The following is a 113,584-nucleotide window of genomic DNA, read 5'->3' on the forward strand; positions in this document are numbered from 1 at the left end:
CCCTACATTTTACTATCCTAAGACCATAAGACATAGGAGTGGAAGTAAGGCCATTTGGCCCATGGAGTCCACTCCGCCATTTAATCATGGCTGATGGGCATTTCAACTCCACTTCCCTGCACTCTCTCCGTAGCCCTTCATTCCTTCTGAGATCAAAAATTTGTCGATCTCTGCCTTGAAGGCATCCAACGTCCTGGCCTTCACTGCACTCCGTGGCAATGAATTCCACAAGCCCACCACTCTGTGACTGAAGAAATGTCATCTCATTTCTGTTTTAAATTTATCCCCTCTAATTTTAAGGCTGTGCCCACGGGTCCTAGTCTCTCCGCCTAACAGAAACAACTTCCCAGCGTCCACCCTTTCTAAGCCATACATTATCTTGTAAATCTCTATTACATCTCCCCTCAACCTTCTAAACTCTAATGAGTACAATCCCAGGATCCTTAGCCGTTCATCGTACGTTAAACCTACCATTCCAGGGATCATCCGTGTGAATCTCTGCGGGACATGTTCCAGGGATAGTATGTCCTTCCTGAGGTGTGGGGCCCAAAATTGGACACAGTATTCTAAATGGGGCCTAACTAGAGCTTTATAAAGTCTCAGAAGCACATCACTGCTTTTATATTCCAACCCTCTTGAGATAAACGACAACATTACATTCGCTTTCTTAATCATGGACTCTACCTGCAAGGTAACTTTTAAAGAATCCTGTACCAACACTCCCAGATCCCTTTGTACTTCTGCTTTCCGAATTTTCTCACCATTTAGAAAATAGTCCATGCCTGGATTCTTTTTTCCAAAGTGCAAAACCTCACATTTGCTCACGTTGAATTTCATCAGCCATTTCCTGGACCACTCCTAAACTGTCTAAATCTTTCTACAGCTTCCCCACCTCCTCAGTACTACCTGCCTGTCGACCTATTTTCGTATCATCGGCAAACTTCACCAGAATGCCCCCAGTCCCTTCATCCAGATCATTAATTTACAAGGTGAACAGCTACGGCCCCAACACTGAGCCCTGCGGGACACCACTCGTCACCAGTTGCCATTCCGAGAAAGAGCCTTTTATCCCAACTCTCTGCCTTCTGTCAGACAGCCAATCCTCAATCCAAGCCAGTAGCTCACCTCGAACACCATGGACCCTCACCTTGATCAGAAGCCTCCCGTGAGGCACCGTATCAAAGGCCTTTTGAAAGTCTAGATAGATAACATCTACTGGGTTTCCCTGGTCTAACATACTTGTTATCTCCAAAGAATTATAACACGTTTGTCAGGCATGACCTCCGCTTACTAAATCCATGCTGACTTGTTCTAATCTGACCCTGCACTTCCAGGAATTTAGAAATCTCATCCTTAACAATGGATTCTAGAATTTTACCAACAACCGAGGTTAGGCTAATCGGCCGATAATTTTCCATCTTTTGACTTGATCCTTTCTTAAACAAGGGGGTTACAATAGCAATTTTGCAATCATCTGGGACATTCCCTGACTCCAGTGACTTTTGAAAGATCACAACCAAAGCCTCCGCTATTTCCTCAGTCACCTCCCTCAGAACTCTAGGATGTAGCCCATCGGGGCCAGGAAATTTATCAATTTTTAGACCTTTTAGCTTTTCTGGCACTTTCTCTTTTGTAATGCCCACCATACTCAACTCTGCCCCTGGCTCTCCCTAATTGTTGGCAAACTACTCATGTCTTCCACTGTGAAGACTGACGCAAAGCACTTGTTAAGTTCTTCAGCTATTTCCTTATCTCCCATCGCTAGCCTTCCAGCATCAATTTGGAGTGGCCCAATGTCTACTATTGCCTCTCGTTTGTTTCTTATGTATTTAAAGAAGCTTTTACTATCATTTCTAATATTACTAGCTAGCCTACCTTCATACTTGATCCTCTCCTTCCTTATTTCTCTCTTTGTTATCCTCTCTTTGTTTAGTAGCCTTCCCAATCTTCCGATTTCCCAGTGCTCTTGGCCACTTTATCGGCTGTCTCTTTTTCTTTGATACATTTCCTGACTTCCTTTGTCAGCCATGGCTGTCTAATCCCACACTGGATAATCCTTCTTTTCTTTGGGATGAACCTCTGTACTGTGTCCTCAATTACACCCAGAAACTCCTGCCATTGTTGCTCTACTGTCTTGCCCGCTAGGCTCTGCTTCCAGTTGATTTTCGTCAATTCCTCTCTCATGCCCCTGTAATTACCTTTATAATCCTCCATGTGCCTACCCAAGAGTCGCTTAAAAGTCTCTAAAGCATCTGATTCCACTACCACTTCCGGCAGCGCATTCCACACGCCCACTACTCTCTGTGTAAAGAACCTACCTGACATCTCCCCTACACCTTCCTCCAATCACCTTAAAATTATGTCCTCTTGTAATAGTCACTTCCACCCTGGACAAAAGCCTCTGACTATCCACAATCTCTATGCCTCTCATCGTCTTGTACACCTCTATCAAGTCACCTCTCATCCTTCTTCGCTCCATAGAAAAAAGCCTTAACTCCCTGAACCTTTCCTCATAAGACCTGCCCTCAAGCCCATGCAGCATCCTGGCAAATCTCTTCTGCACCCTGTCTAAAGCTTTCACATCTTTCCTATAATGAAGTGATCAGAACTGAGCACAACATTCCAAGTGTGGTCTAACCAGGGTTTTATAGAGCTGCAGCATAATCTCATGGCTCTTAAACTCAATTCTCCTGCCAATGAAAGCCAACACACCATGCACTTCTTTCCAGCCCTATCAACTTGGGTAGCAACTTTGAGGGATCTACGGATGTGGGATCCAAGATCCTTCTGTTCCTCCACACTGCCGAGAATCCTGCCATTAACCCTGTATTCTGCATTCAAATTCGACCTTCCAAAATGAATCACTTCACACTTTTCTGGGTTGAATTCCATCTGGCACTTCTTTGCCCAACCCTGCATTCTGTCAATGTCCTGTTGCAACCTACAACAGCCCTCCATGTTGCCCACAACTCCACCAACCTTCATGTCATCGGCAAACTTCCTAACCCACCCTTCCACTTCCTCATCCAAGTCATAACACAAAGAGTTGAGGTCCCAGAACAGATCCCTGCAGAACACCACTAGTCCCCTAACTCCAGGCTGAATACTTTCCATCTACTACCACCGTCTGTCTTCTATTGGACAGCCAACTTTGTATCCAGAGCATGATGTCCCAACACCTGTACTCAATGGTCTGAACAATAAAGGCAAGTGTGTTCTTAACCACCCTGTCTCCCTGTGATACAACTTCCAAAAATCTATGTACCTGATCATCTAGGTCTCTTTGTTTGACAACACCACCCAGGGCCCTACCAACAACTGTTTAAGTCCTGCCTTTATTCATTTTATCAAAATGCAACATCTTGCATTTATCCAACTTAAACTCCATCTGCCACTCCTCAGCCCACTGACCCAAAATTTCAAGATTCCATTGTAATCTCAGATAACCTTCTTCACGGTTGACTGTACTACCAATTTTGGTGTCATCCGGTAACCTACTAACAATGCCTCCTAAATTCTCATCCAAATCATTGATCTAAGTGACAAATAACAATGGACCCAGCGCCGATCCCTGTGGATCTACCTTCCAATCCACAGAAACTGCTCCAGTCTGAAAACAACCCTGCACCACCCCCTGCCTCCCTAACCTGTTCTTCCTCTCACCTTTCCACTCCTCCCACCTCAAGCCGCACCTCCAGATCCTACCTACTAACCTCATCCCGCCTCCTTGACCTGTCCATCCTCCCCGGACTGACCTATCCCCTCCCTACCTCCCCACCTATACTCTCCTCTCCACCTATCTTCTTTTCTCTCCATCTTCGGTCCACCTCCCCCCCTCTCCCTATTTATTCCAGAACCCTCCCCCCATCGCCCTCTCTGATGAAGGGTCTAGGCCCGAAATGTCAGCTTTTGTGCTCCTGAGATGCTGCTTGGCCTGTTGTGTTCACCCAGCTCCACACTTTGTTTTCTCGGATTCTCCAGCATCTGCAGTTCCCATTACCCCTGCACAACCCCCTCTGTCTCCAACTGTCAAGCCAATATAGTATTAGATCCAAGAAGAGTCATACAAATCAGTCAAAAACAGCAGCAGACCTAAGATTGGAAGCAGTTTAAACTTCTGCTAAAATGAATGAAAAGATGATTAAGAGAAGGATCTAAGAAAAAAGATTAGTGAAGATAAATGTAGGTCAATTCCAGTCAGAAACAGCGGAAGATATAATGGGGGGCCAAGAGTTGCTCAGTTAATTAAATACGTATTTTGATTCTGGTTACACAAAGGAGGACACAAATAACATCCCAAAAATATTGGGCAATGTACGGTCTAGTGAAAGAGAGAGGAACTGAAGGGTATCAGTTTTAGTAGAGAAATGGTGTTTGAGAAATTGAAGGGATTAAAGGTTAATAAATCCCCAGGGTCCAATAATCAAAACCCCAGAGTATTTAAGGAATGGCACTGGAAATAGTGGAGGCTTTAGTGGTCATCCTTCTCTCAATCTGAAACAGTTTCTGTGGATTGGAAGGTAGGTAATGTAACCCCACTATTTAAAACTGGACATAGAGAGAAAACAGGGAAATACAGTTCACCTGATATCATTTGTGAAAATTCTAGATTCTATTGTAAAAGATTTAATAGGTAGCATTTGTAAAACAGTAACAGGATTGGTCAGAGTCAGCGTGGATTTAAAAAAGTGAAGTCATGCTTAACAAATCTACTGGAAATTTTGAGAGAAACTATTAGAATTGATATCGAGGGGTGCTCAGTGAATGAAATTTAACTTGGATTTAGCTTTTGATGTGGTTCCACTTTAGGGACTGGCATGTAGAATTAAAGCACATAGTACTTGGACACCAGTTACTTACAATATATATTAATGATTTAGATAAGGGAACAAAATGTAATATTTCCATGTTTACAGATTACACAAAGCTGTGTGACAGGACGAACTTTGAGGAAGATGCGAAGGTGTTTCAGTGTAATTTTGACAAGTTGAGAGAGTGAACAAATCTGCAACAGGTGAAGTATAATGTGGATAAATATAAGTGGCAAAAACAGTGAGACAGATTATTGCATAAACTACAAACTAAGAATCAATGCTAAGTACCTAAATTTTCTGAGACTGGAGTCGAGAGGTATTTCATGTCATTTGAAAATGTAGTTTGACAGATGAAGTGGGTAAAAGATGTTTGGACCTTAATGTTACAGAGTGTTTTGATAGGTTCAGCTATGACTGTGTACTTCAGGCTGTCAGAATAACAGTCTGTTCGTAAACAGCAATTTATGAAATGTTTCTGAGTTTGTCCCTGAATCATATTAAGTACAATTCAGGACTGCATGAAAGAAACCTAATCAGACATTTGTAGCAATTGCAAAGGTAGAAAAGGAATGCTGTGAGGTCAGTGGTTTTGACCACTGAAGTTAAAGAGAAGTTTTAAGAAGGCAAGGGAAATCATGATTAGGGAAGAATTGGCTGGTGGTGAGAAAGGCACTACCTGTGAGGTCTTTCACACATGGCTGGTCGGTCTGCACCACTGCACACTGCATTCAAAGTAGCTGCGGGGGTGGGGGTTGGTGGATTTAAGCTGTCGCACATCTCTTTCTAAAATATGGCTTTGCAAAGGAAGTCTGGAGAAAGATGGAATAGTTTTTGTCAATGTTCATCCTGAGCAGTTCCTTGATGTGGGACCCTGTGCTGTACGGTCTGTTACCCAGGATGCACACTGAGACCATCATCGACTGCACCTGGATGACCATCAACTCGGTGAAAGACACTTCCTGGTCTTCCCAAAACTTGACGGTTTTCCAGAACAAGAAGTTGACCCTGACTGAATGTTGCAGACTGGCCCATTCCAAGATACATGACTATGTGCTGAGGGACGCACTAAAGTTTGGGGCAGCAGCCACCAAGGCACAGTGGGGAAAGAGCCCTGTCTGAGATCTTCCTACTGAAGTTAATCAGGAGTTTGTTTAGTTATTGGACGCTCGTATTGCCTCAAATGCACGTAAATATAGTCTTGTATGTATAAAAGATGCGTTTGGCTTTTTGAGATAGAATCAAACTCAAATGTTTGTCGTTCACTTGATGTGCTACTATACAGAACCAAACTGCATTTGTGACAATGTATACGTACTAAGGAAGTTTTTATAAATAATATATTTTTGAATTAAAAAGTTCCTGAAAACCTAAAAACTTGCTTAGATGATCATCAAGTATTGAAGGTTAGAGAAACAACAGTAAGTTTATTCTTAGGATTACATAAAGATATGGTCAATTTTCCTAGACATTCCATGCCTGTTAGGTAATGTGGAAATCACAACCATTCATTTCAACCTCTGCCTCTAGTTCTGATACCAATTTCCAAAGAACTGGTCAGCAGGGTCTTAACAGATTAGGTAGGAACCCTTTGTAAATCAGGAATTAACATTAATATATTTTAATAATTGTGGATTTTCTAACAAGGTTTCCTGAAGTGATGCCTTTAGGAATAATTACTGTGAAAACAGTAGTGAAAAAGTTACTTCCACTGGCATGGTTAGCATTGCTGCCTCCCAGCACTAGGGACCTGGGTTCAATTCTGCCGTTTGTGTGGAGTTTGCACATTCTCACCTGGGTTTCCTCCGGGTGCTCCGGTTTCCTCTAATAGTCCAAAGCTGAGTGGGTTAGATAGATTGACCGTTTTAAATTGCCCAAAGTATCCAGGGATGTGCAGGCCAGGTGGATTAGCCATGGGAAATGCAGGGTCACAGGGATAGGGTAGGAGGGTGTGTCTAAGCGGGATGCTCTTTGGAGAGTTGGTGAGGAATCAATGGGCTGAATGGCTTGCTTCTGCACTGTAGGGATTCTATGATTTTCCCTTACAAGATATGGATTAAACCAAAGAATTATAATCAGGTCAGGATTTAAATTTTATGCTGCAAATATTCAAAGAAATGATGACTAATTTGGGGTTAAAATGATTTGCATTTTCTGCTTATGACCCACAATCTCAAGGTGCATCAAATATTGAAGACCATGATCAGAGGTTATTGTCAAGAACATCTGAATGAGTAGGATAAAAGTATCCCTTGTTACTGTTTGCCATTAGGAATGTTCCTAGTGTGTGCGCAGGATAGAGCCTTTTTGATCTGATATATGCCCATTAAGTGAGGAGATCTCTTAAACTGATTAAAGTAAAACTGATGATAAACCAAAGCTCAGAGACTATGCCTTCAGCCTGCATTTGAGCTTCAGAGCGAAACTAACCAAAGCACATGAACTGGCTAAGAAGCAGCTGAAGAATGCTCAGCAATAAAAATTGAAGGAGATGAAATGGTTAAAGTCAATTTTTTTTGCTGACGACAAGTTGTTGGTGTTGTCACCTGAATCTTGAGAACTTGGAAAGACTAGGGATAGTCAACATGGCTTTGTGTGTGGGAAATCGTGTCTCACTAACCTAATTGAGTTTTTTGAAGTAGTAACTAAAAGGATGAATGAAGATACAGCGGTGGACGTGATCTATATAGACTTCAGTAAGGCATTTGACAAGGTTCCTCATGGTAGACTGGTTAGCAATGTAAGATCATATAGAATACAGGGAGGACTAGCCATTTGGATACAGAACAGTCTCAAAGGTAGAAGACAGAGGGTAGTGGTGGAGGGTTGATTTTCAGACTGAAGGCCTGTGACCAGTAGTGTGCGGCAAGGATTGGCGCTGGGTCCACTGCTTTTTGTCGTTTATAAGACCATAAGACATAGGAGTGGAAGTCATGTAAATGATCTGGATGTGAACACAGGAGGTATGGTTATTAAGTTTCAGATGACACTAAAATTGGAGGTAAAGTGGGCAGTGAAGAGGGTTACCTCAGAGTACAATGGGATCTTGAACAGCTGGACCAATGGGCTGAGAAATGGCAGGTGGAGTTTAATTTAGATAAATAAGAGATGCTACGTTTTGGAAAGGCAAATCAGGGCAGAATTTATACACTTAATGGCAAGGTCCTGAGGAATGTTGCTGAATGAAGAGACCTTGGAGTGCAAGTTCATAGTTCCTTGAAAGTGGAGTTGTGTGTAGATAGGGTAGTGAAAAAGGCGTTTGATATGCTTGCCTTTATTGGTCAGTGCATTGGGTGTAGGAGTGGGGAGTTCATGTTGTGGTTATACAGGACATTGGTTTAGCCACTTTTGGAATACTGTGTGTAATTCTGGTCTCCCTGCTATAGGAGAGACACTGTGAAATCTGACAGGATGTTGCCAGGGTTGGAATGTTTGAGCTACAGGGAGAGGCTGCATAGGCTGGGGCTATTTTCTGTGGAGTGTCAAAAACTGAGGGCTGACCTTATAGAGGTTTACAAAATCATGAGCAGCTTGGATAGGGTAAATAAGCAAGGTCTTTTCTGGGGGTGGGGTGGGGAGCAGTGTTGCCTACAGTGTTCAGGAAGGTGCAGATTAGGTGGGTTATAAGGGGATGGGAATGGGTGGGATTCTATGAGGTTCAGTGTGGATTTATTGGGCCGAAGGGCCTGTTTCCACACTGTAGGGATTCGATGATATATGTGTGTTGGTCTTTTTTTTGTGAAGGTATTTAATAATTCATTAAGCCAGCCTTTCAGAACCATGACTTTAAATCAGAATGTGTCAGAAATAGCAGAAGCTGCAAAAATCTTTTCTAACTTTGTTCAAAAGCTTTTGGGTTCAGCTCAAAGGAGACACGACTAAGATCAGAAACAAGTACTGTCTCGTCACAAAAAGGAGATTATTTCAGATAGTTGACTAACACCTGAAGAAGGACTGAGGCTCCGAAAGCTTGAGTTTTCAAAAAAACCTGTTGGAGTTTAACCTGGCGTCGTGTGATTTCTGACCTTGTCCACCCTAGTCCACACTGTGGAGGATTCTGTGAGGATTCAAGTAAGAAATCTTCATGGCTCACAGAAGCAAAACTGAGAAGCAATTGTCAAAGATTGGACTGAGAAGGAAGATGTGTTTGGATTTTGTGTACTAAAAAGTGATGGTGGTGGGGAGTAAATAGGATTCTGTTTCACTGTGTCTTTCAAAATTTTTCAAAAACGGTTTCTGCTCTTTCTGACACACTGGTTTTAAAGTCATAGCTCTGAAAGACTGGCCTAATTAATTATTAAACACCTACACATGCAAAAGGCTAAGACCCATTTTCCAGTAGTTTAAAATGCAAGCTCTAAAACAATAATTCTATGTTATATGTAGTTAACTTGATTTGTTTTTCATTGTGGTTCACTGATGAGAATTAAATGTGCTGAATTGAGACGATTTTATATTTATGTCATTGCCCGGTTTTTTTAAAAAAAGAATGTTCCTTAGATGTGGGCGTTGCCAGAGTTTATTGGCCATCAGGACTGGGATGAGAATTGCCTGCTCCTGTGAAAGCAAAATGTTTTGGGTCTGTGGTATTTAACCAGATTATGAATGAGCAACGTGAGAACACCTACTACAACTTAAGTCGGGAAACAATGCAAGGAACTATTTCTGGTTATTTATTCATTTCAGAACCAAGGGGCAAAATGCCAACGCGAGACAGCAGAACACCTTTCATTAAAAAACAAAATATTCTGGACGCTGGAAATCTGAAAATAAAAACAAAAGGTGCTGGAGAAAAATCAGCAGGTCTTGCTGCACGTGTGGAGGAGAAAATAGTTAAGGTTTCGGGTCAGTTATGACTGTTTAAAAACAAAGTGGTTGAAAATAGCATATTCTGTGTTGAGGACAGAGGGGGAGTGCACTGAGTGGAACAGATTGCACGTCAGTCTACAACATAAAAACACCCCAGATGTTCCAACTCCTTTCAGTTCTTAAAAGTCACAATAGACTCGACCCATTAACTGTGTTTTTCTCATCACAGGTGCTTCGAGACCACTGATTTCTCCAGCACTTTCTGCTTTCAAATACATAAGGCGACTTCAAAACAGAAAATGTTAGAAATGCTCAGCACATCAGGCAGTAACTGTAAAGCGAGAGAGAGAGACAGTCAACAACGCAGGTTGATGATATCTCAGGTTGCTGAGGACATCTTTTGGACACTCATGCAATTGTTCAAATGTAGCCGTTCACCTTTTGGAGTGTACAGAACGTACTCGGTGTGATTGCTCGATGACTGTGATATGGTTAAGTATAGCCCAGTGCCTCTGTTACCGTGGGTTGCACTCGTGTGTGCCCAGGGGACATGCGGGTGCTTCGCGCTGCTGCGTCTCTTCATTCTCCCTCAGGTCCTGTCTCACCCACAAGATCTGCTCTCCCTCTCACCGCCTGATACTGGGCGGACTTTGTACTCCGAGGAAGCGGAAGTGGAGCTGGGTCGGTCCAATCTGCTCCGGCTGCCACGTTGGTGGAGACGTGGACTTGAAGCACCGGGAGCTACAGGCAGAGCCGGAGGTAAGCCGGGAGCTCGGGGCGGGCGTGAGAGCCTGAAACCCTCGGGGGGTGGGTTTGCTCCTCCCGCGGACCCCGGCTTCCTGTGAAATCTCTCCCGGCTGAGGAAGCGTAGGGATCGGCAGGGCCGCTGGCGGGGGGGGGAAGGTTGATGTTACTTTTAAATGGGGTTTGATTTGACTCGAGTCTGGGTGGCCGGCCCAGAAATTTCATTCGTTTCTCTCAAAAACAAATTGTAGACAGTTCCAACTTTCTGCTTTCCCCGATCCTCGCAGTCTGTCTGCTTCAGTGTTTCTTTCTGTTTACATTGAAACACTGTTTGTGTAAACATTGTATCCCCTCACTGTCACTGTCAGGGCGGCCCAGTTCCCCCTCTTTCCAATCCTGGGGTTTCCTGGTCAATACTGTTCCACACCATTTCCTACCTTTTTCGATCACCGATGGATCGTGGCCGGCTTCTCCCTTCCTTTTTCCAAGTAACACTATTTCTGACCAGCCGTGAAAATGCAGTGGGGCGCGGGGAGACGTTCAAAACTTGCACCTTTTGCATCTCAAATCCTGGAGTCAGGCCACAGCCAACCTCGCCTCTCAGTCAAAAGACTGGACTCCAGCTCCACTCCAGAGACTGGTGCTGCACTGTCAGAGGTGCTGTCTCTCAAATCAGATGAAAGGCCCAGGTCCTGTCTGTGCTCTCGGGTGGACCCAAAAGATCATGGCTTTATTTTGAAGAAGAGCATGGGATTTATTCCCCTGGTGCCTCCGCCAATGTTTATCCTTCAGTCAGCATATTAAAAAAAATGTTACCTGCGTTATCATTAGCTTGCTGTATACAAATTGTTGCTGTTTCTCCTCCATCACAACAGCAACCATGCTTCAAAGAAGTGCTGTCCCGCTTGTAAAGTATATGGGAAAGGAGCTCTTAAAAAAGTGTTTCTCTTGCCCACGGTAAATAAGTGCGATGATTTGACAGGTCGGCAGTAGAACATGATAGAGGGCATTTTGCATGTTTCATTTCAATGAAAGTTACTTACAGCAACATTTTAATTGCTTGAAATCTCCTCATTTGCCTCAACGACATAGGAAGAAAAGTGTGCATATTTACACTGGACCTACTACAGTACATTTGAAGTGTTCTGATCCATTTGTCAGCTCTGGTTCACTGATTGCTGGAGAGCAAGGGGATAAGTGGTGGAAAGAGCTTGGACTTCCATCCAAGACTTTCCAACTTGGTACCTCTGATTGAGTCTTGGGCTAACCATTTATTACTAAGACAGATAATGCTGTTTTTAGTTCTAATCTTTCAAAGATCATTCTTAGACTTCTGTATCTATGGGAGTTCTATCAGCTTGGATCTGATTGTTTGTTTATTGATGAATTAGAAATCACAGATCACTGGCAGCTTTGAGGTTATACCTGCTGGTGCTTAGACCTGTTGATGGCACTTTTATTTTGAGTCAGAGATTGTTTATTTGAGACCCACTCCAGTAATTGAGCACATGGATTAACATTTCTAAGTACACCATCGGCTTGTCTTTTTAAAGCAGTCAATTTACTTATCAGAAGTATGTTTGAGAGGACCGCTGTTATTTTTCAAAGAAAGTATAACACAATTGTACTTCTTTCCTAAGTGATAATTGGTCCTACCGTAATTGAACAATTTTAATCTTTACTTGTATTCATTAATATGGGGAACGCAGGACATGAGGAATCACACTAAGATATTTAATCTGTCCAGCTTCTTTCAGCATTCAGTGTGATCGAGGGCTGATCTGTGCCTTAGCTCCATATACCCACCTTTGTCCCATCCTCTTAACATTCTTGGTTATCAGAAATCTCGAAACCTCACATTCAAAATTTACACTTATCTAGCATCATTTGCCATTTGCGGGAGAACATTCCAATCGCCTACAATATTATTTACGTATGTTTGTGTGTGTGCATGCACGTGCAACTGTTTCCAAATTTCAATTCCAAAATGAACACGGGAACAGGAATAGGCTGCTCAGCCTGCTCCATCATTCAATGAGATCAAGATTGATCTGCAGTCTAACTCCATATCTAACTCCTTTGCCCCATTTACCTTAATATATTTGCTGAACAAAAGTTTATCTATCTCAGATATAAAGTTAACAACTGATCCAGCATGCACTGCTGTTTGTGTGAGAGAGTTCCAAAACTCTACCACCCTTTGCGTGTAGAGGTGCTTCCTGACATCTCTCCTGAATGGTCTGACCCTAATTCTCACACTATGCCCCTTGGTTCTGGACTTCCCAACTATTTATCTTTATTTAACCTGTTTGGCTGTAATTATTAGGCTGTGTTTTTCAGACTCAGATTGTTCATCCACAGAAAATAATTCATGTTTATAGACTTATTATTTGAGATATTATTAAATATATAAATTTGATTAAATCATCCCTTAACTTTCTAAATTACCTAGGCATTTACACAGTCCTAGTTGTGTAATATCTCCTGATAGAAGAAACCTAAGTCCAGGTATCGTTCTGGTCTGTCTACATTGTATTACTTCCAAGACGAGAGTATCCTTCTGAAGGTCTAGTGCCCAGAATAGCTCCTGGTACTCTAGGTGTAGTCCAGCTAGAGCTTACTATAGCTGAAACTTGATGGCTATTCCTTTGTATTCTAGTTTGATAGATATAAAGGCTCAGTATTCAATTAGCCTTTGATTATTGCTTTTGTTCGATTCATGATATTTTGATAATGTGTATCCAGGCCTCTGTCGACACTGCTTACAATATTGTATGTCTTCACAACATCAGAAAGTCAAATATGACAATACAGCAAGCAAAATAAACAGTGAATGCAGCCAAACAATCAGCTAGGTTTGTCTCTGGTCAGGCGTGATGTTTCTTTGAGGATAAGAAAAGCAATTTTGGACGAGAATAGTTCAGTCCATGTGCTACCATATCTGTCGTGGAGATCTTGTGGTTTTTGTTAACTTGCAGTCTGTTTTTTCAGAGGGTAGCTATGCAGCAGTGCTGTAGCATGTCACAAATTGCCATGTATGCAAGGTTGATTGTATAATTAGTCATGTGGCGATCTCCTGGGATCGGATGTGGAGACAAGACTTTTAGTGACTGGGAGAATCGGAACCAGAGGCAGAACACACAGACTCCAATTGGGAGTAGCTAAATACACAATGGCATATTTGCAAAGAACCAGTCAGATTGTAATTTAGGGAGATGGGAACAAAAATGCAAAGTTATTTTATGGCTTCCTTTTCCTTTGTACATCCTTGAAAATTAATTAAATGTATACTTCTTTTGGCAACTTAGTGCAATTGCTCAGTGGTGCCCTATTGCAGAACCTATGGCAAAATTGCTCATTGAGTTGCAAAAAAATTAAGTTTTCAACTGAAATGTGTTCTGATTATCCATTTGAGCTTGTTAAGGTGACCATAGCAACAGCCAAGGGCAGTCATTTTCTCTTAACTGTGAATTGATTACAACTGGCCCATGTCTAATCAAAATACACATGTCTCGGGATTCATCAGAATTCAACTAGAATCAGCACAGTTTATTCAATTTTCCAAGAATTCTGTTCAAAAATCGAGGTTTATGAAGAGGGCAAAATACATAACTATATAAATTGGCTTAACTTTATTGTAAGTGGATTCGATCTATATTAACATTTCATATTTTCGTATGTTCACCCCTTAATTGTATAATTGTGCATTAATATGAAAGAAGGTAATGGCTGTCATATCTCCACAGTTGTACGGGACAATTAACATCACACTATATTTCCTTACAATCTCATTGCTCAGTAACAAGGACAGTTAGCAGAAGCCAAGGTGGAGAATTTTTTTTGGAAGAGGAATGTTGTCTGTATATGGAAATGTTTTCTGTGTGCGTATCAGAGCATTGGGTAACTTACATTTGCATGTCCCCTCACATCTTCCACCATATGTGTTAATATTAACATGGTATGAAACAAGAAATAGACTATTGCTTTAACGGAGCAGATATGATTTCTCCTGTTATTCCTGTTAGTATGTTTAGTCTAAGTTTTGATCTTGGTTTGTGCTTATTTCAGCTGAGTCAGCATTAACAACACTACAGTTGGCCTGAACAGCCCAGAATCAGAAAAGAAGTATCTGCCATTGGTTCATTTCAAATTGCTAACCATTGATTCAGGCTAAATGGCAAAAACATGATGGGCTGAATGGACTCCTGTGTGTTTTACGTTCTATGATTCCCTGATGATAGTTATTGCATACTTTGGGTGTCAAACAATCAGGCTTTGCTGGGATTGAGCTTACTGTCTGGAATGGTGGTAGACTAGTTGGTGAAATTTACAATCTGGGCTTGAGCACGAAGAAAGAGTTTGACACTGAGCCAGTGTGTTATTTGTGTTACTTTGTGTCTCATTGCAACTCCATTGATATGTTCAGCAAACTCGAGGTGGGCCTTAACATGTCATGAATAACTTGATAGCAGATTGCATGATCCACAGTAATTATGGTCAGTGTTGGCCCTTGAGGTTAGTTTGTCTATGATCAGCAGGTCGTCATTAGTAATAAAACCACTGTTAACAACAGCATACCCTCAATCAGAAACAGCTTTGTGATTCCTCCTAATTGTATAATGTTTCAGATTAAATTATTTTTCCATCCTATCTATCACACACTAGTCACACCATCATGGAATTCATAAAGTGGAGCTTCCATGTCTCCCCGTTTCCACTCATCATCAATTTTGCTCATCCTGTATTTTGTTTAATTATTTGTCTTGCTGTTTTGTAAAGAATCCGTGTGATAGAGGGGAAAAACATCCATTCAAGCAGTTTAATCTTGTAATCATCATCATTACATATCTTCATAAGTCAGTCTAATATCAGTGGTGGGCAAATTTGTGGAGATTACAATGTGGGGTTGAGTTAATACATGTTTGGAATTATATTGGCAAATTTGGACCAGTAAGCATTGAGACAAATTAATTGTGCTTTGGAGGAAGTAATGCAGTATGTTGCTACAGGAGAAACAGTGATTGTATACATTTTCAGAAGATATTTGAGAAGGTCCTTTAGAGGGAGCTTTTAAATTGTAATACTGTGAGTAGGAATATGGTGACAAGGAAATTTTGGCTGAAAGAAAATGCTTAAAATACTAAGGAGGTCAGGCAGCACTGTGGTGAAAGAAAATGTTAATGTTTGAGGACCATGTCCTTTCATGAGAAATAATTGACATTAAGTTAATTTTACAGTTTTCTTACAAAGTGTAGAGGCAGAGAAAGTTGGCGAGGAGAAAAGAACAAAAGGAAAGCCTGCATTAGGCAGGAGAGATTAAACAATAAATGGACTGACAACTTGTACCACTGAAAGGAATAAGAGCAGCATCTGCATGGGAACACTGCCTCCAAATTCCTCTCAATGACACAAAACCATCCTGATTTGAAAATACATTGCTGTTTTTTCACTGCAACTGGGTCAAAATCCCAATGCCATTTTTTCCATATTTATACTAGATACACTTCAAATGTTCTAGAAGCTGGCTCACCATCACTGCCTTAAGGGCAATTAAGGATAAACAATTAATGCTGGCCTTGCCATTGTGCTTTGAACCCCACCTGTGAAAGCAAAGTTGTGGAGTTTAACTGTTAAAACTTGGTGACATTGCACTAATGGGGTGGGGAGTGATCTAAGAATGAGGGAAAATGCAGAACCAAAAATAACGTAAGTCAGAGGAAAGCTCTGTCTTTCCTGAAACAAACTGCTCAATTATCACCCAGTTCTGAAGTTTGCTCATAAAAGTAATTTTAATTAAGATTATTGAAATTTGATCAGTACTTTCTCTGCTTTTGCTGCTAAGTGGAATTTTAGCTTTAGAGGAAAGGGCCATTATCCTGTCTGGTAAACAGTTGCATTATCAATCTTTATTGTGTAATTAGTTAAAATCAGACCTAGAGCGAACATTGGGCCCATTATATCTGCAATATATAATTATCTGGAATGAGATTCTGTGTTACCAAAATTGCTATCTTTTTTCTTAATTGCCTATCCACTAATTTCTTTGTACTAGTCTTTCTGTATTTTCTGTTGATTTTTATTTGTGTAAGCATCATTACCTGATTTCCATAAGGCCCAAAAGTTTGAAGCAGTTTAGTGCAAACTCCTATTCCTTCTCTTAATTATATCTGTCAGATTAAACATCTGGGTGTGTCTTTGTGCACGTATATGTAGGTGAGCAGTGTAAACTTATCAAACTAATGTCATGTGTTTAACTTATTTATTTCTTCAACTCATAATTTGCACGTGTGAATTGTAACTCCTTTTCATAAGGAGAATTGCTAACAATTGAACATGTCTTTAGTGATTATTTTAACATTGAAGAAATTATTTGAGTGTTTCTGCTGAAATATGTCATTGGGGCGTGCACTGACATTGTCGATTGACTACATTATTCTCTGTAGGAATGTCATCTATCTACGTCAGCTATCGTCAAAGTGATCTGTTGGAGTCAACTTGCTTCTTAATGATTGTTGAGGTGTAAATTGAAGTGGCTGGTCATCATGGTACTTATTTGGCAGGCATTGAAGTCCTGGGATTTTGCTGATTGCTGCTTTATTTGTTTGAATGTACTTTGGTGTTCTCTGCATGTAATAAAAAAAGCAATTTTGGCAATCAATTTCTTTATTTAATGTATTTTTGATAACATTTCTTGAATTTAGTAATAAATGGCGGGACTTTTTTTTGAAAAAAGAATTGTTTCTTCCTCCCATTTTGGTATTTTAGTTTCTGCTTCTTCTGAGATCCTTCTAAACGTGGGGAGGTGAACTAGTGACTTTTCCTGATATTAATGACACTTCTGTAAACTTCATTGGGTGATCTTAAGGTAGCCTGGGCTGAACTTGTTCTCTTCCTTTACTGAAAAATATGGGCAAGAGCATCCAATATGCTGAGCATATTTTCTGTAAAATAAGCATTTTAAAATTTTTATTGAGCATTGCATATTAGCCTGAGTTTGCTGTATCTGGGAGAAGTAGTTTAGTGTGGTTGAACATGACTGGGTAACTACTGCACCCAGTGACTGTTTGAGGAGTGTCACTGACAGTTTTGAGGGTGATATTAATGCTTTGATGTCTCATGCCTTCAGGATTCTAGAGGGACATAGGTTAAATGATTGGACAAAAGTTGGCAGAATGGGATATAGTTCTGGAGGTTATGCCTTTTGACAGGAAGAGTAGAGGAGCTGAATATTATTTAAGTGGAGAAAGACTGCAGGAAGATACAGAAAGATTTGGGAGTCCTTTGCGTGAATTACAAAAAGATAAGCAGGTACTCGTGAACGCAAATGGAAGGTTGGCCTTAATTTCAGAATGGATTATAAAAATAGTGGTGTCTTGCTAAAACTAAAAAAGACACTAGTTATGCCATAGCCGTGGATAGTTTTGATTTCCATTCCGGGGGAAGGATATAATTTCATTGGATGCAGTCTAGATGATGTTTGTTAGATTGCTCCTGGGTATGGAGGGGTTGTCTCGCGAGGAGAGTTGAGTAGATTGGGCCTGTACTCATTGGAATATAAAGAATGAGAGGCAACCTTCAAATGCTCAAAATGCTCAATTTTGACATGATCTCAATGGTATAAATTATTTATAAACTTTCTATAAATTCAGAACCAACACTTTTTTTCTTTCGTTTGAATATGTTTCTGATTCCACAGTATAAAGAGAGTTTAATAATCAATTAGAGCAAATTGTTTCTGAATTCACAAATAACAGATGTTGCAGTTCTTTAGCTTCTCATGGATTACAGTTGTACAAATAAACACTTGTAGTTTTAACTCTATGGACAGGTACTGTGTGCCCCCAAAGCCATGTGGAGCCAGTTATCCTGATCATTTGAAGGAAACAAAATTAGGCAACTTGACAAAATAGATGTGGAGAGGTTGTTTGCCCTTTTAGGAAAGTATAGGACCCAAGGAACACAGGGATCAGGAGAAATTTCTTCTAGAAAATATTGTTTCTGTGGAATTCTTTACCGGAGGGCTAACAAGGCTGGGTCCTGATGAAGGGCCCAACCTGAAGCATTGACTTCCCTGCTGTGCTGTTGCTGCCTGACCTCCTGCGTTCGTCCAGCTCCACACTGTATTGACTCTGACTCCAGCATCTGCAATTCTTGTTATCTCAGTTGGGCTGTTAGGTATGTTCAATGCTGACATAATAGAATTTTAATTAGAAGGTAAATCAAGGTTAAGCGGATAAAGCAAGAAAGTGAAGTTGAGGATTATCAAATAAGCTATGATCTCAGTGAATGGCAGAGATGACTCGATGGGCAGAATGGCCTACTTCTGTGCTTATGTCTTATGGCCTGTTAGGCCATTTGCTGTTGGTCACTGTTTAAGTCCACGCATGGGACAAATCTGATCATCTGGGCAAATGCAGGAAGGCTCCAAGCACCCCGAAAACCTTAAACAACTAGTATTTTTCTCAATAGAAACTGAAAGGATTGCAGGTGCTGTAAATCAGGAACAAAAACAAAGTTGCTAGCAAAACTCAGCAAGTCTGGCAGCATCTGTGAGGGAAAAAACAAAGTTAATGTTTTGGGTCTGGTGACCCTTCCTTGGTACTGTTTTGTTTTTTGTAGTATTTTTCTCAAGTGCATTCATTACTTTGCTTAGTTGGCAAGCTTTCTTTCGACTGTGACTTTTTCCTGATGGCCGTTTTCAAAATCATGAGTGGGCTGGATAGAGTAGATATGGAAGGCAGCACAGTGGCTTGGTAGTTAGTCCTGCTGCCTCACTGTACCACGGATCCAGGTTTGATACCGGCATTAGGTGACTGTCTGTGTGGAGTTTGCATGTTCTCCCCATATCTGCATGGGTTCCCTCTGTGGACTCTGGTTTCCTCCCATTGTCCAAAGATGTGTAGATGAGGTGGATTAGCCAGGGTAAATGTGGGTGACGGGGACAGGGTGGGGACCTGGGCCTGGGTGGGTCTCTGTCCGGAGTGTTGGCGCAGACTCAATGGGCCTCAGTGTAGGGATTCTATAATTCTAAGCTGCTCTCGCTGGCTTGGTGGAAAAAGAACGAAAGGGCAATGATTTAAAGTGATGTGCAAATAAAGCAAAGATGATGTAAGAAAATATTTTTTAAATACAGCGAATGGTTAAGGAATGGAATGCACTGCCAAAAAATATGACTGAGATAGGGCCACTTGAGGCATTGAAGAGGGCATTGGATGATTATTTAGGTAGAAATGATGTGCAGGGACAAGGGGGGAGAAAGTTCCAATTTCCTGCCTATCTCATGGAATTGGTGTAAGCATGGTGGATCAAATTGCCTCCTTTTGCACTGTGATGATTCTGTGGCTCTATTTATCTCATAGTCTGTTGTATGTCCTTGGCTGACCAACAGCCTAGATGTAGAACTGCATTATAAAATGCCTCTTGGGTTTCTCAATTTTAAAGGTGAAGATACTTTTCTAACTGCTTCTGCACGTTTAGTGCTTGTAGGGTGCATTTTCAACAGTTCAACAACTTTAGATAACTGCTGTTCCTATCTTTAACGCTTCTATATCCATCCCAGCACTGAAGTATTTGGTATTTTTACTCCCCAGCTCACCTGGCAAGGATGAAACTTAAAGAAATCAATCGGACTGCTGTCCAAGCATGGAGTCCAGCTCGGCAGCACCCTATTTACCTGGCTGCAGGTAAGAAACTACTGGTGAATGATTAATGTTTGGAGAAATTCAAATGGTACACGAATATCTTCATCTCATCTTAGAAGAAGAGTATAGCTGTCCATGTAAAATGATCTACATAAACGTGTGCCTGGATCAATGCTGCAATGGAACGGAAATGGGAGATGTGTAGTGCAGATTTAGCGGGATCTGGGTTTTCTTGGTACAGAATCAAGAACCTGACTGGTTTTGGGATGCAGTGGGTGGAGGGGAAGAGCTGGGCTGGTTGTGTGGTGCAGTGGGGGGAGGGGACGAACTGGGCTGGTTTTGGGATGCGGTGGGGGAAGGGGAGATTTTGAAGCTGGTGAAGTCCACATTGATACCATTGGGCCCTTCCACCGACACCCTCATCCGCCTAGCCGAACTCGTCCTCACCCTCAACAACTTCTCTTTCGATTCCTCCCACTTCCTACAGACAAAGGGGGTGGCCATGGGCACCCGCATGGGCCCCAGCTATGCCTGCCTCATTGTAGGTTACGTGGAACAGTCCCTCTTTCGCACCTACACAGGCCCCAAACCCCACCTCTTCCTCCATTACATTGATGACTCTATCGGTGCCGCCTCTTGCCCCCCAGAGGAGCTCGAACAGTTCATCCACTTCACCAACACCTTCCACCCCAACCTTCAGTTCACCTGGGCCATCTCCAACACATCCCTCACCTTCCTGGACCTCTCAGTCTCCATCTCAGGCAACCAGCTTGTAACTGATGTCCATTTCAAGCCCACCAACTCCCACAGCTACCTAGAATACACCTCCTCCCACCCACCCTCCTGCAAAAATTCCATCCCCTATTCCCAATTCCTCCGCCTCCACCGCATCTGCTCCCAGGATGAGGCATTCCACTCCCGCACATCCCAGATGTCCAAGTTCTTCAAGGACCGCAACTTTTCCCCCACAGTGGTCGAGAACGCCCTTGGCCACGTCTCCCGCATTTCCCGCAACACATCCCTCACACGCCGCCCCTGCCACAACCGCCAAAAGAGGATCCCCCTTGTTCTCACACACCACCCCACCAACCTCCCGGATACAACGCATCATCCTCCGACACTTCCGCCATCTACAATCCGACCCCACCACCCAAGACATTTTTCCATCCCCACCCTTGTCTGCTTTCCGGAGAGACCACTCTCTCCGTGACTCCCTTGTTTGCTCCACACTTCCCTCCGACCCCACCATACCCGGCACCTTCCCCTGCAACCGCAGGAAATGCTACACTTGCCCCCACACTTCCTCCCTCACCCCTATCCGAGGCCCCAAGATGACTTTCCATATTAAGCAGAGGTTCACCTGCACATCTGCCAATGTGGTATGCTGCATCCATTGTACCCAGTGTGGCTTTCTCTACATTGGGGAAACCAAGCGGAGGCTTGGGGACCGCTTTGCAGAACACCTCCGCTCGGTTCGCAATAAACAACTGCAACTCCCAGTCACCAACCATTTCCACTCCCCCTCCCATTCTTTAGATGACATGTCCATCATGGGCCTCCTGCAGTGCCACAATGATGCCGCCTGAAGGTTGTGGACTTCACCAGCTTCAAAATCTCCCCTTCCCCCACCGCATCCCAAAACCAGCCCAGTTCGTCCCCTCCCCCCACTGCACCACACAACCAGCCCAGCTCTTCCCCTCCACCCACTGCATCCCAAAACCAGTCCAGCCTGTCTCTGCCTCCCTAACCTGTTCTTCCTCTCACCCATCCCTTCCTCCCACCCCAAGCCGCACCTCCATCTCCTACCTACTAACCTCATCCCACCTCCTTGACCTGTCTGTTTTCCCTGGACTGACCTATCCCCTCCCTACCTCCCCACCTATACTCTCCTCTCCACCTATCTTCTTTTCTCTCCATCTTCGGTCCACCTCCCACTCTCTCCCTATTTATTCCAGAACCCTCACCCCATCCCCCTCTCTGATGAAGGGTTTAGGCCCGAAATGTCAGCTTTTGTGCTCCTGACATGCTGCTTGGCCTGCTGTGTTCATCCAGCCTCACATTTTATTATCTTATACACTTGTTATGCTGTTGGGGAAAGGATTCCAGGGTTTTGACCGAGCGACTGTTTCATGCCAGGATTTTGTGTGGTTTGGAGAGGAAGTTGTAGGTGGTGATGTTCCCACGCATCTACTGTCTTTCTAGATAGTAGAGGCTATGGGTTTGGAAGACCCCTTGTTGCTCAGTTGTTGTAGAACATAGAACATAACAGAACAGTACAGGCCCTTCGACCCTCGATGTTGTGCCGACCTGTCATACCGATCTGAAGCCCATTTAACGTACACTATTCCATGTACGTCCATATGCTTGTCCAATGATGACTTAAATGTACTTAAAGTTGGCGAATCTACTACAGTTGCAGGCAAAGCGTTCCGTACCCTTACTACTCTCTGAGTAAAGAAACCACCTTTGACATCTGTCCTATATCTTTCACCCCTCAATTTAATGCTATGCCCCCTCGTACTCGCCGTCACCATCCTAGGAAAAAGGCTCTCGCTATCCACCCTATCTAGCCCTCTGATTATTTTATATGTCTCAATTAAGTCACCTCTCAACCTTCTTCTCTCTAACGAAAACAGCCTCAAGTCCCTCAGCTTTTCCTCGTAAGACCTTCCCTCCATACCAGGCAACATCCTGGTAAATCTCCTGTGCACCCTTTCCAAAGCTTCCACATCCTTCTTATAATGTGGTAACCAGAACTGTACGCAATACTCCAAGTGCGGCCGCACTAGAGTTTTGTACAGCTTTACCTTAACCTCTTGGTTCCGGAACTCGATCCCTCTATTAATAAAAGCTAAAACACTGTATGCCTTCTTAACAGCCCTGTCAACCTTGGTGGCAACTTTCAAGGATCTGTGTACATGAACACCGAGATCTCTCTGCTCATCTACACTGCTAAGAATCTTACCATTAGCCCAGTACTTTGCCTTCCGGTTACTCCTACCAAAGTGCATCACCTCACACTTGTCTGCATTAAACTCCGTGATGCTAACTTGACAAGTTATACCTTCAGTGCTTTGTTCAGGGATTCTAATGACTTGTTCTACCTGTCAAGGTACATTTTCGAGTCTTTGTGCTGTAACCTGTCTAATTATTTAGTCACAATTTCAGCTGGATCATTTAACAAGAGGGAGCTTGTAAATGAAACACTAACTTTAACGCATTTTCGGTGGCATTTTAATGCAGCTGTTTATAACCTAGAACCAGGAAGCATCAGTGCAACTCAGATTTCCCTTGGGTAAATGTGGATTAATCAATATCAGCCAGCTGGAGTCAGCTAAAGACAGAACTTGGTGTTCTTAGAAGAAGTGGTAAAAAGTTGATCAGAGTCATATAGTTTATGTTGCATAATTAGTCGTTCTAAAAGCATTCGATAAATTACCACATAACAGACATTGAAAAAATGTGATGTCTGTGGGATTTAAAGGCAGTAGCAGCATGGGTACCAAATTGTCTATAAGATAAAAATAAAGGAGTAGTGTGGACAGTTGTTTATCAGACTGGAGAGAAGCATATACTTTGCTTCAGAACTGGAAATGTGGAACTGTTGGTATTCTACACTGGCTTAATTTCATTCTTTTCTATTGTAGCCAGACAATCATTAGCAATATTTCCCATTGCTCCTTGGCATCATTGTGCACACATGCACACTGGCAACACTAAGCTCTTCCTCATCACCAACTCTCTGAATCAGCAGCTTGCCTGACATCCAGTACTGGTTGAGCAGAAGTTAAACATCTAAATTGATTATGTTTACCATTACAAACTCTACAGTCTACATTACCTATTTAGTGACTCCATTCAACTCCCTGGCCTCCCATTATCCCATTTTTTTGAACTTCTGAAAATATAGCTGCACCATGACTACATTAATATTTAACTCAAAAAAATATATATATATATACACATTCTGAACTTAATAACTTCATATAGTAGAACCAACAGCAAGTATCAAGTACACACACTAAACAGCATGTTACAGTCATTAAACAGATGCAATACCACACTGAAGACCCGCTAAGTAGTTCTGTTATAGACAAAGTGTACTCTAAAATATGACCCAAATATAGTAACCCTAACCGGCATGCTAAAAAGGTACAGCAGCCTTTAGTAAAGATCACCACAACAAAGCTGGATGACCAAAGAAGAACAAAACACATACTAGTTAATGTGGTTTCTTTTTCTGCCTCTCAATCTCATCTTTCTAGAAATAAGCCACCAATTTTGATTTGTTTCTTTTTTAGCTTTACAAGTTACATTACCCTGAGTACATTTGTGCTCCTAAATTGCTTTAATCTATTGAGACTTGCATCTTGAAAAAAGTAATGCATTTTTGAGAAGAATACTACCATCTCTACTTTTTGAAAAGAAACAAATTGTTGCAATGAAAATAATGGGAACTGCAGATGCTGGAGAATCTGACATAACAAAGTGTGGAGCGGGATAAACACAGCAGGCTAAGCAGCACCCCAGGAGCACGAAAGCTGATGCCTGAGGCCCAGACCCTTCTCTGATGAAGGGTCTGGGCCCAAAAGGCCGGCCTTCGCGCTCCCAAGACGCCGCCCGGCCCTCTGTGTTCATCCAGCTCCACAAACCGTTGCAATCCATTTGATTTGGAGTTCTAACCTCTTGTTATGATCCGAGACTGAAACCTGATTTCATAGATGATAAGATAACAAAGTGTGGAGCTGGATGAACACAGCAGGCCAAGCAGCATGTTTAGCTTTGGTGCTCCCAGGATGCTGCTTGGCCAGCTGCACCCATCCAGCCCCACACCCTGCCATCTCGGATTGTCCAGCATCTGCAGTTCCCACTATCCTTGACAGATCATAATTTTTTTTATTTAAAGAGGTGGCATTTCAGCGGAACACAAACTCTCAATGCTACAAATACAGCCTTAATAATAAAACAAGTTAATTGGATAAAGGAAATTAAGATAAAATATGTATGAACAAAGCGTTTTACATCTAACATGCCTTGGTAGATTTCAAAACAAACTAAAAAACAGTAATTTATCCCGATGCTATCACTTTACAAACAGCAGAGAGAATTTTGTTCTCTATCACATCTATACGTTTGACTGAACTGCTTCTTTCAATTCTCAGTGTTGAGGCTTTGATAGCCTCTGCCTTTGATTATTGTATGAAAACTAATTGTATTATTATGGATCAGTTCAACATGTCATCATTGTGTTGAAAGTTTCTTTTTGTCATTCAGGAGATGTGTACTTCGCTGGCTAGGCTAGCTTTTATTGCCTGTCCCTGATTGTCCTTTGATTCTGTGTAATCGTAACTTGCGTCTAATAAATGAACATTAACTGTTTTAACCTGATCAGTATTTTCTGTAACCATTAATACAACAGCAAAATATTAGAGATGATGGAAAACTGCAATAAAAACAGGACGTGCTGTTAATACTCAACAAATCAGCCAATGATTGTGGAGAGAGACCTGGCAATGTTTCCAGGATTGGAATTAAAAATGTAATAGGTTTTCAACAAATGAAAGGAGGGAGGTTGTGAAAATAACACAAGGAGTAATTTGTGAAAGGGTGTAAGATAGAGATTAAGCAAAAAAATAGTTAACATAAGATGAAAGGCTGTGGCAATGGTATGGAAGCAAAATGTGCATGTAGAGGATGAGTGACTAACAGAAAGATGAACAGCTGCCACCAGTAAGTGAAAACAAAAATAAGACAAAAAAATGGAAAGAAAAAAAGGTAGGAGTAGCGATTATAGCCTTATTGTTGAATTACATATCAATCAGGCAAAGCTATAAAGTGTCCAATTGAAAGGTGAGATAACAAGGTGTAGATCTGGGATGAACACAGCAGGCCGAGCAGGAAGGCTGATGTTTCGGGCCTAGACCCTTCAGGTCCTTTGCTGCTTGGCCTGCTGTATTCATCCAGCTCTATACCTTGTTATCTCAGATTCTCCAGCATCAGCAGATTCCACTATCTCTGAAACAATTGAAAGATGAAGTGCCTTTCCTTGGGCTTGTGGAAGCTTCATTGGGACACAGCACTTGGCTGAGTACAGAGATCAGTGTGAGAGGACAATGGTGCATTAGAATGACAACTGACATTGTTGCACACTAACCTTTCTGTTCCCTGTTCACGAACCTCAACACAAACTCAAAAAACTACATTCTTTCGACAAAGAGTCTTATAGCCCTCCCAACTGAACATTGAGTTCAACAATGTCAGACCATATCTGCCTTCACTTTATCTTCCTTTTAGTTGCCGGTTTTGGTTTTACTCTCTTTTTCTCTTCTCTGCTTTCGGATGGTGGTAGTTCATCATTTTGCCATCAATGCCTCCTGTAGAAACATGTTTCCTTTTATGCTTCTCTCCCTATGTCATTACCATCCACTTCAATTGGTACGGCCAATTCTTATGTAATTTTATCTCCGATTGCAGGTTTTCACTTTTCTTTTTGTACCTTCCCCATTTTTACTAGCTCAAAACTTGTTACATCTCTGCCGTCGAGAGGTTGTGGACCTGAAGTGCTAAGCATGTTACTCTCTTCACAGATACTGCCCAACCTGCTGAGGATTTTCTGTTTTTATTTGCTGTAACCATGGTTTTTTTTCTGCAATTAGGAGAGATCAGCAATGCAATGATGAGAAATATTTGCTGTATCTGGATAGAAAACTAAAAAAAACCTCCCATTTACAGTATACAAAAAATAAATTCTGATTTATAGAGGCTACAGCCACTTTATAGAAACCGTACCTTGCTGTGGACATGAGTAGAGACTGAGGAGACTTCCTGAATCATGGAATCTGGAAATTGCTTTTTAGTTGGTTGAAACATTGTGCAGCTGGTGTGTGTTTTTTTTAAATAACTGGTATTAGCAAAGGCACAGTTTCAAGTCCAGTAAACCTAAATTTACCTCTATCTTGGTGCTATGCTGCAGTGACCTTGTTGAGGAAAAAAAATGTGTCGTATTTTTACATTCTTCCTAACTTTTAACATAGGCACCTCAGCGCAGCAGCTGGATGCGACATTCAGCACAAATGCTTCCTTGGAGATCTTTGAGTTGGATCTGGCTGACTGTACCCTGGATATGAAATCATGTGGTTCCTTCTCTTCACCACACAGGTAAAATCAATGTTATCCCCATTTAATCCGTATTTTATTACATTTGATTCGATCCCTCCTATGTTTGCTATTGGTTAGTTAGGTGGTGAATTTTTCGATGCTGCTGAGCTGGATTTTTCTAGTTTGTAACAACAGACTGAGACTTGCTCTCACCACTCTTCCAGCATCTTACATTTGGGGCTGTATTATCACCCACAAGATTATGATTGGGAGAACTTACAGATTCAAAGTGAGAGGAGGAAAGTTTAAGGGAGATATGCGTGGAAAGTTCTTTGCACAGAGGGTGATGGGTACCTGGAACGCGTTGCCAGCGGAGGTGGTAGACGCAGACATGTTAGCGTCTTTTAAGATATATTTGGGCAGGGAGCAAATGGACATAGACTGTTAGAAAATAGATGACAGGTTACACAGAGAATCTTGATCGGCGCCGGCTTGGAGGGCTGAAGGGCCTGTTCCTGTGCCGTAATTTTCTTTGTTTTTTGTTGTTCTTATTCTCTGGGACTTGTCTTTTCAACTCCTTCATAGATACTTCTAAAAGGAACACATGGGAGAAGAGAATGGAGGATATGCAAATAGGGTTCACATAGACACATAGAACATTACAGCACAGTACAGGTCCTTCGGCCCTCGATGTTGTGCTGACCTGTCATACCAATCTCAAGCCCATCTAACCTACATTATTCCATGTACATCCATATGCTTATCCAATGACGACTTAAATGTACCTAAAGTTGGCGAATCTACTACAGTTGCAGGCAAAGCGTTCCATTCCCTTACTACTCTCTGAGTAAAGAAACTACCTCTGACATCTGTCCTATATCTTTCACCCCTCAGTTTAAAGCTATGCCCCTTCGTGCTCGCCGTCACCATCCTAGGAAAAAGGCTCTCGCTATCCACCCTATCTAACCCTCTGATTATTTTATATGTTTCAATTAAGTCACCTCTCAACCTTCTTCTCTCTAATGAAAACAGCCTCAAGTCCCTCAGCCTTTCTTTGTAAGACCTTCCCTCCATACCAGGCAACATCCTAGTAAGTCTCCTCTGCACCCTTTCCAAAGTTTCCACATCCTTCTTATAATGCGGTGACCAGAACTGTACGCAATACTCCAAGTGCGGCCGCACTAGAGTTTTGTACAGCTTCACCATATCCTCTTGGTTCTGGAACTCGATCCCTCTATTGATAAAAGCTAAAACACTGTATGCCTTCTTAACAGCCCTGTCAACCTGGGTGGCAACTTTCAAGGATCTGTGTACATGGACACCAACATCTCTCTGCTCATCTACACTGCTAAGAATCTTACCATTAGCCCTGTACTTTGCCTTCCGGTTACTCCTACCAAAGTGCATCGCCTCACACTTGTCTGCATTAAACTCCATTTACCACCTCTCAGCCCAGCTCTGCAGCTTATCTACATCTCTCTGCAACCTACAGCATCCTTCGTCACTATCCACAACTCCACTGACCTTAGTGTCGTCTGCAAATTAACTAACCCATCCTTCTACGCCCTCATCCAGGTCATATATAAAAATTAAAAACAGCAGTGGACCCAACACCGACCCTTGCGGTAAACCACTAGTAACTGCTCTCCGGGATGAACATTTCCCATCAACTACCACCCTCTCTTCTTTCAGCAAGCCAATTTTCGATCCAAACTGCTATATCTCCCACAATCCCATTCCTCCGGATTTTGTACAATAGCCTATTATGGGGAACCGTATTGAACGCTTGCTGAAGTTCATATACACCACATCAACCGGTTTACTCTCATCTACCTGTTTGGTCACCTTCTCAAAGAACTCAATAAGGTTTGTGAGGCACAACCTTCCCTTCACAAAACTGTGCTGACTATCCCTAATCAATTTATTCTTTTCTAGATGATTATAAATCCTATCCCTTATAACCTTTTCCAACACTTTACCAACAACTGAGGTAAGGCTCACTGGTCTACAATTACCAGGGTTGTCTCTACTCCCCTTCTTGAACAGGGGAACCACATTTGCTATCCTCCAGTCACCTGGCACTATTCCTGTAGACAATGACGAGTTAAAGATTAATGCCAAAGGCTTGGCAATCTCCTCCCTGGCTTCCCAGAGGATCCGAGGATAAATCCCATCCGGCCCAGGGGACTTATCTATCTTCACCCTCTGAAGGATTTCTAATACCTCTTCCTTGTGAACCTCAATCCCACCTAGTCTAGTAGCCTGTATCTCAGTATTCTCCTCGACAACATTGTCATTTTCTAGAGTGAATACTGTTGAAAAATATTCATTTAGCGCTTCCCCTATCTCATCTGACTCCACACACAACTTATCACTACTATCCTTGATTGGGCCTAATCTTACTTTCATCATTCTTTTATTCCTTAAATACCTATAGAAAGCCTTAGGGTTTACCCTGATCCTATCCGCCGACAACTTCTCATGTCTCCTCCTGGCTCTTCTGAGCTCTCTCTTTAGGTCTTTCCTGGCTACCTCGTAGCCCTCAAGTGCCCTAACTGAGCCTTCACATCTCATCCTAACATAAGCCTTCTTCTTCCCCTTGACCAGAGATTTCACCTCCTTCGTAAACCACGGCTCCCGCACTCTACAGCTTCCTCCCTGCCTGACAGGTACATACTTATCTAGGACACACAGGAGCTTTTCCTTGAATAAGCTCCACATTTCTAATGTGCCCATCCCCTGCAGTTTCCTTCCCCATCCTATGCTCCTTAAATCTTGCCTAATCTCATCGTATTTGCCTTCCCCCCAGCTATAACTCTTGCCCAGTGGTATACACCTATCTCTTTCCATCACTAAAGTAAACATAACAGAATTGTGATCGCTATCACCAAAGTACTTCCAAGTCTAACACCTGGCCGGGCTCATTACCCAGTACCAAATCTAATGTGGCTTCGCCCCTTGTTGGCCTATCTACATACTGTGTCAGGAAGCCCTCCTGCACACACTGGACAAGTGAAGAGTAATTGATTGGTGGAAGCATGTGTGGCGTGCACAGAGCAGATAGGCTGAATGGCCAGTTTCTCTGCTGTAGATTTGATATAACAAATGAACTCATTCAACTCAAATCTGAAATCAGTGCAGGATTTTCTTTATGGACTCTATAACGCAGCACAATCATACTTCTATATTTTTCATGTTTTTATTTGTTTCTAAGGTACCATAAGCTTATCTGGAGTCCTCATGAAATCACAACGGGTGGCCAGTCCTCTGGTGTTCTAGTTGCTGGTGGTGAAAATGGAAATGTGATCCTGTACAATCCATCTGAAATTATAGCAGGAGGAGAGGATGTTGTGATTGGACAGAATAACATGCACACTGGTCCAGTTAGAGCACTTGATTTCAATCCTTTTCAGGTAAGTTATCAGAACCTTCAAACTTTCCGCTAATTGCATATTTTAATAAAAACCTTAGAAAATAATTCATTCTCCATCACGGCGAAGGATGGGGAAAATGTATTTGGGTTTCCCAAAGGTTTCAGTAAATGGGGCGTCTTGGTTGGTTGTAGCCTGATTGGTAGAGATCGAGTGCCCTGGTTAATCAGCAGCTCCATAATTGTTTTATTATGCAACTGGCAGGATGATCGAAGGCAAACTAAATGGTTTGATTGTTTATGTGCAGCATCAGCATAAAACACTCCCATGTCAAGTGCAGCATTGACCGTGCTCAATCCCAATATGTTGCTGAACTTCATAGCCTCCTGGGCATTCTTTACTGGTGCGAGATTAAGTGGCTCTTTGTGCTATGAATCTGTGCTCAATAGGAATTTAGTTGCAGCAGATCAGTTTCATTTCATTTCAGCTCTTGTTGCCAGTGGAGAGAAACACTTATCCTGCCAATCCAGGCATTCAAATGCAAGTTTCAGACTAGAAAGGCAGTGGTCCAAGACATCTTTGTGGCAATGCATATTCTGGTGCACTTCGAGTCTCGGATTTTGGGGTGCATTTTAACTTGCAATTGATGAGTGTCTTACAACTAAATTATAGACTGGTTCTTTCAAATTCAACCTGAAGTTTGCTAGTCCTGATTAGTTACAAGGTCTATTCCAGGTACGTATATGTTGTCAGAATTTGACAGAAGTTTATCAAAGCAAGCTCAGAATAAATTATACTTAATAAGGAAATTGATCCACTTCAGAATACCAGTTGTACCGCTGGTTTATTGGGCACCGATACCTTGTTCTGTTTTGTTGAATGAAGTTCTTCTACCTTTGATCTTCATTCTTGGGCATTGGAATGCCAATTATTAACAACTACTCCCTTCTGCATGACCAAAAATATCCTGAACTTCATTTGACTAGTCATACTAAATTGTAATCTAAGAATTCTGCGAAATCTATCAATAACTGTTGTGAAACTCAACAATAATTGTCGACACCTACAACTAATTAAAACGCAAAATAATGATACCAGCTAATACACGTGGGCCTATTGCAGACTTTAAGTCGCTATTTTAAAACACAGCTGTGTCTTTAAGTAAAAACTATGTTCAGTTCAAAATGAATTTCTCATTTGTTGGCCTAGGTTTACATCAGCTTAAGCCATAAAACATTAATTAAACCATAAACCCTTTAACCAATAGTACGATTTCTTCCTAAAATAAGCTGTTTACAACTGAACTCATAAGAATATAACTTAATCCCTCACTGCTAATGAAGACAAAGTTAGCAATTGTTGAAAAATAATTCAGTCCTATGCTCCAATCAATGATGCTTGCCACTGCGTCATTGTAGATATGCATGGGGCTGACCTAGTTAGAATATGGTAAATAAGCAGAGAAGATTGAAGGTGATTCACTTTGTTACTATTTTTAAAAGCAGTTGTCTTGTTTAGAGACGTGGACAGGGTCTTTTTGTTTTTCTTTAATCCTTCATTCTGATGAGGCCTGCATTGATTATCTCTGTCCCATTACTGTTGAGAAGGCGATAGTGGACACCCACTTTCTTGAGCTGTTGTGGTATGTATAGGTTTGCACTACCTTTAGTTAGGAATTTCAGGGTTTTCTTGTCACTAAGCTGGTCTTATAGGACTGTAATATAATATTCTTCAACTGTTCCTTTTATTTCTACTATGGCCTCTCAGTCCTTGCGCATCTATTTTGTTTCATTGAAAGTCAATGCAAGCCTCAGGAGGGGCATTGAGTTTTCACCCTTCTTTAAGCTTTGACTAGAGTAACTTCAGGCCCTAGCTGTATGGCCCATTTTCATCTCTGTACTGCATACTGGTAAAGTGTGGAAGGCCTTATGGAGGAAAATGTAAGTTTGGTTTACATTTGGATCTCATGCACCTTATCAGAACACAGTGCTGGTGTTAAGACTGGATGTAGAAATGGTTTATGTTACCGTGAGGTAAGTCAAACATTTGTGGAAATATACAACAGATATATATTATGCAATGGGCCTAAAATGTGAAAAGCCTCTTGGGAACTGAACAAAAACCTTTTTTCACTTTTGGAAACCAAGTCAAGGAGGCCGTATAGACCTTATCAATAGGAGAGGTGAGACAACGGGGAAGGTCTGTGCTCTGGTACCATTTGTGGAGCGGACACATGAGGCTGTGACCATTTTTCCCTGAACTGGTAAAAGTTAAACATGTATTCCACAAACATGTAACATCAACTCTGTTTCTGTTTCCGCAGATGTTGCCTGACCTGCTGAGTGTTTCCAGCCTTTTCTGTTTTACTTTCAGGTTTCCACCATTCACACTATTTTATGTTGGGTAAGGCCTGTGCTTGGTATGCTAATGTTTGGACAAAAATTCCTTTAGAAGTTCTTCTGCTGGGTTCACTTTTGTTTGTAATTTATATAGGTTATTTGGATGAGAATATAGGAGGCATGGTTAGTAAGTCTGCAGATGACACAGTAATTCATGGTATGGTGGAGAGTGAAGAAGGTTATCCAAGGTTACAAAGTGATCTTGATCAATTGGCTCAGGGGGCTGAGGAATGGCAGATGGACTTTAATTTGGATAAAAGTGAGGTATTGCATTTTGGTAATATACACAAGGACAGGACTTTAACAATTCATGGTAGGGCCCTGGGTATGTTGTAGAACAGAGCCACTTGGGGGTTTATGTATACAATTCTTTGAAATTTGCGTCACAGACCACCACAGGATAGTTAAATGGCATTTAGCATGCTCACTTTCATTGCTCAGACCTTTGATTGTAGGAGTTGGGATGTCATGTTGCAGTAGTACAGGATGCTGGTGAGAGTTCTTCTGCAGTATTTCATGCAGTTCTTGTCATCCTGTTACAGGAAGGATATTATTAAACTGGAGAGGGTTCAGAAAAGATTAACCAAGACGTTGCTGGGTAAGGAGGGTTTGAGATATAAAAATAGACTGGAACGGCTGGGACTGTTTTCACAGGAGTGTTAGAGCTTGAAGAATGACCTTATTGAGGTTTATAAAATCAGGAGCAGCAGCGATAAGGTGAATGACAAGATGCTTTTCTCTAGGGTGAAATTTTCAAAACTAGGGGACATATTTATAAGGTGAGAGGAAAGAGTTTAAAAAAGTCACGAGGCAACTTCTTACACAGCGGTTTGTGTGTTGAATGAACTGCCAGACAGAGTGGTAGATGCAGGTGCAGTTTCAACATTTAAAAGACATTTGGAGAAGTTCATGAATGGGAAAAGTTTGGAGGGATATGAGCGAAGCGCAGGCATATGGGACCAGTTTAATTTGGGAGCATGGTTGGACCAAAGGGTCTTGTTTCTATGTTGTAGACTCTATGATTGTCAAGATGAAGAGGCAAATGAGTGCTGGCTTTTATAATTACTCCCCAAAGTAGGAGCTTTAGACAGGGCACTGAGGCCTAGACAACTGAAGATGCAGGTCTAATTAATGGGATGAAAAGAATGAAAGTGCCCAAGATAACAAAATTGCATGAACATTGAATTCTGAGAAGGTTGTTAATTTAGGGCAGTTTAGAGAAGGTGGGTGAACTATTGGGGGATTAAGGAGTTGAACAGAAGAATGACTATTTAAAAATAAAGAATAATAAAAGGCCGTGAGAAAAGTTTGGAAATATGGAGTAATATGAAATATGGGAAGTGTGAAGTAAGGCATTTAACAGGATCATAAAGTCAAAAAGGAGTAGGTTGCTTCTCCAACTCTTTTCAGATGCATTATCGCTTTACATTTAAAATTGTTTGCATTTTCACTTATTTATTCCCACCCCCACAGTTTTATTTTAGGGACATTTTATTCTGCCGTTGTTGTAATCAACTTATGAAATTGCACCTCAAGAGAATGCCTGTGATGCAACAAAAAGGAAGAGAAATAAAATGCTATCTGTAAAAACTTGCAAAATAGCAATTTTTTCGGTGACAACACAATGTGGATCTGGAGGAACACAGCAGGTCAGGCAGCATCAGAGGAGCAGGAAAGTTTTCTGAAGAAGGGTCCTGAGCTGAAACATCAACTTTCCCGCTCCTCTGATGCTGCCTAACCTGCTATGTTACTTCAGCTCCACACTGTCTTATCTCTGACTCTAGCATCTGCAGTTCTTGTTATCTCTGAAATATTTTGGGTGTAATCTTTTACTAGAATTGCTATAATGAGACTTAGTTGCACCTGAAATATTTGTTTATTTTAATTTTAACTAATGAACTTCTGATGCATTTTAAAAACAAGTCTGCTTAGCTGAAGGGATTGCTGAGGTCATGCAAACGTGTGACTTGCCTTTTTTTAAAGAGTTGTCCAGGTAATGCTTCCTATTCACCTAATGAATTATTGATTGCTTTTTTTGACCAGAGTAACCTTGTAGCATCAGGAGCCAATGAGTCTGAAATCTACATTTGGGACTTGAATAATTTTGAGACTCCAATGACACCTGGGACCAAATCTCAGGTATGTTTATTCCATTCACATTTCCTTGTATTCAATCTAGTGTCATTCTGAGTATTGTTGGAAACTGGCTGCAAAATGGGTATGAATGTAATCCACGAGTGAAGCTTCAAACGTTTAAAGCAGTAGGAATGAGTGATTTAAAATAAAATGGGTTCCAAGAATACTGGCCTGTTTCATTTTGTCTTGATCAATCACAATAATTTGGTTCATCATCATCAGAAGAATAATATATTATCTTGTCCACCCTACAGTTTTTCAGTTGATCCTAATATCTATAACGTGCAACCTGTATTAGTATCACTGTCTCTACAGCTCTAACGTAATACTTGTTGAACAGCTTGCTGGAAATGAATCAAATTGATTTAGAATTTGAACTTGTTTTGATAAATGGCTCCACTCAGAGCTGCCTTCGGTTGGTTTGTTTGTTTTCAACATGCGACAGGCCATTGCAAAAAAAAACAGTATTACAGGTGCTGGAAATCTGACACAGAAACAGAAATTTCTAGAGAAACTCGGCAGGTCTGTCAACATCTGTGGAGAGAAAACAGAGATAACATTTTGGGTCCGGTGACCCTTCTTCAGTTCTCAGACCTATTCTGAAGAAGCGTTGCAAGACCTGAAGTACTAACTCTGCTTTCTCTCCATAGGTGCTGCCAGATCTACTGCATTTCTTGAACAGATTGTTGTAATTCACTTTTCCAAAAGAAACTTGACAACTGATTACTTCTCATCTTAGAATGGAATTGAAAAGGAAACTGTTGCAACTTGTTCGTGCTTTGACTGAGGATGCAAAATATAGCCTTTCTCAAAGGTTACCTTGGTTTCAGGGACTAACATTTGGTTATCAAAGGCTGCTTTTTTAATTCTCACTATCTCCTTTATTTAGCAGTTGTAGCCATTGTATTTTTTTGTATGTGTTGACACAGAGTATATGGACTTCATTGGTTACTTCCCTTTCTCTTCTCAGATATAAATTTAGCAATTGACATAATAGTACCATTACATGCTCCACCTGAATAGTTCTTGATCACGTGTAGCCTTAAGCTAGAGAGTACATACTCCTCTTTAAGTAGTTTATTACCTCAGAGATTTCACATTTTCCTTCCTTCTAGTTAGCCCATATTCTTACGTTGACAGGTTATGGTCTCCTCTTTGCAGCCTTGTGTTCCAACCCTTTTCTCTCTCGCTGTCCCCTGCCTCGCTCCCCCCGCCTTCAGTCTGCCCTCTTCCCCCCCCCCCCCCGGCTCTCTTTTCTCCCCCCCCACTCTCTTTTCTCCCCCCCTGCTCTCTTTTCCTCCCCCCGCTCTCGTCCCTCCCGCTTTCTTCCCCCCCACTCTCTCTTCCCCCCCACTCTCTCTTCCCCCCCACTCTCTCTTCCCCCCCACTCTCTCTTCCCCCCCCACTCTCTCTTCCCCCCCACTCTCTCTTCCCCCCCACTCTCTCTTCCCCCCCACTCTCTCTTCCCCCCCACTCTCTCTCCCCCCCCCTGCTCTCTTCCCCGCCCCCCACTGCTCTCTCCCCCACGCCGCGCTCCCCCCCCCCCGCCCCCCGACTCACTCCTTCTCCCCACCCCCTGGCTCTTGCGGCTTGTGTCTTTAACTCCTTACCTCTGGCTGTCAAGCTTGTTTCTACCCCACCAACCTATCAATCTGTGTCTCGCTCAGTCTCTCCTCTCGCTCAGTCCTGCAGACCCCCAAACCCTGCGGAGTGTGTGTCATGGCTGCCATGGTTTAACAAAAAAAAAAGCAGCTCCATCTCCCCTTGCCAGAGTCAACAAAGTGGCTAATTCCAGCCTTGGCTGTCCCTCCCACTCTTGGTAAAATGACAGATTGCACCTGCACCCAGAACTCGGTCCTCCAACTTCTGGAGCCTGGTGCCCAACACCCACACCTCAGCTGTTGCGCTCCTGCTGCTGACCCTCCCAGTGACTCTGCCATAGCTGGCTTAGAACCAGCCTGTGATTGGAGGCACAGCATCTCACCATTTCCCCCCATTATGTTTGTGGGGAGGGTGACTTTCTTTGCTTGGTTATACCACCCATAAGTGGATTTTCCTGGGTGCTTGGTGGATTTGTCTGTGAGAGACCATGTTGAGAGAATGCCGAACACTTGCAGTAATCACAACGGAACCCAGGGTACTTGATAGAGATCAACAATTATAGTAAAAACTATCACCTCCCTCCATTAAATCTTTCTCCATAGCTCAGATACTGAGGCCATTTATCAGTTATCTTTGTCGTGATCACTTAGCTTGGTGCTGATCAGGGATGAAAACTTTCCTTACCTGCTTTGACCAGTATTAGAACACTGAGTGTGTTCACAAATGGAGCTCTCAAGAAGTGAAGGAATAGTATAATGTTAAGATGTAGTCAATAACTTCATACTTCAACACCAAAAGGCCTCTGAGAGGGATGTTTCCTCATACGCCTGTGTTTGATCTTGCTTAAACAAAAAACATAAATCTTCACTGACTTTGAATGTGACGGATTATTTTATTTGGGACCTTTATAGTTCTTGCATGTTACTGACTGAAGTGAGGTTATTGAGATGCCTGCAGTTTTATGGTCCTGAATACAGATTGGGACGGGTCAGTTATTTTCCACATCTGTTTATTGGTCAAGAACATTGTTTTTCTTTGCTGTTAAGTCTGTTACTGATTAGATTCTTGACATTGCCTTTCTCTGAGACTTTTGTTTGAAGATCAGCACAATATTGAAAAGATCAAGCTCCTGTAGTTCTCTGTGATAGACAATTCCAGAGATTCACCACCCTCCAAGTGAAGAAATATCATGCTTATCTCAAGCCTAAATTTCAACCTTAGGATCCAGAACTCTCAAAATAATAATTTTCTGTGTCTACCTATCTATCATTTTACAATTTTGACTTCTTCTAAACTTTAATGCCCCAACCTCTTTTTATCGGATATCCCTGCTATCCCTGGAATTAGTCCGCAGTAAACCTTCACTGCGGTCTTTCTAAGGAACTTTTATTCTTCCTTAGGCAATATTACCAGAATTCCACATAGAGTGCTCTAGGAGCTCAAAAGCTCCAGGAGTTTTTGTGCTCCTGAGATGCTGCTGGGCCTGCTGTGTTCATCCAGCCTCACATTTCATTATCTTAGAGTGCTCTAGGTGTGGATTAAAAACCAAGCTTCTATATGATTGGAGAGAGAAATATTTACTCCTGTATCAAATCCTCTTGTGACAAAGGCTAACATACTGTGGCGTCACCAAGACAATTAGGCATGGACAATAAATTCTGGCTTAGCCATTGATGCCCACGGTCTATGATCAAATCAAACAAAAATACAGTTTACCTCCCAAATTGCTTAGTACATCTACAGGCTAGCTTGCAGTGGCTTATGAGCAAAGGCGTGTAAGTTTCCTTTGGAAATCAACTCTTCTCAATCTTCCACCATATTAAGAAATATTTGGCACCTCTGTTCCTCTTTCCAAAGTGGATAACCTCAGACTTATCCATATTATATTCCATCTGCCATGTTTATGCTTCCCTATTCAGCCTGTCTAAATACCTTGAAACTTTTTTGCATTATCCTGAAAACTCAGATTCCCACACACATTTTTTTGACAAACTTGGAAATGTTACTTTGATTCCCAAATCACTGAGCAAGATTATGAATAGCTGATAAACATGCACTGATCCTGACGATACCTCACTGGCCACATCCTGCCAATCTGAGAATTAGACCTTTATTCCTAACTCTAAGATTTCTGCCTGTTGACCATTCTTCAATCCATGCTATCTTACCTCCAATCTCCAGTCCCTCTAATTGTGTGGGATTGTATTGAAAACTGGAAAACTCCAAATACATCATGTCCACTGGTTCATTGAACCATACATTTCAGATGAGGGCCTTTAGCCCATCAAATCTGCAGACAAAAGCTGCTATTAATCTACACAAGTCTCATTTTCCAGTATTCAGCTCATAGCCTTGAATATTGTAACATTTCAAAGTGCTCATCCAAATACCTTTTAAAGGTTATATGGTTTCTCACCTAAGCTATCCTCCCATATAGAGTATTCCAGGTATCTAACCATCCTCAGGATGGAAAATGTTTCCCTCACATCTCCTCTAAACCTCATACCTATCAACTTAAAATTATGCCTCCTGGTTAGTGACCCTTCTGCCAAAGGGAATAGCTGCTTTCTATCTATCTGTCCATGTCCCTCATAATCTTATACACCTCAATCTGGTCAGCCTCCTGTACTGTAAAGAAGACAACCTGAGCTTATCCATACTCCCATCATAGCTAAACTGCTTCCTCCCGGGCAACATAATGGTGTATATCTCCTTTGCACTCCGTGCAGTGCATACGCATCCTTCCTATAATGTGGTGACCAAAAATGCACATGGTACTTCAGCTGTGGCCTAACTAAGGTTTTGTACTGCTTCAACGTAAACACCCTACTCTTACAATCTATGCCACAATTGGTAAAGACGTATGCCTTCTTAGATACCTTATTAACCTGTCCTGTCATTTTCGGAGATCTGTGGAGAAATCCCCAAGATCCCTCTGTCCTCTGAACTTCCTAGTGTCCTGCCATACATTTGTGTATTCCCGTCAAGGGCATCAACTCACAGTCTTTGGGGTTAAATTCCATCTGCCACTGATCTGCCCACCTGACCAATCTGTGTATGTCCTCCTGTGACTTAAAATCTTCTTCCTCACTATCAACCACCTGGCCGGTCTTTGACTCATGCCCCAAACTTATCATCCTCTCTACATTTTCTTCTGTAATGTGTACAGAAATCATGAACAATAAATGACCAAGCACTGATCCCTGTTGTACGTCAGACAGATGGCCTTCTACCACCCACCCTCTGTCCCCTACCATTGAGCCAATTTTGGATCTAAATTGCCAAGTTACCCTGGATCCCATGTACTTTTATCTTCATTATCAGTTTTCCATGAGGGACCTTGTCAAAGGATTTTCTGAAACTCCTACAAATTACATCAACTGCACTAGAACATAGAACAATAGAGCGCAGAACAGGCCCTTCGGCCCTCGATGTTGTGCCGACCTGTGAACTAATCTAAGCCCCTCCCCCTACACTATCCCATCATTATCCGTATGCTAGTCCACTAGTCTCATCTCTAACCTGATCATCTCTTTGAAAAATTCAGACAGATTTATTAGGCATGGCTTCCCTCTGCCACAGTCATGCTGACTATCCTAATAAAACCTTGCCCCTTCAAGTGGAGATTAATTCTTTCCTTCAGAGTTTTCTCCCTACCACTGATGTGACACTCACTGGTCTCACCAGGTAATTTCCTGGTACATCCCTTTATTTGAAAAGTGGAACCATATTACCTATCTTCACAGTCCTTCAGTGCTTCCCTCATGGCCAGAGAGGAATTCAAAGTTTGGGTCAGAATTCTTGTAACTTTGTCCCTTGTCTCTATAGCAGCCTGGGATACATCTCATCCAGACCTGAGCACGTGCCTACTCTTAAACCTACCAAAGCTTCCAGTATGTCCTCACTCCCTATGTCAAACAACTCAAGACCCTCAGTTCCCCATTGTTCTGTTGCAGATTTACCCAGGAGTAGCATTCACAGTCTACTTTGGCCAGATCCTGCCTTATTGTAATTAAATCTACCTCCCCCGCCCCCCAAACCAAGACCCTTTTTTTGCAGACTGCCTTTTTCCCTTTCCGTGATTTCTAACAGCATGAGCAAATCCTCCTGCAAGGATATTGTTCCCATTCTGGTTCAGCTGCAAACTGTCCCACTTGACAAGGTTCCCCCCTTTCCAAACAACAATCCCAATGATCAAGGAATCTAAAGCCTTCTCTCCTGCACTAGTTATTGAGCCACACATTCACCTGCTCTGTTCTCATTTTTTGTGCTCAAGAGCACATAGCATCAGGAGTAATCCAGAGATTACAACCTTTGAGGTTCTCTTCTTAATGTAACACCCTACTCTGAATTCTTGATGCAAAGCTTCATCCTTCATTCCGTCTGTATTGTTGGTATCAATGTGTACCATGACCTCTGTCATATTATCCAGTCAGTTTAGGGTGACCCTGCAGCTTCTCGGTGACATCCCTGACATTGGCGCCAGGAGGGCAACACCACATCCAGGAGTCATGTCTGCAGCTGCAGCAATGCCTGTCTGTTTCCTTAACTAATCAGTCTCCTATCACTCCCACTTTCTTCTTCCTCCCTCCTGTACAGTCAGGCTGCTCATAGCTCCAGAAGCTTTGCTCTGTCAGCTCTCCCTTGAGGAACAAGCACCCTCATCAGCTTCTAAAATGGAAAAGTGATTTGTGAGTGGGACCTCAGGGGACCTCTGCACTATATCCTGATTCTCCTTGAGTGCCTGGTGGTCACCCATTCCCCTCATTCCTCCAGGTCCTTGAGCTGCCAGCTACATCCTCAAAAATATAACTTAACTGTTTTGTCAAAGATGATTCCCCTTTCTTAAATCCATGTTGACTCTGCCTAATCCGATCATTACTTTCTAAATTTCCAGTAATCATATCCTTAATAACAAATTCTAGTGGCTGACCTACTACTGACTCTGGGCCAACAAGTCTATCATTCCCCACCTTCTCTATTCTTTCTATCATAAACAGTCACATTACATATCAATCTGCAGGCACTGTTCCAGAGTCTACAGAGTCTTGAAAGATGACCATCGATGTTTCCACTATCTCTAGTCACCTCTTTCAACACTGTGGGATGTAGATAATCAGGTCTCAAACATTTTCCATACTTTGATTGCATTAATTTCTCCATTACAAATCCTGATTTCTTTGGTTTCTCATTTTCACTAGTTCTTTGGATCTGTACTATACCTGGAAGATTTCTTGCCTGTTGTTCCATGAAAGCAGACACAAAGTAAATACTTAGGTTTCTCTACCGTTTCCCTTTCCCTTATTAGAAGTTGTCCTGTCTCTGCCTGTAATGGATACACATTTGTATTTTCTCATCTTTTCCTTTTTGCATACCTATTGAAGATTTTCCAGCCTGCTTTTAGGTTCTTTGCAAGTGTACATTCATATTCTTTGCTCCCTTTCTTTTTATTGGTCCTCCTTTGCTGAATTCTAAGATTCTCTCAGTTGTCAGGCTTGCTCCTTTTTTTGACAAATTTACAAGCCTTCTGCATTGATCCATTAGCATCTTTAACTTCTTTTGTTAGCTCAATTGACTTGGTCTTCTTGTTGGGCCTTAAAGGAATGTATATTCTTAACATGTATTAATTCTTTTAAATACCTACCCTTACCCATCCACCGTTGTATCTTTTCAATGTATTAAGCCAGCCTACCACAACCAGCTAGCCCTCATAGCTTAACATGTTCCTTTGTTTAGATTTAAGACCCTAGTTTTGGTTTAAATTACATTTTATTCAAACATAGAATTTTCCATTATTATATTGTGTTACTTTTCCCTCAGGGTTTTTGTACATCAGGGTTTTAATTAGTCCTTTCTCATTACACAATACTAAATCTAAAATAGTCTGTTCCCAGTTGGTTCCTCTGCATATTGTTTTAGAAAATCATCTCATACACATTTCAGAAATTAATCTTTTACAACATTGTTGCTCATTAGATTGAGCCAAATGTAGCTTTTAGTCACCATGATTACTGCATTGCCTTTGCTACAATCACTTCTTATTTCCTGATTTGTGCAATATCCTTCATTCCCACCATTGTTTGGTGGCCTGTAAACAGCTGAAAATGTTTGCTGCCCCTTGCCGTTTCTTAGTTATCCAAACGTTCTACATCTGGTTCTTTCAATCTGAGATCCTCTCTCAAAATATACTGACATTTTTACCTACTGTTCCTGAATGTTGAGTATCCTTGATGATCATCCCAGCTATGCGCATTCTGTGGTCACATCTTGTAATGATAGTTCTATCATACTTATTTATTACTTTGTGGCACCAGTTCACCTACCTTGTTGTGAATGCTGTGTGCATTCAGGTTGAATGACTTTAATTGGGCCTTTTAATACTATTCTATATTTTGATCCTTTTTGATGTTGGCATTTGTCTATACTGCCTTCTGCTTTTGTTTACAACTTTTCTACTTCCTGTAACCACTTTTATTTTTCCAGGATATCAGTGCTGATCTTAAAGTGCAACCTGTTCTCCTTGTGCAGATCACACTTGTGTCTGAAATTGAGAGCCCTTCCTCCCAAGCTATTTTTCTGACCATGTGCTGATTTGCACAATTGACCTATTTTTTGTATTAGTTCATACCTGATACTGGGAGTAATCTTGGTTTTCAGTCTCTTTGCTGGCTCCATCTGCTCTGCTTTCAGGACTTCCTCTTTCTTCTTAAGTATGTCATTAGTACCAATTTATGACCACGATGTCTGGCTGAACAGTCGCACCCAAAGGACTGTTCTGCAGTAGCTAAGTGATATTCCTGACTCTGGAACCAGGAGGATGACATACTGTCTTGGCAGTATGTCTCTGTTCCTATCACCATTGAATCTCCTACCACTGCTGTGCTTTCACTCTCCTTCTTCCCACTTGCCCAGACACCTGTGAGGTGAGCGACATGTGGTGCCATAAACTTGGCTGTTGCTACATTCCTCTGAGGAATCATTGCCCTCATCAGTATCCAGAATGGAAAACTGGTTGCTAAGCAAGATAGCCTCAGGGGACTCTTACATAACCTACCTGGCACTGCTAGGCTGTCTGCAAGGTGAAAGGCTGATTAATAGAGGAAATTAAAATGATGGTCTATTTTGAATAATTAGAGAAATTGTTTGCAGTGGCTGTGGTGTTGATAACTAGTGGGTATAGCTATGATTGGGAAAAGAACCAAAGATGCCTTTAGGAAAACAGTTTTATGCATTAATTGTTTGGAATTTGGAAACACTGCCAGTTATGGTGCTGAATGCAACTTGAAAATTGAAGACGCACTTGGAAGATGAAGCGTTATTCTTTTGAACAAACCGACAGTATTGATGAACCAAATGGCTTCATTCTATACTACATGATTCTAGGATTCTAGGTTTGATTTTTTTTTCTGTTACGATCATAGAATCCCTACAGTGTGGAAACAGGCCCTTTGGCCCAACAAGTCCACACTGACCCTCAGACATCCACCCAAACCCATCCCCCTATAACCCACCTAATGTACAAATCCCTGAGCACTGAGCACTGCAGGCAATTTAGTATCATCATTCCACCTAGCCTGCACATCTTTGGACTGTAGGAAGATACCTGAGCACCCACGCAGACACTGGGAGAATGTGCAAACTCCGCACAGACAGTCACCCGAGGGTGGAATTGAACTCTGGTCCCGGGCACTGTGAGGCAGCAGTGCTAACCACTGAGCCACTGTACTGCCCAGAACAATAACTTGAACAATAATCTGAAAACACTGTGAATGAAATATTAATTTATCAACAAATAGTAAAGATGTCATTAAGCTTTAAATTTGTATTAAAAATACAATTAAATTGTGGAATGAAACCCCGCAGGTGTTGTTATTGGAATATATTCTGGTTCAACTGCGTAAAATGTTATTAACTGAAATTCTGTTTTAGATTAATAACATTTTACAAAACTGCACTTCTTAATTAAGTAGAGCAGCTGATGTAGAGAGTAACAACATGTATTGTGATTTCTTTGGTTCTGCCTGGTAAGTATTTATTTTATTTTCTAGCCTCCTGAGGACATTAGTTGCGTTGCCTGGAACAGGCAAGTACAGCATATCCTGGCTTCCGCTAATCCAAGTGGTCGTGCTGTTGTTTGGGACCTGCGGAAGAATGAGCCAATACTCAAAGTCAGTGACCACACCAATCGAGTAAGTAGTTTTCTTGGAAAGTGTTATGTTTGGGATAGTATGCAACATTGTTCAATTGTAGTAAAGAATTTTAAAATTCATAAAAAAGTGAAATGAATTTTCTGGTTGTATTGAATTTGAAGTAATGTTCCTCACCTTCTCTACCAAAGTTTCCCTGCACCTCTGCGGGTTATTCCTTTTCTGTTATGGCTACTTCCATGAAACATAAAGTTATGCACCGTGTAGCATGACCATGTCATTATGCACCACTAAAACAGCCAACACATTGATAGATTCCTGGAAGGGTGGTGTAAACAAATGTGTTATGATTGTTCCGACATTTAATTCAGTACAATATTTTGGAAACTGAAATGTTAACACAATAATTCTTGGGGGAAAAAAGATAGGATTGTGCAAACATTTCTTGCATCAACTCTTAGCTGCCTCAGAATTTTACTCCAAAACGGAACCTTATGCAATGTATAATTATTTTCAGTATAGGTTTGGAAAGTTTTTAATTCATTTCTGAAATGCTGGCCTTGCCGCCCAAGGTCATTATTTATTGCCCATCCTTAGTGCATTTGATGTTGTGTCTACCCGTAACACTGTCAGGTAGGGAATTCCCAGAATTTTGACCCAGCATCAAAGGAACGTTGATGCGCTTCCAAGTCGGGCTAATGCAAGAGAGTTTGCAGATTTTGGGTCTTCCTGCTCCTCTGCTGCCACTGTTCTTCCTTTATTCCTTTCATAGGGTGTGGCTGTCACCGACAAGGCCATCATTTGTTGTCCATATCTGCCCTTGCTAGGCTAGCTCTCCAGGCAATTAAAAGTCAACCTGATTGCTGTAGCTCTGGAGTCACATGTAGGCCAGACCTGGTAAGGAAGCTGATTTCCCTTCTTGAAGTATGTTAATGAACCAGATGACAATCCGTGATAGCAATGGTGACCTGTGATGGGCTTAGGGTATGCCAAAAGCTAAGACTAGATTTAAATTCTAGGATTAGTAATTGAATATAAATTCCAGCTGCTGTGGGATTTGAATCCATGACTATGGAGCATTAGCTTAGGTTTTTGCAATACTAGTCCAATTACATTACTGCTTTATCACTTCTTCATTGCCTCCTCCGCAGTGGTATAGGCCGTGGTTTGAATGATGCTGTCAGAAAAGTGCTCAGCTTGTTCGTCAGGTGCATTTTGTAAGTGGTACGTACCGAGGCCACAGCAAGCAGCTGGTGGAGGCAATGAACGCTGTGGAGTTTTCAATCAAGAGGATTTAATTGTCCTGGAAAGTGTTGAGCATTTTGAACATTGTTGGGTCTGTAGCCGTTGAGTAATTTTAAAAAAATTTGCACTACCCAGGCCTCTCTGTGGACTTTGCACAAACAGAAAATTCATCACACCATCTTTATTACTAGCATAGCGTGTTATAATGATTGAAGCATGAAAGGAGGCCGTGTGTCCTGACATGTCTGAGAGAAATTCAGTGTTCCCATTCCTATGCTCTTTCCCTATAGACTTGCAAATTTAAAAAAAAATCCAAGTGCTTATCAGTTCCGTTTGAAAGCCCGATTGAATCTGCTTGCCCCTCAGCATTTAAGATACTAACCTCTTGTTGTGTTTTGTTTTAAACTTTGTCTCTGTCGGTTCTTTTGCCACTTCCTTCAAACCACGGGCTTCTGGTTCTTTGTTTTATTGGATGGAACATCAGCAGAGGTTTGACTACAGTTTCCTGAGTTGCATGATAGGTGGGGAATGCTCCCCATCAGAAAAGCTTTCCTGATATGTATTAAATAGCGTAGTGGTAGTTGAAAGTTGCTTTTCCTCATGACCGTAGTCCTTGGGTGACTGCGTTTCTCTAGCTTTCACCTTCTGGTTCATTTTGTTATTTTCTGCTTCTCTATCCGTCTTCTTCCCATTTGGTGGATGGCAGTGTGCCACGGAAAGAAGCCTTAGATGTTTAAGCTGGTTGGGATTGTAAATTCAAACTTATGGGTCTCAGGAGATTCTCTTGTTACCACAGCGTTTGCTGCTCTGTCTTTCCATTACATCCATTTCTTTTGTCTCCCTGCTATCTTTTCTTCTGCCTTCAATTGTCTTCCTTTCAGAATTAACACTGCTTTTTCCTGTTTAAGTACCTGCCTTTCTCTCACTAATCAACTTGCCAAAGGTAGCCGTCAAGTGCCTGGAAGCAAGGTTAACCGATTTCCATTTTTCCCTCCCATATCCTACTTTTTATTTCATAAAGGATTTGTATACTTTCAAAATTCAACGACGTAAAATAGAAAGAGGAAAGGAAATGCCTGTTGTTCTCCTCTACATTATAAACTGCTACTCTTTCTTTTCCATCTTGCCTTCTGTTCTTTACCACCAGCATCAGCCAGTTTGTATTAAATTGGCTATGAGCATTGCCAGAGGAAATTCAGTGGTATTTGTATTTTTTTACACAAGTGTGTTGTTCTTGTTGGCAGATGCACTGCTCTGAACTGGCCTGGCACCCTGATATTGCCACACAGATGGCTGTTGCATCAGAGGATGATCGAATGCCTGTGATTCAAATGTGGGACCTTCGGTTTGCAACATCTCCCTTGCGAGTGCTGGAAAACCACACAAGGTAGTGCTAAATACAGAGCAAGACAAGTCAGGTTGTTGTCGTTACCCTTTTTCATCCTAATTTAGCGAGACATTCGCTTCTTTTCTTAATAATTGTAATCCATTAAATCTTTCCTGTAAGTTTTCACAGTTAATAGAGAAGAATTGGAATTATATCATGCATTTTTGTGAATACTTTCCTCCTTTGTTACAAAGATTATTTGTAATCCTCATAATGCTTCTGAACTACGTATTTTGCCCCTTTTTGTAGCAGTCTTCCTTCTTTGCTCAGTTTATAATATTGTCTTAGTTATGTAACTAATATGCCCAGCATTACTATGGAATGCATCCCCATGAAATGGACATCTATAAAGATTCCTCCAAGCCTTGGATGGTTGTCACTTACTTATTTTCTTCTCGGTCAGTCATTGTCATCTTCAAAGTTTCACTTTCGGACTGTTGGTAACACTGTGGCTGGAGTCAGAAAATCAATACTTCCAAGCCCACTTTAGGACTTGAGCACAAAAGTGTGAGCTGGTATTTCAGTGTAGTGTCAAGAGCATACCCACTATCTGAGTTGCTGCCCTTTTGGCTAAACTAATAAACGGAATCCTTCATTAAATGACGTGTAAAAGATTTCATATCATCATTCAAAGAAAAGTTGGTTTCTCCTGGTGTCCTTCACTAGAAAGACTAGATCATTCATCTCATCCTAGTCTGTGGGACCATGCTGTACCCAAAATGGCTGCAGTGTTTGCTGAAATAACAAATTGCCTTTGAATCTTTAGAAACTCCTCCTCATTTCCTTCAGATCAGTTCAGGACACGGCATTAACTTTACAAAAGGGCATTATTCCCAATACTTTTGACGATTTTTATGTCAATATTATGTGAGAATCTGTTTGGATTTGGCTACGAAGCAGCCATAGTTAAATAGCTTCCTGTCACTCCAGTCTGGATTATCCAATTGATATAGTAATGCAGGTTATTGAAGAGGTCTGAGGGGGCTGTTTGTGCTGATGCTTTATTCTTTCAGGTTATGCACAGTATTTCATTCTTACTAACATTGTAACTTAAATACATTTTACAGAGGAATTTTAGCCATTGCCTGGAGCTTGGCAGACCCAGAACTACTTTTGAGTTGTGGGAAGGACAATCGTATGCTTTGCTGGAACCCCAACACTGCAGAAGTAAGTGAAATGTTTAATGAAAAGGGGAAAAAAAAACACAACTCTAGAGACATAAAAACAGGAGTAGGCCATTCAGCCCATTTATCTCGCCCTGTCATTCAAGACAATGATGGCTTGCTGAACAATTTCTGTAATAATCTCTGTACCCTGGCTTTACTGGTAATCAGAAATATTTTAATCTTGACTCAATCTTGATCTTCCACCAAGCTAGATGCAGAATAAGATGTAACTTTGTAGTGATTTGAAATTTTTGCGGACTCTTTTCTGAAGAATGAACTAAATATTTAAATTAATTGTATCCATTGAGTGTCCCAATTTGTACAGCAGTGTGCACTTGTATAGCTCCTTTAGTGTAGTAACTTGTTTCAAGGCACTTTGCAGGAACATTGGAAACAAAAGTCTCCAATGAGCTTACATTAGAAGTTAATAGAATAGACGACCAAAAACTTGGTCAAAGAAATATTTTTTAAGGAGGAGGAGAGGTTAAGGGATGGAATTCCAGAGCTTAGGGCCTCGGGAGCTGAAGGCGCAGTGATTAGTATCAGGGATACTAGAGGCTAGAATGGGAGGAGAGCTGATATCTCAGAGGGTTGCAGAACTTTAGAAGATTACAGAGATGAGAAGGATGAGGCTATGGAGGGACATAAAATGAAAAGAAGTATAAAATACAAGCTTTGATTAACTGAGAATGTGTGTATTTCAGTAAACACACGGGTGGTATCTGAATGTGATTTGGTGCAAATTAGAACACAAACAGCAGAGTTGTGGTTGAACAAGCTAATGGAAGGTCAGACACAAAAGTACAGCCAGTCAAATATGATCCCAAAACTACCTACCTTTTGCCTCAACCATGCAGTTATCAGGAGGAGGGATAGGAGTCAATAGCTTGTGGACAGTTTTTTCAGCAGGACAAATGAAAATGGTGTTCCCATTTATAATTTATTTTAGTTGAAGGAAAGTTCTACTGCTGCAGTACTGAATGGCGGGTTATCATTTTGATAAATTGGACAATCGGGGATTTGAAAGAAGTGATCGTCAGGTTGGATTGGGTTCACTGAGCATGTATATGGAAACTGATGCTGTATTTGAATTATATCACTGAGGGGCAGCTTGTCAGTGAGAAATAGGAGGGGCCTAAGGATACTTGGAACACCAGAGATAATGGTGTGGGAGCAGGAAGACATAACATTATAACCAGAAAATCATTTACAATGAGCAAGGTAAGAAGAGCACCAGGTAGGAACATTTCCACCCAAATTGTGAATGATGGCAGGTTAGAGGAGGATGGTGCAGTCGGTAGTGCTAAAGGAGTGCACAGGTTGAGAAGAATGAGGGGGTGGGGGGAATGGTGTTCCTTTATCACAGTCCCTTAGAACGTCGGTTGTGACTTGAACAGCCATTTTTCTACAGTGGTCAGGCAGAAACCTGACTAGAGGTCATCAAACAAAGTTTCTATGAAAATTAGATAAAATGTTTTGGATGTGACTTTTTTGGTTTTATCCATTGATCTTGTGATAATTGACTGGCTTTACCATTTTGTCATTAACTTAATACCTGATAGGGATTTCAAAACAAAACTTAGCTGACTCCTCCTTACACAAATGTCTCCATACAGGAGACATTTAAGTGAATATAAAAGCACAGTGCAAAATTAAAATTTGGAGACAGGAGTGGGAATTTGAATAGATCGAAAAAGTTAGATCGTTTGACCCATTTGAGTGGATTCCCAGAGGCAGTACCAAATAAGCTGCCATGTGAACTTTTGTCCAAAAACCTGAGAAAAAGGGTTAATTTTTCCTGATTCAAAATAATATCATGCAGCTGCAGGACCCTTATTTCCCTACAATTCAGTCCTGTTTGATTGCTCGCCATCACCTTAGTTCACAGAAAACATTGAGTCCGGTGGAGAATCCTATAGCTTGGGTACATAGTTAACTCTATAATGAATTGGTCCTATGTGTACATAGATATATGGTTGACGTCACTTCCCTGTGCCTTCTGTTTACACATTACAAATTGGAGTGGTTAAGCTCACCATTAACATTGTCTGTATGACTTGATTTGAATCATGCATCATCCATTCTAATTATTAACCTGTGTTTATTTGTTTTCTTGTTCCTGAATGTTACCAGGTTGTATATGAGCTTCCAACGGCTACACAGTGGTGCTTTGATATTCAGTGGTGCCCCAGGAATCCTGCCATCCTCTCTGCTGCTGCATTTGATGGCCACATCAGCATCTACTCTCTCATGGGTGGCAATCAGGATGCACAAAGGCAGCGCCAGGTTGACAACGTAAGTGAATCATTTACGAAGGGGTGGAGATTTATCTCTCGTGTGTGAATTTCATCATGTTTAATCTTGCTATGGTTCCTTCGCTGCACTTAACAAGAGATGCCTTCGCATACTTTCAGCAAATATGCCAAATATGTTCTGAAGGAAAATTAAAATTTACATGGCAAAAATGGCAGCACCAAAGTCTTGACCACAGTATTGAACAACTACATATATTCACCCTTTGGGGTTGAGGAAATCAGTCAATCGCCCATTGGACAGTGCTGTGAACTGACAACAGCAACTTGGATTTAAATAGCACCTTTAGCGTAATAAAGCATCCCAAGGTGCTTCACAGGAATATTAGAAAACACAATATGATACTGAAGCATGTAAGGAGATCATCAGTCAGATAACCAAAATCTGGTCAAACAGTTGGCTTTGAAGAAGTGCTTTCAAGGAAGAAACTGAGGTAGAGAATGCAAGAGGCCCAGGGAGGGAATCCCATAACTTTGGACTGAGGCAACTGAGGGCACAACTGTGAAGGGTAGACTGATTTAAAATCCTAGACGCTAAAGAAGCCAGAATTAGCTGAGTACCGACAACTTGGAGGGTTGTGGAACAGGAGGAGATTAGAGGTAGGGATGGGGCAAGGCCAAAATGGGATTTGAAAACAAGGGTGAGAATTTTAAAATGTAGACATTGCTTGTCCAGGATCCCATGTAGGTCAACAACAGAGCTGTTATAAGTGAACAGGATGGAGCTAGTTAGGGCATGGGCAGCAGAAACTCAAATTTTGAAAGGGTAGACTGGGGCGACTGCATTAGAATAGTTGAGTCTGGAGGTAACAACCGTATAAAAATCTATTTCTTTAGCAGATGAGCTGAGTTGGAAATAGATATCCATCATGTTGACACAGACATCTGATGGGAAGCTCATCCCATGGTCAAATCCGACAGCAAGTGATTGGTTTGGTTTAATTGCAGCAAATAAATCATGTAGGGGCTGGAGATGTGAACTCTTGGACGACAAATGAGGAGAGCGGAAGAGACACATTGCTGGAGATAGAGTTGTGCAGGAGGCCAATGAGCTGTTGATTAATGAAAACAAAGTATTGCAGTTATGTTGGAAACCTGAAATAAACACATAGTGCGGAAAGACTTAGTGGGTCTGGCAGATTCTGTGGACAGCTAAGTAGTTAGTTTTGGGTCCAATATGACTCTTCTGGCCTGAAGAAGAATAGTGTTGATCTTGAAACATTAACTCTTTCTCTCTGTCTCTGCACAGATGCTGCCAGACCTGCTGAGTTTCTCCAGCATTTTTGCTTATCTATGCGCTGTGGATTAAGTTGGATGTGTTTTTCAAGAATGTGCTGGCAATTGTTAGGGATTCATGAGGATAGGGGAAAAAAAGATAATCTCCAAGATCAATGCTTATTCTTTAGTAGGCAAGGTAGCCAACCTGCTCAAGAATTTTTGGCAAAACTGTTATGGGGGTAAAAAAGCAGCATGACAAATCAAATAACATTTGCTGTTTTCAACAATGATCTTAATGCAAACACCAGATCAGAATTCTGATGTGATGTCTCTTGGTCACTAAGTGTTTCCTGTACTTTATAGGCTGTGTGTGGTGCGAGCCCGGAGGAGTGAACAGCCCCTGTCAGTGCCAAAGCAATTCTGTGAAGTGGTCATTTATTATCCACAAATACTGTTTGTTTTTTTTTGGATACAGATTTCCTCCTCCTTTGGGAATTTGGATCCATTCGGCACTGGACAAACTCTTCCTCCATTGCAACTTCCTCAGTCCATACCACAACCAAATGCCGTGCTGCCTCTGAAGAAGCCACCCAAGTGGATTCGTCGCCCTGTGGGAGCTACATTTGCCGTAGGTTTTAGAATCTTTTGTGATCTAGAGTTAAAAGTAAACTTGAAGTTTTCAAAATTATTTATTTTTTTGCTTTTGCCTACCCTGAGCACCCCCCCACCCCTGAACAAATCTCCTCAGAAGGTGATCACTTATTTAGAATATAAAACAGTGGTGGCTCAGTGGTTAGGACTGCTACCTCACAGCGCCAGGGACCCAGGTTCAATTCCATCCTCAGGCGACTGTCTGTGTGGAGTTTGCACATTCTCCGTGTGTCTGCGTGGGTTTCTTTCGGGTGCTCTGGTTTCCTCCCACAGTCCAAAGTTTTGCAGGCTGGGTGGATTGGCCACGTTAAATTGCCCGTGGTGTTCAGGGATGTGTTGAATAGGTGGGGGATGGTTCTGGGTGGGATGTTCCGAGGGTTGGTGTGGACTTGTTGGGCCAAAGGGCCTGTTTCCACACTGTTGGAGTCCTATGATTCTATGATACATATGGCAGCTCCATCTTTGCACCTCTTCCCCAAATGTTCATTCTTCTTGAGCAACATTAAGATGGTGTGTTGATAGGGTACTTGACTGTGACAACAGCTACAACGCGGCTCTCGTGCCCCATCCTTCTGTACAATTGCCACAGATGTAACTGGATAAATCTCAGATCAATTTAAATACTAAGGCCCTAAAAAGGAGCAGAAGACCGTTCTGCTCATGGAACCTCCTTCGCCATTCAACTAGATCATGGTATTGAGGTAGACAATCAGCCATTTTCTTACACTATTTCCATATGTCTTTAGTATCTAAAAATCTATTGAGGTCAGTCTTAAATATACTCAATGACTGAGCCTCCACAACCTTCCAGAGTGTAGAGCTCCAAAGACTCATCTTTCTCTGAGTGAAGGAATTCCTTGTCATTTCAGTCCTAAATAGCCTAGCTTTTACTTTCAGACTGTGTGTCTTCTGGTTGCAGAAGCATCTGTGCGTACAGACACATATACCTACCCACTGAAGTATTCTGTAATCCATGTAAGCACCTAGGAGTGAGAGTATACCATCTAGCCCCTCACCTGCGCCATCATTCTAGATCATGGCTGATCATTTCTTTGCGCACCAATTTGCCGCACTATCCTCGATGTCATTAATCATCAGAAATATATCAAGGCATCAATTTCATATGCTTCAGTGCAATCACATCTCAACTCTAGAGGAAAAAAGGCTCCAGTCCCTTCAGTTGCACCATCCCAGGGATTAGTCTGATGAATCTTTCTTGCACCCTCCAATGGCCGATATATCCTTCTTTGAATAAAGAGACCAAAATTGTACATACTACTCCAGGTGCTGCTTTACCAAGGTTCTCTACAATTGCAGCAGGATATTGTCCTAACTCTGCACTTGGATCGGCTTGCAATAAAGGCCAGCGTACCATTTGCCTTCCAGTAAGGCCGAAGGCATTTGTGGTACATCCATTACTCTTCCAGTTGACATCTCTGTTTAAACCTCAGATTTTCCTACCATGTGCACCTATAGTGTTCAGCAATACTGCAGTTACTTGATTGCACTTTCTGTCAAGGTGCAGTTTTATGTCACTGTTATATTCAAGTTATAAGTCACTTCTGTTTTTGCCTGACTGAACTTGACTGCTCACTTTCGATCACTGTGACTTGGTGTATTTGAATGCTTGGGTGTTGGTGCAGTGATTTATTTTTAATAATTTTACCAGAATTTTAGCATTTAGTTTTAGTAGTTTAATAAGTCATGTCTATAATCTTCAGACTGCTGTAAATTGAAATAATTTTGAACTGTTTTTGTTTCCTTTTTCTGTTTCATGACTTGTTTCCAATTGAATTTGAAAATAAAACAAAGTTTGGAGGAAAACTGGTCACATTCCAAAATGTGAAGCCCCAACCACAGCAGCAGCAAGAAGCTCCTTTCCAAGTATTCGTCAGCCAAGTTGTCACAGAATCGGAACTCCTGAACCGTTCCAATGAATTGCAGTCAACCATACATTCAGGAGGCTTTGTAGAGTACTGTCAATCCAAAGTTAATGCTGCCCACACAGACTTCGAGAAGAATGTTTGGGGGTTTTTAAAGGTGAGGAGAAAATACTAATTTAGGACAGTTCATAGCTTCTGGAAATAGTTGTGACACAGAAGCAAGTCATTTGGAATGGTACATCTATGCCACTCTGCAAGAGTAACCCACCTAGTCCTGCTCCCTTGTCCTTTCTTTATAGATGGCATTGTTTTTGTTCAAGTAAGAATTTATTTTTATTTTGAAGGCTTCGATTGAATCTAACTCTGTCACCTTCTTAGACAGTGCATGCCAAATTCTAATTGTTCACTGTGTAGGAAATGTTTCCTCCTGTCACTGTTGCTTCTTTTAGCAGTCACCTTAACCCAGGGTCCCTTGGGCTGAGTCCAACAGGATGTTTCTCCTGACCTCCTCTACTGAAACTTCTTATGAGTTGAATTAAAGTCGATTTGATAATCTTCTCTTCACTAATCTACCAGGGTAATGGAAGTTCCTCATCCCTGCAATCTTTTCTGCATGCTCTGTAAGGCTTTCATATCTCTGCCTGAAAGATGCTGCCCAGGTGAGACTGAATCAGTGACACATTTATTCCAATGTCCTTGCTTTTATACCCTGTGCCTTTAGTTTCTATTTATCCTTTCGTAGCATATGGGTGTTGCTTGGCCAAGTTTTAGAACAAGGCGAAACAAGTACACTGAGGTGAGATAGTAGGAACTGCAGATGCTGGAGAATCTGAGGTAACAAGGTGTGGAGCTGGATGAACACAGCAGGCCAAGCAGCATCAGAGGAGCAGGAAGGCTGACGAAAGAAGGGTCTAGGCCCAAAACATCAGCCTTCCTGCTCCTCTGATGCTGCTTGGCCTGCTGTGTTCATCCAGCTCCACGCCTCTACGCTGCAGTTGGAATGCTTTATATGAACCAGTTTAGTCAGGCATGAAAAGATATTGGTGGCATTGAGAATTTACAGCCAGTCTTTAAAAGTTGGAGACTCCCTTTGTACTGTCAGGTGTGGTCACCTCGGTGTAAATGGGCAGCTGGGTGGCAGCAGACAAAGTATCTCCTGAACAGGCTTGTTACTCTGGTACCCAGCATCTTGCGTTAGGGCTCCCAATCAGAATCTCGCTTTGATTAAGGAACAATGCTTCAGAAGTTAATACAATCAATGTAAAGCTTTAATGAGAGCTTGGATGCCCACACGTGCTCTCTGTCTCGTGTGTGTGTGTCTGTGTGTGTGTGTGTGTGTGTGTGTGTGTTTTTTTCTCTCACTCTCTGATTTGCTCTCTGAACGGTGCATTTCCATCATTTTCCACTTAGATTCTCAATATTTTGTGGCCATTCTATTTAGCGTCTGGTACTAAACTTTCAGGAGTTGCGGAAAATATAATTCACTATGAGTGCTTTAGTCAGCCCAGCTGGTAAATCGTACAGTGAGTGCATTCCACTGATTTAACTGTCTTACAGGTAAACTTTGAGAAAGATCATCGCAGTAAATACTTGGAGCTTTTGGGATACAAACAACAAGAGCTTGCAGAGAAGGTAGGAATATAATTACCTGGTGTGACCTTCTGAGTGCTAAAAAGAAAGAAGCTGCTATTTATTCATTTTGTCCATGTGAGCTGTTTGGAATAATTATTATTTGATAACATTTACTTGGGAGGGAGGATAATTCAGAATTTAACTGAAACTATATTTTCATGGGCCCAGGACACTTTTGAACATTAGTGCATTTCTACCTTAGATTGCAACAGCATTACAAAGTGGAGGAGACAAGATTGGACTTCCATCATATAAGGTAAAAACAATAAAAAGCAAGTAAGATGAAACACAGCCCTCCGTTGTCTCAGATTGGAAAATTGAAAAACAATTGTCCTCCATTACGCAAATGCTTCTAGTTATTTATCATGTAGAAGTAACTTGGTGATACTGTCTGTCATTTTGTTTTTATGATTCGAATTTAATATACAGAAGAATGTCACTTTGCCCACTGAATGGGTCTAACTCTGCAAGAAAATATTTTAAAAATCAGAACTGATCTCTCTTCCGTTTTCCTGATGCCCTATATCTTTAGCTGCTTGAACAACCCAAAAATGTGCAAGTTGCGTTGAATTGGCTGTGCTAAATTACCCACAGTGTTCGGGGATGTGTAGATTAGGTGTGTTAACCATGGGAAATGCAGGGTTACAGGAATAGGGGTAAGATCTGTGGAGCTGGATGAACACAGCCAGCCAAGCAGCATCTTTGGAGCACAAAAGCTGATGTTTTCTGCCTAGACCCTTCATCAGAAAAGGGATAGGGTCTGGGTGCGATGCTTTTCGGAGGGTTGGTGTGGACGTATTGGGCCAAATGGCCTGTTCCCACATTGTAGGTATTCTTCTTAATGGTTTCTTCATTTGTGGCAAAGCATTCAAAACATCTGCAGTGCCTTTTATGGTCAATGGAAGTCTCCAAGTATTTTAATGGAATTTAATGAAATAATTTTCATGAAATACTTTTGAAGTGTCCTCACTATCATGAGAAAATGTGGTAGTCAATGTGTGCAAAGCCGGGTCCCGCAAACAGCAAAAAGATAAAGGTGAGGCAGTCTGTTTTTTTGATATTCATAGAATCCCTACAGCGTGGAAGCAGGCCATTTAGCTTGTTGAGTCCACACTGACCCTCCAAGGAGCATCTCGCCCAGACCCACCACCCCGAACCCTGGATGTCCCATGGCTAATCCACCTAGCCTGCACATCCCTGGACACTACGGGTAATTTAACATGGCCGACCCACCTAACCTGCACACCTTTGGATTGTGGGCGAAAAGCAGAGCACCTGGAGGAAACCCACACAGGCACAGGAAGAATGTGCAAACTCCACACAGGCAGTCACCCCAGGGTGGAATTGAACCTGGGTGCCTGGTGCTGTGAGGCAGCAGTGCTAATGACTGAGTCTCCATGTTGTCAGTGTTGGTCCACCTTTTGGAGATACCTGGCCAGCTATTCTTCATACTAGTGCCATGCCACTTTTATGGTCACCCGTGACATCTTACAGGACCTCGTCTTAACACCTGTTCCGAAATAATAGCATATCTCCAACAGTGCAGTATTACCTCAGTATTGTAGGGGTGTGTCAACTTAGATTTTGAGGAAGGCAAATTTATGCTTCTATCATGTAAAATTTTACTGTGAAAAGAGCATTGTAGCCTTGAAAAAGTTTGTTGAAAGAACTGATAGACTTCGATGCTCTCTGCTGGTAGTCTGGAGAAATAACATAAATAGGTAAAAGATGGTTAGATGTAGTGGATGGTATGGTCTTGCTATTGATTAGTGAGACTATAATGTTTGGAATAGTTCACATTATGTTAACATTCTTGCTGCTGATTGGTTGACTGTACAAAATTGATGGCATTATGTTTCTTGGTGATGGGAATGGTGTGGTGTTGGAGTTCAACCATCTCCGACATGTCTTGTATACCATTATAGATGGATAAGATAGGTTTGGAGTTGGAGCTTTGAACATGATGGTTATTAACTTGATTATGTTTCACAATTGCTAACTTGTTCCATTCACTGTTTGAAGTAGGTTCAATGCTCTTTGAATTTCCTGTGTAGGGTGTGGCCTGTTTTACCAGTCTACAACTACATGATATGCTGTAAATTCCTGATTTAGTTTCAAATGCTTACCTTTATGCATGTGAAGAATGCCGTGGAGCTTCTCAGATGATGTTTGAATTTATAGCTACAGTAACTTGAACATTATGTTGCAATCTGAGAGCTGGAAAGGACCAAAAGTGAGCTGACTCTTGTCTTATGGAAGCAGCTGTTGTAGAGTAAGTGGGTGTGTTAAACTGGTATAATCATGGTGAATTTATCTACATATAAACAGAAGAAATCATATTGGCAATAGTAGCTGGGTAAGGAGTTCTTAGAATGCTTTTGAAATCATCCCAAAGCATGCTGCTCCAAAAAATACTAAGCAGATTGTATTTGTTTTGAATTATGTTACGAGACAAGCTTAACTAATGACCTCCAAGCAAAAGAACCTATTGATAGCAACAACCATTATATGACTGAATTTGACAATCAGTTTGAAAGGGAGAAGATTGGGTCTAGCACTGGTATTTTAAATCTAAATAAGGGCAACTGTGCGGACATGACAGCTGAGATAGGTCAAGTGAACTTGCATACTAGGCTATGGGATAGATCAACAGAGACACAGTGGCAGACATTTAAGGGGATATTTCAGAATACTCTAATTATTTTCCAATATAAAGAAAAAACAAATTTAAAGGGAGGGCACAAATCTAAAGTTAGGGATAGCATCAGGATTAAGGAATAACCATATAATTGTGCAACAATGAATGGAAGATCAGGTGATTGAAAACATAAAAAATGTTCGTAAGGTTAAACAGAATGAAGTAATTAGAGTGAGGGAAGCTAGCTCGGAACATAAAAATAGATGAGAGTTTCTATAGGTATTTAAAAAAGAAACGTGTAAATACATGGAGTATTGGCCTTCTAGAAAATGAAAATAGGGAGTTAATAGAAGACATTGAGGAAATGATGGACAAAATGAACACATATTTGCTTCTGTCTTCATGATGGAGCATGCAAAAATATTCCAATAATATCTAAAATCAGGAGATGGAATGGGGAGAGGAACTGCAAGAAATCATGAGAGAAGCAGGAGTAATAAAATGACAAGTCTCTAGGTTCAGATGGACTTGGTTGAAAGGTCTTCAAATAGGTTGCTAATGAGGCAATAGGTGTGTTGGTGCTAATTTTCCAGAATTTCAAAATGATTTGGGGAAAGTTGCATCAGATTGGCAAGTAGCAAAAATAACTCTGGTATGCAAGAAGGCAGAGATGTAGAGGTCATCTAGGTGTGTTGTGGGGTTAGGTTTACCTGACTGATCCCAGGGTTGGCAGAACTGACATTGGAGAGAGACTGGATCTGTTAGGACCACATTCACGGGATTTTTTTTTATATAAGAATGAAGGAGGATCTCAAAGAAACCTATAAAATTCTAGTATGACGAGAAAGGGTAAATGCAGGAAGAGTGTTCCCACTGACCAGGGAGCTCATGACCAGGGAGTTCATAACTGGGATCAAAGTATAGGAATATGGAGTAGGCCATTTACTTTTAAGATAAGGAGAAATTTCTTCATCCCGCGAGTGGTGAGCATTTGGTATTCTCTGCCACAGAAAGCAGTTGAGGCTGAAACATTGCATGTTTTCAAGAAGGAGTTAAATATAGTTCTTGGGGCTAAAGGGATTGAAGGGTATGAGGAGAAATGGCGATTGGGGTACTGAGTTGGATGATCAGCCATGATCATGTGGAATGGTGTCACAGGCTCAAAGGACTGAAGACTGACTTCTGCTCCAATTTTTTATTAAATAGTCTTGACATGGGGACATAGAAAGGATGTTTCCTCTTGTGGACAGACCTGAACTCTGGGGCAATGTTTAAAATTAGGGGTTACTCTTTTTAGGATGCAGTTGAGAAGGACATTTTTGAGTGTAGTGCAACTTTTGAAAGTCTGACTCAGGCAGTGGAGGCAGAGTTAGCTAGATTTTTGTTAGGCAAGGGAATAAAAGGCTGTTGTGGGTACAAGGCAATGCTGAATTTGAAACTCAAGTAAATCAGCCATCATGTTATTGAATTGAGAAGCAGTTTCTAAGGGAGTTCCACTTCTCCTGTTTTGCAAGTTCGAATGAAAGGAAGTCATTGAGTTGAAATGTAGGCTTAATATGGTGAAGTTCTTGTCATAGGTCTTTTACTGATGGAGTAGTCTCTTCCAACGGTAACACTATAAACTGGTTGGAGTGTGAAGGGGTGATTAAAAATGTCAGTCCACCCTCTGTCAGTATGAGTAGATTTACTGCAGACTTGATGTAACGGTGTGTCATTGAGGTTTGCTGATGAGAACATGAAGAACTCACATGTATAATTGCTGTTCTGTTGCCATGGCAAAATTAATATTTGAAAATAGATTGTTTGGATGTTGTCAGAAACTATGAAGTTGTCTCCTATCAAGTTACCATATAATGAAAACGTCATAGACATTTCAAGGTTGGGGACTTCACTTCAAGACTAGCCAATTGAATCATAGAATCATACAGCACTGAAACAGACCCTTCAGTTCAACTTGGCCTTGTTGAGCAAGTTTCTCAAACTAAACTAGTTCCATTTGCTTCCATTTAGCCCATATACTTCTGAACATTTCCTATTCATGTATCTGTTCAAATGTCTTTTTAATCTTGTAATTGTATCTGCTTCTGCCACTTCCTCTGGCAGTTCATTCCACATATGAACCACACTCTGAGAAAAAGGTGCCCTTCAGGTCCCTTTTAAATTGTTTTCCTCTCATCTTAAAATTATGCCGTCTAGTTTTGAACTCCCCAAACTGAGGGAAAAGACCTTTGCTAGTCACCCTCTCTATGCCTATCACCAATTTATAAACCTCTATAATCTTTATAAACCTCTTTAATCCTCAACCCCCTACGTTCCAGGTGAAAATCTCCGAGCTTATCCAGCTTCTCCTTGTAACTCAAACTCTCCAGTCCAAGTCACATCCTGGTAAATCTTTTCTGTACCCTCTCTATTTAATAATATCCTTCCTGTAGCAGGGTGACCAGATCTGTACTCAGTACTGCAAAAGTGGCCTCACCAACATCCTGTAAAACTGCAACATACCCCCCAATGTTAAACTCAATGTCTGAGCAATGAAGGCAGGCATGCTAATCATCTTCTTTACCACTCTGTCTACCTATGACAAACATTCAATGGACTTTGCACTTGCACCCCTAAGTCTCTCTGTCCTACAACAGCTTCCCCCCGCCATGAACTTACCACTTACTGTGTAAGAATTCCCCTGTTCGCCTTATCAAAATGCAACACTTCGTGTTTATCTCAATTAAATGCCATCTGCCACTCCTGGCCCATTGGACCAATTGATGAAGATCCCTTTGTAAAGTTAGAAACCTACCTCAGTGTCTACTCTGCCACAAAATTCCACAAATTTACTAAGCGTGCTTCCTATATTCTCATCCAAATTGAATATGTAAATGACAAGCAACAGTGGACCCAGCACTGATCCCTGTGGAACATCGCCAGTCACTGGCCTCCATTCTATAAAACAGCCCTCCACCACCGCCCTCTGTCACCTCTCATCAAGCCAGTTTTGTACCCATTTGGCAGGCTCTCCCTGAATTCCATGTGATATAACTTTACTTCCCAGTCTGCCATTGCAGAACCTTGTCTGAGGGCTTGCAAAAGTCCATGTAGACAACACCTGCTGATCTGTCTTCATCTATCTTCTTGGTCACATTCTCAAAAAGTTTGTGAGACATGATATCTCACGCACAAAGCCATGCTGACTATCCCTAATCAGTCCTTGTCTCTCCAAATGCATATAAATCCTGCCTCTCAGAATCCCTTCCAACAAATTACCCTCTGCCGATGTCGGACTCACTGGTCTATAGCTCCCAGGTTTCCCTTTGCAGGCTTTCTGAAACAGAGGCACAACATTAGTCACCTTCAGCCTTCTGGCACCTCGCCTATGTATGTCGATAATACAAATATCACTACTAAGGCCCTGCAATTTCTTCCCTAGCTTATCACAATGTCCTAGGATACACTTGATCAGGTCCCAGAGATTTATCTACCTGTTATGCTGTTTTCAGACCTCCAGCATCTCTTAGGTAATGTTTCCAAGACATCAATATTTACTTTCCTGGGTTCCCTAGCTTCCAATTCTTTCTCCACATAAATATGGAAGTGAAATATTTGTTTGGTATCTCTCCCATCTCCAATGGTTGTGCACAAAGATGACTTCATTGATCTTTAAGGGGCCCTATTCTCTCCCGAGTTGCTTTTTTGCCCTTAATAAATTTGTAGAATTTCTTTGGATTATCCTTAAGCTTACCTGCCAAAGTTATCTCCTATTCCCTTTCTGCCCTCCTGACTTCCCTCTTAAGAATTCACCTACTCCCCTTCATACTCTTCATGAGATTCGCTTGATCGCAGTTGTCTGGATTGACATATGCCGCCTCCTTGTTTTTGACCAGAATCTCAATATGTCTATTCATCCATTGTTCCCTCCTCCTACCAGTCTTACCCTTCACTCTAGCAGAAATATACTGCCTCTGAACTTTCATTATTTCACTTTTGAAAGCCTCCCACTTGCCAGTTGAAACATTGCTTTTTCAAAGTCTCCCATATAGATCTTGGTGACAATAAGTAACAGTGGCAATCCCAGAGCAACACCTTTTCTTTTGTTTGAAGTAGGAACTTTGCCATTGGAATGATGTTGACTTGGGACATATTGGTGGAAGGTCATAAATTTGACCCAGCGGTGCTAAAATTCTGTTGGAAAAGTAGAAGTCTTCCAAATCAATAAGTCAAATTTCAGGCAAGGACACATTGCATAGCAAGTCAGTGTCAAAACTGACCTTTGTGTTTGATTCATTGATCGTAACATTGAGCAATCAGCAGCACATGGTAATGCGTATCTATTAGAAACACAGTTGATTAACCAAGTAGCAGTAACATCCTGTCCATATGCCCATCTTTCTCTCCATGAAACTACCTCTTTTACGTGTTCTAGTCGTTTCTCCAAATAGCCAGTAGGGAGTGCTGCTGAAAACTTTGAGGTGTCTCAGTTCTTGGAAGGAGTTTTTTTTGAGATAACTGCTCTACAGTTTCACTTTTCAGAGTAAAACTGCACATGGTGCAACTGTAAATTTGTCTTCCTTGATATTACTGCTTTCACGCTCAAACCCATTGGACCTTCTGAGTTAGATTTTGTGCTCAAATCCTGAAGTGGGACTTGAATCCAGAAACATTTGACTCAACTGAGCCATAGCACACATTCATCAAAGATCTATGTCTATCAAACAGATTATTGACTCTGATGTTTGAACCTTTAAAAAGTGAAGTTAGTTTCCTCTTTTCTCCGGTGTTGAAGATATAATAGCATTTTCTAATTTATTTCCAGTAGTAAATAGACATATATATATCGCACCTCAGTAGCAGCATGGTTTCAGCAGTTAATTAATGCCACATTTTAAGAGAATTTCCCAGCACTGGAAGAGTTTGCTCACTCTGCCATGTGTGTGCCTACTCTTTGAAAAAGCTGTGCACTTATTCCCACTCCACTACCCTTTCCTCATTCCTTTTAAATTCTTCTTCTGCATGTGTTTATCTATTCTTCCTTTAAAAGCTGTTGGATTCTGTTGGTTGGAAGAGACTTCCACTTCTAATCTTATCCTTTCTCATTATCAATCGTAAGCATTCATTACAAACTAACTGAACAAAACAAATACTGGTGTCTTTTTCTCCTAATTGTCTTATGAAAACATCATATAATTTTATACACCTCTATCCAATTTTTCTTAACCATCTTGCTCTAATTTCTCTAATCACGGCTTTCTATTATTCCAGATTATTTCACAAATATAGGTAACAATCATTCATTTTTGTTGTACTAATTACGTGATTGCTATTTAGCTTGAAAATCTGACTGAGTCTGACTTGTTAATTTGTGTTGAATTTACCAGATGTACAAATCATGGGGTATATATTATTCCACAAGATGACTTTGCTTAGATTTTTTGTATATTGAAAATCCCAAATTTCTCTTTTAAAGGTTAAAATTTGTGTCAGTGCATTGTATGCTATCCTTTTAACTTTATGTCATGAGTTTACATTGAACTAACTGGAAGTGAGCTACAGATCAGCCATGATCTTAATGAACAGTGGAATAGCAACTGCTGTTTCTGTGGTTCAAAGTCTGTTCATGCTGGCTGTAAAGGTTCTATGTGAAATGAGTTTCAGCAATGTCAATCTAATTCCAGATGAGCACAGGTTTGCAGCAATCAAGTTGTCCTTTATCTGCCACTGTTTCATTCTAAGAGATGATGCATAGATGGTGTAGAAAATGGACAGGGATCAGATTAGTAATGTCTTCTGATGTTGGATTGAGGAACAGAGCAGACAGAGTTTTATTCTGCTGAATTGAAACTGGTAATTCAAGATGTAAGAGTCGATGTTGCAAGCCAAAATTGAAATGTTCCAATCCTCAGTATTAATCTTTTAAATTCATTGTAAAGAACAAAGAATTATTTTGTGTAATATGTGGTCGATGCCTGTTAAGTCGTAACTTTGGACATTTCTAAAGTCTTTTCAGATCTTCTCGTGCAGATAATTTAGATATAAATTTCATTGTCGAATTCTCTTTCCTTTCCTGTCTGTTACATAGTTTATCTGTACTTGCTGCTGCTCCTGATAGTGTGGAGCTGATTAACCGTTTGATGTAAGACTTAAATTGGTGTGGTTTCGGCACTTTGATTCTCATTCTTGTGTGTGTTGGTTGAATGGCGCAGGCACCTAATCTGACCGCAAAGGCCAGTTCAGATTTTAGCTGCAGCTCTGAGCTGCCTTTGTGGGAATGTGTAGCAAAACTTTATGTTCTTTTAACTGCTATTGAATACCAATTTCAGTTGATGCTTCAGTGATTTTAGTGAAGTTTTTGTTGGCTAATACGTTTTAATCCAGTGTTTGCCGATTCTTTTTACTTACGACATCAATAAAAAGACAATCCTTTGTCCCACTGTTGATTTAAAAACTGCAATATGAGTACAATGTTTGGTCTGTGTGTTTGTATATGTGCAATATTTAGCTGCAACTGTGCACTTTTGTATTACCCAACTCTGAAGTGAAGCCCTTGCATTTAATAAATATTGATTATAATGAGCAACAGAAGTGCCAGTATGGGCTGAAAAGGCAGCCTCGCTATTAAAACCCTGTTTTTAAAAAATTGGGTAGAGAAGTTGAATTTTTGATTTCGTTGTGTCTTTTAAAAGATATTATTGACAAATTATTGATTTAGAGAATACTGGCTTGGAAGAGTTACAGAACCTACTGACTTGAGGTAACAGATTGTTGATAATCAATACACCTGTGCTTCATGGTTGGACCTGCATTATTGATAGTTAAGCTTTTTTGCACTTGAACCCTAATCTCTCTCAAACCAATGCCCCAATTATGTCATCACTCACTGTCTAACTGAAATATAACAATTCAAACCGAATAATGAAACATTAGTCAATATTAACATAATATTTGTGATAGTTTAATTTTCTTTTAAGATGAGGTTTTAATAATTTACATTACTTGTATCCAAAAGTGCTTTCGGTTTGAAGTTCACTTTATTCGCTTCAAGAATTTCTCCTCATCTCACTTCAAAATGGCCTGCTGCATACACCAAGACCATAAACCCTTATATTGGACCCAATGACCAGGGATGCATCATCCTTGCGTCCTGTCTGTCCAGCCCAGTCAGATATGTTGCAATGAGATTCCCTTTCATTCTTCTGAATCTTATTGCATATTAGCCCAGTTGACCTGTTGTTGTGTCATAATCAGTCTGGTGAACCTTTACTGTATGCTGTCCTGTGTAAGAAGGTCAAAACTGCACAAGTAGTCCAGATGTGGTTTTACAAGGCCCTGTAAAGCTGCAATAAGACTTCCTTGTACCTGTACTCAACACTATTGCAGTGAAGGCAATACACTGTTTGCCTTCCGAACCGTTTCTGCATCTGCATGCTTGTTTTTGTTGAACCGTGTCCTAATCTATCACCATTTAAATTGGAAGGTGTAGAGCTGGATGAATGCAGCAGGCCAGGCAGCATTAGAGGAGCAGGAAAGCTGACGTTTTGGGTCTGGACCTTTCTTCAGACCCGAAACATCAGCTTTCCTGCTCTTCTGATGCTGCCTGGCCTGATGTGTTCATCCAGCCCCGCACCTTATCATCTCAGACTCCAGCATCGGCAGTTCCTACTATCTCTGAGTGACCATTTAAACAGTAGCCTGCCATTTTGCTTTTTGTACCAAAGTGGACAACTTCACAACTATCGACGTTATACTGCATCTGCCATACATTTGCGCAGTCACTCAAATTATGTTGAAGCCTTTTTACATCCTTACTGCTCAATCTCACGTAGTTTGTATCATCACTAAACTTGGAAATATTACATTTGATTCCCTAATCCAAATCATTGATGTACTAATCCCTGTGTTAATCCACAAGTCACCACCTTCCACTCTGAAAAAAGATCCATTTATCCCCACAATAAAACAAAGAACTGTTGATGCTGGAGATCTGAAACAAAAGTAGAAATTGCTGGAAAAACTCAGTAGGTCTGGCAGCATCTGTGGGAAGAAAACAGAGTTGATGTTTTGAGTCCGTTTACACTATCTCCTATCTGCTAAGGAATTTTAAATCAATGCCAGTATATTACCATCAATCCCATGTGCTTTGATTGTGTACAGTACTCTCTTATATAGGACTTAATCAAAAATGTCATGAAGATTCAAATGCAGCACATTCATTCTATTCTATTCTGTTCATCTATTCTACTACTTATAACCTCAGAAAGCTCCAGTGGGTTTGTCAAATATGATTTCCCTTTCTTCGATCCATGCTGACTTTATGTAATCCTGTTATCAATTTTGAAGTAGGGTCATTTTCTGAAGAAGGGTCTAGGCCCGAAACATCAGCCTTCCTGCTCCTGTGCTGCTGCTTGGCCTACTGTGTTCATCCAGCTCGACACCTTGTTATCGCTATCAAGTTTGAAGTGCCTTGTTGTCACATCTTTTACAACAGACTCCAATATTTTCCCTATGCCTGATATTAGGTTAACCAGTCTATAATTCTCCGTTGTCTCCCTCCATTTTAAATAAAAAGGAATTTGCCACCTTCTAATGTGCTGGGACAATTCCAGAATTTTGGAAGATGACTCCAGTCTATCCTCTGTTCCCATGGCCACCTTCATCATTACCCTGGGATGCAGATTACTGAAACTTGTGGATTTATTAGCTTTTAGTCCCTTTAAGAATGAAGCACATTTTATGTGGGACCTATAACAGCCAGCAGGGAACAGTGACTTAATCCCAAATTGCTCTATCAAGTATCTTTAACAAAGTTACTAAAGACTCAAGAATGGTTTAGAAAGGGGGCCGTACTTCTCTGGCCTTCTTAAAGAAATTGTAATACCATGGGTCTATCACTTGTGGAATATGTTGCTTACCCCATTGTCCTGTCTGACATTGTCTTCTGGCTTTGCTTGTGCTTCCTAATGTTCCTTATGGTGTTGTCATTTAACCCTTCCACTTTAAGGCTGCCGGTGACTTTGAGCATACAGCAGAAAGTGCTGAAGACAACCCTGCTATAGAAGATCAATTGCCGGGGGAGGTATTAGATCAATCCCATTATTTTATACATATGCATGCAGATAAACACTTTGCTGCTTTATTTGCTCACTTTGAAACATTGTAAGGTCACATGTTGCAGATTTTTCAATGAATATATTATCAGAGCATTAACATACTTAATAATCTTACATATCTTTTTTTTTCAAAAGGGATTCTCTTCCTTGTCCTGCTTTTCTGAAGTTGCAGACTCTTTGCTTGAGTACAGCCGTCTAAGTGCACAAATAGGTTTTACAGTGAATACTGACAGCGAATGACGATGTCTCATAGTTTTGCATTCTCTCCTGGTGTCTAGACACACATTTTAATTGCATGCTGAATATTTACCAGGGAATGGAATTATAGCTGACCCACCCCAGAAACAGGGGTTCCGAGTCCAGTTGTAATGTATCTGCTGCTGCTTTGGTTGAGATCAATTACAAGAACGTAGGCTGTGATTTGAACTTGAATCTCCCTGGCCTTTGTACATTGGCTATTCCAGTACTCAACCACTGGCTGAACCAGCAGGAAGAAAACCAATATGGTCTAGAATTATACATTATAATTTGTACTTGGTCTGTGCCTCAAAATCTCTCTTGCAACCACACTATACTTGAAAAAGTTGCAATCAGTCACATAATTCCATTAGTGATAATGGGAACTGCAGATGCTGGAGAAACCAAGATAACAAAGTGTGGAGCTGGATGAACACAACAGGCCAAGCAGCATCTCAGGAGCACAAAATCTGACGTTTCGGGCCTAGACCCTTCATCAGAGGGTCCCTGATGAAGGGTATAGGCCCGAAACGTCAGCTTTTGTGCTCCTGAGATGCTGCTTGGCCTGCTGTGTTCATCCAGCTTCACACTTTGTTACATAATTCCATTATTTGTTTGTAATACACACATCTTGTTGACCATATTCCTCAAAGCACTAGAACTCATAGCATAAAGAGCAAGATAGCCTGTAACTTTAAAATACAGATTGGTTATTGTAGTGCCTGGCTTTTGACTATTTTGTGTATGTGCGTGATAAATAATTGTTTTTCTTGTGTCATTTAGGCAGAAAGTGAGTGTGAAGAGGATGAAGGAGATTTGGATCTCAGTGAGTCCACGTCAGAGAAACAAAATCAGGATGAAACCAAATTCAGTATTTCTATTAGCGGAGGTCAGTGGCTTATGGAAGTTTGGGATTTATGTTCGAAAGAAAAACAATGAAAGAGTAAACGATTAAAGTTTCTTGACTCAGGTCTATTGAAGGAGTCAGCCTAAGTACAAAACTTAAATCATTACTTATTTTTGTATGCATTTTTATTTCCATTAATCAATTGGAGAAATTTAGACTCCAAAATTCACTAATTACATTTTCCATGAGGCACTTCTCTTAAATCCTGCATCATACAAGTCTGTAACACAGAAAGAAGAAAGGTCATTTGGTCATCTCTCTTGATCCTTTCCAGAATGAGCCCCCAAACGAAACTCCTGTTCAAACAATGAAATACTGAGGAGATCTTGTGTGATGCTTTTTTCCACAAAAATCAGACTGATTTTTAAAAAAATCTTACATTGAAAACATAAAAATACTTTTAATGAAGTTCATCATTTTCATTAAATGCTAGTAAAACTATACTTTGCAGCGTTCTGTCTACTATTGAAAAAATGACATGCAAAACTAGTTGAGTGACATGTATCTATTGCAGGTCTGCTCGACAAATATAGAAAAAACCCAATGACAATTAAACATAAAAGGTGCAGTTGAATGTAGAGTATGTGGTTAAGCCCTATCCACATAATGAAGTTTTAAAGCTGTAATTGTGACACTAGTCCCTGCCTCTGGTTCCAGTCAGAGCAAATTTTCCTATTCTACTGGTCTCATGGCATCGGATTCAAATCTCTAATGTGCAAAAAAAATTACTAAGCCTCTCATCACACAAAAATACCAATCCCTTTACTGTGGCCTGGTGCGAAAGTAACATGTCTGTTGGCTCCTGTCTGTGTTCATCCGTTTGCCCTCAACTGCAAAATGCAAAGCCTGAGTTTTACTGCTGACAGAGGCATCTGCACAGTTCCAATGCAACCTTCAACACAAGGCTGCGAAAAGACAGTGAACCTGAAATTGCAGCAACTTTGAGAAGGATGAAATCGGAGAAAACCTTGCAAGTCAGGTGAACTCCAGTTATGCCAACACTGTTGCCACACACACGTGGGTATACTTGTTTCCCATCACATGTCTACGTTAGTTTTAGGCCTTGAGGATGAAACGGGTATATAATTGGAGATGTGGGCTAATCTTGGGACAGGCAAGGGAAAGAAAGACTTTCACTTATTCCCCTCACTCCTCATGATGTCATAGATTTCTGTGACAAATGGACTACTTTGTAAAGTGTAGTTGCTTCAGTGTAAGTATTGCAATTACGCGTTTGTATATATGGTCTCAGTTAATGAGTTGTCAGTTCATCAACTTTGAATGATGATTGAGAAAATAATATTAAAACATCAGCTTAGCTCATATATAGTGTCATATTTACATCCATCTAAGCAGATAAGGTCTCATTTCATTGTCTCATTTGAAAGATAGCATCTTTGACAATATAACATTTACACAGTATCGCACGGGAGGATTTATTGAATTAAAACAATTGCTAAAATGAAGCATTTGACAAAAAAGATCTTTGCATTTTCTAGATGTTGATGGGCTGATTACTCAGGCTTTGCTGACTGGTAACTTCGAAGGAGCAGTTGATCTTTGCTTGTTCGATAATCGAATGGCAGATGCCATCATATTAGCAATAGCTGGAGGTCAGGAGCTTCTAGCTAAGACACAAAAGAAATACTTTGCCAAAACAAGGAGCAAGATCACCAGGGTAAGGTGGCTTCTATTTTGAGCACGTTGTGAACCTCAATGCTTATGATCTTTGCCCTAAAGTTTTGGATGAAATGTCCAGTTGATAGATGCTGTAGTGACACGAGATTGGAAGGAGATTCTACAGTCGTGCGATCTTCAGAACTGGAAGGAAGCTTTGGCTGCCTTGTTGACCTATGCGAGGTCTGATGAATTTGCTGCACTTTGTGGTGAGTTGAGGTGTTTTGTCCCGCATTCTGAAATGTTTGTTATCCTGTCTTTGATCGTAGTCAGGAGAAATTCCTTGTTGAAGTAATTGATTTAGTGGCAGATTGCATTGTGACTCAGGCATGGCCTATTTATTGAAAAATGCAAAACTCCAAAAGTGGGATAAGAGCCAGAGTCGCTGTGTTTCAGTACCATAACAACTGATTGTGTGCCAAAAACAAAATGCCTTTCTAGTGTTATATTTCATTCAGCACTACTCATGTTTCTGGGAGAGGTCAGGCACCACCATTGTTTCTGAAAGTGCAAACAAATTGCAAATGATGTCACGGTGTAGAGCTGGATGAACACAGCAGGCCAAGCAGCATCAGAGGAGCAGGAAAGCTGACATTTCGGGCCTCGACCCTTCTTCAGAAATGGGGGAGGGGAAGGGGATTCTGAAATAAATAGGGAGAGAGAGGGAGTTGGATCGAAGATGGATGAAGGAGAAGATAGGTGGAGAGGAGATGGACAGGTCAAAGAGACGGGGTTGGAGCCAGTGAAGGTGAGTGTAGGTGGGGATAGGCCAGTCCAGGGAGGACGGACAGGTCAAGGGGCTGGGATGAGGTTGGTGGGTAGGAGATGGGTTTGGGGCTTGAGTTGGGAAGAATGGTTAGGTAGGCGGGGACTAGCTAGGCTGGTTTTGCGGCGCGGTTAGGGGAGGGGAGATTTTGAAGCTTCTGAAGTCCTGCAAAAAGGCCATCCCCTATTCTCAATTCCTTCGCCTCCCCTTCATCTGCTCCCATGATGAGGCATTCCACTCCCAGACATCCCAGATGTCCTTTTTTTGTCAAGGACCACAACTTCCCCTCCACAGTGATTGAAAATGCCCTCGACCGTGTCTCTCGCATTTCCCACGACTCATCCCTCACACCCCCTCCCCGCAATAACAGCCAGAACAGAATTCCCCTCATCCTCACGTACCACCCCACCAACCTCCGGATCCAACCCATCATCCTCCGACATTTCCGCCATCTGCAATCTTGACCCCACTACCAAAGTTTTCCCTCTATACCCTTATGTGCTTTCTGGAGGAACCACTCTCTCTGTGACTCCCTTGTCCATTCCACACTTCCCTCCAGCCCCACCACCCCCGGCACTTTTCCCTACAACCGCAGGAAGTGCTTCACCTGGCCCTACACCTTCCCCCTCACCCCCATCCCAGGCCCTAAGAAGACCTTCCACATCAAGCAGATGTTCACCTGCACATCTGCAAATGTGGTATACTGTATCCGCTGTTCCTGTTGTGGCCGCCTCTACATCGGGGAAACCAAGTGGAGGCTTGTGGACCACTTTGCGGAACACCTACGCTCGGTTCGCAGCAAACAACCACACCTCCCAGTTGCGAACGATTTCAGCTCCCCCTCCCATTCCTTGGACAACATGTCCATCCTGGCCCTCCTGCAGTGCCACAATGATGCCACCCAAAGGTTGCAGTAACAGCAACTCATATTTCGCTTGGGAACCCTGCAGCCTAGTGGTATCAATGTGGACTTCACCAGCTTCAAAATCTCCCCTCCCTCCAACGGCATCCCAAAAACAAGCCCAGCTCATCCCCACCTCCCTAACCATTCCTCCCACCTCAAGCCCCAACCCATCTCCTACCCACCAACCTCATCCTATCTCCTTGACCTGTCCATCCTCCCTGGGCTGACCTATCCCCTCCCTACCTCCCCACCTACTGGCTCCAAACCTCCTTTGACCTGTCTGTCTCCTCTCACCCTATCTTCTCCTTTATCCGCCTCCCCCCGCCCTCACTATTTATTTCAGAATCCCCTTCATGCCCCCTCCCCCATTCCTGAAGAAGGGTCTCGACCCGAAACGTCAGCTTTCCTGCTCCTGAGATGCCTGCTGTGTTCATCCAGCTCCACACCCTGTTGTCTCAGATTCTCCAGCATCTGCAGTTCCTATTATCTTTGCCAATGATGTCATATTTCTTGCGTTTTTTTTAGAAAGAAGGGTGAAGTAAAAATCAACTGTCTTTAAAATTTCCTTTCAAAAAGTTCCTATATCCAAGGCCTGAGAGGCCTACAAGTTGTTTGTTTTCCTACCCTTTTCTGTTAACGCACAACCAGGCTAATAGTTGGACGGTAATTGATCGGGTCCAGAATATTGCCATGATTCTCGAGTTGAGCAGGAGCAACACATCTGGAGTGTGGGCTGAGGCAAAGACAGAACAAATTGCCCCAAACAGTCATTGCAATTGCCCTACTTCTGTGAGATTTTATTAGCTCCTATTCTGATATTAATTGTGCTGTGTTGGAGTGCCAAAGTTTACTGCCACTGCCATTGAAAATGAATGATAAAAAAGCCAAGTTTGGTCCTTGCTTTCTCATCTGAATTGCACCAATCAGGAACCAGGGGAAGAGGGGATTTGGAAGGGGATGCCACAATTAGCAAACCAACTGGCAGCACAATACAGCTTATGTTGCTGCACAACTGGAAAGTGAAACTCAGGATGGTTAGAGTCTGGTTTGCAAGTGGAAGATAAATTACTGAGTATACAAGATTTTTTGGTGTGCCTTATGTTTTTGTCTGCTTCCATCTTAGACCTCTTGGGCACACGGTTGGAGAATGAGGGGGATACCAGCCTTCAGTCCCAAGCCTGCCTGTGCTATATCTGCGCTGGTAATGTGGAGAAGCTTGTAGCCTGTTGGGATAGAGCTCAGAATGGCAACTCGCCCCTTGCTCTTCAGGTTAGTGCCATTGAGATTTTTGGTACAACATGATTGTGCTTTTTTGAATAACAAACAATGGAGATGTTAAGTTCTTGAAAAATACTTGGACGTCCTGTCTTCTCATAATGTTTTTGATTGTTACCCGCACTTTGTAGTTTTCAATCCCACTCTCACAAATGACTTGGTAAATTTAAAAACAAGCTTCCACAGTGGCCTGTCTAGTGCTCAGTTTGCATTCATATATTGTTTATAAGGGACCTGAAGACCCTCTTTATTCCAGGCATTTCTTTCCCAAAGTTAGATTTTGCTAGGACATTTCGTCTGTGCACCCAAGATAGGCTAGGAAGAATGTAATTTTTATCTAAATTAAACTTCGGTGAGAGTGTGGATGGGAAGCTCTCTCCGTCTGTGTTTCAACATAATGTTAAGAGAAATATGCTCATAAATGTGTAGCTAGGATGACTGACAGCCATTGCACAATCCCCAGCTGGCAGTAAGTAGTGTGAAGTAGCTATTCTTTGCTGTAACAGTGGTTGCTGAATCTTTAAAGTGAATCTGTCTGATAGCTATTCTGTAACATCTCTTCAAATAAATAGTCCTGCAATGGAGTTGGCAAGTTTCTGTGAAGCAAACATAGAACCACAACAACCTGAGGCCACCTTGGCATCTAGACATTCCCATGGGTGCTATGTAGAGTTGCCAGGCTTTCATTGAGTTCTTTTTTCCAGTGTACACAGTGTACAGTTGGAATTGAGAATATGGTGGTGTCCATCGTGGCTAAGTGTTCTATGCTGTCCAAGTTTCTTCCATCTTGCTGCGTGGAAGAATGTGTATTTGTGTAGTGCCTTATTAAGTCCTGTTTAATCCAGTTTTCTGAATGACAGAACCCCTACATTGCAGTACTTCTTCAGCACTGTACTGAGTGTCATCCTAGATTATGTTGTTTATGTCCTCGGGCCCTGGACTTGGCCTTCAATAGTAAAAATGCAACAGCTAGTAACTTTCCTGTTCCTGGTTAGAGACATTTAATATGAACAATAATTGCATAAATTGCGCCGGGTGCTTATAAGATTCCAGGTATGAGGCTTTTCAACATGACCCAGATTCAGAGAATAATAATTCTCAAATTGTGTTAAATACTCATTTAGTGTAGAACAGCAGTAGCTTTACTTCAGTAAGTTCGAAGCAGAAGGCGGAACTAACACAAATAGCAGATATATTTTAGTGGGATTGTTGCTGCTGAGAGTGGAAAAATCTGAAATTGGCATGAAGTGAATACTCTGATACCTCGACTGCTTTTTTTCTCCCTAACTACATAGACCAGGTTGTTTGTTTGAAATATTAATGACCTATTTGGGTCCAAGTCCCTATATAGCACTAAACTGGCTTTCTTTCACATCTGCATTATCATCTGCCTTTATCACCTGTATGTCTGACCTCTCTGATCTCTTCTTTGCCAGCCTTCATTTTCTTAAAAAAACTCAGCTGTCCAGTTATTTATTAATCTACCCATCAACTCCAACAGTGCTGATCTATATTGGATCTTTTTCTTCCAACCTAATATATTTTAAAATCCTCTCCTTGAAATGCTGACATGGCCTCATCTCAATCCATCTGTGTATCCTGCTCCAGCCTTGTGCATTGCATTTGCATCCTTTGATCCATGAACTCTTTGTTACCACCCCCCCAGCCCCATGAATGCTTCCTCGCAGCCTTTGTTCTACTGTTAGCAAAGTCATTAGGCACTACCGGCCAGATCTCTTGCCCTAATTCCCTCCGTTTTCCTTTCTACTTTTTTAAACTTATTGAAAAACCATCTTTTCAGCTAAGCTTTCCGACCCACCCCTCTGGTTCCTGTTACCATTTGTTTTAATAGTACGTTGTTTGTCTTGGTGTAAAATTTTGTTTTAATAGTGCTCATGTAAAGCACCTTGTGATATTTAATTACATTAAAGGCACTGTGTAAATATTTTCTGCTACACTGGAACCAACCTTAGAATGGTTAAGTTGCAATTTAGTTCTGCTCACGTAGAGGGAGCTGTAGCACATCCAATGGATTCTGCGGTACCTCTGCTGTTGAACCTCTGGGGGACTGGGAGCCTGCAAACAAGTTGAAACTAAAACTCTTTAGATGTGTAACCTCTATTCCCATTAGGAAGCAGCTCAACAACTTAGTGAGCTGTGCTCCAAATGCACAATACCCACCCCAGTGATGTGAGGTCAAAATCCTTTGAACCCAGCTGAAGAGTGCCACTTCCCATGTGATGGGGAAATTTAGCGAGTCTTCCAGTTTGTCAGCTTCTAATTAGTACAATTGCTTTGTGCCATTGGCTGTATGAATTGTGGTGTGACTGTGCAGTCAGGAAATCTGAGACCCTCTACTCAACATCCAGTGGCACCAACAAATTCTGAAAGTGACTAAAGATCTAATCTTTGTCTCAGTAACTTGCAGGGCCATATTTTCATGACTTTGCTATGTCTTAATTCAGCTGCAATGAGAATCCTGATTCAGAGCAAACTTCTCCAACAACAAGAGCTAAATGTTTTCTTGTTTTTTTTGACGTTCTTTTGTTTTCAGGATCTGATTGAGAAAGTAGTGGTTTTGCGTAAAGCAATTGAACTTACCCAAGGAGCGAACAACAATGGAGTGGGTGCTGTTCTAGCAGACAAGATGAGTCAATATGCGAATCTGTTGGCCGCCCAAGGAAGTCTGGTTGCAGCTTTGTCTTACCTGCCCACTGATACAAATCAGGTATGCTGGAAGGTGTTTTGGCTTTGGATCCGCTTTATGACTGTGTGATCTTTAATGTTGTGTTTATTGTGTGTGGCTTTGATCACCATGCTACAGAAAGGATGTGGAAGCTTTGGAGAGGGTGCAGAAGAGATTTCCCAGGATGTTGCCTGGATTAAAGTGGATTAGTTGTAGGGAGAGATTGGACAAACTTGGATTGTATTCACTTAAGCGTCTGAGACTAAGGGGTGACTTGATAGAAATATGTAAAATTGAGAGACAGGGATAGTCAGAATCTTTTCCCAGTGTGGAAATGCCAAATACTAAATCCAATGTATATTCTAAAACCAATTTTCCTTCCAGATCAGCATTGCTGTGATTTTGTTCAGGACTCACTCTTTAATCATTTAGATTTCTCCTGTCCCTCCTGGTATGTTTCATATTTTTGTTGATTTGCTTTTGCTGTTCTAGAAACAAAAGTTGTATTAGCAGTAAGCAAAATATCAATATCATATTTGCATACATCTGCTATTGTAAAATTACTAGCGAGTAAGATATTCCACTGTAGATGGTGCAAAACGAACAAACCTTAGTTCATAATATTTTTAAAAAATAATGTTAAGTGCAAAATGTGACGGGTGTTGAAGCTGTTACCATTCTGACACTGTTGCAGCAGCGTGCATAAGGTAAGGAGAAAGGAAACAATTGCCTTGATGACAGCTAGTCTTAGAGCAAATGAACATCCTCATCGAGGAAGCTCATAAATCCATATTTTGTCTCATTTTGATTTTTAAAAATTTCTCTTTTGACAAGTTGACCATCTTGCATTTGCGAGACAGACTGTTCCGTGCCCAGGGTGAACAGGCAGCTGGGCAAGAATCTGCTGCTTTTCCTCATGGGAAGCATCCAGTTCCAAGAGGTCCAGCAGGCTCCAAACAGTCACTTGCCCCAGGGCAGCTACAGCAGCAAGCACCTACCCAGCAATACTATGCACAGGTGAGAGACAGCTTCTGTGTCGGTTTTAACCCATGGTTAAGCATACATTTATTTTGGATATTGTGTAGAATATTGTTTTAATGTAATTTCAAATTTTAATCATAAATGTTTTGCTTTTGATTAAGATTTCAGTTTACCAAATGCGCAACCTATGATGACCAGGCATGTGGTTCAATAAATTTGTTAGTAGTAGAGTATAGACTAAGAAATATGCTTGTACTGCTTACTCTCTATCTGTATGATAGTGTAACTCAGGGTTGTTACAACTTGTTACCTCAGTTGGGCATTGTCCTTTGCTTTTGTTGTTTTGTCTGATGCACCTATCTTTTCAAATGTAGATAGAAGATACAGCATTGATAGATGAAAGAGATGGAGGTTTTAAATATGACAACGATAGCTAAGGAAGTAGAACTTCAAGAAAGATTGACGTATCTCAAGAGTGAAAAGACTTTAGAAGACATGTAACGTAGAATGTTGAAGGATACAGAGAGGCTTTAATCACAATCTTTCAAAGATTATTGGATTTTGAACACATGCCAGAAGACCAAACTGTTGCTGATGTAACACCTGTGTTCCCAAAAAGGTGAAAGGGATAAATCCAATAACCATAGACCATTTAGCCCGATTTCAATTGGTGAGCTTCAGGAAACTGTAATGTGTGAGTTAGTTAAGGACAGTTAGTTAAGCACAGGAATGTAAGAAGGAAGGTTCATTTGACAGTGTTTTTAGTTTTTGAGAAAACTTTATTGATAATGCAAATTGCTGTGCAGAAGCATCTTTGGTGAGGTGCTGCCTATAAGCTGTAACTAAATTAAAGCATGATTCATAAATTGAGAAGATAGAAAACAGACAAAATTTAATGCAGATAAAAATGAGGTGATATACTTTGCAAGGAAGAATAAGAAATATAAGTAGCAAAATTCTAAAAGGAAAGAGGTTAGATATACATTTGAGATAGGAGATTTTATAAACAAGGGTTACACAGTGGCGAGGTAGTTCAAAGCTTCTGATAACCATTCATTCAGCTGCAGTTAGAATATAGAGTCAGTTTTGGGCATGTTTCTCGGGTAATGATGACAAGCCCACAAATAGGGTGCAAGTTAATTTATAAAATAAGGTGATAGCTAAGTTTATTCTCTGGCACATTTTAACATAAGCACCTGCCCCAAGATAGCTTCTAACAGAAGAGAAATAAGAAAGAACTTTCATTTATAAGGCACCTTTCACAGCCTTCATGCTCTAAAATGCTTTAGAGCCAATTAAATGCTTTTTGAAATGTTAGCTCTACTATAATACAGGAAACAACAGCTAATTTATTATGAATATGTGATTATGATTAGAGCATTAATTTTGGGTGTTGTTTGAAGGGTAGATGTTGGCCTGAATTTCCTTGCTGTTTGTTTGTAACAGTGCCATGGGATCTTTCACATCCATCCAGAAGGGGAGACTATGCTGCAGTTTAAAACCTTATCTGTAAGAGGGCATCTCAAACTCTGCAGCAGTCTCTTAGTATTGTACCGTAGTCTCAGCTCTGATTTTATGCCCAAGTCTCTATAATGGATTTTAATGAAGGCCAAGTCCATGAAGAAATTTAAAATCGAGGTCAAGCATTTGAATTGTACAGCATTAGCGTTTCTGGAGCTAGCTATTGAGCTCAGAGCAGACAGAAGAGTCTACAGATATGAGGAGAGACTCGTGAAACTACCTTGCTTTACATTAGAATTAAGATAGTTAGAGGGAAACCTAAGGAATTATTAAAATTGACAAAGGGCAAGAGGATAAAAACCTATGTTGTGCTATAAAGCTTTAATGTAATTCCAAGCATATTAAGTGACAATTGATATTGTTAATAAGGAGGTAGTTGTGACTGTTTTATTCCGAATGGACTTTAACATTTTCTCTTCAATTTTGTGCATATTTTCTAGAGTAACACTTACTTGTCATTATTCATTGCAGTGAACACTCATAAGTGAGACTTCTGGCAGCAGCTGATCAGTAGGCTTAGTGTGAATAGAGATTGCAACCTTTCACTATTCTGGCTGTGATCGTTCTGAATATCTCATATCGTGATAATTAGCTTGGCATATAGGAGCTATATTCATTATCTAGCTCAGACTATATTCATTATCTAGCTCAGACTATACAACTGAAATCCGAGAGCGCACAGATTTTAACGTGAGGGCATATTTACATTCACTCTGTTCTGAAATGGCTTAACTTAGCCATTAATGGCGGTGGAAACAAATTCAGTAATAACTTTCAAAAGAAAATTGGAATAATCTTCAATGGGTAAAAATTGCAGTGCTTAGAGGTGAGAGAGAATAGTATTTAGAGGGAATGAAATAACTCTTTCAAAGTGTTGGCAACAGGCTTAATGGAAAATGTCTGATTCTATGATTCAATTAGCTTCGGGGGGTGAGGGGGTTGGGGGGGGGGGTGGTGGCGAGGAAGGTGTCATGTCCAGTGGCTGTGCCAATCACAAATGGCACTGTACAACCAAGCACACACAACACAGAAATGTTGAAATCGCAGCAGGATCAAGTAGGAGCTTCCGTTGAGCCACTAGGAAGACTCATGCATGACTGACCCCAGTCAAGCAAATGCGGTTTTGCTTTTACATGTATAAATTATAAATGTTCTTGCAATTGCCATGCGCATGCTGTCTAAATTAGCTCTATTTCTTGTGTCCCAGTTTTTGAGTCATACTTGTATGTTACCATTTACAGTGTAAAAATCCCAAGTCACTATTTGTCTGCAGCACCTATTTGAAAGCTGTTAGGTCTCCAAGCAAATGGTGATGTTGTTGCATACCATAGAATGGTCAGAAAATAATCTCTTAGCTGGTATTCACAATGGTAGGGGCACTGGGTTGGGCAGTGGCAGCTGCTGTTGGGTGTGGAAGGGAAGAGATTGCGACTGCAGAGGCTCCTCAGACAGGCACTGAAAACAAGGATTGGCTGAAAAATGGATTGGGCATTCGGACACCCAGGCTGATGCGTTGGCAGCATCACTTCAAATCTCACCACAGCAGCAGTTGGAACTTCAGTTCAATTCATAAGTCTGGAACTTAAAGCTAGCCTTAGTTATGGTGATCATAACAACAATCATCAATTGAAATGCATCTATTTCACTAACACCCTTTTTTTTGGCCTCATCTGGCCTACATGTGACTCAAGGCTGACATGTGACTACAGATCCGTCACAATGTAGTTGATTCCTGGTTGCCATCTGAAACTGCCCTTGCATGCCACTCAGCCTTTATTAAGGATGGGGAAAAGTGCTGGCACCTTGTCAACGTTCTGGAGCTCCTTCCCTCAGCAGTTGGATGTCTGAGGTTCAAGATGGCAGCTGAGCATCACCACCTCAGGGAAAATTAGGGATCAGCAGTAAATCCTGATCCCCCATCTTGTGGAGGTGTCAGAATTGGACTGGGATGAAATTTAATCTCAGTACAAGTGCGAGGTGATGCATTTTGGGAAGTCTAATTAGAGAGGGATTTACACGATGAATGATAGTACCCTCTAGGGGGTACTGAGAAACAAAGAGACCTTGGTGTACAAGTCCATAGATTCCTGAAGGTGTCAGCACAGTAAGCCAGGTTGGTGAAAAAGGCATATGGGATGCTCATGTTCATTAACTGAAGGATAAAATACAGGAGCAAGCTTGTTACAGCTCTGTAAAAAATCGGTTAGGCCTCAGATGGAATGCTGTGTGTAGCTCTGGTCATCACACGATCAGAAGGATGCACAGAAGAGATTTCACAGGAGATTCTGTAGGATATCCCTAGGATGAAAAGCCTCAGTTATGAGGAGAGACTAAATAAAAACCGTAAAAAAACTGTAAATCAGGAACAAAAACAGAAGTTATTGGGAAAGTTTAGCAGGTCTGGCAGCATCTGTGAAGGAAAAAAAGAATCAGAGTTAGACATTTTGGGTCCAGTGACCCTTCCTCAGAACCTACTGAGGAAGAATTCAGAACAAACAGTTCTGAGGAAGGGTCACCGACCCAAAATGTTAACTCTGATTTTTTTCTTCATAGATGTTGTCAGACCTGCTGAGCTTTTCCAGAACTTCTGTGTTTGCTCATTGTTTATGAGGAGAGAATAGATAGGCTGGGTTTGTTTTCATTGGAGCAGAGGAGGCTGAGGGGGATCTAAGCGAGGTGCACAAATTATGGGAAGCATAGAGTAGATTGTGAGAATCTTTTTCCCATGACAGATGGGTCTAAGACCCGAGGACAAAGTTTAAGGTGAGGATTAAATGGTGTAGATGAGATCTGAGGGGGAGAAAATGTTTTAACCCAGAAGATAGTAGAAATGTGGAATGTGCTGCCTGAGAGAGCGGTAGAAGCACATGTTCTCACAACATTTAAGAAGCATCTGGATGAGTACTTAAAATGACATGGCTTGGTAGGCTTTGGACCAAGTGCAGGTAAATGGGATTAGTGTTGTTTAGTGTTTAATGTTCGGCATAGACATGATGGGCTGAAGGGCCTGTTTCTGTAGTGTATGACTCCATAACTGTCAGAGGATCCATGTATCCTCATAAACTGGATTCAAACGTGAGTCCCTGTTATTTTACATGATATTGTGCATAACACCTGCACTGCACTGGTAGCATATCTTATTGACACAAGCAGTGTTAATTTGAAAAGGGATTAAAACAGCTTGTTAAAATAGGAGTAAGGTTCTCATCTTCATTGTCAAGTGTCTTTATATTACAGCAGTCTTTATTTGTTTGTGTTTGTGTGCATGTTGTTTAAGGGAAGCTGTCATTTCATCTTTTATTTACTTTTGTACAACATATGGGATGCGCGTTGTGTGGTTCCTTATTTTATTTCCATTATTGGTGTCTGTCTCTGTTTGATTCAGGTTAGACCTGCCCCTACTGTTACATCATGGAGTAACCAAACTTCCACTGCCCTTTCCAGCTTTCCATCAGCTTCTGCATCTAACACACAGGTACAACAGTGTTAACCTACTGCTCTCTCCCAAATTAGCAGCCTGTCTTCACACTCAAACAAAAAAGAATTGCATTGGAAATGGGGAAATATATATTCTAATATTGAAATATACTTTGCTAGCTGTCTGATCTTTGACTATGGTTTATTGATGTCTTTCCTGAATATTTTTTGTTTAAATTTGAAAAGAGCTCTGAGTATTGACTTTGGATTTACGTAGGTATCAGTTCAAACAACTAGTAACTGATTGTCTTGTGTATTTTGTGTTGCTTGGAAATATTCAGTCAATAGATCTATTTCTGCAAAGTGGTTCCCTCCACCCATGAAATGTCCTCGTGGAGCACATGAAACACATTTGAAACAATTGAGAATATTTAAGATCAGTACAGTAGTCTTCCCCACTTTTGTGACTCTTATTACGGAGTTCATTGAAATTTTTTTTACTCATTAAAACACCCTTGCACTACCGCCAACCCACATACATTGTAGAAAAGTATTTGTATGTGCCTAGATGACTCATGATTTGTTGTAACAAAATATAGCAATGTTTGCTGCTCAGGTAATGATGCTGACAGAAATTCTGAAGTATGCACATAATAGTCACTCGAGAAATTATGCTGCTGTTGCTTTGTGAGAGTCTCACTCCAAGCTCTCATCATTGTCAATTACGGGGAAGGCTGAGTGTTGTTGAAGGTACGACTTTTCACATTACAGCTAATGATTTTTGCTGAGAAGGCTGTTTCCACACATTCATTTGTCAGAAGTATAGGTAAAAGAGAAGAGAGCTCACTGCCAGTTAAAAGATGTAAAATCACATTAATCCTGTCTGTTAAACATTTTGAACCACAAGCTATTCAACTTGAGGAAAGAATTACAATCCCTAATGATTTGTATGAAAGCCACTATTGCTTCTCTGTCCAGTTCATTTTGGGTATGGACTTTGAAACAAAATTCTATACAAATCCATGAAGCAAAACTGACCAGATATACTCAGGCCATCAGTTTGAGCAGTTACAGTAAAGGATGAATGAAGAGAAAATTGATTGCTGACTTCTCCATTGGATTTTGGACATTATTGTTTCATACTGGCGTTTTGATTTGAATTGAAATTCACTATTTTGAAAATTTTGTTGAAGCTTTAATGTGAAAACAAGCCTGAATATAAGTAAAAATTTGTGTTGTGTTAGATACTTTGTATTTACTTTGAACATTTGGTTACCGAGGTAATGACAGATTTCTACTATTTGTCTTTTTCAACTGAAATGATGTCTATATACTACTGTTAAAATATGAAAAATTGTGGATTATTTGTCCAAGAAGCAGTTTCTTCTGTAGTTTATCTGGCAAGATGATAGACTTCTCATTGTAATGCTTTAAGAAGCTGTCTTTTCCTTTCGTTTACCGTTGAGCGATGTATAAAACCTTTTTGACTGAAGTTAAAATGATGATGTGAACAAAGAAGCAACTCGGTGCTTAAATCCATGTAGAAAATTTGAAATGATCTTGTATTAAAAGAACTAGGCACAATACGAGTCCAAGATCTCACTGCTTTCTATCTAGCTCGTCCTGTGAACCCTATGTGGAGTCCTCACTGTTAATTCAATGTTATCCTACACCCAAGAATTCTTTCTCATAATCCCTTAGCTTTGGTACTTTCCTCAATGCCTTCAAATACTTAGGAATAGCATTTTTAGTGGTTGCTGTCATTCTCCTCCCCTTCCTCCACCTTTTCCTGCCTTGTGCAAGGTTTCTGCCTACAAAGTTTTTAACGGCATGCTTACCCACACAAACAGCTGCAAAAATGTTGATTGTTTTAAAATTTGAACTGTTTTCCAAGACAACTGCATTTTCAGGATTTGAATATTATCACTTTTTAAGTGTAAATGTTTATCATTTAATAATATCATACACACTACTCCAATATGTTGTAATTTTTTAATTTTACTCATACTAGCTGTTTATACTTATATTTTTTTTAAACTGCATTTTGAATGCAACTTTATAGCTTCAAATGCTGCTTTGCTCTTTCACCCAGGGTGAAGCCCCACCACCTGGTTTCGTACTTCAGGGTATTTCAAATCCAAGTGGCCAGATCCAATCACCAGCTTCAACATCAACTGTTTATAACATGTATTCCCAAGTCGGATCCCGCCAGACATTCCCTCAAAGTAAGTGTAGTCAGCAATATCATGTTTTTGCTCTGAATTAATTTAAGTGCCGCACCACAGTGGCTGAACCACTTTATTTTTATTGGATATTTTAGAAAATATCTAGTAAGTGCTTGATACGTGATTTTTGTTCTAGTTTTATGTCTTTTAGCTACCTTGATCATCCTGCAGCTAGTTGAGATCAGTGGTCCCAGGCTCACAATGAATGTGGCCTATTAAAACTCTGAAAGAAGAACTCCAACAATTTAATAAAATCTCTATATAATAATAAGTAGTAAAGAGGTAGAAAGAGGCAGATTCCAGCTGATTAAATTTAAAAATTAGATGTGTGCATGGAGGTAGGCAGCATGCTGTGGTGCCAAATGACTGCTTTTGTATGTGTCGTAACCAAGGAAGAAGCAACTATGAAAGTCATATTGGAAGCAGGGGTAGTTAACAATGAGCAAAAAAAAAGGTGAACAGCTGTGATGAAGCCAGGTTGTATTTAAAGTTGCTCAGTCTCCGGGACTGTGCTGGCAACTACAGGTCAGTCAGTTTAATCTTGGTGATGGGAAAGCTTCTGGAAATCATTCAAGACAAAAATATCAGGCACTTAGACAAATATAGATTAATTGAGGAAAGCTAGCATCAATTTATTAAAAATCATGTTTCACTAACTTGATTGTGTTGTTTCACGAGGCAGTAGAGATGGTGGTTTAGAGTGAGGTGGTTTGCATGAAAGGCGTTTGCGAAAATGCTGTGTAATATACCTGTAAGCAACCTGAAGTCTCTTGACTGCAAGTGTCAGTGGCAGCAGGGACTGATTGATGTTATTTGTTGCTTTGGAGAAATTTTGTGGAGTGAATTCTTAGGATTCAATACCCAGGCTGCTGCATTTCTATGTATATTAAAATCTTAGACCTTGTTATACAGTGCCCAATTTCAAAATTTGTGGATAGCTCATTATCTGGAACTTTATTAATGAACTAGATGAGTAAACTAAATGTAATAGCTCCAAGTTTGCAGATGGCACCGAAATGGGTAGGAGGCTGTACTGTAAGGAGAGTGCAAAGATGCTTCGATGTGATTTGGATCAGTTAATTAGGCAAATGCATGGCAAACAAAGTATAAGGTGAATAAATGTGAGGTCATCCACTTTGTAACAAAATCAGGAAGGCATATATCTGAATCATGATAGATTGGGGAAGGGGAAAGTGCACCGAGACCTGGCTATCCTTGTACAGCAGTTGCTGAAAGCAAGCATGCAGGTGCAAAAGGCAATGAAGAAGACAAATAGTACGTTGGCCTTCTTAGTGAGAGGATTTGAGCACAGGAGCAGGGATGTCTTGCTGCAGTTGTATGAGATCATACCTGGAATATCATGTGCAGGTCTCCTTACCTGAGGAAAGATGTTATGGCTTTGGACAGACTGCAATTAGGACTGATTCCTGGATGGGCAGGATTGATATATAAAGAGAGACTGGTTCAGTTAGGACTGCATTCATTGGTGTTCAGAAGAATGATGAGGAATCACATTTTAATTTTTGTTTGTAAATCTATAGTAGTGAGTAAGATGAGGGCTTTTTAGAAGTGTTTATGCTGTGATCTCTCTCTTGATTGACTTTTAATATTAAGAATTGGTGTTAAGTTATCCCAGGGCAGTGTTTTTGATCAGTATGACTGTGCTAATGCTCGTTTTTGAGCAAATTGTGTGGTGCTTGTTCTTATGTAATTTCAGGGTCTATAGATTGTGAAAGGGGAAGAAATGACTTTTAATAGAATGATGTGCTCTTCCTGTAAAATGTGGGAGATGAGGGATAATTTGAATGTTCCTGGAAACTATGCCTTCAGGAAGTGTGTTTGTTTGCAAACTCTATCTGACTGCGTGGATCGGTGAGAGTGGCAGTTACAGGCAATAAAGACTTGATGAGAGCAAGGAGGTGTGATGGATGGCAGTTTCAGGAAGGTAGAAAAACTGCAGATTCAGTCAAGAAGATGGTTGACTAGTAGGAGAGGTAGTCAGGTAGTGTAGGAGTCTCCTGTGGGTATTCCCATCTCAAACAGGTATGACATTTTGGATACACTATAGGGGTTGGCCTCTCAGGTGAGTACAGCACCAAGAGCCAGGTTTCTGGTACTGTGACTGCTCTCCTATAAAGAGGGGCTTGTAATGTCATCTTCCAAATGCTCAATTGTAACAGGGAACTCTCTAGTCTGGGGCACAGACAGACGTTTCTGTGGTTATCAGCAAGCCATCAGGATAGCGTGTTGCCTCCGTGGTGTCAGGATCAAGGATGTCTCGGAGGGAGTGCAGGATATTCTGAAAAGGGAGAGTGACCACCAGGAAGTCATTGTGCACATTGATATCAACAGCAAAAGTTGGGAAAGGGATGAGGTTCTGCAGAGAGAATATAGGAAATCAGGCAGGAAGTTAAAAATGAGGTCCTCCAGGGTAGTAATATCTGGACTGCTCTGTGCTAGAGAGAGCAGGAACAGGACAATAGAGCAAATGAATGCATGGCTGAGGAGCTGGTTCAGGAGTAAGGATTTACATTTTTGGATCATTGAGATCTCTTCAGGGGGTAAAAATGACCTGGATATGAAGGATGAGTTCCACCTGAATTGGAGGAGGACCAATATCCTTGTGGGGAGCTTTGCTAGTGCCCTGGGGAGGCTTTACACTAGGAACCTAGGCAGGGTGGGGGGGTTTGGATGGTGTGGAGGGTGGGGGTGATGGTGGGAGGTGGGGGTTGTGCGGGAGGAAACCAAAATGATAGTGAGAAAAGAGGAAAGGGCCAAGACTGGTACAATAGGTAAGAGGAGCAAATTGAGTAGTCACGGTAAGCAAGAATTTGGCACCGAATGAGGTAAGACAGGTAAATTCAACTGCATTTACTTCATTGCAAAAGGCCTTACAGGTAAGCTCGATGAACTTCAGGCATGGTTGGAAACATGGGACTGAGGTATTACAACTGTTACGGAAATGTGGCTCAGGGACGGACAAGACTGGCTGCTTCATAATCTGGAGTATCGTCCTGTCGGAAGGGTTTTGGCCCGAAATGCTTTTGTGCTCCTCGATCCTCTCTGACCTGTTATGCTTTTCTAGCTTCACGTCTGTTGACTATAAGGATAGAAAGGAAGGCAAACGAGGAGGGTGAGTGGCATTTTTGGTGAGGGATGACATTACGGCTGTACTTAGATGGGATATTCCTAGGAGATTGTCCAGTGAAGTTAAATGGATGGAACTGAGAAATGAGTAAGGGTAGTCACCTTGTTGAGATTGTATTATAAAACCCCCAGTAGTCAGTGGGAAATTGAGAAACAACTATGTAAGGAAGATCTCTGATATCTGTAAGAATAACAATGTTGTAACGGTAGGGGATTTTAACTTTCTAAACACAGACTGGGATTGTCATACTGTTAAGGGCTTCGATGGAGAGGAATTTAACTGTTTACGAGAAAACTTCCTTATTCAACATGTGGATGTAGCTACTAGAGAAGGAGCAAAACTTGACCTTCCGTTGGGAAATAAGGCAGGGCCAGTGACTGAGGTGTCAGTGGGGGAGCACTTTGGGAAAAGTGATCATAATGCTATTAGTTTTTAAAATAGCTATGGAAGATGAAAGAACTGATCAAAATGTTAAATTTCTAATTTGGAATAAGGCCAATTTTGATGGTATTAAACAAGAACTTTCAGAAGTTGATTGGGGCAGATATTCGCAGTTAAAGGGACAACTGGGAAGTGGGACATCTTCAACAATGAGATAATGCAAATCCAGAGACAGTATGTTCCTGTAAATGCAAAAGGTGAGCCTGGTAGTTGTAGGGAATTCTAAATGACCGGAAAAATTGAGGCTATGGTCAAGTAAAAGGCAGCATAGGTCAGGTATAGACAACAGGAATCGAGTGACTCCTTAGAGGAGTGTAATTCTAAAGAGCTCCAGCAGCAGAGAGATCTGGGATACATTTGCACAAGTTATTGATGGTGGTAGGCTAGGTTCAGGTAGTGATTAAAAAGGCATATGGGATTTTAAGTTTAACAAATAGGAGTATAAAGTGCAAAAGCAAGGAAATGATGATGAACTTTATAAAACACTGGTTCAGCCTCAACTGAAATATTGTGCTTAATTTTGGGAAGTGCATATTAAGAAGGATATGGAAATTTTAGTAAGTACCAAAAATGATTTACAGGATTGGTTCCAGGGATGAGGGACTTAATTTATGTGCATAGATTAGAGAAGGGAGTGTTATTCTCAGAGAAGAGGAGGGCAGAAGATATTTGACAGAGGTGTTCAAACTTAACAGTGGATTAGAGAGATTAGCTAGACAGAAATGTTTTCTATTTTTAGAAGGCCAAGACACAGACGACGGAGATAAATGGTAAATTGCAAAACAAAAACAACAGCAACATGAAGAATTTTTTTATGCAGGGAGTGATTATGAGCAGTTTAAAATTCTGTCATATAGTTAACCCCTAATACTGATGAAGTTTAATGTGAAGAACCATGCTTCCTCCTACACCACTTTGTTGTTTTTCCTCATCACAGTGGCCCTCTTAGACGTATAGCATAAAATAATAGCCGATTATTACTGAAGGAGCTTATCACTGGTTTTATGTTCTGCTTGATTTTTGACTAATATTTTGCTAAATTATAACCAGTATAATGTTTCTTTAACCTTTTCTTTCTTGTTTACTGATGAAGTAATTCTGTTCCATAGCCTACCAACCACAACAGTTACCCCAAGGAGCAGGGGGATCAACTTATTATCAACCGCATCAGCCTTCTGCACCTCCACCACCTCCTTCCTACCCGTCTGCATATTTGCCTTCTGTTCCCTCTCATTCTTTGCCTCCTTCTGTGGCTCCTCCTTATGCAGGACAGCCACAAACAGCCTCTACAGCACCTAGTTCTGCCTCTTCTTTTCCTCCTCTCTCTGGAGCATCCTATCAGCATGGCGGACCTGGAGCTCCAGCACCTTGTGTGGGCTATTCACCAACAACTGGACCAACAGGTACACTGCCTGCAAGTAATGAGCTGCCTGCCTCTCAAAGAACAGGTCTGTTGTTGTTAGCATGTTGCTTTCATTGATTTTGTTTGGAATGCATTTGGCATTTATTATTGTAAGACTGGCAACAATTTAGGTCTCCGCTTCACCTGAGTTGAAATACAGGTGAAGAAAGCATGGCTATCTTTAAAATAGATTCATATTTGTGAAAACTAATTGGCTGAACTAATTTTGTTTGTTCACAAACAGTAGTGCATGCTGTGTACGTGGTTAAAAATGATGCACGCTTTCATTTATCTCCCTTTTGACCATGTCTGTTTTTTATAAAAGTAGTAGACTAAATTCACATACATACAGTATGCATGATGATGATCCTTATGATGATAGCATGTAAACACTGAAATGTCTCTGCCGCGCTTTGTTTTCGGTCAACTAATAGAGACTTTGAGTTCTTATAGTTTCTGCAATCCCTCAAGGAGGAGGGCAGTTTAAGTTAGAATGTCATGAACCGATCTTTTATCTTCATTAGCATGTCATCCCAATGGTTGAAACATAAATTTTTTTAATATCACATTTTCGCCAATTATTTGAACAAAGGCAAGTACTTGGTTTGTTGAGACTACCCACCACTGTTGTGCACAATGATAGCTCTACCTTTTTTAAATTCCCATCCCTCCTCATTTTTCCCCGTATTCTTTGATTTTACTTCCCAAGTGTATACCCGCCTCTGTGCTAAATACCTCAGTGTGCAGTCACTTCGTAACCAAAGCATTTTCACAATTCTTTGTGTGAAAGTAAGTTCTTTGCTTGGATTTTCTTTCAGTCATTTTTCTTCAAAGCCTTAAGGTCCTGTTGTAAAATAACAGCTGAATGGGAAAGTTATTATCTTCATTATCTTAAACCAGTCAATCAAATCACTTTAGTTTAGTGGTAGTCTCTCTTCTCTGAGTCAGATGATTATGGCTTCAAGTTCCACTCTTGAAGCCTGACCACATAATCAAGGGACACACTTTAGGGAGGGCTACATTGCTGGAGGTGTAGGTCTTTCAGTTGTTTTGTCAAACCTGGTCCTGCCTGCCCTCTTAGGTGGTTGTAGTTCGTCCAATGACAATATTTGAAGAGCAAGGAATTCCCCTCCTGTATTTGTCAGTATGTATCTCTCAAACAACATCACATCATGTATCTCATTACTGTTTGTGGAACCTGGTTATGTGCAAATTAGTTTCTGCATTTTGCTAAATTATAAGTGCGAGCACCTCTAATGCATTTAGTTTGCCGTAAAGTGTTTTGCAACATTCTGAGATTGTGAAAGGTGCTGTAACATTGCAAGTTAGTTACTTGAATCCTTTAAGCCCATCATTTCCAAGTATTATAACACAAATTTACTCAGTGTCACAATATGACTGAATTTCTTCACATCAGTTGCCATTGTTTTACTTTGAGGCCAAAAGTTTCAGAGAACAATATTCTGATTTAAATCCGACCAACCCCATGGAGTAGGTCATCATCATAGGAAGTGTACAGTATTAAAATAAGGAAGTCCGGCTCCTCATTAGACTAGTTGATCACTTTTTGCTGTTGTGAATTAGCTTTAAATTGCTTATGTATTTGAATTGCCAGCTGTTTGTCCAGAACTTTTCTGTTTGTAGTTCTCAACTTTATCAGTCTTGCATTCAGAGGAAACCATCTCTCAATTTTACAGATGCTGTTTCATATAATCTCCCTAGGTTTATTCAAACAATGTCTATTTCTAATTTGTTTTAATAAACACGTATTTGGGTTACATCATAAATTCAGGCACTGCTCTAATTCTACCCTTTTCACATTCCAAATTTCAAGTGCTCTGTTATTGGTGGCCATACCATTAGAGTCCCAGCACTAAGTTCTTGAGTTCCCTCCATAAACTTTTATGTTTCTCTCTACCTTGCCTCCCTCCTAAAACATTCGTTAAAAGCTAGTTGTTTGCTTTTAGTCATGTGCTGTAAAATCTCCTTAGTGGCTTGGTATTATTGTAGCTCATTTCATATTGCTCCTATGAAGTGCCTTTATTTATGAAGCATCTATATTTCTACAGCACCTTTGACGTATCAAAACAAGTTGTTGATGAATTCAAGGATGAGGATCATTGGGTTATTAATTGTAGAGTACACAATTTATAAAGCATATCTTTAGATTAATGTCATCCGAATATTTGGTTTCTTTCTCATTTCTATTCCAAACTTCAGATCAAGACCTTATGGCCTCAGTACTAATTCCTGAGACACATTAATCCACAAATGTCCTTTCTCTGCATTTTATTCTAGCTTCCTTCAGTCAGCTACCCAGTCTAATTCTGAATGTTGACTTGAGGAAGAAAGGGAAAAAATTGTCCTGATTTAGAAATGCAGCCATGTGGCATTCAACTCTTACACAGCAAGCTCCATATACAACAATCGGATAAATTACTGGGTAGTGTGTTTCAGTGATGTTACTTGAGGGATAAATATTGGTCAGGTAAGCAAAACAACTGTGCCATTTCTCAAAATAATGTTTCAAAATCTTTTCACTTGAGGGCAAGAACAGAATTTTTCAAGAAGATGATTAGGTGTGTAGGAGGGTAGTACAGTTGAGGTACTTTACATGGACTTCAGTAAGGAGGTTGACAAGGTCTCACGTTGAAGAAGGTAAGAGCCAATGGGATCTAGGGCAATTTGGCAAACTGGCTTGGTGGAAGGAAGCAGAATGTACTTAGATGACTGGAAATCTTGCTCTTGAGGTGCACTGCAGTGTTTGGTGCAGGTTCTTTGTTGTTAGTAGAGTACATTAATGATTTAGACATGAATGTACGAGGTATGATCAGTAATTTTTCAAAAGACTCAAAGTTGGTGGTGGGACAACTAACAAGTAGGAAGGTATTTGTCTGCAGGACGATACAGATGGTTTGGTCAAATGGGCAGAAGAGTGGCAAATGGAATTTAATCTGGAGAAGCATGAGGTGATTTATTTTAGGAGGACTAATAAAGCAAGGGAATATTCGTAGAACCCTTGAAAGGTCAGGGTGACCTGGGTGTGCATGTCTATTGGTCCTTGAAGGCAGCAGCACAGCTAGTTAAAAAGGCACCTGGGATACTTGCCTTTATCAGTTAAGACACGGAGTACAACAGCAAAGAGGTTATGATGGAGCTACATGCAATATTAGTTAGGTGACAGCTGGACTACTATATGCAGTTCTGTTTGCCACACTATAAGAAAGATGTGATTGCATTAGAGACGGTATGGAAGAGATCTACAAGGATGCTGTTTTGGCTGGAGTATTTCAATTATGAAAGAGACTGGATAAGCAGGGGTTGTTTTCCTTGGAGAAGAGAAGGCTGAAGGAGGAACTGATGAATGTGTACAAAATTATAAGGCATAGTTAGAGTAGGTAGGAATAAACATTCCCCCTTAGTAGAGGTATCAATAACCAGAAGGCATTGATTTAAGGTAAGGAGCAGGAGGTTTGAAGGTAATTTAGGGAAAACTTTTTTCACACAGGGTGATGGATATCTGGAACTCATTGCCTTGAAGGATAGTAGAAGCTGAAACTTTCACAACATCTAAGAAGTATTTGGACAAACACTTGAAGTGTCAGAGCATTTTTTTGACGAAGCTTTTCTGATGAAGGGTCTAGGCCCGAAACGCCAGCTTTTGTGCTCCTGAGATGCTGCTCGGCCTACTGCGTTCATCCAGCTCCACGCTTTGTTGTCTTGGATTCTTCAGCATCTGCAGTTCCCATTATCTCTCAAGCTGCATAAATATTATGCTTATAAGAGCAGGTCACAAGCTGGAAACTCTGACTCAACTATTTTGCTTCGTGCCTGTTCACCTTCTACATGAGCATGATGGGCTAAGCACCTTTTGCCTTATGAGTGCAGCCTCCAACAACACTGAGGAACCTTATAACAACCTTGGTGAAATCAACCTGCTTGATTGGCATCCTATCCACACCCTTAAAAAGCACTTCCTCCAGAATACAGTGGCAGCAGTGTCTATCATCAGCAAGATGTGCTGCAGCAACTGGCAAAGGTTTCTACAACAGCACTTTCTAAACCCGTGACATCTGATATGTACAACAAAGGTGGCATGCAGATGGGAATGGAACAGCCTTTATGTTTCCTTCTACATTTCACAACAATCCCATTCAAATATACCACCACTTCTTCATTGTCACTGAATCAAAATCCTGGGAACTTCCAACCAAAATTACAGTTGTTCAGGAAGGCAGCACAGCATTTCCTCATGGATAGTCAAAGATAGGTGATAAATGTTGTGCTTGCAGGCAGTCCATATCCCTGTAGTTCATGAAAAGGAGTATTGTGGAGAGGCTCAGTGGAGCAAAGTTCATCCACATATTGAATTGCAGACTGCCCAGTGATATGAAAGGGAAATTTGACAGAGGAGTCCATCTGAGCTGCATTACAGATTAAATGAATTAAGCTCTTGTTTCACATTCCACAGCTGAATTTCTTTTAATGGCTGAGTTGAGGAAGTCAGTGAAGAAAAATGTAAATTAATTTTTAAATTAAGCTACAAGAAGCCACCTTCTTGTATTTATTCCATGAGGTGATGAATGATATTGATGCCATTTGTGGGGTTGAGCTCACACTTTTCCCGTCTCAACTATTGTCAGTTAATGGCCATCAGCCATCTACCAAATGCAGCAATTTACTGAACTCGGTTAGTCAGAGCGACAAATGCCACATATGAGCAATTGAATTAATTCCAGAGTTGTATTGCAGTGAGCTGGTATTCTCATTATGAATTGTATTATAAGATAGTTTTTGGTGCATTCATATGCAGGAAGACAGCAGCTGTCTGTATAACTTCACTCATGGTTTAACCACTATCCCAGCTAAAACTGTGTGGAGAACATCAATGCAGAAAAACAGAAGGGCTCAAATTTTATTCATTTTCAGCAGTTTTCAGATGTCCGAGATGTTAGAACTGCTGTCTTTTCAAACAAGCGTAAACGCCATGTTGAAAATTTTTGTATGTTACCGTTCCATATATCCTGCTGCGCTGTTGGATTAAAAAGCAGAGGCATTTATTTACTATGAAAAACGTTCATGATGAGTTACTTAAGATTCTTCTCTCCCTTTAGCTTTAAGATTTTTATTTAATCACCCAAGAGATGTGGGCATCGCTGGTTGGGCCAGCATTTATTACCCTTCACTGGTTGCTGTTGAAGGTGCTGGTGAGCTGCCTCGTGAACCGCTGCAGTCCACATGCTGTAGGTTGACCCACAACGCTGTTAGCAAGGGAATTCTTGGATTTTGACCCAATGACAGGGAAGGAAAGGCAATATATTTCCAAATCAGAACGTTGACTGGCTTGGAATGAAACCTGCAGGTGGTGGTGTTCCAAAATATCTGCTGCCCTTGCCCTTCTTGATGGAAGTGGTCACGAGCCTGGCAGGTGCTGTCTAGGGATGTTTGGTAAATTTCAAACTCATAATGTAAAATGCATTCCACTTGCTTTGGAAACAATATAAAACCCAGAAAGGTGCGACTCCCATTTTGCTGCAAAGTCACTGAGGTTCCAACAGATCAGGCTTGCATTTTTTTTCAATGCAAACACTATCACGTTCACTTTGGTGCTGTTTACATACTGAATGTGGGTTGTCAGGACCCATACGCTGTGTGCTTCGTCTGTAGCTGAGAATATACTTTGTGTGGCAAGAGGATTGCCGCTGTGAAGTACTTAGAGTTTTTGATAGATTGAAAGAAATTCATATTTAATACTAACTAGAGTTTCCTATTTTTAATTTTAAAATTCTAAATAAACAACTTACGAAGAAATACTGACCAGAAAGATATGCTTTTGCTCTCAGAGAATTTGAATGTTTTATTAATGCGCAGTATTGAGTCATCCTCCTATTTGTTTCCTCTAAACATTAGCATATACTGAATTACAAAACAATTCAGAAATTAGATAAGGCATGTCTTCTGTATTTCCTGTTCTGAATTTACTTTGCTTCTATCTACAGGAGACATATATTCTCAGGACCAAAATACTTCCCTAGAAGGTGAACTGGAGTTAGTTTAAAAAAAAATTACTCTAGAAACCTCAATTAATTTGGGAATAATTTTTTTCTAATCCAAGTGAAATCCTAATGATGTTGAATTTTAATTAAATCAATGAGACGGATCATTTGTAATACTCCTTTGATGCTAACCCCAGCACCCCTCAATGGACTTAGTTTAAAGTAGTATACCAAATATAGTCCATTTTCAAGTGTGTACTTTTCGTAGTGTTACTTGGCACTAATGCACCTTACAAATGCTGCTGACTTGCATTCTGTTTTGATAGCACTTTCATTAATAATTACTAAGGGGGCAAAATGCTGCTTCTTTCCCAATCGTTCTCTCCTCTGCCTCCCTCTGCATTAAATTTTGCTTCATTTTGTGCGATTAGCTTCATCTATTCAACTTTCTGCAGAAAGCTGAGTTTGTACAGCCATAAATATAAAATTGTCCCTTCTCCTGAATTGATGCTGTCAAATGTAGGATTTTTGAAAGACTTAGAAGAATTGTATCTAATCATGGTTGTTGGGAACACAATGGCATGAGATTGTGTTTTAAATTGAATGTGTTTGGATGAAATGCTAGCAAGTATAATTTAGAAGGTTATTATGGAGGACATCAGGGTCGACTTCCCAGAAACACAACTAAATTCAAGAAATAGAATTCTGCCATAATTGTTAACTGTATGAGATCTTGATCTTTGCTTTGCATAAGTAAAAAGATCTTTCTTATTAGAAAGTTTTCGGCCAGTTTTTTTTACTTTCACTAAATAATAAAGATTTGGGAAATAATAACATTTTCCCTTGGGATGGAAGTATTTCACACCAGGATAAAGCATTTTTATCTGGTCAAGTTCTGAAACAAAGTCAGGAATTCTTCCTGTTACCCTTTGTGTTGACCCAGGCAGGTGACCTATAACTTTGGTGCTAGTTTTATAAAGTTGTGAGCAGATTCTGTTGATATTAATTGCTCAATATGGTTGAGTGCTGTGTACATGTTTTTGTATGCTGCAACCACTGTGTAAAAATAATTTTTAATGAATATTTTAATGAAAATTGGTCATTATTGTCTGGTCATCTTAACATATAAATAATGAGCTGAAGTTACTTTGTTACATTTCAGGATTCAAAAGCCTGTTGTTCAATTTCTTAACTTTTAATACGCTCAATTTCTGCAAGATTCACTCATTTAATCTTTAACTGGCAAATTGCAGGGCAGAAAAGACTTTTTTAAACAAATTCTTTGCCATAAAGCACGAGTTGCTCCCCCCCCCACCCCAGGAATTTGTCCAGAAGTGTAATTTTTTTTGTGCATTACCACGGTTTGTAGCTGAGTGTCTCCACAGTTTTCAAACGTCGTATTTAGCAAATCAGAAATAGTGAATAAGTGATTACCAGCTTGCTTCAAAGTTTGAATCTTGTGAGAGGAGGGGAAGACTGAGTTGCAGGCTGGAGCGCTCCTCTTTAAATTCTCCTGTTCACTTTAAGAGTTTTTTTTTCCACAAAGTGAGAATGTAAAGAGGACCATGAGTGTCTGGAATGATTCATTTGATGGTTAGGATATGGCCTACTCCTGTGCTGTAAATTACTGGCTGTCTCTGTGAAAACAAAATTCAGAGGTGAACAGACTGTGGAACTTAATTTACCAATGTATGAAAATCTGGCTGAACAAAAAATTTGATTGCATCATTTAGGAATTCTGAATTCTGTTAATGAAAAATTGCTCAATCTTTATTGGAAATCAAATTATACAGCTATGGCAATAAGTAAAACCTTCATGGTAATTTGTAGTTGCAGGGCCTGATTTATGTTAGCAAACTTGCCATGCCAGTGAACAGCAGATGTATTTACACTATAAGCTAACTGCTGTTGTGAAAGAGAGAATTATAACACTCCTGTCTTCATGAACTGATTCAGCTGCATGATCATTTTGAATCTAGCTTTGCATCTGTTTTCTAAGTAGGGAAGACGTCGATTTTTAAAAAAAATTGCGACTAGTCTTTTCTGGAGGACTGAGAAATTACTTAAAGCCAAATTATCACCATTCCTGCCCCTGACAGTGAAAGAACTGAATTAAAGCCGACCATTGAAGGTCATCAACTGAGCAACTTAGTTCCCTCAGTGTTTTCTATAAACAAATACTGACAATTGGAAGAAAATAACAAAATAAGACAAAGGCAATTAATAGCTCATGGGCAGTAATAGTGATGTTGGCTGTACCAAGAGATAAAAGCACATAAGAACTAGGACTCGAAGAAGAGGATTAATGCTATGTGTTAGTTTACCCAGTCCTCATGCAGCTCAGTTTAAAACAACATTTCTGTTTCAAAGGACCTCAAAATGGTTGGAATGATCCTCCAGCTTTGAGTCGGATGCCAAAGAAGAAAACCCTGGTAATTAAGAAATGTTTGATTTTTTTTCTTTTTGTAAGAAATGGTTATTCTGCGATTAATAGTAAGATGATCAAATAAGTTGTTGTCAGATGGAGCAGATTTAGTTGGGGAAGGGTAATTGTCATAGAATCCCCCCACAGTGTGGAAGTAGGTCATTTGGCTCATTGAGTCCAAACTGACCCTTTGAAGAGTATCCCACCCAGACGCAGCACCTACCCCATCCCTGTAATGTCACATTTCCCATGGCTAATCCACCTATTCTGCACATCCCTGGGACATTACGGGCAATTTCCCGTGGCCAATCCACCTAGCCTGCACATCTTTGGACTGTGAGAGGAAACCAGAGCACCCGACGGACACCGACGCAGGCAAGGCGAGAATGTGCAAACTCCACACAGACAGTCACCAGAGGGTAGAATCGAATCTGGGTGCCTGGCACTGTGAGGCAGCAGTGATAACCGCTGAGCTATCGTGTCAACCAGTTTTATGCAACTTCCAATATGAAGTAGTGCATTCTCTTCTTATTTTTGTTTTACTGTGATGAATTTCTTTGTTCAAACTTACAATGATGCTATGTAAACTTGTCACTGTTTTTGCAACATTGTGCCAGAAATGGTACTGCAGTGCCATCATTAGAAGCTGAAGGAAATTCCCACAAGAAGTTTTTTTTACACAAGTTTAATTAAAATGCAATCATAAAAGGTTGCAAGAGACAATAAATGCTAAATTGCTGTGTGTTTGATTAGGTGAGTCTGTTTATTATTGATGCTTGCTGTGCATGATTGATTAAGCATAGATTTGGACTCAGAAAAGTAAGCAAACTTTAGAAGTTGGTGGAATAAGAGCTGGAAACATGAATGAGCAGACGCTATAGAACACTTAATAAATTCCTGTTTCACACACTTTACTGTTTCATCTCTGCTACTTAGATGCATATTAAATCAAATAGACACAGTTGTCAGGAAATGTATGAATTTAAAAGACGGTTCTTGATTTGAGATGGATTTATATTAAATTATACTTAATGATAAGAGAAATAAAACTTAATGCTGGAAATGTACAACAAGGTGAAAATTTGTTTGGGTCAGACTGAAAGTTCCATTCACTATTTTGACCTGGTTACAACTCCTTACTAAATCTTGATGAAAATTCTTATAAAACCGTAGACTATGGTGCCTGTGTTTGCAGTGGTGCAACATGAACATGCACACAGCGATAAGGTTTGGAATCTCACTGAATTTCCTGTTACTACAAAACATGTTGCCTTTGGTTTGAAGACTGCAGGTATTCCAGAGAATAAATCTGTTTTAGGCTCCAGTAATGCTGTCATTACCCACTAAGACTTTGGACTTAGATGATGTGAGTGCAGTGAAAATAATTTTTAGTCAGACCTTGACATCTTTTACTGACAAATTTAATGTTGTTATGTTGAAAGTTCATTCTATTTGGGAAAAGGCAGATGGTGGAGTTTCCTCCTAATATCACAGCTGGTGATAAATGTTCTCCATCTGTAATTTTGTGTTCATATGATGATGACCTTGATGTATCTTTCCAGTACTTACTATTTTAATTTGAAGAGATTTTCATTAATCTGTTGTTTAATGTTGATTGTTTAGGAAAAGCCATTTTTAGATTCCTGCAGAACATGCAACAGAACCTTGGCTGTTTTGTGACTCATTAAACAATCAAGCTGTTTTGTTTTTTGTTCTTAGCAGCCCATTCATTGTTTTAATTACAATATTATGCAGGTACCAGGCAACTTTACTCCTCCTGCACCTATCACAGCTCCTATAATGAACCCAGTTGCAGACCCTCAGGCTCCAATGCAGCATCAGCAACCAACTCCTCCGCTGCAGACTTCGTTCCAGACTCCCCAGCAACTTTCAAGTCAACCAGCAGTTCAGACCCCATATCAAGGAATGATGCAGCCCACACTACAGACAATGATGCCAAAGCATAGCACTGAGGAAGCTCCTGGTGCACCTACTGGTGACATCATGCAGGTACAAGATTTTCCTGAGATTTTAAACTGAGCAATTCTTACAGACTGAGCAAATTTCCCTGAGATGGAATTGGATTACTCTGTTATTGCATGTTTGATCCTGGACAGCATAAAATGATATAAACAATATACTTGATACTTCTGCAGTTGCAAAAGGTTCTTCATTTGCATAAGCATTTTCCCTCGGCTTCCTTCGAATGAACTAAATTTGCTTGTTTCCCATCATGTCCTACCTCCAAACAAGTGTTAACTTAGATTCAGAATGAAGTTAGCATTTCTTTCTAAGTAGGATGGGTGACTGTCTCAGGTTAAAAAAAAACAAATAATGGATCATTCAGACACAGAACAGGAAGCGAACTGAAATCTTCAGGAACTTGGGCACATTAGTCGATACAGACAGAGAATGCACAAGTCTGGAACAACATATGAGTGTTAGAACAGTCAAATAATTTTTGGCAGAAATCTATCCAATGACTACTTGAGCATTTTACAGAGAGTAAGGTGGTTTATTTTGGAAAAAGATGATCACTTGCTCAGTGTTTTTTGTGCTGTATTCATTTTGGTTTTGACTTTATTTCCCCACTTCTTTTCATCCCCTTAATTAAGCCACAGCTAATTTCACTATAAGCCATTGGTCATGACAGGTGTCATCTTATAGTATCTTCTCCTACACAGTTGCCTAAGTCGGAAATCTGGTAACAACCTGCCCCAGTGGCAACCATTGAGTTTAATGACTGGAATAGCCCACGGCACCTAATGTTGACAACGTTGCTGTATGGAGGTTTTATGGTGTACATTTGGTAAAAGTAAGACTAGCGCTGCATGCATTTAACAAGAGTTGAGAAAATGTAGCTAATGAGCTAGATTGGAGAAATTGGGGTGCTGTTTTTGGAAAATGAAAGGCATAATCATCCTGAAGAACTATGGCGATTTGGGGTGGCAGCAGTGGACTGACTGAATTGCTCAATGGAAAACTGGCATTGATTCAGTGAGTTAACTGGCCTGCTGTGTCATAATGACTCTGACTCTGACTCTGTCTCTATCTATTTCCTCAGCCAGTACAACCGATAACCACTGAGAAAATTGCCAAGAAACCCATTCCAGAAGAGCATGCCATTCTGAAGATTATTTTTGAAGGATTGATTCAGCGGTGTATGACTGCAGCTACCGATCCTGTACGTGCTGTCCACAGTTGATATCATTTACCTTTCTTATAGGTAGTTAACAGTTTCTGCTGTTACTAATAGAGACTTAAAAATAGCACATATTTACAGGCTGTGTCTCTTTGAGAATTGTCATTTGTGCAGTAGGCCTGCGCCAGTGCTAACATTGTAAGTGATTTTAAAGTATGAGTCTTTTATATTAAACTGCATGGTGAAGATAAACTTCTGGTGGCTCAGGATCCAAATATATATAACATGGTGCAATATTGATTGGAGTTTGAGTCCTACCACGAGTTGTTTTTTTTTAAATTTGACTGGAATATAATATGGGCACTGCAGTTGTTTCCTGGCTGGAAAAAGGGGGAATTGGCCAAGGATTTTGTATCCAGTAAGGACCTCTCCATTGCAAAGTGTAGCTGTGTAAAGGCTAGGCCTGCGGTGAACCATTGCTGCAAATTTGGGCACAAAGAACGGACATTCAAGAGAAAGGCTTGTAAAGGGCGCTACATCTTACAAAATTATACCTGATTTGGAGGGAGTCATTCAGGAGAGAAAAGCTGATGGAAACTTGAAATCAGTAAGCAAGTAAAGCACAGTTGTGACTATGAGAAAATTATAGCATACTTATTTTAATTAAATATTTTTCTGCTGCTATTCAGTTACTTAGCAGATTATAAAATTTTGTTTATTTGTTCAGCAAACCAAGAGGAAGCTAGATGATGCAAACAAGCGATTGGAGTCTCTGTATGATAAGCTACGGGACCAGGCAGTAAGTAACCAAATATGAACTGCTTGCTTTTCATATTGCACTTTGTGACATACTGGGCCCCTCATTTCCTGCAGCATGGCTCTTGCATAGCTTACATAGACCAAGCATAAATATGGTTATTTCTCTCTTTCCTCCCTTCTCCAGAAAAGAAACGACGTGCATTATCTGAAGAGGTGATAATGTATATTTCCTAATTTCCATGTAATTGCAATTCCCCACCGCCGCTTTCCACCCTCTTCTGAAGCCAGTGTGATATAAAAGTAAATCTCCATCAATGATGGCCAGCCTCTCCTAATTACTTCCTTCATAGAGGGCACTTTCTGCATCCACATTTGCACCAGGGAAAGCCACAAAAAAGCATAATGCAAATCTGGACAGCTGACAGGTAGTGCCCATGAGGAAGGTTGTGGGCCAACTCGCAGCATTTCTGTGTGATTATTTTTAAATTCATCATGGGATGTGGGCATTGTTGGCTCGACCAGCATCTGCTCTGTGTCCCTGGTTTCAGTTGAGAAGATGGTGGTGAGCAACCTTTTTGAAGTGCTGCAATCCATGTGCCTTTAGAGAGGGAATTTTATAATTTTGATCCAGTGACAGTGAAGGAACAGCAACGTATTTCCAATCAAAATGGTGCGGCTTATTGAGAAACTTGCAGATGGTGGTGTTCCCATGAATCTGCTGCCCTTGTCCTATATGGAAGTGGTCATGGGTTTAGAAGGTGCTGCTAAGGACCCTTGGTGAATTGAACTTCTGAGTGCATCTTTTAGATAGTAGGCACTGCTGCTAAGGAGCATCAGTGGTGGAGGAACTGAATGTTTTGGATGTGCTGCTTTATGCTGGATAATTATGTTTTTTCGAGTATTGTTGGAGCTGCATTCACCTAGGCAAATGGTGAGTATTTTATCGTACTTTTAATTTATGTACAGGGGATACAAGAGTTGAGTTACTTGCTGCAGTTGTTCTAACCTCTTATCTGTTCTTGCAGTCACTGTTTTTATATGGCTGGTCCAGTTCCTGGTCTATGGTAACCTTCATGATTTGATAGTGGAGTATTGTGGGATAGGGACTTGAATGTCAAGGGACAGTGGTTAGATTAATTTTAAAGGATAGTCATTGCCTGGCATTTTTGTGGTGCAAATGTAACTTGCCCCTTTTCAGCCCAGGCTTGGATATTGTTCCGATCCTGCTGCATTTGGGCATGGTCTGCTTCAGCATGCAACCTCTTCTGAAATCTGACAACCAACAAAATTGTTGTTCTCTTTGCAATTTAATTTTCTTGCATCTGTTTTCATGAGTACAACAGGAAAACCTTCCATAGTATGTTGTTTTTCAGGAAGAATCCATTTGTAAGAAAGTCCTGACAATGTACTTGGAAAATCATAGTATGATCGCATGGAATAAAGACAGTTTCATGAAAGTAAAATTGTGTTTGATAAACTTAAGAGTTTTTTTGATTAAATAATTATTGGGGGGGATAATGAGGAGCTAATAGATGTAGTGTACTTGGATTTCCAAAAGGCATGTGATAAAGTGTCAAGCAAAAGGTCCATACATAAAATTTAAGGGCATGTGGAGTTGGCAGCATTATGTTAGCATGTTTAGAAGATTGGGTAATGGACTTAGAGTGGTGAATGGGCATAAAGAAAGCATTTTCAAGTTTACCAGCTATATCTGGTGGAATGTCGCCAGAATAAATACTGTGATATTAGCCATTTACAATCAATGTTAAAGACTTGGGCAAAGATCAAATATTAATTAACAGGTACCTAATATGTCAAAGAAAAGAAAAGGTAGTCTTGCATTAATTAATACTTCTAAAATAAACCTTACTAAACTGTTTTATTTTGTGTAACACTTCTGGCGGATATACGACAGGAATGGAGCCATCCCAATTTCACATCCTACTCTCCAATCGAAGGTGATCTCTTCTGAACAGCCCACGTCAAAACTTACAGTTTTATTTTGACAGTTATTCTATGCCATCCAGATTTTCCTGGATATAATTATCACCGGCTAGGTACACTTCAAACAAATTTCCTGTTCTAAATTGTCAAGAACCCCATTTGATCTGTTCCCTTCCTTTTGAAAAAGAAGCAAATTCTTCTGGGCATCTGAAAACCCTTTAACACAAGATAGTGCTCCTTCCTACTCTACACCAATAATTTATTTGTTCCTGTTTCTCAAAAAGCAGTGTCCCTTGTTTTTGAGATAAGAGTGTACTCCATCCTCCCTGTTTTCAGAACATATTGCTTTAAGCTAAGGGAGATTTTAAAAATAAAATTATAGTGTTCAGCATTCATGACATTTGACAATAAACATTGCTTCATTAGTTGAACTGTGTTTGTGATTCCTCTCAATTTTGATTATAAATCTCAATAACCTGTTGACAAATCTGATGTGATCTTCTGGGGAACAAAGTCCTTTAGGAGTCATAACTTAGCTATTAATAATAATGTGAGGATCACCAAGAAGCCACATTAATCTTGCCACTGATGAACTGGTAATGACACAGTCAAAGAAATATGTTCTTGATGTTAACATTTTTCTTCTTTTTCTTACAGCTCTCACCAGCCATAATTGGTGGCTTACACAACATAGCAAGGAGCATTGAAACTCGGAACTACAGTGAGGGATTAAACATCCACACACACATAGTCAGCACCAGTAACTTCAGTGAAATCTCTGCTTTCATGCCAGTTCTGAAAGTGGTTCTCACTCAGGCCAATAAACTAGGTGTTTGATTAAATAAGCCATGATTGAGAAAAGAAAGTTATGTACTTTAAAAAGTAAATATTGGCCAAACCTATGTTGGTTTAGATTAAAATGAAAATCCAAGCAAAGACCATTTGAATACCCATATAATTAATGGGAGAATAAGTTTCATTCCATATTGCATTCTTTTGCTGTCTTGCCATTGTGCTTTTATATGAGGCAAACATTCCAATGTATAATCAGATAAAATGAATTCAGTGGCAATGCATTCAATCTTTTAAATGTCTATATTGCCTGTTTTAAAAAAAATTTGCCATTAAATTATGTGACCTACATAGGATAAATTGAATCCATACAGTATTGTAATAATCCAGATGCATGCATTACTGATCAATCTAAAACACAGGTTTATGTGCCACTAACTTATTTTGTGGCAAAGTGTACATTAATGGAAAGAAGTGCAAAGCTTTGTCTAACATCAATGCAGACTGGAAGAGTATGCTGTATGTACTGGAAGAACATACTTGACTCTATGGCTGAGTCTCTGGTAGAAGTTGAAACAGCAGCTTGTCCTTCCCTGTGTTCATTTTATGATTCAGAAGTACACCTACAATTCATCTTTTAAATAAAGATTAATTTATTACATGCATTGTCTTTTTTTTTCTGTTAAGCTAGTCATAAGTCAATGCAGCTAAATATTAGGACAGTATATTTGGCAGATAGTGCTGCCTATTAACAGAAGAATCAGGAGACTCCTATAGTTCAGGATAATCCAGTTATGAGTTATTTTCTAGAGCATTTTGTGGGGCGGTTAAAGACAAAAACAAACGGTACGTTTTACTGAAAGATGTTCTTATGCAGTTGCACAGACCCACTCTCGCTTTTGGCTTAGTGCAGTACTGTAGATTGTTTTCTATTTGAAACAATCCACATGCTATATTCTAGGAAAATAAGTGGGAAACTCTCTTATTCCAATCATTATTGAAGCCTCAAATAAATGAATCTAATCTTCTTTATTTATAGATCAAAATTTCCATAACAAGCTGCATGTTTCCCACAACCAACATCTCCTCCCACTCTAATGAGGATAGTCACTTAACCATAATATTTCCAGATTATATCACTATAGCTAATGAAAACCACTCTTGAAGAAAATTGTGCACATTCAGAGTAAACGAGATTTTTGAAGCATTCAAACTAGTTGCAAACTTTAGCTTATCAAGAGGACAGTGACCACATCACATGCCAAATTAAGAGCCATTAGTTTTTACTTAGGTGTTTATTATGCACTTAAGGTTTCATTTTGTTCAGATATGGTCACATGCACAGTTTTAAAATTATCTTTTTAACAATGTCTGATGCTGTGAAATGCAATCTGCAATATAATCAACTGTCTCATTCTTTAAATTCTGATCAATGCTTTGAGCTGAAGATCATCAGTGTATTTGTCTTTTTCTTCATGTAAACTGTCTGACCTGATGATTATTCCCAGCATTTTGTGTCTTTATTCTTCCTTTGTACTCCATCCCAATCATTGCTAAAGATAGTTGCTTTGTTATTGTCAGAAAACTCTTAAGTAACCTACACAGTCTTTATAAACTCAGTTTAAGAAAACTAACAATTCTGCAGCAATATAAAATTTTGCTTCTTTACAACAAAAATCATTGGCCTTTGTTGTGTGATCACCAACTTTGTGCTAAATATGGCATAACCTAATTTAAGAACTGGTTGAGATAGCCCAAATTCAGCAACTGCTATTTCCAAATGTAATTAAATATGTATATTCCTCACTTGTTCAGTTTTTTGCATTCAAGTGAAGAGTCCATCATCTGCAGAGTGCTAGAGATAAATAAAGCTACAACATAAAATAGGTCATTCAACCTAATTAGTCCATGGCAGTGTTTACCTTCCATTTGCAAACTTAGTCGAAAAAAGTTCTTTCATGGGATATTAAAGACCAGCATTTATTATTTATCCCTAAATGCCCTTGAAAATATGATTTGCTGCTGCATTTGTGCCAACAGTGTTTTTAGGGAGGAGTTCAAGGATTTTTACCTAACAACATTAAAAGAAGAGCAGTGTATTTCCAGGTTGGAATGGTAACTAGTTTGGGTGTGGGGTGGAGGGTGCTTTTCAGGTATAGTGTTCCCATATGCATACTGCGCTGTCCTTTTAGGTGATGGAGACTGTTAGTTTGGAAGGTGCTATTGAAGGAGCCTTGGTAGATTGCTGTGGTGCAACTTGTTGGTGGCACACACTGATGGTGCAATGTATTGTTGGTGGGGGGAGTGAATGTTGAAGATGGTGGATGGAGTGCCAATGAAACAGGTCCTGTTTTGTCCTGGATGCTGTCAGGTTTCTTTAATGTTGTTAGAACTGCACTCATCCAGGCAGGTGGAGAGTATTTCATCACACTCCTGACTTCGACCTTATAGATGATGGACAGCATTTTGAGGATTAGGAGAAGTTTCTTCCTTCAGGATCCCAACAAGGAAACAAAGAAACCTACAGCACAGGAACAGGCCCTACGGCCCTCCAAGCCTGCGCCGATCAAGATCCTCTGTCTAACCTGTCATCTATTTTCTAACGGTCTGTGTCCATTTGCTCCCTGCCCATCCATGTACCTGTCCAAATATATCTTAAAAGATGCTAACGTGTCTGTGTCTACCACCTCCGCTGGCATCGCGTTCCAGGCACCCACTACCCTCTGTGTAAAGAACTTTCCACGCATATCTCCCTTAAACTTTCCTCCTCTCACTTTGAACTCATGACCCCTAGTAATTGAGTCCCTTTGACCTGCCCTCGAAGCCATAGTATTTATGTGTTCCTGGTCAAAGGTGACACCCCAGGATGTTGATAGTGGGAAATTTAGTGATGGTGATGCCATTGAATCTTGGATATGGGCATTGCTTGGCACGTGTGTATCACAAATGTTATTTTCTACTTATCCTAAACCTGGCTGTTGACCAAGTGTTGTTGGCATTTAGACATAGACTGCTTTGGTGAGGAGTCACAAATTAAACATTCTGCAATTGTTGAACAACCCCACTTCTGACCTTATGATTGAGCTCTGGTCACATTCATCCACTCTGTTCCCATATTGCTTTACCAGGTAGATGAAGGAAAATGGAATGTGACTTGCATGTTAAAAAAACTTTCTGCTTCAGTCACTGACCTTGGACGTGAATTATAAAGCATAATCCTTTTCTTCCAAGTATGTTAACATAATCTTTAGTCCATGTCCTGCATGCTTCATCCCTCTCTACCTGCCTTTCTCGTACTTACAAAATGTCAAACTTGACTTTCACATTTGAATTATGCTGAATATTGTGCAAAATAATGAGGTCCAAGTTTTTTTATCCAATTTCTTCATAATTGATAACATTAGAATGCTCTCTTTAATGGTTAAATATATAATTCAAATATGATTTAGAGATAGAGAAGAGTATCTGAGTCAAAATGGCAACTTAAAGCAAGATTTTAACAAATTAACAGAAGGAATAATTGGCAAATTTTTAAATTTTATTAGGAACAGAAAATGCCAAAGCTGGGCAGAATTGAACCAAATTTGCAAAAATTCTAGGTCTTATAGGTAGCTTATAAAGCACAACCAAACATTGAATTGAATTGAATCAGGTTTATTGTCACATGCAAGTTTATAAGTCACCACTATTTTCTGTCCAAAGGTACCCAGGTACAAATTCTTAGGAAAAGAATTGTGGGTAGAACAATAACAGATACAGATTTGCACAAATTTGAAGTATTTGAGTTGAGAAAAATTGTTTTCATACCTCATTTGTGAGTGTTGTAAAATTGAAGGACGAAGTTAAAAATAGTACATGTTCAATCAGTGTGACGAAGCAATCAAGAAGACCAACAATACCTGTGTTATACTGTACCCATTATCAGTTCCATGCTTTTGCATCATGAAATATTTTGTCATTTAATCTGTCTTGCACTCCACCCTTTCAGAGGCGTTCCCTTTTATTCTTGGCTCCATGTTTTGGGACTAATGTAGGCTTTTTCATCTTGCAAACAAAATAACGAATGTGACATTCACAAGGTTTGTTAACTCAATTCATGATTAAAAACTCTAAATGAAGTTAACGTGCACATTTCAAGGCAATAGAAGACAGATTTGGGGCTGATAGCAGGATGTTATAACCAAATATACTTCAAAAATAAAGGAGAATGTGAAGGCATTGAAGAGAGTGTAAAAAATATTCATAAGATTTCAAAATCCAGGGATGAAAGACTTCAGTTACGTTGTTGTTCTCTTGAGAAAGCTGAAGATTGAAAAGAGATTTAATAAAGATTTTCAAAATCATGAGTGATCTGGACCAGCGTTCCCTCTAATTTTCTTTCTGGCTGTGGGCCTTCTGAGGTCCGTGGGTGGCAGTGACCTCTGGAATGGATAAGGACTGTTTCCATCGGTAGATGGCTTAGAACTAGAGAGCACAGATCAAGGGGATGGCGAATAAAAAATAGAAACAACACGAGGAAAGATAGCAAGTGGTTAGTATCTGGAATATGCTGCCTGAGAGAGTATTGGAGGGAGGTTCAAATGTGGCTTCCAAAAGAGTATTGGATAATTGTATGGAGAGGAATCAGTACAGGACAATGGGAAAAAGGAAGTAGAGTTGGACTAGAGGAGTTGCTCTTCCAGAAAGCTGCCATGAACATACCAGGTCATATTGCCATGTCCTGAGCTGTCTGGATTCTTTGATTGCACTGTATTAGCTGTAAGACATTGAAAAATTCATCTAATCACATATGAAATGTTCTGTATAAATCCAGTATTTTGTTCAAATATCAGAGCAGGTTCTCAGTTTAGTGAGGATGATAACCATGAAATCATGGGGGATAATAAAGAGAGGACTATAATGTCTTTATGCATGAATAAACAAAGTGAGATGAGTTCTATTGTATCTGTGTTGGTGAATTTGTGATCTAATTTGAGAGCAAGGTGTGAAAAACCAATTTAAGAAGCCAACTTTTGAAATTTTACATGGAATTGATGAACTGGCACTATAGATATTCAGTGAGGTGAGAAATCAGAACTGTGCACTGAACCCTCTTGAGCTTTCTTAATCTCTCAATCAGTGTCATTCTTGCATATAAAAGCAAGATGCTGTAAGAAAAGTGTTTTGATGTAGACACATAGCTCCCATTGGATGTAGCATGGTTCCAAAGTAGCAATGACAACAAATATTCTGGGTTTTGTTAAGGATTAAGTAATAGCCAGGATTAATTTAACCTCTAATTTCTTTTATGGTGTATGCCCAGTTAATACAAATGCATGAGTCTTTCAAGATTTTTGTGTGGCCATACATATGTGGTAACGTAAAGGAACCAATTCGTATGCAATCTTGATGGGGATTTTCAGGAAGCTGTCTGGCAGTGCAGCTTGGACAGAATTTTCAACAGAACATTTATGTATTTAAGTAGATCTACAAGTTCCCCTTCTAACCGCACACGATCCTGACCTCGAACTATATTGCTATTTCTTCTTTATCATGGGGTGAAAACTCCCTTTCTAAGAGAACTGTTGGTGTGTCTACACTTCAAAACTGCAGCAGTTCACCACCATCTCCAGGGCAATCACAGATGTACAATAAATACCGGCCTGACCAAGTGACATCAACATCCCATGAACAAGTTCTACAAAATGTTATTTTCCTTCTAATATTGACAGCTCTGAGGAATTAATGCATTGTCCCAAATATCTTGCACACATTCTTTCCAAACAAATGATATTACCCAATTTGGTAAGTCTTTGAAATACTATTCTTCAATAATTTAGTTTCTTGCAAGCCTCCAAGTCTCCATCCCTAGCCTTCCTGAAAAAGTGGGTGTGCCATGGAAGTTTGTTTCTTTTGAAGTGTGCCTTAATGAAAGGGTTGGAAACTGAGTTACAGTTACGTTAGATAGGGCAGTTGGTGCAATCAAGCATCCCCTACACACCAATATCCTGCTTTTAGATGCTTCATTTCCAGCTCCACCAGGCCCACTCTCCAAGATACTGTAGAAGCCTGATCTAAGTTTGGGCTCAGAACCTAAATTGCTGAGGGAAGGTGGGAGTGAGTGCCCTGAACATCAAGGCAGGTTTTTTTTAAGTTTGTCATTAGAACAGTTCCAGTGGAACTAGAATCGATGGAGGCCAGTGAGGAAGTTCTCCACAGCCTGGTCTCATACCTAACACAGAGAAAACTAGTTGTAGTTGTTGAAGGACAATCATCTCAGTTCCTTGCTGCAGGAATTTCTTAGGACAGCATCCTGCCAACAACCACCTATTAGAAGTGGGACTGCTCCCTCAGGAATTTAGCAAAATCTGGACACCATCAAAGCTTGGCCTCCTTTGAAGAAAGCAAGATTTGTGCCAAACAAGTATCAGGTATAAACAAGAAGTGCTGGGGAAACTCTTGAGTTATACTGGTTTCAACATTTTAACTTTGCTTTTCTCTCCACAGATGCATCCAGACCTGTCACATTTCTTCAGCGCTCCTAATTTTTAATAACTTTATCTTTAGTAATTCCATTTTTTGTGACAGGTGGGGCCTGACGTTCACAAGGGAATTAACCTTTCCTTTTTTATTCTCAGAATGTGGATATTAATGGCAGGCTTCATTGCTTGACATCCTAAATTACCCTGGAGTAGGTATATTTCTTAAAGTGATGCAATCCTCGTGATGAAGATACTTTGGTAATTCTGTCGGGTCGGGTTTTTTTTCAGTCTGCCTGCTTTTCTTGGATGAGTAGATGACATGAATTTGTATGATGATGTTAAAGAGGTCTTTGTGAGCTGCTGCAGTGCAGCATGTTGTTAGACCATATCAACGGGACAGGGAGAGTACCTTTGGGATGACGTAGGCTGTTTTCTGTGCGTTGTAGTTTCTTAAAATGGGTGTCACACGCGGAGCAGGGGTGAGAAGCTAGGAGGAATGCTGGTCCTGGAACTGCACTGGAGCACAGCAAACCTCTAAGGTAAATCCATGTTCGAAATATTCAACGTAATTTTGTATATCCTTGGCCCAGAATACCTTCCTGTGAAAGGTGGTATCAGAAACCGATACAGAACTAACCAGAGTCAGAAGTCACCCTTAGATCTGGCAGATTTCTTGCCTTTTTTTTAAGAGCCGCCCACGTGATGGCTGACGGTCTGAAAAAGTGACGATCTGGTGGGATCATGATACCCATCGGAAATACCCCTATCTCTCTCTTTCTTGCATTGGACACGAAGTTGCATGGTGCAGCTATATTGAGTTCCATCGACAGAGGTGGGTCAAGAAGTGCTGGCTTCCACAGGACAGTGGGTCGCTTTCAAGAAATTAGTTTTTTTTGCAAAATAGAACCCTTCTAGAAGGTATCTCTAACACGAGGGCGGAGATGACCACCTCCACAATCACGCACCGCACCTCACGAACACCAACCTTTACCCAATCTCCCCCAGTCCCTCGCCAATGCTCTATCCCACTACACAACCACTACCTAACCCCACAAATCCCTCAACGATACTCTCAACCCCACTCCTCACCACTGAAACAATTTGCGGGTCATCTGCAGACAGGATGCCTGCGGAACACCACAAACAGCAAACATGCCTGTTCCCCTTCTCCTCTAGGACTTGGGGCAATTGGAAATCCTGCCTCAGCAAATCATCCTCCAGGAACTTTAGCCTTATTTTCAGCGGGAGTGGTGCATTGCAGAGAAAAACGGCGGGGTGATACATTTATTAGGAGAAACTCGAAAGGATTGAACTGCACTTTCCATTTGTCTTAAAAGTATGTGTGGAAAACATTCCGCAACAAGTCTTACCGAAAAGCCAACATAACGCGAACAGAAAGCAGACTGTTTGTTTAAAGCGAACATCCACTGACCCCATGAGTTTAAATTGAAAAGTCCGCATCTGGACAGAACATTCCCGCCCCGCAAGAAGAATGTGACCGCATCAAAATATTGGAATGGAAATAATATGGGCCAACATGCAGAACAGGCGAACATGTCAGCATCACCCGTGGTGCTTCAATCATATTCACTCTTTAATGTTATTTAAAGTGATACCTTTAAAAAGATTTGGCTGAATGTTACCAATTATAGAGATGAATATTAAAAGTCATATCTTTTAGAATGAGGGCCGCGTTGGCTTGGCAAGCATTCACTGCCCATCCCTAATTGCCAAGTGAGCAGTTGAGAATCAACCACTTTGCTGCAGATAGCAGCTTCCTACCCTAAAGGGAGATTAGTGAAGATTAGAGGTTTCCTTCTGACAATCAGGCAAATGTTTCGTGGCTATCATTAGACTCTTAATTGCAGATTTTTATTGAAGTCAAATGCCATCATATGCCATGGTGAGATTTGAACCCAGATCCCTGGACATTACTTGTCTGCATTAAAAGTCTGGCCCTCGCTTCAAAGTGTAGATAGAAAATGAAGCACTCAGTGAAAAATTAATTTTAATATCATTGGTAATTTCAGTTTTCTTCTTAATTAGAATCATAGAGCACAAACAGACTCTTTGGTCCAATTTGTCTGTGCCAACCAGACATGCCAATCTAACCTAGTTCCATTTGCCAGCATTTGGCCCATATCTCTCTCAACCCTGAGATAACAAGGTGGAGAGCTGGATGAACACAGCAGGCCAAGCAGCATCAGGGAAGCAGGAAAGCTGACGTTTCGGGCCTAGACCCTATCTCAGATTCTCCAGCATCTGCAGTTCCTACTAACTCTCTAAACCCTTCCTATTCTTATATCCATCCAGGTGTCTTTTAAATGTTGTAACTGTACCACCCTCCACCACTTCCTCTGGCAGCTCATTCCATCCAGACATCAGTCTCTGAGTGAAAAAAATACACGTCAGGTCCTTTTTAAATCTTTCCCCTCTCATCTTAAATCAATGCCCTCTAGTTTTGAACTCCCCCTCCCTTGAAAAACAACCTTG

The 113,584-nt window shown here is 40.6% G+C and overlaps 1 protein-coding gene across 9 annotated transcripts; it reads left to right on the forward strand.

The window, feature by feature from the left end:
* Nucleotides 1-10,069: 10,069 nt before the first annotated feature.
* On the forward strand, nucleotides 10,070-105,291 carry sec31a (SEC31 homolog A, COPII coat complex component). Of its 9 annotated transcripts, none has more exons than XR_007247217.2 (29): nucleotides 10,070-10,379; nucleotides 19,955-20,047; nucleotides 27,040-27,163; nucleotides 30,318-30,516; nucleotides 34,917-35,012; nucleotides 44,660-44,800; nucleotides 47,248-47,390; nucleotides 48,458-48,557; nucleotides 50,690-50,851; nucleotides 52,562-52,714; nucleotides 54,550-54,777; nucleotides 56,178-56,252; nucleotides 56,455-56,508; nucleotides 67,877-67,951; nucleotides 69,006-69,111; nucleotides 70,629-70,807; nucleotides 70,889-71,015; nucleotides 73,600-73,745; nucleotides 76,306-76,479; nucleotides 77,272-77,454; nucleotides 82,325-82,414; nucleotides 84,449-84,581; nucleotides 89,280-89,618; nucleotides 95,572-95,610; nucleotides 97,939-98,000; nucleotides 99,749-100,003; nucleotides 101,058-101,219; nucleotides 101,863-101,934; nucleotides 104,496-104,525. XR_007247217.2 is itself a non-coding variant. In XM_048527809.2 (29 exons), the coding sequence occupies exons 1-29, from the start codon at nucleotides 10,109-10,111 to the stop codon at nucleotides 104,673-104,675; spliced, it is 4,119 nt and encodes a 1,372-aa protein (XP_048383766.2). In that variant the 5' UTR covers nucleotides 10,073-10,108; the 3' UTR covers nucleotides 104,676-105,291. The 9 variants fall into 9 exon arrangements, 8 of the variants coding, with proteins under 8 accessions (XP_048383812.2, XP_048383766.2, XP_048383782.2 ...); XM_048527809.2 differs by having other exon boundaries at nucleotides 10,073-10,379; nucleotides 101,058-101,177; nucleotides 104,496-105,291; XM_048527825.2 differs by having other exon boundaries at nucleotides 10,073-10,379; nucleotides 89,280-89,573; nucleotides 101,058-101,177; nucleotides 104,496-105,291.
* The last annotated feature ends 8,293 nt before the right edge of the window (nucleotides 105,292-113,584 follow it).

Source organism: Stegostoma tigrinum, chromosome 1 (genome assembly GCF_030684315.1).
Source record: "Stegostoma tigrinum isolate sSteTig4 chromosome 1, sSteTig4.hap1, whole genome shotgun sequence".
Lineage (NCBI taxonomy): Eukaryota > Metazoa > Chordata > Chondrichthyes > Orectolobiformes > Stegostomatidae > Stegostoma > Stegostoma tigrinum.

Coding starts and splice junctions, on each gene's coding strand:
- sec31a (XM_048527809.2), top strand. CDS start 10,109: ATGGTTAAGTATAGCCCAGTGCCTCTGTTACCGTGGGTTGCACTCGTG. Junction 54,778..56,177: donor ATGTTTGGGGGTTTTTAAAG/GTGAGGAGAAAA, acceptor ACTGTCTTACAG/GTAAACTTTGAGAAAGATCA. Junction 56,509..67,876: donor TTGGACTTCCATCATATAAG/GTAAAAACAATA, acceptor TTCCACTTTAAG/GCTGCCGGTGACTTTGAGCA.